General features: G+C 41.4%; 7 protein-coding genes across 10 annotated transcripts; all 7 read right to left on the bottom strand.

Moving 5' to 3' along the window:
• Positions 1 to 25,237: 25,237 nt before the first annotated feature.
• Positions 25,238 to 37,774, bottom strand: kctd12b (potassium channel tetramerisation domain containing 12b). The gene is made up of 2 exons (XM_071457687.1): positions 36,346 to 37,774; positions 25,238 to 26,251 (listed from the first exon to the last, which is right to left on the bottom strand). The coding sequence occupies exons 1-2, from the start codon at positions 37,187 to 37,189 to the stop codon at positions 25,665 to 25,667; spliced, it is 1,431 nt and encodes a 476-aa protein (XP_071313788.1). The 5' UTR covers positions 37,190 to 37,774; the 3' UTR covers positions 25,238 to 25,664.
• Positions 37,775 to 41,724: 3,950 nt separating this feature from the next.
• znf711 (zinc finger protein 711) lies at positions 41,725 to 48,883 on the bottom strand. The gene is made up of 8 exons (XM_071457984.1): positions 48,663 to 48,883; positions 47,458 to 47,539; positions 47,172 to 47,269; positions 45,914 to 46,804; positions 45,641 to 45,787; positions 45,310 to 45,492; positions 44,828 to 44,962; positions 41,725 to 44,693 (listed from the first exon to the last, which is right to left on the bottom strand). Exons 3-8 carry the CDS (start codon positions 47,248 to 47,250, stop codon positions 43,513 to 43,515), a joined length of 2,616 nt encoding a protein of 871 aa, XP_071314085.1. The 5' UTR covers positions 47,251 to 47,269; positions 47,458 to 47,539; positions 48,663 to 48,883; the 3' UTR covers positions 41,725 to 43,512.
• A 371-nt stretch (positions 48,884 to 49,254) lies between these two features.
• LOC139606026 (SLAIN motif-containing protein-like) lies at positions 49,255 to 60,437 on the bottom strand. The gene is made up of 9 exons (XM_071457986.1): positions 60,118 to 60,437; positions 58,948 to 59,624; positions 55,778 to 55,914; positions 54,682 to 54,804; positions 52,512 to 52,652; positions 51,879 to 52,208; positions 51,598 to 51,741; positions 50,388 to 50,685; positions 49,255 to 50,283 (listed from the first exon to the last, which is right to left on the bottom strand). The coding sequence occupies exons 2-9, from the start codon at positions 59,613 to 59,615 to the stop codon at positions 50,229 to 50,231; spliced, it is 1,896 nt and encodes a 631-aa protein (XP_071314087.1). The 5' UTR covers positions 59,616 to 59,624; positions 60,118 to 60,437; the 3' UTR covers positions 49,255 to 50,228.
• A 2,037-nt stretch (positions 60,438 to 62,474) lies between these two features.
• On the bottom strand, positions 62,475 to 65,637 carry tmsb1 (thymosin beta 1). The gene is made up of 3 exons (XM_071457991.1): positions 65,479 to 65,637; positions 64,322 to 64,436; positions 62,475 to 62,965 (listed from the first exon to the last, which is right to left on the bottom strand). Exons 2-3 carry the CDS (start codon positions 64,422 to 64,424, stop codon positions 62,925 to 62,927), a joined length of 144 nt encoding a protein of 47 aa, XP_071314092.1. The 5' UTR covers positions 64,425 to 64,436; positions 65,479 to 65,637; the 3' UTR covers positions 62,475 to 62,924.
• Positions 65,638 to 66,902: 1,265 nt separating this feature from the next.
• LOC139606028 (solute carrier family 25 member 53-like) lies at positions 66,903 to 68,657 on the bottom strand. 2 transcript variants are annotated; one of them, XM_071457990.1, is made up of 2 exons: positions 68,361 to 68,657; positions 66,903 to 68,167 (listed from the first exon to the last, which is right to left on the bottom strand). In XM_071457990.1, the coding sequence occupies exon 2, from the start codon at positions 68,158 to 68,160 to the stop codon at positions 67,279 to 67,281; it is 882 nt and encodes a 293-aa protein (XP_071314091.1). In that variant the 5' UTR covers positions 68,161 to 68,167; positions 68,361 to 68,657; the 3' UTR covers positions 66,903 to 67,278. The 2 variants fall into 2 exon arrangements, with proteins under 2 accessions (XP_071314091.1, XP_071314090.1); XM_071457989.1 differs by having other exon boundaries at positions 66,903 to 68,231; positions 68,361 to 68,655.
• A 699-nt stretch (positions 68,658 to 69,356) lies between these two features.
• On the bottom strand, positions 69,357 to 73,496 carry prps1b (phosphoribosyl pyrophosphate synthetase 1B). 2 transcript variants are annotated; one of them, XM_071457987.1, is made up of 7 exons: positions 73,165 to 73,496; positions 72,523 to 72,712; positions 71,729 to 71,827; positions 71,390 to 71,514; positions 71,014 to 71,187; positions 70,674 to 70,833; positions 69,357 to 70,477 (listed from the first exon to the last, which is right to left on the bottom strand). In XM_071457987.1, exons 1-7 carry the CDS (start codon positions 73,284 to 73,286, stop codon positions 70,385 to 70,387), a joined length of 963 nt encoding a protein of 320 aa, XP_071314088.1. In that variant the 5' UTR covers positions 73,287 to 73,496; the 3' UTR covers positions 69,357 to 70,384. The 2 variants fall into 2 exon arrangements, with proteins under 2 accessions (XP_071314088.1, XP_071314089.1); XM_071457988.1 differs by having other exon boundaries at positions 72,529 to 72,712; positions 73,165 to 73,494.
• Positions 73,497 to 76,274: 2,778 nt separating this feature from the next.
• Positions 76,275 to 118,933, bottom strand: frmpd3 (FERM and PDZ domain containing 3). 2 transcript variants are annotated; one of them, XM_071457982.1, is made up of 16 exons: positions 118,408 to 118,933; positions 92,439 to 92,551; positions 92,165 to 92,319; positions 91,938 to 92,040; positions 91,582 to 91,627; positions 90,804 to 90,908; positions 88,314 to 88,421; positions 86,196 to 86,327; positions 85,089 to 85,208; positions 84,568 to 84,704; positions 83,891 to 84,017; positions 83,423 to 83,512; positions 82,988 to 83,167; positions 82,593 to 82,728; positions 81,022 to 81,906; positions 76,275 to 80,354 (listed from the first exon to the last, which is right to left on the bottom strand). In XM_071457982.1, the coding sequence occupies exons 2-16, from the start codon at positions 92,477 to 92,479 to the stop codon at positions 77,548 to 77,550; spliced, it is 5,172 nt and encodes a 1,723-aa protein (XP_071314083.1). In that variant the 5' UTR covers positions 92,480 to 92,551; positions 118,408 to 118,933; the 3' UTR covers positions 76,275 to 77,547. The 2 variants fall into 2 exon arrangements, with proteins under 2 accessions (XP_071314083.1, XP_071314084.1); XM_071457983.1 differs by lacking the exon at positions 118,408 to 118,933 and having other exon boundaries at positions 92,439 to 93,926.
• Positions 118,934 to 144,179: the final 25,246 nt, after the last annotated feature.

Here is a 144,179-nt window from a genome sequence, read left to right as displayed (position 1 = left end):
TTAGATCTTTTCCTCTTTCCATCTTGATAAAAAAAATCACAATCTTCTGAGCCTGCTCAGCAGTTTTATACCTGCCACAGAGCATGATGGGATGTTAATTGCTTAATTGTGCCATGAAGTGCACCTGTGCGGAAGCATCTGCATTCATTATGTTTCTCCATTCATTTATTCACATTTTTGCCTTAATTCGTCCCTCCATCTGTATCTCCTCCAGATGTGGTTACCGCAGCTTCGCGGTGTGCAGTTAGGCTCCCTCGATGGCGTGGGTAGCAAGCTGAGTGCAGTAATTGAGGCAGGCTCCCCCTGGGGCTCTGCGCTAATCGCTAATAAAGTCTACCTCCTCCCCACCACTGCCACCATGCCCCGGCAGAGTGTGTTTGACCCCTGCCTGCCCTCCGTGTGTGGTCGTGTGATGAAGGTCAGGATGACTATATACACTCATGCGGTACAGACAAGAGGAGGGCTCATATAAAACACATACAAATAACCACAGTGTCACAGTACAAACCGCGGCACTGTAATTACAGAGCAGAATCATGCATGAAACATTTAAGCTGCTCAGACATGCTGTTTGTGCATGCATCGCTGGACACAGATGTACATGCACACATAAGGTCAGCCACACATTTTCCTTTACAGCGTTTCTGTGACACCCTCCAAGGTTGTTTTTTTTTTTTTTTCTCCACACTTTTAATTTCACAGCTAGAAGAGAGGAGTGAACTCTGTCTTCTTGGCACAAAGCGCATTGGTAAATGAACAAGATTTGTACTGAATAAAACATCTACCGAGAATCCCTAATGCCCACAGTGCTGAGCTGAATGTAAGCCTTAGAAGTCAAAAGAGGATCAAGAAAGGAATCTATTAAGACTGTTTAAGTTGGCTTCATACCCTTTAAGACATAGGCACTGCGACCTCTGTTCTCATGTACTTTAAAAGCTGTTATCGTTGTATGTATTGCTGAATTCTTTAAACTTTAACAATGACGTTTCATACTTATTCTCTTGATTTTTCTCACATTCTTTTGGGCAGTTTTGAGACAGTAGTGAGATGACAGGAAATGAGAGGAGGGATAACATGCATCCAAAGTCCCCAGCCAGCCTGAACCAGGGATGTTGTTATGACACTGTCAGCCACTGAAACCCAAAAGCCTCAGGGACGTCATGGTTGTAATGAACTTCAACAATATAAGACCACACAAAACCACAGTGGTAACTGTTGTGGCAACTGGTTTAGATTTTGCTGTAGTCTTTTGACGAAACTTTGTATTAGTTTTGGTCATATTTTAGTTGTATGATTTTTGTTAGTTTTAGTCATTAGACATTTTTGATTTTTTTTTCAAGGTGCCTGTGTCACTCTGCTTTGCAGTGCTGCAGACTGACTCACTCCAGTAAATTCAGTTTTCCAGCATTTCCAAACTCTGTCTGTTTGAACAGAAGCTAGCATTAGATCCAGAAGCTGGATTCCCTCATTTGTTCTCTAAAATATTGTTCATTTTCAATTTCATCTGTTTAATCTCTGTTTACTGAACATCTAGAGGCAGACTTTGATGGACCGTTGACATTAATGCTAGAATTTACTCACAACTGCTGAGAGCAACACCTGACAGCTGACCACAACATTAATGTGACATTAGCTTACCTTGTTCTGAATGTTGGTGTGCTCCTTGCATGTTTTCTTGCCGCTCATTGTCTATTTCTCAGTGGATTGTGGGTGATTTAGTCTATAAATCAGTTTCTTCTAAAAACAGGAAGCCTAATATCAGATAATATTCACAACAGACACATGATATCTTAGGAAGATATTTCTTATTACTTGCCCAGAACTTAAATCATCATCTGAACAGAGTGATTTTGAGCAGTGGAGAAACTGTTTTACTAATCACAAGATAAAGTGTGTGCTCCCACAGGCGCGTGCAGGTTGCTGAATAAGACTTTGTATGTCCACTTGTTCGTCTTTCACATTATTGTTTAGTTTTTATTTGTTGATTTTATTTGTTTTATTTGGTGTTTTTATTTTTGCCCTTGTTTTTGTCATGAACAATAGGTCGTCAGTGAATATTTTTCGTCATACAGTAGTTTTCATTAACAAAATCAACACAGGACAACAGAGCTGTGGACTGCAGACTTACAGTAAGACTTGGACTCGAGTGAGAATAACAACTTCAGGAATTCATTGGCTATGAGATTCAGCTTGTACAGGATGTGACTGCATGAGGACTTGATTTGAGACTTAAAAAAATACTGAGGAGACTTGACTTGGTGCCTCATGAATATTGAAAAATGCAGTGTAGTCAGCATCACCCAAAGCTTACTTTCAGTTGCACTGACTGGCACAAAAACACATTATCTTTTTATTATAAAAATAATTTGTTTACTGGACCAACTGACTGACAGGCAGAAGATAAACATCTCCAGTCCTTTATATGTCCTGTGTTCAAGGTAAGCAGCCAGCAGTCAGATTTAGAGCTGAAAATCATACATTATTTATCATATCGTGCCTGTTGCTGGGTTTGTGAGAAGGTTGTTCCCCTTGAACGAGTACTAACACCTTAGAAGTAAGGATTTCAAGGTGAATAATTGGGTAAACAACCTAAGAAAGGTGACCAAACCTTCAATTAAAATAGCCAGTTTTCTTTGACGAGCAGGTGTACTCTTCACCAAAGAGTGATATTGGGCAGGGCAGTCTTTGATCCAGTTGTGCAAAATGCACTTGAAACAATGAGGAATAACTTATCATGAATAGTCAGATGAGGGGAGACAGCCCTCCTCAGAGGGCAAATCCTGTGGGCGAAGCCATGTTTAATTTTCACCTCAGATATCCCAGGAAAGACTCTTGAAATTAGGTTGCTCCCCGAGAGTCTTATTCTGCGTTCTTTATATGATTTTACAGCTGTAGACCTGTTTGGATGTGTAAACGCAAGTTAGTGCTTGGTTGTGTGTGTGTTTTTTTTTCCATGAGTGTCTTTCAATCAACCTGCAGGGCCCATCATGTCCTGGCCTCCATCACACTTCCCGTCACTGACAGAGATGACTGTAATTATATGCTCAGCATTGCTTCTAAAATAGATTTGTGATTCACTAGCCCACGCAGTGTCCACACATGCACAGACATGTGCTCACAAACACATGCACTCAGTGTGCAGCCACACAAACAAACACACACACACACACACACACACACACCTCTCTAGTAATCAACTCTGATGGAACACAATTAATATCCAATTCCAGCAGCCTTTGTTTTCAGCTGTGGATTTAAAGAGAAATGAGGAGCTCATGAAAACCAATATTTAGTATTTAGTAGTGACATTGTCTGCTTAAGGTCATGGATAAAGCACAACACACATTGTCTTTGTGAGGGAACAACGCTAACTGGATGCAGCTTGCACAACATAGCCTTGGTGGTTTTTATTGGGATGAGAGAGGTTTTGAGTCGCTGGAGGCCCCAGGTGTTCGGAGACACCGAACAGATTCCAATCTCAAGCTTCTTGTCTGGGGTCTTGAAGACACACCGTGGATAGGCAGCCAGTTCAGTCCCCCTGCTAGTCTTCAATCAATTGCAAAAGCAGCAGGGGAGGGAGAGGTATCTTGGCTTCTCTCTGTTTCCCCTTTATATCTGACTTACTATGCAGGGAAGGAAGACAACCCCTTCATCCTTTATCTTGCTGGAAAGACAAGTCCAAGGAATGCCTCCAGGCAAACTGTCTGCTCTGCACTCTCCTGCCTGGCCGCCTCAGTGATAAACAGTGTCTTTGTAGCCAGTGGTGGAGTTATGTGTTTGTCAGTATATTTGGCCACTGCGGTCAGACATTTAGATAAACTGGTCTTAGGGTGAAGGATGATGAGATAGGAGAGTTTTAAAAAGCCCTCATGGCTGTTGTAAGAAGGAGGTTTGACCTCGAGTTGTTGAAGGGTAACTTAGTTCTTCTCTAATGAGAACACTGTCATACTTCCTGAAGAAAATGAGCATGAAAATCCTTTAAGGATCTAGGGATGGCAGTGTTGATCTGATGGCTGGTCAGTTCACCACTTTGGTCCAGACTGAAATATCTCAATAGCTGTTTCATGTTTCATGTTTCATGTTCATGGTTTATTTAGTATGCCCAGACGAATCATACTGCCTGTGGTGATCCCATGACTTTTCTTCTAGTGCTACTATGAGATTCACATCTGCGGTTTTGAGTGACATGAAAGCCATTGAATCATGTCTCCTCCGCGTGAACTGTGATGACTTTGGTCATTTTGGTGACTTTTTTAAAAAGCACAAGCATCAGGTTAAAATGTCACTTTGTCTGATGACAAACTGACATTGACGTTCCTGCCAAAACCGCTAAGTAGCAAATGTTAGCTTGCAAACTTGCTAAACTAAAAGGTGAACATTATAACTGCTAAACATCAGCATTGTCATCATGAGCATACTCACATGCTGATGTTAACATTTAGCTCACAGCATCACTGTGACTCACAGAGTTGCTAGCGGCTGTACACTGTTAGTCTTGTTCAACCAGAGTGCATCTGCAGACATTTTAATGATTCATACTCTAAGAAATGTTTTGACAGAGACTTACTCTTTGTAACTTGGAGGCATTAAATTTGGGGTGGTATTTTTCAGCACCCTAAGGGGAAATGTCATACACAAGAATATTTTGTTACAGAAAAGATCATAGGATACCGTAGTTACTCTATTCCACCATCCATTCAACAGGACTAACTTTATAGGACTTTAAAGGAAACACTGTGGCTTTCCTTCAATATATCTGTCTGCCTCACCACCCATTTTTTACTTCACTTTCCTCCCTCCGTCCTCTTCCTTTTGCCTGAGAGAAGGATGGCCATAGATCAGGATGGAGGCGGCTGCCTTGGACAGCCTGATGGGGAGAATGAGTGAGCCATCACTCTTGTAATGAGGTGTTGGGACAGAAACTGGGGTGAGTGGGAGTGAAGAGGGGGGAGGAGAAGGTGGGATCATCCCATAAGAGGTCAGTCTGGAGGTCAGAGCGCAGAGGTGTGAAAGGGACAAGGAAGAGCATAAACACTGTGGTATTAGTGGGAGACAGAAATAGCTGCTACAGGGGTCTTGGAAACAGATCGAGGTCAGGTTATGTGAGGGTGTGTGTTTAACACAAAGGGGGGGGGGGGGGGTGTTGTTGAGGCGGGGACCCCTCCCAAGCGAGCAGTTTAGAGCGAAAGCAGTCGGTGTTATTGTGTGGATATGTCAGAGTCTTGAGGACCTGCTGCGAGGGGAAGGGTAATGAGAGCAGCCCCAGTGCAGAGGTGTTTGTTTAGGGGGCACCAGGAAGCATCTAATTAATGCCACCTCAGACGCCCTGGTGAGGCCTGACCTTCTGTTCAAAGCCCTGTGCTGCCTCCACCGCCTCACCCCGCCTGGGCTGCTCTCAGTGAGGCTTGAATTATTGATAAGTCTGAGAAGAGAAGCAGAGAAAGCTGGGGGACATATCAGGATTTCTCTATTGCTTTTGCATATGTGTGTGAGTTTGCATGTGTGCCATCAAATGAGCTCGCAGGAAGTTGAAAGATCTATAAAGGGAGAGTTAGATGAGACTGACCCCAAGGGCGGGCATCTCTCAGTCCTACAGGGAGAATAGCATCCTATAAATAACATGTATTCATGAGAGACTGGGGTTAAAGGTGATGGGAGAAAGAAGGATGGAGGTGAAGGAGAGCAACAGGAATATGATGAGTGAGGACAAAGGGAGAAACATGCATCCTAGACGGAAGCAGAAAATGATTGGAAGAGACGAACAGAAATGAAAAGAAGAGTGAGAGGAAGAAAAAGAAGTGGGATTTGTCCAAACATTTAGGAATGTGTGTGCGTGAAATGCAGCACAACGCGCCTCAGCACGACAGAGTGGAAAGGGGGATAGCGGAGGGAGTGCTGTGACTCCTAAATCAGGCTGATGCTTTTCCCAAATGCTCTGCTGTTATTTTGCCGCAGCTGGGGCTGGCTCACAGGAAACAGATGGAGGTAATAAAGCCCGGAGCTGGGTGGACGCTGCGATTTCACTGGGCTTTCTACTAGCAGGCACACTCCATCCCCGCCCTGACATACATAAAGCCCTCTGAGCATTGAGTAGGGCACGAATAGCTGGCGGGCAAGGTGACCAGTGTGGCAGGGTTTTAATCTGGGGGGAAATTGGCCGTGTTTAAGGCTTAAAGTTTAAGAATGATTCATGAATGGACTCCACAGGTAATACAAGGCCTGGGTCTTAAATATCAACTGTGCAGTCACAGAGAACGGGGCTGGAAATGTGGCTCAGAGCAGGTTTTAAGTTGCAAACGCATTATAAATCAATACATGGCACATGAATCTTTATGTAAATTAATATTTTGACATTTTGTGAAATACACTCACTCTCTGACATTCTTGTTGAGAGTTAGATGAGAAGATTGATACCAGTCTCATCTTGGTAAATATGTAGCCCAAACTGACAGCTGGTTAGCTTAGCTTAGCATAAACAGGGCTAGGTTTAGTGGGGCTGGCTAGCTGTTCCCCTCTGTTTCCAGTTTAAATGCTAAGCTAAGCCAAGAACAACATCTGCCTACCAGCAACTCTAACGTTTGCTAACTGACACAATTAAGTATCTGACAAGTATAAAAGGGTTATGTGCCAGACTATTTCCTAGCAGAGATTCTACAAAGTTACCGGTACCAGCCAGGAAATAGCCCGACTCGCCCTTTAGTATTAAACAAAAACAATATAACATGCTGTGATAATCAAGTGGCATTGATCTTCTCATCTGTCTGCAAAAGAAGCTAATTAGTGTATTTTCCAAAATTCCTTTAATTAATTAAACCTTAGCCTCAGGTGATATTTTACACTTAAAATGCTTTTGATCAGTCAGATGCAGTGATAATTTGACAGTAATAAACAACACTGTCATTGGCTGAGTTACCTTGAAATTGCACAGATTGCATGAAGTCTCTCCAGACTAGAAACCTGAGCACTTCTGCATAAATCTGAAAGACTAATTAGCCTTTGGTGATTAGCTCCTGCTCCTGCTTTTATTCCCTTCTCTTTTAATCCCAACCCACCCACTACACCTACGCTCTTTCTCGGCTAAGTCATTACCAGCAAACCTCTTGTGGGAACTGAAGCTACCTGCGCTGAACAAAACAAATACTAGCTTGTTTCATGCATCAGCCGCCAGAGCCTCTGGGACCGGCAGAGTATGAAGTCAGGAGACGGCTGCTCTCGCTAATGTATTTTTAATCACTTGTGTACACTTTTTATTCTCCTGTCCAGACAGGAGACAGATGCAGTCAGTCCTTACGCCACCCCCCTATTATCTAATATTATTAAAAAGTATTTTTGGACATGTTTTTGTTAGGAAATAAGCCATGCTCACATATCTTTCTGGCCTTGGTACACTCTGTATAAACATTTCATGCAGAGAAGTGGAGGAATACATGTTGCTGCCAAAGTGCTGTTGCATGTTTCCACAGCCCTGAAAAGCTTCACCCTTTGACTCATCCAACATCCAGTCAGGGTAGAAATAGGGAAGGAGAGCTGTCAGCTGTTCATCCACATGCACCATCCACTGAATAAAGAAACATTAACTTGGCACGAAGGGGAAACTTTTCTACCTCGGTGAGATCAGAGGCAATCACATCCCATTAGTATTACAAGCCACTAACTCCCTGCATTCACACACAGACAAATCGCAGCGCTGCCAGGACACTGGCTTTCTTGTAATTCAATAAACAGAGCACTTCTGTTTACATATTATAGAAGCTTTTGCTCTGTCTGAAGCTATTCCTTTTTATCTCAGCCAACCTCTGGTCTTATTTTGTTTGGCAGAAGGCAAAGGCGATCTCAGTATACATTCACATTGCTGAAAGTGTAAACACTCACAAAGCCGAGGAGGTTCTGACATCCTGTTTTCAACTCACCTTCTCTCTCTCTGTGGGGTTTGCAAGCGCTAATGTTCTCTGATCTCTGATTCAAGCTGCAGCTCATAGTAAAAGAAAGAAAGAGATAGAGGGAAGTGAGAGAAGCATAGCAGAGATGCACATAAAGGAAACAATGAAAGAGATGTCGGAGAGGGTTTCAGCTTTTGCAGAAGCAGCCAGCTGTAGATGTAACAGACTTGCATTTTGTCCTTCCTGACAGGGTGAGTGATGGCTGCTTTGATCCAGCAGCGGATCTGACAGTTTCTCAGCTCTTATCTGAGGACTCAACACATCATCACCGGCACGCAAAACCCCCCCAAACACATTGCTGTTCGTAAACAAAGATAGCACTGCAGACTGCTTGAAACAAACGTCCCAGAAAGCCACCTGTCATGGGCTGGATGTGATGTGATGTGATTACAAATTGTTCCATTAACTCTCGCCTCCTCTGGGGTAGAGGCAGCGGGATTTTCTTGACTCAAGGCAGAGCCGCGAGAAGAGAAACAATTTCTGCATGGGAAATTTAGTGCGGTGTGTTCACATCGCATAATGTTTTTGCTGACATCCCACCTGAAGAAAAGTAAATGTTATCGTTGCAGAAAGTGGGCCTGCATGCATGTCCGTATGGAAGAGAGCTCCGAAGCGGAAATCCGCAGTTAAACAGCGAAAAGGCCTCTTTTGAGTCACTGTAAACAGTGGATAGGTGCTTCACCCTCTGGTTAGATTTGGGAGCTCCTTTCACCCTCTGTTTGTGTGCTGGTCGACAGGCAGAATAAACTCTCCCTGGCTCCGAGTAAAACAAGATTTAGTCCACCTTTTCATTTCTTACAGCGAGGTCTGATCACAAGGTGACACTGTGAATTTGTGACACCCTCAGGCTGTGGTATGGAGTTAAGAAGGGCTCAGAGGGATTTACCCTCAGATGCTCTACTGTGTATCCCCGTATAATAAGGTGCATTTCTGTGCATATATACATCAGCTTTCCTGTGAGTGCACTCCTTCTACAATGCACAATTTATTAGTGGTGGAGGGTAAAGTTCATTTACTCCAGTGCACGTACAATGTTAAGAGGCATTTCCACCTTAACTAAATATTTAAATTTTATGATACTTTCTATTATATTTACACTCCATTACATTTAATGGGAAATGTGCTCCACAGCTATAGCGTGCTAGTTTCTCTGCAGATTGTCATTTTGCGTTGATGTTTTTCTGTTTTTAGATGTTAGCTGCATTGCTCTGAATACATCAGTAGCTTTTGAATGGTTTGCCATGTAAGTCGGTACAGATATCCTTGATGCCTTGAGGATGAGTCTGAACAACTTCATTGATCCCCTTGTCCTTTTCTCCTGTGCCACCACCAGGTCAAAATTTTCACGAACCCTGTTAAATATCTCTATCTATCTATTGGATGGACTGACACACAATTTTCAACAGACATTCATGGTTCCCAGATGATGCATGCTATTAACTTTGGTGATCTCTGGTGATCATTGTCAGGTTTTATTCATCCAAAATTTTCAGTTTATGACTAAATACCTGTTGAACAGTCCCATCAGCCTCAGCTGTGCTTGTACTTGTGTTTAGTTTCATTTATAATTGGTACTTTTACCTAAGTACGTTTTTGAAAGCAGGACACAGTGGTATCATCACTTTTACTTTAGTAAAAGTTTCTGAAAACTTCTTCCATCACTGGTATCTCTGTTGTCATTGTATTTGTCCGTGGGTGGATGTTGCTGCACCATTAATCTGATTGAGCTAATCTTGAATCTTTTTTTTCCAGGAAGTGAAGATCCATTCTGCACATGCAGACCTGCTTCATTTTAACAGCAGCCTAGAGACTCATTTTATGTCTTAGCATAGAAGTTAAATGTGTTTTGACACTAACAAACTAGCTCTTCTATTTATTCTCTTTGTCTTGGACTGTGATATTGAGAATTACAACCTGTAAGCATCTGAAGTGTCTCTTATCAGCAGCATCTGCCTCATAAAGAATCAAATTGGGCTGCTAATGCACACACAGCTGATCCCTCACCCTTGGGACTTGAACCAAAGAAAATATTGCAATCCTGAGCCATGGATTTAGTCTGGGAAGTGTTTATCCACCAATCTGTATGGATTACTGAACAGCGCAGAGGATATTGTTCAGATACGGTTCCCTGTTGTGGAACAGAGCTTGTAATAAGTCTGTCTGTATGCTGAACATACAGAGGAAACCAGGGCTCCAGATGTAATCCACCCACACAGTGAGGAGACAGTTTCATCATGCAGTCATCGCTGTCTGAGGGTGACTTAAGGAATGTGAAGAAAGTGTGTCGAAAAATGGTTCAGGGTTGAATTTAAATGATATTTATCTAAACTCACGTGACATGAGGAATTTTGAGAAATCATAAAATAAAGATACGATTTATTCAGTTTTTATGTTTAGTTCCACTGAAAATGAATCTGAAAACGTTTTACATGAAACCTTAAAACATATTTTGCAACAGGCAGTTGTCAATTTATGACCTGAGCAACAGGGAAAAAACTGTGATTCTTTTAGCTGATCCACAAAATTGTTCCTGTAACTTTTGATAACTTAATTTTGGAATTTTTTTTAAGGCTTTTTTTTTTTTAGCATTAAATAACTTTACCTGCAATGCACCATTCAGATTTCACTTTTACTGACCACATCTACAATTCATGTCAAATCTCTCCACTGCAGTGGGGAAGGAGGGGAAGATAGTATGTGAGCTAAGATAAAATATAAGATATGTATTTCTTACAGTGTTTTACTCTAAGGGGAATAGACTCTTAGGAGAAGATGCAGTATGTGTGTCGTAATGTGTCCATCTTTACGTCTTAGTAGCTAGTATGACATGTATAACTCAGGTTCACACATTTAATCACTGGGTTACATATTATAGCTGTTGTTCTGCTGTTGAGGAGCTCTGACTACAGGACTGTATTCAGCCTTATTCTAGATTCAGTCATAAAATTCAAACATGGTTCATATAGAAATTTCAATCCTAAACCTTTGCACTGTTAAAGATAATGTGTGCCTACTATCCTTGCTGTCCTGCAATGTAATAATAAAATGAAATACAATGCAATATGTAATTCTAATATTAACATACATATACATATAGTTTTTCAACCTTAAAGTCATTATAGTGAAGTGCTGTCACTGCTTCATAAACAACCCAGTAGAAAAGGAAGTGTCCCCTGCACTCCCCCTCTTATTTTCCCTCACATATATCCAGTCTGTCAGTCGTGGAAACATACACATCTTTTCCTGTTTTGACTTTTCCCGTCTCCGCTCTTTCCTGTTGAGCCCTGTTCAGCTGCTGTTGTGTTTGTCTAAAACATGTGAGATGTTGCATGTGCAGCAGTTGGCAGGAGTCGCCTGGAGACGGAGACAGGTGGGATTGCTATTGATTTTCTCCATGAGCTGGTGCATGTGCATAAAAGATTTAGGGAGAGAGGGAGAGGGGAGAACGGACAGATGTGTTCATTGCAGATCATTGGAGCAGAAGCTCTCATCCTGGAGTTCATCAGGTTCTCTCTGAGGCTGCTGCTCTGACCTCCAACCCTGTCCAACCAGGCAGAGGCCATCCTCTGTAATTCCCTCCATCTCATGAGGGCGCTTGTCCTCTTGTTTTGCTCGGCAGTGGTGAAGTGCAGCCACTATTTCAACCAGTGTTGTCATATAGACACATGTTTTGTCAGCACTGAATATATGGTGCCAAAAAATGTAAGTCAACACATTCTCTAGGATTGTAAATATGATTCTTGGGAACTTGGACAGCCACTTCACCATGATGGTTTACTGCTGTTGGCAGCTTGTGAGTCTGTGGATCTGCTGGTGTGAGATAGAAAACTTGTGAATGCCTCCCTTCTCGTTGTTAATGTGTTAAATTTGATGAAATATTTCTTTTTAAAAGACTAAGCACCAAGGTCTCTCAGCGACCTCTCCACCACGATACAGAGGGCTGGTTAGCAGGCACTGTAGCAGCAACAGCAACGTGAAGGCGTGCTCGTGTGTGTGTACACTGTGTGAATGGAATCAGCATTGCTGGCAGTGCAGTGTGGTGCTGTGATGAATCACTGTAATTTGTGCAGCCTGCAGAGGAAGCGATACGACTGACTATTAAAGACAGCAGCCCTGCATTGATTACCATAGCAGGTAATTGCTTGGTGAAGATAAAATCAGTGCTAATCCTGGGATGTTGTCAGGTTTTGAAACAAAAAAAAAAAACTTTTGATCTTCCCAGCGGGTATGTAAAAGCCTGGCCATGCCAAAAGAGATAAGCTGAAGTGCACCAAATCAATTCCTGCAGTGGGTTAATTGCTTTTCTGTGCATGTCTGGCACATTTTAAGAGTGAGAGGGATTGTTTTTTATATTGATTCACTGCACAGGGAAGATTTTAATTTCCCCAAACCTCTCTGGTAGTGCTGACAGTCTGAGGTTAGGAAATCCAATTATCTGGGCTTGCCCCAAAACTAAACTAAAACCACAGGAGAACCATGATATTGAAATGACTGACATGATTCAATTGGCCTTTTGATATTTTGAATGACTGGAGATAAGGATCAATAGATCAAGGTTGCATTGACTGAGATAATAAACAGGTGCAGGGAGGCTTGAGTGCTGTGTCCTCTGCAGAAGATTTTCTCCTGTGAAATATGTTGTGTGAAAAGCCTGAAACATGCTGTGGCTCACTGCATGGGCACTTAGCAGAGACAGTCAGTGTTGCAGTGCTGTAAACCACAATGTAATTTTAAGCAAATTTGAATGCAAGCAAATGCAAGCATGCACAATAAAAATGCTCCTTTTTGGCCGCCCACCCCGAGTCTGGTTCTGCTTGAGGATTCCGCCTCTTAAAAAGTTTTTCCTTGCCACTGTTGCCAAGTGCTTTTCTTAGTGGGAATTGTTTGGTCTTGGTAAATAATACTATAAACAGAAGGTCCAGACCTCCTCTATTTGAAAAGTGCCTTGAGATAACTTGTTGTGAATTGGCACTCTACAAATAAAATTGACTTGACATTGACTTGACTCCTTTTTTTGAGTGAACTTGAGTTTTTAATGGACACTATTTACCTACAGTGCAATTTAAAACTAAGACTTTGCAGAGGAGCTGCCTAAGGCAGTGAAACAAAGTTGGACAGGAGTGTGATGTTTCAGGCAACAGCTCAATAGCTTGTCTCTAAAGAGTCTGCATAAGAAATCCTGGACGTGCTTGTATTTTCTCATCTATCAACAGCCCAAAAAGCAAATAAATAAATAAAAAACAGGACTTAAACATTTTTTATTGAAAATTGACAGTAATATTCCAACTCACAATCTGACCTAGGTCTTTTGTGGCACACCTGTCAACAGAAGTTCAAGTAAATATACAGTATATTGCAGTATCATGTAACTGGGGGAGAGGGCCGATGAATTGGCACATTTAATTACATGTTGTACTTGTATAACTCTGTACATGACAAATAAAGAATCTTGAATCTAAAGTACAGCAAAATTATAAAATAAATAACTCTGTAAATAGTCAGTGTGCTTTTAAATATTTAACTCTTTGGCTTTGCTTCATATTGGTTCCATCAGTCATGTTGAATCTATAGCATGAAATAACATACAGCAGAAATTACTTGTAATCATTGCTTGATAAGGCACCATGACCCCTGTCCACACACACACACACACACACACACACACACACCAAGTACAGTGAACACATCTGTCAGTCAGGACATTTGCGTCAAGGTCTTAAGCATTTATTGCAGCAATATGCATTATATTGCTGCAATATATTATGCATTATAGTATGTGTTATATAAACAATAGTGACCAAGTCGTTTGCCCAAGACCGTAATCTGGCATGAGCCATCCGATGTGGATTGCTCTCGTTTTCATTATCTCAAGTAAACTCAGGGTTTGTGTGTTTAAGTGTGCAGTTAAAAGCATGCTGAAAAGATAAAAAGCTCAAATGCATTCCCATTTAGAGGTTTATGACAATACCCCAGCTCTAAATGCAGTTCTGAGAATATGTGGTGGGTAACAGGCAGGAATTAGCATTTTGTTTTATCAGCCCTCCAGTAATCCATTAATTTAGTCTTCCATTAATTGGTGGCATTCAGCTAGAGTGTTTCATTGCGACTGTCTCTGATTTAATCTCAATAACTCCAACATGTTCTGTTAGTGGTGTTTTTTAATTGAATTCTGTCTGTACATTGTAATAGCCATGGCTACAGGGTAGAACGCTCTCGTTGTTCACCTTGATGTGTTGGAGACAGAGACACAGCCAAAGGCCATAATAGAGACTTCACAAGACTCGGAGAAAAGCATACAGCAGCGTGATGATCACTTCAAAGCCGTCAGAGGGCCTATACATAATGGATGACACAAGACCAGTCTGAAGTGAGTTGTTCTTCCCTCACAATTAATTTAGAGGTAATTATTCCTTAGGCACCTTAATAAGATGAGAGGCCACCTTTGAGAGACTGCTGCTGGAATTAGAAAATCCATTCACAAGCAAAACTGTGATCACATGCCAGTCATGCAGACGTGCCGTGCAATGTTGTCAATCTCATTTTTCGCCTGCACTGCAACCAGATGCATTAATATTTGACAGACCTCTCAGAGGAAAAAATGCAATGACTAAGATGGGTGTTACAGCGACTCACCATTTATTCAGCACCTTTATTAAGCTGAGGGACTTGAAAGAGACGGATTAAAATAACACAACAGGGTGGCAGAAACCAAAGCAGCAGAGATATCCTGACATTTAGTGGGTCAAACTCCAAAAACACTGGACCCTACCTTTCCCACAATGCAACTCATCACAGCCTCCCTGTCTGGTAAATCCCCTTGTCTTTCCAGTGCCTGCAAATTTTTAACGCAGGCTATCAGTTGCAAATTGGATGTCTGAGACTGGCGAGACCTTGATGACATCACTCTGACATCATCAGGGTTATTTTATCAGACTTTTTCAGGGGACATTATATGAAAGTTTTCTCAGGTTGAGGAGTAATACCTAATGTGGTAAATTGGTGGAGTCTCTTTTAAAGAAGCATTAATTATTTTTTTGGCTCCGGTTTTAGGGGCTCGAAAACTCCAGAGTAGTGTGGACACCAGGCGATAACATAGCAGAAGTGATTTTAAATTATTAGTCCAATATTTACTCTCCTTTAGCTCTGTTTTTGGTCTCCACAAACCTCTGAGGGAAATATCTGGCTCTTTAGCTGTCAATGTTCCACTATGCTAACTGGTTTGTCACTAACTTTGTCTTTTGCCATTTGACGCTGGGCAGGTAATGTACAGTGAGTTTATCAGGGTTAAAAACAGCTGCCTGCTGCCTCTGAAAACAATGCTGATTGCCAATCGGAAAACAGCATCACTAATGCATACGGCCCATTTGGATGCAAAGCGAAAGGGAGCCAACGATGTTCCTAGTTTATTAGGAAACAACGGGGGACTCGAGCGAGTGCACTTTTGTTGCTGCAGTGTTTGTTTGTAGCTGAGAAGTTGGCAGGGCCCCGTGGGAGACTCAGAGACAAGACACACACATACACACACACACACACACACACACACACAGTACATTAAGACTGATGATGATGTACAGCCTCAGTGTTTTGAGGAGTCTCCTCAGCAGTACATGCCAGGAGATTGCAGTGGCTCAGGCTGACACAGCGGGAGTATGGGGCCAAGGTAACTACAGTCTGCTCCCAGCGCACCACAACTCCTCCTCTGCCAGAAATAGTCCCACACTGCAGCTTCTGGAGCCGAGCAGGCCCTGTTGTTAGTGGTAATGTCTGTTGTTTAATGTGGTCTCTCTTTTGCACTTCTGAGATTTTATTTTATCTACTCCTTTTTCCCCAAAGAGGCTAATAATCTTTATTCACGCTGTGATAAATAAGTCCAAAAGTGGTCCTGCCGACCTTCCTTGTAAAATAGTGATTCAGTTATTAATAATAACAAAAAAGGCCAAACCTTTGGAATTATCACCTCCGGGCATGGGGAGAGAGAAATAAAATAAAGACTTGAAGAAATTGCAGCAGCAACACTACAGTCCCTGTAGTAAAGTCACAGAGCCTCAAAGACTCTGACATTTTGATAGGATTTATTTTAATATGGTTGTAATTATGTCAGTGTTACACACTGGGGATTTTCTTTAGACAATAAGATCAGTATCCACTGCGACTATACTGGAGCTATAGGCAATGTTTTCTATCTCTCGCTTCTACATTTGTTTGCCTCTGAAACATTTGGGCCGAACTGTCCAAGGGCACATAAAAAATGCATGATTTGTGCTTCTGGGTCAACTTAACATTCCCTTTTAAACAATAACACAGAATGATACAATACTTCCATATTTTAATGTTTCTCTCTTTCGTTTTTCTATGGTGATGAAACGTTTCAGAACATAAGAATGAGCTGTCAATGAAGGAATGATTATGCATTCATGCTGGATATTGTCAGCTGCAGTATACATGCAGGTGACAGCGTTTGATGTGTGGTACAGAGGAAACTGTTGTCATCTGAAGTCGGTTTGATGCTGCAAATGAAAACGTTTGATAAGAAATTTGTTTTCACCAAACTCATTACAATTTCTTTTTCAAAATGTCCCATTTTCCTTTCTTTAGTGTTGTGTAATTTGCATGAATCATTTTTCGAAAAAATGCACAATGCAGGCAAGTGAGTCTGCATGAAGGAAAAGCTGCTCATTATGTGGCCATGAAACAGGATTGTTTGTGCCGTTGCTGAATGACAGATAAGACTGCAGCTAATGAGGGACTTGGACTTGAAGGTGAGGTTTAACAGCCTTGAATATGTCATTAAAGGCAAAGTCATGTCAAATAGGATTTACTGTTTTGTGTTTAAAAGGCAGCTTTCTCTTTAGATGTCAAGAGCCTTTTCCCCTGCTGGTACTCTGTGCTATAGAGGTGTTTTAAGCACAATTAACAACTGGTCAAGCCCATGTGTCCAATCACACAGACAGACCTAGTGCGTGGCTAAACTTAACATAATATACAGTAGCAAGAAAAAGTATGTGAACACTTTGGAATGACATGAGCTGCTCATAAAATGTGATCTGAGCTCCATCTAAGTCACAAATGTAGACAAACACAGTGTCCCTAATTCACACAAACATTTCTGATCCTTTGAGTCTTTATTAAACAATGTTCACAGTGGTGGTGGAAAAAGTAAGTGAACCCTTGAATTTAATAACTGGTTGGACCTCCTCTGGTACCAATAACATTAAACAAACATGTCCAGTAGCAGCTGATCAGACCTGCCCAACGTTCAGGAACTGCTTCAGCTCAGCCATATTCTTGTGAATGTCTGGTGTGAGTTGCTCTCCTTAGGTCATTCCAAGACATTTCTACTGGATTGAAATATGGGCCTTGACTGGGCCACTCGAACAGGTGGATTCTTTTCTTTGTTTGAAGTATTTCTGTAGTAGATTCTCCAATGTGTACTGAGCTTCAGCCAGTGGACAGCCACCCTGACATATCCCACAAGATACCATGATAAACTTGGGAATTTATTTTTCTCTCAATGATGTTGAGTGGTCCCGTCACAGAGGCAGCAAAGCCCCAGATTGTTGGTTTGCAGTGCCATTTTTTAGTGCGCCATGTTCTTTCCAAACAATTCAACTGTAATTTCATCAGTCCATAAAACATTTTCACAGACACTGTGGAGTGTCAAACTGCTCTTTGGCAAACTTCAGAGCCACACTGATGTTATTTTGGAGAGATGTGTCTTACCCTGTCCATGGCAGGGTCATGAAGAGAGAGTCTTAACCTGCTCCAATAACTCCTTTAAGCCTTTAGCTGTTACTCTGAGATTCTTTCACATTTCTGATCGTTCTGAGTTTTGCCTTTGGAGTTATCTTAGCTGGGAGCCCACTTTAAGGGAGTGTAGCCACAGAACTAAATCGTCTCCATTTATAGACAGTTTGCCTGATGGCACTCCCAGGCCAGATGGGATACATAGTCCCTCCAGCAAGTTCTGGGTCTATCTCTGGGTCTTTTCTCAGTTGGACGTGCCTGGTAAAAATCCAAAGGACGGGGCCCAGAGGCATCTTAATCAGATGCCCAAACCACCTCATCTGGCTCCTTTTGACATTAAGGAGCAGCAACTCTACTACAAGCTCCCTCCAGATATCTGAGCTCCTCACCCTACTTCTAAGGCTGAGCCCAGCCACCCTACGGCAGAAAACCGATTTCAGCCGCCTGTGCCCGCGATCTCATTCTTGTGGCCACTAACAGATCCCATGACCACGCTCCCTCTTCACCACAACGGTCCAGTATAAGGTCTGCATTACTGCTGACACTGCACTGATACGTCTGTCTGTCTCCTGCACCATTCTACCCTCACTTGTGAACAAGACCCCAAGAAACTTGAACTCCTTCCCTTGGGGAAGCAAGTCACCCCCAACCTGGAGGGAGCAGTCCACTGTTTTCTGGCTGAGAATCATGGCCTCGGACTTGGTGGTGCTGATTCTCATCCCTCTCATCCTCAGCCATCAAAACCACATCATATGCGAAAAGCAAAGATGCAATTATGAGAAACTGGACACACTCAAGGGACAACCTTGGTGGAGTCTAACACTCACCAAAAATGTACAGATGCAGATGTTTCATGTAGACAGCAAACTCGAAATGTTTAAGTCTATAAGTCGAAGTACCTCTAACCAAACACCTCCAATCTTGTTTCATTGATTTGATTTGATAACTCCTGACCCCTGAATTAGCTTTTGTTACTGTCATTAGCCAGGGGGTTCACATCATTTTTCCAGCCTCCATTTGAATGATGTTTTCAATATGGACAAGAACAACATAATGGTTTGTTTGTTAATAGTTCAAATAGATTGTGTTTGTTGATAATTGTAACTTGTTGAACATCTGACCATATACAAATTTATATATAATGGAGGTGATTCAAAAGGGTTCACTTACCTTTTCTTAACCAGTACTGGAATATCGTGAATTTTGTTTTTGCCTACATTTTCTACAAATGTCTTTCTACATCATCTACATCATTGTCAGCAGAATGCCTGCTGTTTACAACAACATCAGCGAGGCATGCTTCCGTCTCCTGCCGTCACTTATATTGTATATTTTCTATCTTATTTATATTCACCTAAAAAAAAACCAACAAAACTAGCTCCAGTAGCAAGATGCCTTGTCTCATTTCCGCACACAGTGCAGGGATATCTCTACAGTTCGTATTCTCCACCATGTTCGCACTGAATTACCATGCTGTGGTTCATAAAACAAAGATGCTGGACCAGTCAGAGGACAGCACAAACTAGTCAGCTCTGATGCTGGCAGATTAAACTCATGTCAAGCTGCATTCTATGCCCCACTCCTCTCCACGTTGACAGCAGATGGCCTGGAGGGTAACATATCAGCAGGGCACTCATTGCTATGCATAAAAACGCAACTGTCTGCAAAAGCCAAAGAATAATATGGAACACAGTGTAGTGATTTGCAGCAAGAAAAGCATTAAAGAGCAACAGAGCATCCTGGGATGACTGTCAAAATGACGTGGCTGGATTTTAATCACTTCAAATGATGTGCTGTATCACATCTCTGCGGCATGGTTATACCACTATTACAAGTTCTTATAAATATATTACTCTCCTGCAGGAGGCTTAGCCTGTTTGATATTTGTTTCTATATTTGGTACATTATAATTCCCATGCAGAGCAAGGGAGGCTGCTCCAATCACGCAGCAGTCTCTGCAAAACAGCAACAAGGCAATGTGCCTCACATTCAGACAGGCCATGTCATATTTTCCTCAGAGAACTGTAGCGGACCAGGCACTTGGCTCACAGATTGGACTATCAGGCCATCTGCCGCACCATCCCACAAATTCACTCTTTTATGTGACGCTTGGTAATCAAGTCATCTAATGTTTCCATCTATTTCATGCTACTGCTCCTCTCCACATGTCTGCTTCCCTGCCATTATACAGCATTACCCATGATGCTGCTGTATATCCTGTCCGCTTACATACCATTAATCATGTTCAGTGGTTAACAAGGATCACAGAGACGACAGCAATGTGCATCAAAACCCATGGAGGCATATTCATGAAAAGGATTTTAAAAGCAAGTAAAGTGACCTTACTTATATACTGGAAGTGTAACAGTGTGTATGGTGGACATGGTCTGAAAGCTTTCATTCTGAATCTATGGAAATGCATGATTTTTAAATCAGTGAGGGAGACAGCGAATGGGAGTGCACTGCACGCAGAGGGAAAAGGGTCCAGAATTAGGAGATTAAAGTAGCTGCAGGATTAGGCTCCAGGTTTTAATGATGGAAATGGAAAAGCTGTGAACAGAGTCTAACACGTTCTCTCTGGCCCTCCTCTCCTCTTCACTGCCCCTCTCCAGAGCATGTGTCTCCTAATGATTGTGTGGACATCCTGCAGGGAGAGCCAGCTCTGCTCTCCATTAAATGACATACAATTGTTTAAAGAACATTTATGTGGGAGCACACAAATTTCCTGAAGCATCGCGGCTGCCCTGGTTTAAAAAATAATGGACTGGATGGCACATTTGGCACGTGCAAGTCACAGTTTCACAGTTGCTGTCACTGCCCTTGCACACACACACTCAGGCATTTAGTACATTTACACTCAGATGCATAACGCAGACACTGTAAATAACAGGATTAAGGTAATAGTTTGGTTAAATCACATGATTTACAGTAATCAGACTTCCACGGCAACCTGGGTTTACATAATCAGTTTAATGTCTGTAAGGTTGTGTAGTCGCTTACTGGAAACATCTTAATGCCACAAAATTAGAAGAAAATGAAGAGTCTGTGTTGATGTTTTGTTTTTTTTTATTTTTATGAATTGGCTCTAGCTGTAAACAACTAAACAACTTCCCTACCATTACCATTCTTAAAGAAAAATAAAGGTTATACATAATTGCATAATCTTTGAGGAGCATGCCTTAACACACTGAAACACTGATATGCAATTCATGTGTAAATCAGCATGACAACTGCCGTAAGTGGAGTATTGTATTAATTGCAAATTCTAAAATGATTAGTGTCCTCTTTGGTCATTTACTTAAAGTTTACTTTGCTTTAAGTGGCAGATCACCTCCAAAAATAACTGTAACAAAGCTGTTGATTAGGGTCCCACCAAACCACTGATAATGTGAAAACAGCAATCGGCAAAATTTTTACAGCAGTATGAACCTGTGAGAGTACTAGACAGCCTGACTGTCGGCTCTGCACAACCATTTCAGGCGTAATAATTAGGCCTCAGTTCTCTTATCTCCCCTAAAGTCACATTTCATTAGCACATACGTACTGCACAAAATTTATCTTTAAGTGTGAAACTCTTACTGACTGCTGAATTACAAAAATATCCCAAGACCCTCAGCAGCACTGTATTTTACAAGGATCACTTTCAGCTGAGCTCTAATTGTCAGGAGGGCCAACTGCACTGAAGATAACTCATGCCCTGAAGAAATGAGATGGTAATGTATTGCTGGCCATTCGAAATAAATCTGCAGGGTGCTGTTTCATGCAAATGCAAGGCGCCCTATGTGTCAGCAAAAAGGGGGGAAAAAAAAACTTTGAGGAAAGCAGATGGAAGACTGCGCTTTGGATGTTTGTGGCAAGTTTCCTCTGACATTCTGTTTTTGCTGGAGGCTGCTCTGGTAAGTCAGGCACCGCCTGGGAAAAAAAGGAGGGATTTCTCTTTGCGTAGAAAAGCCGGTGTTTTTCTCTTTGTAATCACATTACTCATTATGTTATATTAATTGGTGGCAGTTCTACTGGGTCACACTTTTAAATTTGGCCACAGAAAACCAAAGTCATGGCTTTGAATCAAGCACTGTTCTTAGAAAATCATAGGAGAAGGGCTTAATTTAGTTTTCATCCTTTTTGCACTGGGCGCCAAAACAGTAAGAACTTCGACTTTGAAGAAAAAGCCCATGGTTAGCACTACCCCTGTCCACTGATAATCACCACAGCTACAATTCATAGGCTTGATCTAAAATGCTCAAATATTCTGTCAAAGAATGTTTTTTTTTCTCAGTCCTGTTCCCACCAGACTGCTTTACCTCTTCATTTCAAAGGATAAGTATTCCCTTTGTTGAATGGCTGAGCCTATCAACTTCAGAGATCAAATCCTCATAGTCCATCTATAATAAGTCAAAAGGCCAGCTTCAGAGGCTTACACTGAAAAAAGACAAAGGGTGAAAGAGAATTGAGAAGTGAACAGATTCTTAAGGAGAGGCCCAAATGCAAATCAAGGACTCTGGTTTTGGATATGGATGTCTGTTTTGTCTAACAGGACTGAACGCAGCAGACTGTGCCACTTCTGCCACAGTAAACAGGAATTTTAAATCGGGAAGAGTTGTTGTTTCGATCCTTTGCATGCATCCTGATCGAGGCGCACTCTGCTGACACTCCTTTGAGCCCGGGAGCCCGGCCAGCACGTTGTTTCTGTCCATGCCAACACAGAGAGATGAGAAATTCAAGAAAAGAAGCTGATGAGGCAAAACTCTCTAATGAGCTGCAAAGTGAAATCTTTTCTATGGATTTTTCAGCAATCGACAGACGGTTGGAGATGGACAGCCTGAACGTTGATGTCGGTGTGAAATGAGCAAAGACTGACAGGATAGAATATATTGTCGCCACTGTGTAGCTTGTGAGAGGAACAGCCTAATGTTTAGAGACTGTGACAAACCCTAATCTGTTGTTAAACCTCTACTCAAAGCAAGAGGATATATCTATTGCTCCTTAGTGATTACTAGTGTGCCTGATAAAACTATTCTATTTGTCCGATGTTTAACAAGATGAAACTTCCCTCACAGCTAACCCTTGAGGATTAACGTCTTAACCTCAATATTAACCTGAGGCAATGCAGAGCTTAGCTGCATGAGGCTGGAGGTGCAGCGCTGATAGAAAGCTCTGGGTTAAGACAACATCATTAGGACTTCTAACCAGGGATGCTGTGGACAGTCCATGGGCTCATTATGACCAGCTGCATGTTGGATTAGTTATTATTTCAGCAAGCTGGAAGCAGGATGCTGGTGAAGACACAAAGGAGAAATGATCAAAAGGGTTCAAAAATTCAAAAGCACTATGAACACTATCTTGAGTTGTTAGTATCTTGTAGTTCAGATTGAAGAAATGTAATTAGGACAGAGTTTTTGGGTCCTCAGAGTTGTAATATGGGCAGAAACCATATGTGTCATCAGTAAAGTGTATGTCGTGCAAGAGGGCTAATAAAAACAAATGAAATGATCAAAGCTGTAATGAAATTTAAGGTGTAGTGACTGATTTCCAAATATCAATCTTCCACTGAGTGCCACGCAAGGAAACAATCCACCTTAAAAGTTGCCGGTAGCCTTTCAGCTGCACAGTTAACCAACCTTGGACAGCTTGTGCTGCTTCCACAGAGCTGGAGGAAATGAGAGCTAGCTTAGCTATGTTTTCATAACCTAGCTTATTAGTTCAGCTTGAACTCTGCCTGCACTGCAACTTTTCCTCTGAATGGATGTTTCCAATGTGGCTTCATGTGCTCGACGCTTCTCGACAAAACAAAGTAAATGAAATCATTCAAAACACAAACCTCTTATTCACCTGCTGCTTAATCCCACGCCAATTACAACCCACTACATTTTTTTGTGTGATATCACTGAGCTGGATGTTTGTCTGCCTGCTGCGTCACACTGTAAACACGAAACTGTCAGTCAGCCTAGCATTTGGTCACGTGGTCACAGTTGACTGATGTATGTAAACCTGCCACCGTGGGAACAGTGGTTACATCTGAAACAAGCCGCAACCTAACAGCGCACGTTCACGCATGTGCGCATCTCATACGTGGCTCTAGTACAAGTAGCACTACACCTCTGACAGAGACACATCAGCTGGTAACATAACTGAGATATTACTTTTTCAGTAACGAGAAGTGTGAACAGCTACAAGTTCAGTGGTTACAGTGACAAACCCCAGTGTTTTTATTAAAGAGAAATATGAATCCAGTTAACTCCATAGTTGTCTAACATGTTCTGTCTTTTTAGCTGGTTTTCTAGTGTTATTCACTGGTGGACCTACATTAAAGAATGACCTAGTTTGTTTTAGAGCCTGAGGTGTAGTGAACCCTGCAGCTTCACTGTGAGCACAGTTTTTATTGTTAAAGCACAGTTATCTATTGTTAACGCCGGCTGTTGATGGTCAGCGAACGCTTCCAAAACAAAGGCTGGCTCCCTGTTAGGCCACACTATCCCATTTTCTGTTTCTACACGTTACATGTAGAATATATGACTTAGTCGTGGAGGATGTGGAGTTTTTAAGGTACTGTGGGTACACATCAGGCTTTCATCAGGCACAAGATGAAATGTTGCTGTGTAAAATCCAGTGCTGAACTTCTGATAATCCATGAAGAAACTACTGAAAGTAATGATTTGTGTCGAATGAATCTAATGAGATTTTAATATTAAAACATGAGAAAACTGTAGATTAGAAATTATTCTTGAATCATAATGTACAGCACTTTACACAGGAAAATGGACACCACTGTCATGACTGTCCCATTAAGTGGTCTTTGGTACTAGTGCCTGGATGCATAGTTAGCTTAGCATAAAGACTGGAAACAGCGAGGTAGCCTGACTCTCTCCAAAATTTAAAAACACATCTACAAGTCTCTCTAAAGCTCACTAATGAACACCTTGTTTTTGAACTTTGAGCAGACTCTGTTCCAGTTTTTATGCTAAGCTAAGCTAACTAGCTCCTGGCTCAAGCTCCATACATAATGCACAGACATGAAGGTGGTAGGGATCTTCTCCTCTAACTCTCGGTAACAAAGTGAGTACATGGATTTCCCAAAAGTCAAACTATTGCTTGGTGAATACTGTGATGCTGACGATTAGCTCTCGAGGTGACTGAAAACATAAATGGCAGGTAAATTTTCATTTCACTGTGACCTATCCCGTATATCCCATAATGAGGAGTAGAAGGTGCATGGGCACACACATACACACACCTTGTAATTCATTAGTGAGGCTGGATGAACATTTTATGCAGATCAGATAGAGGAACAAACGGCACGGTGCGCTGGTTCATGTAGTCATTATTGTCATTATTATTCCACATTCTGGCCGTCTGCAATTACCCACTTCGCTTCCTCGTGCACCACATCCTCGTGAATTCTTTCCATCGCTGGCTTGTAGATAATGCAATCACAAAATGAACAAAACTGCAGAGCTTTCGAATCACAGGCAGAGAGGAGAAGAGAGGCTTTGAAGTCATGCGGTTAATATTGATGAGGTGAAATTTGATTAGATGACGATGATTAGCACCAGAGATTTCACTTTTTTTCTTTTATTTTGCATCAGCAAGGTCAAATGCCTAAAGTTGCACACTTAGCTCACATTTTCCAGTTGCTCGATCAGTGCAGATGTTACAGAGAGCAGGGCAGAAATTTCTAATTAATGACATCACATGTATTATCATTTGACTGAGTGAACAGAAAGTGATTCAAAATATTTTTTAATGTTTCCAAATGTGTGGAGCAAAGAAGTGTCACAACAATTTCTAAAGGGAAAAGACAAATCTTAGTGTTTTATTTGTGTGACTGCTAGACTAGCTCAGCCTAAGCACTACACTTTTCATTCAATTTTGCTCTGTTGACATGCAAAAGCTACTACATTAGAGGAAGCTGGAGTCCACTGCTCATTACATGTTCTTCCCGTTGTTCAGAAATCCTTCACCATGTCGCCACAGCAAAGATTTCTACGCATTATACTTCTTGAGCAAGTCACTTTGCCAGTGCCTCTTGCGATCTGGAAACACCCTGGGCAAGCGGATCTTTTTGAAGTCGTCAATACATTTCTTGAGATCCTCCTCCAGCATCTTCCTCTCCTCTTCATCCTCGTCCTCTCCATGCGGGGGGACTCCATTCTCCTTCACTGTGGGCCGTGGCAGTGTCTTTAGGTTGAGGGTGGTCGGACGTTGGGGGCTTTCAGCAGGAGGTGGCGTTGGGGGAGGAGGAGGAGGGCTGGAAGTGGACGAAGGTTTGGATGGCAGAGGTGGAGGCAGGACTAGGGGTGACAGAGGTGGGAGGTCTGGGCTGTCTGCAGCAGGAGGAGGAGGCGGAGGTGGAAGAGGAGGTGTGAGGGGAGGAGGAGAGTCCAGGAGCAGTGGATTCCGGATGTCCAGTGTCGGGATGCTGCTGGTTTCCGGAAGGCTTTGGGTTCGGCCGGCGCTGCTGGGCTCCGCTGTGGCAGATTCAGTATGAGCAACAGTTGGTTTAGAGGTCTCCACTTCAGTAAAAGCTGAGGGGTCAGAGGTTGTTACCTTGGAGTTTAGTGATAAACCACCTGCAGCAGAGAGAATGAATTAGTCAATTAATGTGAGTGAAATTTGAAACATTTTGTGCTAAATTCAAATCATTGGACAGCAAGAGTCAGACTGATACACATGCACATACATACTCACACAAACAGACATGAGCTTGGAATCAATCTTTTTATCATTTATCGCCAGAAAGAGAGAATAATTCCCAAAATGTTATCTAATATTTTGGAAACTAGACCAAAGACGAGAAATAGAATATTGATACTGAGGTGTCTGAATTAAGATCCCTGCTAACAGGGGAGCTCCTCCATACAGAGGTTTGATTACATTTAGCTCCCCCCCCCCCCCTTTTTTTTGGCCTTATCAAAGTGTCAGTAGCATGTGGCTGGCACAGAAGCAAGCACCTCAGCTCTGAGATTTACAGTTTCAAAGTAAACACATGCTGGCACAAGAGCTTGTTGGGGTATTATGGAAACAGAAACTAGCAGAGAAAGGAGGTCCGCAGGAGAGGAAAGGAAATGAGAGATAAGGTGGACTGTTAATTTCAGAATTCCCCTTTACCTTTGTTTGCATGTACATTGCACAGAAGGAATGCAGTGAGAGAGCGTGAGACCTCCTGACTGAAGCCTGACAAGCCATTTTTCACAGTATGTGGATTTTTCATCTCATCTCTGTGTGAGGACAGAGGAGGTTGCTGCTATGCGACTTCTCGGAATAGTTGGAGTGGCACATGCACATTCTGCACCTCTTGGTATTTGAAAGCCCATCCAACCATTTTGAATTGCCCCCTCTCTCTTTACGAACGGCCTGTTTTTTTAAAAACAAGTGGGCGGTCTACTCAGCCTCTTCACTGTCTATGTCATCGGTACACGGCCTCAGATTGGCAGAACAAACTTAGCCCATGTCTAGCCATAAAGCGGATACATTTCAAAATGCATCTTTTTTTTTTTTTTTTTTTGACCTTCCATTTCGCACTAATCCTGGGTTTTTGACCATGGAGAACACGCCACACTGAGCAAATCCAAATCTGCCCCTTTAGTGTTGGACCCAGGGAATCACAGCCAATCCACTGTCTTACTGTAATGTATAATCTTCATGCATTCTCAGCCTCTCTTGTCATGTCATTTTGGAGAATCTTTACTCGCTCACTTCCTCTGCCCGTTCTGTAAACAATAAACACAGAAGAGATCTCTTGTGGTGGTATTTCAGTGTGAAGCCTTTCAGAGAACAATCGGAAACTGCTCAATGGACTGAAAAAATGTAATAGATAAACATTTTTCAATTTATCCACACGAGTCTGTACATGGCCGTTCACTTAGTTAAATGGTAACGACAGCCCTGCATTCACGCTGCTCATGCACTGTATCATCCGATAGAGTCGCAGTCACACAATATTAAATCACACACATTCTCACTCTCACACATTCTGCTCCTGTATATGAAAATACAGAGGCGCCACTAATCTTTCCCACATCCTCTCATACATACTCATGCACAGATATGCAGGTACAATATGTTACACACCCAGCGGCAGACACACAACCCAAACGCACACATGTGTAATGACATACGAAGACACACAGGGGCCTGCACTCTTTCCTTCAACAGGGCCCATCGTCACGGAAACCCGTCTTATATAACAGGAAAAGCTGCTTGTGTCAAACGGAGGCGGCACAGAATATTCTCCCACTGCCTTGGCTTTCTGAATACCTGAATATGAGTGTGTGTGTGTATGTGTGTGTGTGTGTGTGCGAGAGAGAGAGACACACACAAACAAGCCTGTGTGTGAGAGCAAGTGAGTGTCATCTTGTGTTTGAGCATGTACGCGTAAGCATGTGTGTGCTTACTGTTCGTGTAAGTGTGTGTGGTTGCGTGTGTGTGTGTTGTTGTATTCTGGGCATGTATTGGCATTTGAAAGAAGGACAGCTAAAGACAGAGAGAAAGAAAGAAAGAGGATGTAGGGGAAGGAGGGGTGGCGCAATCATGCTCTCCACTGTGTGTGTTTGTGTGTTCGCTGCATTCAGTGTCTCTCATAATGAATACATGTGTTTGAGGGCCGCATGGACGTGGGAGTGTGGGGGCTTAGCAGTGTCGGAGGAATAATCCACTGGGGGATGGGCTCCATGCTTTCCTCCACCACTAAGCCTCATGGAGGAGAACAGCGAAAGAGAGCACTCAACCCTTTTCCCCGGGCCACTTCTCCAGGGATATATGCAAAAGCCAAAGCACTTTCTCACACATCCTCTGCCTCTCTCTCAGTCTCTCCCATCTGTTCACTGTGACACATCCGTCCGTTGCCATCATTACTGCTATTAGCAACTCTAATGTGCCACTGTTGCCAGGGTTTAGCACCTCTCCGTCACAAAATGTCTCCTCCGCGGTTTGTAATGTTACTTTCACCTGAATCTTTATGTGTTACTCGAACCACAGCACACCATGTATTCCCGTACACAGACTAAATAAAGCCATGATGAGGTATGGAAACTCCATAATTGTGGAAAATTACGTTTGTATTTTCTTCCTAAACCAATGTCAACATTCAGGAGTGTCTTTCATATTGAAACTGAGCTGAAATTAAAATTCCTTATTGCCAAGAAATCAGTTTTCACTGCATGGCCTTGGTCTCGGCTTTGACTTGTGTGCTTACTTTAAGTCATTTAAGTTTCATTTATATTTGTGCTGCACTGTTGTAGCCTGTGAAGGGCTGTGCTTAGAGACAGTTTCCACAAATATGACCAAAACAGTTCAGTCATCTTTTAAGAAACAGCTGCAATATCATTGCAGTTTGTATTTCCACACAAACAGAGTAAGGAGAGCAGAGTCATTTGATTCCGACTTAAACACCCAACAGTGTATGAAAGTGGAATAAAGCAGTTTAAAAATGAATGTATCAGCTGCTTCTGAATTACCTTGAATATGACTGGGTCAGTCAACCTGTGGATACTTTTTAAATTCACCGCTGACAGGTGTTGTGACCCGAGGATAGCAAATAAGAGGAAGGCATCATCTCCATGGTAACGGCACAATGATGTGCAGGATTCGGAGCTACATAAATGCATAGTAATGTCTCTCAGACTGAGAGCAGCCTTTTTATCCACAGCTTGAAGTTGTACATATGGCTCGAGCCTGCTGTCCTAAAGGGAGCGCGCGCTACAGAGGCTTGGCAATTGCAGCATGCTTTATATCTAATTACCTAGTATTCAGCTCAGATATCCAACATCTGCTTTGTGAAATGATCTGTATGGAGCCTAATGACAGGGTGGGCCTTACCACCTACAGACTCTCTGAAATCATTGTCTTTCCTCTCTGATTGCTGTCAGAACAAATACATACGGGGGTGTGATCAGACATGGTAATATTAGATTCTTCAGACTAACTTAACATGCTGGGGCACAAGCACAGTCACCCATATCAAAGTCACTGGAGTGTACTCACAAGTCTCTGAGCAATTATAAATCTGTCGATCTACATAATGTTGAGGAAATGCGTGACGTAAACAGCTGGAGACCGGGGAGCTTCTGCCAAGTAAAGAAAAGCAAGCGGGAGTAAAAGGGCTAGAGGAAAGAGAGAGGGGGAGTTAGTTATCAACACTTCACCTACAGATAAGGTTTCTTCAGTGAATTTGGAATGGAAAAGAGTTTGGTTTATTTTTATTTTTGCAGGCTTGCACAAATCTACATCCGTACAAAGTGTCCTGCTGATTCACCTGCTCCATATGGCTCCTCTTTATCTTCCCCTGCTTTAAACACCCTGAGCTGCTGCCTGGCTTCCACAGCCCGTAATCAACCTGCCTAAGCACCCTAAAGCCCATCTTGGCGCCCCTCAGCTGGTGCAGAGCCTTTAGCCAGTGTCCAGCCATGCCCAGGACGGCAGCACCAAGGACAAGTCTGACTGTTCAGATTACTGATAATTAGAGGGGGCAGATTAGTGCCCAGGACTCCAGATGGCCAAGGTGAATCCCCTCCTGACAACAGCACCGACAGACATGTTAACAGCTCCCCGCTTCGAGCAAGTTACTGCTCACGTTCCTTTCACATTGGCTTCACAAAGTTGTTCCACGGTTACACAATCTAGTTCTAACTTCAACATAATAACAAGTGACTTTATATCAAAATGCATGCAGTGGATACCGTTATGCTGCTTTGTTATACATAGTAGAAAATAAACTTTTTTCTCTTCTGTCAGATGTCAGGGGAGGTTCAAGTCCTGCGATTGTGTCCCCAGTCAGTTACTACCACTACCTCAACCTCACTTTGTCCAGGGTACTGCACAGTATCGTTTTTTTCTCTCCCCTTCTTTCCTTTCCAACTGCTGCTGCCTCCCTTGCTCCGCCTCATATATTTACAGTCTCTGTGGTACTGTATAGGAGGAAATTTGCCACTTGAGTTATCCTTTTTTGTTGCTCTCCTTTTTAATCCTACAACTTGTGACCGACTCTGACTCACTCTATAACTAATTTCATGCTCCTTCATTCCCATCCTGCTTTTACTTTGTGTTTCCACACATCCCTCATGCTTTCAGCTGTCACTTATTCTTTTTGTGTCTTGGGGCTTAAAGGAGAAAAGATTGCAAAGGAAAAGAGAATAATAAAGAGAAAACGTGGAGCGAGATAGATGAGAAAAGTCGGCACTGTAAATCACCAGTGACATAATCTGCTCTTTTTTGGCTGTTAGAGCTTGTCCCATGTTAACCCCCCACCCCCACCGCCCCTTCTGTCTTTCCACATGTGTATCACCACCCCTTGACCTTGCATGACGGAGTCTCCCTGGAGTTCGGGGGCCCAATATGTTTTGAGACAGCTGCTCTCTGTAGGAGCCGTGTGTGAAGAGGAGGGGGCAGCGGAGCATGTGCTCGAGTGCATGTGCCCATGCTGGAGGATAGAGCAGTGCGGTGAAGGTACACATCTGGCTCAATGCCTGGCTCACTATAAATAACCCAACACACAATAAGACAGAGATGCCCCGAGCCAGTGCTACTGTACTCTGTGCGTGTGGGCTTGTGTGGGCGCCGTGTTGTCGTCAAGGACGGACACAAACACAGTAGCGCCTGAGCTCACGTACATATACATGTGAGAATGAACAAGAGTATGCAAAGGTCTCCACTGACATTTCAACACATACACATATTAATCACACACATACAGCATATATCACATATTGATGGAGGAAGCAGTGGGGGGTCTCAGGCTGCTGCATTCTCTCTCCAATCCTCCGCTACATCCTCCTATTGGCTGACGCTACTCCCAGGTAATTACCAGCAGTGATGCTTTTCTATATTAGCTTGGACTTCTGTTTATTGCTGTCAAGAAAGGATGAGGGAGGGAAATGGCTCGTTTGCCGGCTAGTGCATTTTTAACTGAGCACAAGGCAGAGTCAAAAGATGACAACCAGTTAGATCTAAAACCTCACACCTCTGAGTCACGAGCCCCACACAGGACAGTTGTTGCGCATCTTCTCCTAGCAACCTCCCTCCCTCCGTGCATGTGTCCATCCGGGTTTGTGTCAGTGGGTATTTAGAGATGCCAACTGCCTGCTCAGCATATTTGTGAGACAGGGAGTGCAAGGTCATTAGTTCATCGCCCCCGCATGGCCCCCATACCAGCCCAGTGCTGACCCACCCAACACAGAGGCCCGAACACTCATCCAACCAGCTCTCCAAACTTCCACATAAGCACAAACACCAGCGTGAAGACAAAACAGAGCCAAAAATATACTGGCACACAGATCTGAACGCGGACAAGGCATTGAGGCTGAGGCGACATAAACAAGTTTACAGCCACAGATGGTTGCAGCCGAATGTGGAGAATAAACAGCAGCATTCAGATAAAATCTGATAGTACACTCGGTCTAAGATGTAGAGAAAATGACTCACTCATTGTGGCACTCTGTGTTGTCAGTCTTACGCATGTGGTATGTCTATTCATAAAAGAAGAAGTCTGGGAACCTGTGCCGGTTGGAGTGAATTTAAAGGCACAGCTCATGATTCACATATGCACATATGAGACAGAAAATACTATTTCTTTCTGGTGGGAAATATCAGCCCCCCCCCCCCCCCCCCCCCACCCACCCCCACCCCCACCCCTTATTGTGGATGTAATCGTACTATGAATCAACATTAATCCCAACCATACAGAGTAATCCTGTGGCTCTGTGTCTGTCTGGTGTAACTGAATCTCTCTGTGAGTGCTGACGGAGCTGACAGGCCACTAACAGCACGGCCCAGTGAGGGCTTTGTTTGTCAGGACGATCCGGCACCTCTTCGTATAACAGAACCCTTCACGCTGGAGCTGCACAGGAAGAGAGATAAGATGGGAACACCAAATCCTTCCACCGCATAAATACTCTGGCACTCTCATCTCGCCTCTACCAGGTTATCTGTCTCGCCTTGCTTTCTCGCCCCATTTTTCAATCCCTTTTTACTTTGACGTACATCCGTTCCTCTTCTCTGCTCTCTTCCTTTCTTTTCCCAAATAGGGGAAGTGATGACCCAGCTGGCTACGAAACAAGAGGATCAGGAGAGGAAAACAGACCAGGCCAAGGCCTGTTGCCATGTAGAGCCGCCTACAGTGACAATAGCACCACAGGAACACGACATGGGTCAGATCACTGCCTCGAGGTGGAGTGCTCACAGAGAGAACAGAGGGAACATTTCCTTCTGGCTTGTACTTTAGTGGCAAAGGTTCAACAATGAATTACAAATTCTTTCTAAGCAATTGTCTTAACTTCAAACATTCAAAAAAAAAAAAAAAAAAGAAGTTGATTGTGTTTTGTGTGATGAGCAGGTCAGTCAAATGCGATCTGCTATTTGGACCTTTCCCAAAAGACAGAGAAGCAAAATTTCATGGTAAAATATCTTAATTGTAACACTCTGGATAAAAGAGATATACCACTATTGTGACACAGCTAGAGCCTGCTTCTTATATGACACAGGAGCAGGCGTGCTACACTTTTCAGCCACTGCTTTCACAATAGAGAATTAAAAAAAAAAAAAAAAGCAGCATGTCATCACAGTCTGGCCTGTGGACTTTACTGCTGCCGCCGTTCAGTGTCTGAGTGTCGACACTTCTCACACATCTACTGTTGAATGTTGAGTCTCAAGGCAACTAATCGAGGACGGGAGAGACGGGAGAGCGGTTTAGGACACTGATGCCTGAAATTTCACACATGAGGCGTGTCTCTCCATGCTTGTGCTAATGACTGACCTTGGCGCTCCCCGTGTTGCAGTAGCGTGCCGGAGGACAGTGACAGAGGAATGCTGCCTGTGACTGCATGGTCCCGATCTCTGAGGATCTGTCATGCACTCCAGGCCGCAACAAAAATCCTCTGTTTTCCAGGAAGGGAGCCACATACATTTTTTCAACAATTTATGTGAAGCTCATCAGCTATCTAGGCCAGACTGAGATCAGGTTTAGAGGTCTTATACTAAGGTAATTAGCATGTGAGAATCTCCAGGTAACAGCACTCATGAGTCAGAATTTATAAAACAACATGTGACCGCCTCTCCTATGTAATCATAACTCTAGCTGTTGTTCAAGTGTCAATTATGCCCACTTTGCTGTCTGTGGGTGTTTTTATTGACTACAGGCAAAAAAAAATCATTTCTAATTTCTCTTTAATCTTTTAAAAATGGGAAAATCATTGCTCTGCATGAAGCTTCAGCGACAGCTTTTCAACGTCCTGGATTTTATGTCCCACCTGCTTCAAGATTTTTTACTGTACTAAGTAATTAGGTCAATGATTGGCAATAAAATAAAGGTTTTGTAATCTCCTTCAAGAGAACTTGTTATCTATGCATGTCCTCATTTCTATCCTGACTCTGTTTTCTGGTCAACTCCTCGATACTGAGGACGAAAGAAAAGACAGAGCAGAAATGTGGAGAAAAAAGTGGAAAAGCAGATGGGAGGATGAGGGAGATGGTGCCCTCGGAGTAGAGTGTTAGACACTGAATATGAAGTATAGTTTATGTCCAAGGATGTCTATTTTAATGGGAAATGGTGAGAGGAAAATTTGAATTGGTTTCTTTTGTTATTGAGTTGTATTGTCAGTGAAAATTAAAATTTTACGCTGCAGTAACAGGAGGGCATGTACCCCTTTCCTCACAGTTTATGCATTCAAGACTGAAAAAGCACGGAATTATGAATGGAAAATACAACCCAAATAGGAAGAAAAACATCTTTTATTAGACAAATCAATCTGCTTTTTTTTTTGCTGAACACTTTTAATTTCAGTGTTGTCTATGCCTGCAGCGACACACTGCTGCAGGTCTAACATATTGACTCAGATGTCAAAAGCACGTCATCACACTGAAACACAACATTGCGGTTTCTAGACATTTCAGAATACATTTATTGTCACTGTCAAGACGTTCTTCAACCTGACATCTTTCCATTCAGGTGAAATCCTGCCCTGTACTGCCTCACTAGCTCTTTCTTAACTTAAATTCACTTTATTTTTAAACCTCTTTTTTTTTTTTTTTTTTTAAATCTTATTACAGCATCTACATTTTCCTAACCATGTCTGCATTTTCTTGTCACCAGCTGGATCTTTTGTTGGATTTAAGTGCCATCAGTTTGTCTTGTAGTCTGAGGTATATGATGTGCAGACCTGTCCTGAGGCTGTAACTGGAAAAAAAAAAAAACCCTCTCTTAACTCGCTCCTTAATAACTTAAGTTATAGCCGCTCACTATAAACTGCCCTCACAATGCCTTTGCTACAGTGGTGAGAAGACAATGGGCTTTGGCTGGCTACAGTGTAATCCTACCCTTTCTCATGGGTATTCACTTACAGTAAGTGAGAGCTATCATCAAATATGCAACAGCTTCAACGAATACTGAACCGAGTATTAAGAGTAACATTATTGTTTACAGAACACTCAAAACATGAGCCGCTCAGAGGACTGCCACATTTCTCTTTTCATGGAAACAACACCTCGTGGTGGTGTAAAGCCTGTCCCATGGGGCGCCTCACTGTCAAAAAGCTCCTAAATATCTAACTGTGCGAAGAAATGTCAAAGAAGCACAATGAGTGAAAAAACAGAGCAGAGGGCTGCAAGTGATGTAACGCCTTCCGTCTCCTCTGCCCTCCCAGCGTGGGTGATTAAAATACTGAAAGCTCCATTGCACAATCAATATGCACACTTCATCTGGCAACACGTTTTTCTTTCTGTCTACGACATGTCTTGATATTTGAGCTGATTTTTTTTTTTTCCATTGAAACCTTTTGCTTGGCCTTGGAACTATTGTCTTTTTTGAAAAGGAAACACCTTTCAAAATAAAAAAGTTCAATGTGTTCCTTTCCCTGTCCATGTCGCTGTATTGTCTCAGTCCTCAGTCATTTATAAGAACAACTGAACAGATAAACTATGGCACATTCCCAATCCACACGGTACTGGACACATTTAATAAAAACTGAAGGAAATTAGATTTTTGTGTTACACTTCTTTCTTGTGCTGGGGCTGCTCACATCCCTCAAGGCTGATAAGATGTCCAATTATTTGGTAATTTAGTTCAGAGGAGCAGGAGAGAGTCCAATCTGCTCAGCAAGCAGACAAAGTATAGCAATGTACATCACGGCACTCTTTGAAGCCCTTTCCCTCATGCCCTTATGACTGGTTCAATAGTCATATAGACACACTGGGGCGCTTGTTTAACAAAATTAGCTCTTGGATACAGTATTGTGCTTCACCAAGGCAGATGCAATATATAGAGTACAAAAGGGAAACAGTACATGGAAGGTATCAGTCTCTGCAGGAAAAGGCTTTGGGGTCGCCGAGGTTGAGGACTGGGGGACCACAACTAGATGGAATGACGGCTTAAGCGAGAGCAAAAGCTGGACCTGAGGATGGGGGGGTGGCGGGGTAGATTTGGGGTTGTAGGGGAGGTCTGCAGATTGGATCTGCAGAGAAGGTATGAAGAGTCAGAGCAGCTGCTGCGTACTGTTCATAGGAATAAAGCTGGATGCTGCAGAGAGAGATGGAAGGGCACAACATCTACGGTACATCTACTGGTGCAGGAGCCATCGGAGAGAAGAGGACAGGATCGCTGGAGGCTGGAGGAAGGGTGGGGGCACTTGGAGACAGGGTGGGGGACCGGGGGAACAAAGCCGATAGTCTCACTCACGGTAAAACACATATTCAGTGTAGCTGGTCCAGATCTTGTCGTCCGTCTGCTCATGGGCAAAGGCGCAGGTTCCTGTGGAGTTACAGGCCACCATGTGGAAGCCTGCATCAGCCAGCTTGTCAAAAGCCTGCTCCAGAAAGGTGAACTTGAGATAGTAGCGGGAGGTGTAGCGCTCAGGGGGGCGGTCGGGGTCTCGGCTCTCGTTCAGCGTCTCCCCAAATACCTCTTTGGCCAGGGAGGTCTTCCCACACACCATGATCCGTGCCACCCGACGGAATTTGGCATCAGTGTGGCTGTCACGGCCCAGGGTGTACGAGCCTCTGTAGCCAATTGTGATGAACCCAGACCGTTTGCCATCCATGGCACCGGGCACCAGGCTGGCACAGGCGGCAGCAGCAGCACCCAGGGAGCCGAGGTTACGGGCCGTGTCAATCCCAGGTGAGGAGTCCTCTGGGTCGCTCTGACACCCCTCATCGCCCAGGGAGTTCTGCTTACTGATTTTGGGAGCCAGCAGCTTAACAAGCTCTGGCAGATTGAAGAACTCAGCCTCCCTCTGCAGACGCCCGCGCTCAGGGAAGTGGTCTGGAAGAACCAGCTGCTGGTCCCGCATGTAGTCCAAGATGTAACGGAACAGGAAACCATCTCGGTCCACAAAGAAGCGCCCCTTGGTGTCCCTGGCCAGTCCTTTGGCTGACTTTCGACTGAACATCTCCCACAGCAGAGAGTCTGGCACACTTGTGAGGGTAGAGTAGCGGGTTATGTACACCTGGCCACCAACATTGAGCTCTATAATCTCTGGGAAGGGTACTTCCTCCCCAGATATGCCACTGTCTGGCAGAGCCATGGCTCACTCCTTCGAAAACAGGCGCACTTGGATGCAGCTTTCAAAACTCTTTTGCAGCGGAGGCTCAAATCGCAGGACTTGATTGGATATTTTTCAGATACACCTCACAGAGCCGGTGGTGAGGCCTGTCGCCTGTCAAGGACCGCGGGTCTCACCGTGGTGGATCGCCTGTGCAACGGGGCGGCTGAGCTGCAACATACAGTCGGTGCGGGCGCGATAAAAGCCGGCAGAAACTAAACAGTCACACAAGCAAGCGCGTTATTCTACCTACAGCTTTCCCCTCATGGTTATCACAACATAGCGCAGAGTGCTTCTGTCGCTCTAGTGCTGCTCGTCCGTCCTGGCGCAAGCGGGATCAGGTGGCCCAACTTCAATTAGGCAACCCATAGTTGCTGTGATCCGTGGGCGTCCCGGTGGCGAAAAGCCATGAGACGAAGACGTAGTTCCAGAGGTAGTGGGAGACGATGAAGACGAAAACAAAGATCTCCAGCTTTTCCATCACCTGCGAGCCGGTCGGCTGTCCCGTCCCCCCCTGCTCCTCTCCCGCGTCAGACTGTAACTCTGCTGCGACGCACCGGAGGATACAGCGTTATTCATCCCGGTTAGCCACGCCCACCCGCCGTGACGCGTCCCCGCTGCGATCCGGGTCAAAATACCCCGTCCTCCGGGGGCTGTGGACACTGGCAGGTCCTTTACCGTGTCCTCTCAAAGGATAAAGCCGGACAGTATTTCTCAGAGTTTTGTTGAAATGTCACCTGCCCCGAATAAACAGATAATAATCAATTTCAAGCATTACATTTAAAAAAGCAAAATCATATAGGAGCCTATATTTCATAAATAGACCTGGCATAAATGGGAAGATAGCAGTAGCCAAACCTGTGGCCCCATCAGGCATTCATTCATCATTATTTCTCAATGCGCTGGCTTGATAAAGTAAACAGTGGAATAAATAGAAAATGAGACTGCTGCCCAGTTCTTAATTTGCTCATTAAAACCCAGCCACCGACTTGGAAATGGTTATGCATTTCATTTTGATGCATTTATTTTTGGGAACACTCAGAGAAAATCAGTGCAGCCATGTGTCCCAGAAGGATGGGAAAATAGTGACATCTAGTGAACACTCCAGAAATGTTTTCTTTTGCAGGGCATCAATAACTTCTAGTTCTGACCAGACATCAGATCAGACACAGAGTTAGTGAAGCATCAGTGATCTGTTTTAGTTAGCCTCCTAATAACCCCCCCCCCCCACTCTGAAGAATGTGTTTGACCTATTGTTACTTTCTCTTGGATGTGTGAGCTTCACTGTGCCGTGTTCGATGATGGCTGTTTTCACATTAATCTGACATTGCAACTCACTCTCTCCTCAGCTTTCAGCTGTATTGCATGGTCTTCACGATGCTCAGTTGGATTTGTTAATATGTGAACTTCAGAGCTGTTATGGTTTCTTCTGTTACACTTTTAGGACTTGAAAGTTTATTTGCGTCCATGAAAATAAAGTTTGACAAATCAATATCCGCTCAAGGTCAACTTTCTCACTTTCAATTTGAGACACGTCCTATATTCAGAGTGTAAACACACTTGAAGGAGCATGTGTGAGCCAGAGTCCTGAACTGTCAACATGCTGCCTGCTATTTATGCTTTTTATCTCTCGCTCTCCCTTTTTTTCTCTCAAATGTGTGACCTCCACCACACAGTCCTTTCTCTGACTAATCAGGAGGCCATGTTGCCCGTCTCCAAGCAATCTGGCGCTGATTTCCCTGAGGGCCCTGCAGTTCCTAGGATGCTTACAGCACTATAAAGCCTTGTCGCCCACAATCTGAATCGGACGACTCTGGTTATGTGGGTCCCCACAGGACTGTCTGCCAGTGAGAAGACTTGATGACAGACTTCCACATTGCAATATGCAAGACCCATATACTGTGTAACACCAAAATCCTGTGCAATCCGCTCTGCATGTATATGAATATTTTGGGTGTATGTCACCTTTAACCCGTGCCACTGATTTAAAATGATTAAATTACTATAACTGTTATGTCTCAATGATCACCTTTTCACCCCCTGGCTCTAAAATCCCTGCACATCAGCACGTTACCCTGATTTTTACTTGCAGTTTCATCATTCTAATCACATCCACACCATAGACCATTGATCCTCGGGAATGTGGACAAAATGACTACATCAAATAAATTAGTTTGACCTTCTGCAATGGCTGGATTATCTGTGTATGTCAGTCAGTTCTCATCACAGTGATGGCCTTTGGAAGCTGTTAGGTGGAGCCTACTGTGTGTGTATATGTGTGTGTGTGTGTGTGTGTGTGTGTGTGATGCTCCACTGATTCAAAATAGGGAGAGAAGAGGCTTGCAACCCATGGGAGACAGATAGTGGTTCAGCATAACTCAGGAAGTGGGAAAATATACTTACTGCTGTTGCTAAACCTGTGAGTGTTGAGGGAAAAACAAGGCTAATCATACTGAACTCTTGCCTAATACAGGGAGAAAAGGGGGGCTTACTTTGGGAGGATTTCATGGATATGTCTGCATATTGATCTCTGCATCCTCAGCGGTTTGTGCTGACAGCTGCACCAGTAAGTGATTTATGGGATATTCTGTGGGATCAACAAAAATGAGCAGGCTGTTGCATCTGTTTTCTCAGCTGTTTCTGCGGTGTCCACGTGAACCGATCTGCACAGCCTCATTTCCCTCAGTATGAGACATCATACATCTTTCTCGACAGGTGACACAGAAGTGTAACAAGACACGTTACAGATCTGAATGAGATATATTTTTGTAATTATGTTAAAGATGCCGGGTTTTTTTTTTTTTTTTTTTTAATAAGAGTGAGTCACAGTTGACAGCAGTCACTCTAACAGATGTACAACACATTAATGAAATTAAAGCGAACATTAACATCACCAGGAAGGCCGCCTCGCCTTTACAGTCCTCACACACTGGAAACTTCTTAATCAAATCAGTTGACTTCACTTTCTTCCCGACTTAGTCAATGTTTTTCCCCTCTCTTTCTAGTTACACCCAAATTATTTAATCAATCTGTTTGTTTCCTATTTCTCTCAAGCTACTCCCAAACCCATCCTCTCTATAAAACATGTATAATGTGAACAGCTTTCACAAGTGTGGCTCCACATTCATCACTATGTCTCTTGTTGATCTTTCCCATCTCATCTACCCCCAACTCTGACGTTTGGGCTCGTAATTTGAAATAAGTATGATTGATGGCTGTTGTAAAGCCATGGCATCAATTTTAACTTGGGTAAAGCTTCAGTTTGTACTTGGACAGTGAGTCCAAATCACACATTCCCTTAAAGTATGTAGACATTTCAACCCCTGACCAAGATGCGACTGGGAATATCAAAAGGTTGTTAAGTCAAGAGTGCAGGTGTTACTCTTTTCATCAGTTCTGTATCTACAAGTGGTGTGTGTGTGTATAACAGGCTTTTTCCATCAACACGTGTATACAATCAAATCAATGACTGCTGAATTCCACTTTGTTGCATCAGATTCAGGGTCTGTCACACCCATGTGTTACTGGGATACTTGAATATAACAGAGCAATTATTAATGTCAATAGTAGCACCTGTGCTTTTTCTGCTATAACCCTCCATCTCACAACAGCAGTTAATTGCAGATATGATCACACTGCCCCTCAGTACAGCATTGAACCTACTTGTTGAATTGGAGATGCTCTTTTAAAGCTGCGGGATTACATCATGGCAACGGAGAAAAAAAATCATTTCACATAAACCAGCAAGCCCACAGTGAGTTAAACTGAAAGTGCAGGACTTTGGATGGATTTAGTGCCTCTGGATTTCAAATCTGGAGCTTTCAGATTATTGTATCATTTTCATTCTGTACTAGCTGAAGTAGAAGATTTATACTGTCTCCTGGGATAGTGCAGTACAGCTCAGCCTTCCCGGTCACTAAATCCTACATCTATACACAAATGTGGAGAGATGGATGAAAGGAGGACGAGACGGTGATCAAGCGAAACTTTGAATTTCATTTGACTAATCACCAAATGGTTTATTGGCCACTTGAAAACAGTTACTGAGCTTTGCTGGCATATTTCATCACTTCTCAGTGGTCGATTCATGTTGAAGCTGTGCTTTAAAGTTCCATTGTAAACTTGAAACTGATGAACTGACTGCCACCGCTGAACACAAAGACACACATTAGAGGTCTTTAAAAATAAACAGACCTCTGCTAAAGAAAGTTGTGGATAATTAATTATTCAAGTTTTTACACAAGATGACAGAGTGATGGTTGCATCATTTTTATCTCAGTCAAAACTGCAATCGTGCAAGATGTCCTCCATCAGGTTTACTTATTGGGATAAATAAGGTAGTGGAGTAAAGGGATGATCTGTGAAATATAACAGATGACAACACTTCAACAAATACACACTATAACCATAGCTCACAAAGTATGTGCATATATTTTTGTTAAACACAGATAATATTTCTGACTCAGTCTTTCAGACATCATGTTGACTCTTTCATATAGGACAGAAAGGAGAAAAAGTGTAAAAAGATAATTGTTTATTTTGGTTCTTCCCCACCAGTAGTTTATCCACAATCAGACTGAAAAAAAAATATAGACTAAGGTACACGAAATGCAGGGATTTTAATATATACCACAATTAATTTCATGGAGACAGCATATGTGCATACTTTAAAGACTAATGCCAATATGATGACCACTGACTTCAAGGGAATAATCCAATGCTTGGGATTAGGTTGGGTTATTTAGGACTGTAGGACTAGGGTATGGGAAACTTGTTAGTGAGCACAAACAAAACACAAAACCAAATCACTTATCCATAGAACAAAACAATAAATGGTTTTCACCCACCACTTTCAATGACAATTCAGTTTTGATGCGGTAATGGATCGTGCCCACTTGTTAGAGATGACACTGAAAACAATCTACTCCTTTACCCACCCACGAAGCTCTGTACTTGTTTATTATCTAGGGTTTATATATATATATATATATATATATATATATATATATATATATACATACATATATATATATATACACATATATATACATACACATATACACAAACAGATATATATGTATATATATAGTCCCCATATATATATATAATTACAATACAAAAAAAGTTATTAAAGTGCTTTCTACTGACTCAAACACACAATCTCTGAGAGAATGGTATTGATACAGCATGTTTGAGAGTTAAAATCACTTACTTTTTTGATTAGCTGTATTTATCAGTGCTTTAGGGAAAAAGACCGACAGATGTAAGGCATGATTGCAATCAAATGGTTAGCTGAGAGAGCACATCTGTGTCATAGGTAACGTCACACATATGTAACTTGCAGTGGCAGTCACATATAACCACTTCAGGGCTTTATATCTGACGTAAATTCAACCATCTGTGAAGTTCATATAATAATAATACACCTGTTATTTATCGGCACCATCATAGCAGATATAATAGCAGATTTCTGTGTCAGAAATGTGTACACTAAAGGGATATTCTACTAATTTACCAAATGAACCCTTCTCCTTGCTAGACACAGCTGATCAGACCAAATAATTTCTGTTTCATCTTTTAAGATATATTTAACAGAATAGCCTATATTATACATGATTCAGTTAATGGAACTCCAAGTGTTCAGGCTTGGGAGGAAAATTCAAAGTGATGGAAATTGAACTGTTACAGTTAATGAAATATCTTTTTAAGGTGCGTATTGTGTGTCAGCGTCACTGAAAACCATTTATGAACTCATGAATGGCCTCGCCCATTAAAGACCATTGAACGGCATTGAACACAAACAGAGTAAAAGCTGGTTAATAAGGAAAATAGATACTAGTTGGTACTGTGTAGGCAAACTTCTCCTGTACTCAGTCCACATCATCTGATGAACTGGCATGACGTTCACAAAGCACCGCTTTCTGTTTTACAGGACACAGTCATCATCTTGCAGCATTTAAGCTGAGTGGGTATAAAAATATAGACATTTGAAACCCTGAATATATGTTCATATGTGATTTTCTGCAACAAAACAAAACACAATTTACAGCTGTCCCACTCAGTGTACACACTGTTTTTTTTTGTTTTTTTTTAGACTTCACGCCCCTCTAAAATGAGTTCTTGTATTACCCCTGGGGGAGGAGGTTTACACCCATTACAACACAGAGCACAGAACGGCAATTATGATGTTGTCGTCTTCATCAACAGCCTACATCCGTCAGTTCTTTGTTAATACACTAAAATTACCTCTGGGTGTGTGACACAGATTTACTCGGGAAAAAAGTGTGTTTGTGTGCACGATGACATTACATCAACATGTCTTTATGATGCCTGGCTATGTGCTGGCTCTTCTCTGAAGGCCTCCTAAAGCCCTTGGTGCAGTAGTCGCAGCGGTGGGGGTAGTCCTTGGTGTGAATGGAGATGACATGGCGTTTGAAACCAGAAGCGTCCGTACTGTTATACTCACAATACTGGCACTGATAAACCTTTCTACCACTGTGCGTCTTCATGTGCTTCTTCAGCTCAGCGGGCTGTCGGAAGCCTCGCCGGCAGCGCTTGCACTTAAAGGGGAGATCCTTTGTATGCAAGGACAAAATATGGCGGCTCAGGGTGAAGGTGTCAGGAGCATTGAAGTTACAATGTCGGCACTGGTGCACCTTGTTGCCCTTGTGTGTCTCCGCGTGTTTCTTCAACTCTGAGGGCCTGTGAAAGCCTTTCTCACACACGTCACACTGATGGGGAAAGTCCTTGGTGTGAACAGAGATAATATGTCGTTTCAGGTCACTGGAGTTAGTGCTCTTGTGCTCACAGTGTGGGCACTGGTGGGTCTTGTGGCCTTGAACCATCTCTATATGACGCTGGAGTTCCCGAGCGTCGGCATAGGCTTGAGGACAGTGGCTGCACTTGAAAGGCAGATCTGCACCATGCTTGCTCTTGATGTGAGTCTTTAGGTTGGATTGATCTGCACAGCGGAACTCACAGTGCGGGCAGTGGTAAGGCTTCTCGCCTGTGTGGGTCCGCATGTGTTTCTTCAGCTCTGACGGATGGCGGAAGCCTTTGGCGCACTCTACGCACACGTGTGCAAAGTTCTTACTGTGCACAGCCAGTAGGTGACGGTTGAGTAGGCCCTGTTCAGCTGTCTCATAATCGCAGTACTTGCAGTGATGCAGTTTGGGCTCCCGGTCCTTGACGATCAGCTTGTCAGAGCCAAGGGGGCTGGACTCGTGGTAGCGCCGTGTGTACTCAGTGTATTCTGGAGACCGCTCACTGTTGTGGCTCAGCAGCTTGTGACTTTCCAGATGGTTGTGGAAACTGACCTTCTTGTTGGTGGTAAAGTCGCAGTCTGTACACTGGTACTTCTTCTTTAGCAGATGGTCCGGGTGGTTCTTCATGTGGCATTTGAGGAAGCCTCGTGAGCGAAACTTCTTTCCACATATGTGGCAGGGGTAGACTGTCAAAGGCATACCATCTGGTCCAATGATAACAGCTGAAAGAGAAGTTTGAAAATAGTGTGCAACTTAGAATATTGTGAAAAACCTTCAGTGTGAAATTTTGTCAATGTGAATTTTCATAAAATATCTCATCATATGATGGCCCATCAGTATCACATACTGATCATACCAGTCTGACACTGTCGTGTCTCTCCTTTCTTCTTTTTCTTAGCTTTGGGTTTAAGGGTACGGTTTGCACACAGCCCCTCGCGGATTTGCAGAAATGGTGTAGCTGCGCCATTTTTCACCTGATCAATGGTATTACCTGCACAGACATGACAGTTCATGTTGCATTAACAACAGGATAGGAAATATTATTCTATTTTACTTTTCAATAAGAGACTTACTAAAATTAGTTACTATTAAAATAAAGTTTGCTTGAAACCAGTGTCACATTTTAAACATGTTTTTTTATCCAAGTTGTGACATTTGCTGTATAAACTGGGCATGTACAGGCACAAACATCTTGTTGTTGAGTAAGTCATCTAAAAAGAATGCTGATACACAGCAGCCTCCTCTTACTGATGTAACAGTCAAACAGTTTTGACTTTATCTACTGATTTACAAAAGACACAACCTGTGACACAACCCCTGTTTCACAAAGGAACATACTGATGTCATCATCGTCATCCTCATCACTGTCATCTTCGTCATCGTCTTCATCTTCCTTAGGATGGTTCTTGACTGCCATGTAGACCATCTTGTCACGGCCAACTCCCAGTCTGCCTGATGAAGCAGCTTCCAGGTCAGGATGGCCATTCTGGTAATCATCCTCTGTTATTACCTCTGTTCCGCCTGGAAATTGAAAAAAATTTAACAATTTTGTTCAAGCCATGCTCCATCTGCACTTGAACAGGAACAAATCTAGAGGCAATTTCTTATGTTGTATAAGTTATGTGTTGCCAGCAGACTGAGAAATTGGTAAATTTAAAAACAGACTTGCCTAAATCGTCATCTGCTTCAGCTTTAAAAATGTAGACTTTGATGACTTCAGAGCCATCCTCCTCTTTGGATTCCTTATCTTCCATTACCTCAGTGCTGATCTCAAGGGGAGTGTCTCCTATGTCCAGCTTCTCTCCCACCTCATCCACTGCAGTAAATCAAATGCACAAACGGTGGTCATCCAAAATTGTATGATAGGAACAACAAAGAGGATATTGCACAACAACAGTGTTTATTAATCTAAGTTGTGTTATCATATGGCAAGTTGTCTTACAGGAGATCATGAGGTAATCCTCAGAGCTGCTTCTTGCATCATCATCCTCATCTGTCTGCAGGGGAACAGCCTCAGTTGGCAGCTGTTCGTGGATTATGGTCTCAGAGCCAGCCTCCGTCACCATCAAGCCTTCTGACACAAGTTGGTGGTCCAGGGTGTTGCCCTGGTGCTCAGACAGTAGCTCTGCCACAAAAACCTGATCTGGCATGTCATCATGGTGGTGGTTTGAGTCCTGGATGAGGTCTGAGGTAAGGACATGGTGGTGGTGGTGATGGGGATCCAGAGCTTCTTCTATGGCAACTTCTGTCCCAAGGATATTCTCAGGCATGATCACACTATGCTCTGAAGGCACCATGTCTTCACTGCTCATTTCATGGGCCTCAACCCCTTGAGACTGCAGACTTTCCACATCTACCTCCAGACCTTCAACAACCTCAGCTTCTAAACCCTCTACTTCCACCTCCTCCTCAAGGCCCTCTACAACGTGAGCTTCTAGGCCCTCAACATCTACCTCAGTTTCCAGGCCCTCTACCACTTGTGCCTCGAGACCCTCCACTTCCACCTCACCCTCTAGGCCCCCAACAACCTGAGCTTCCAGCTCTACAACCTGTGTCTGTAGGCCTTCAACCACTTCTGCCTCCAAGCCCTCAACATCTGCATGTAAGCTCTCCACCACTTCGGTCTCTAGTCCTTCAACAACCTCTGTCTCCAGGCCTTCAACCACCTGAGTTTCCAGGCCTTCCACCACCTGAGTCTCCAGGCCTTCCACCTCAAGCCCATGCTCCAGGAGGATGCCCTCGTCTGTCATCACATCAGAAAGAAGCATACCCTCGGGCACAGACACCACAATGTGCTCCCCGTCAATGTGAGCCAGACCTCCCATGCCTGCAACTGTAAAAACAAAAAACAGAGAGGACTTTCAAACAACAAAGTGACAGCTAAAGCAAGAGTCCACCGTTTTTGTTTTTTTTGCATATTCACGATGACTGGCCATGTAATGTTACTGTGACTTTAGTTAGGTAATGAAATCACATTTGCACTGTCAACTTCATAGGTGTGGCCAAATAAAGCAAATTCAAAAAATGCCTGGATAGGGTCTCTAATCCTGGTATCTTGGTCTGGGTTCATTTTTGAGAGCTTTAGGCTTTAGCTTTCTTTTCACTGGTGGGGATATTTGTCTTGAATTACATGTTGCATATTAAAATTAAGGGTTGTTTACAATGTAATGCATGTCACCATGTCCAACTTGACCACCTACCAAAGTCTTGCATGATCATAGCGTGGGGCATCTTTAGCTCCTGAGTGTGTAGCTCCAACACCCCTCCTCCTTGATCCATGTCTTAACTCAGAAAAAAACTGAAAATTACAGTGTACACTGCGTTAGATGTTTTCTTTCACTTTCAGAAAAATAACTGAAAATTACAGTGTACACTGCGTTAGATGTTTTCTTTCACTTTTCACCTTTTTTTTTTGTTTATGTGAATTTCTAAAAATTTTAGTGAATGCAACTGACAATGCTATATTGGCTCATATCTAATACATACCTTCACATTTGATGACAAAACCCTTAGAATAAAACCAATGGGATATCTGGCGTGCTTCCTTCCATTAAGGTAATCAATCCCTCTGACAAAGAAACAAAACAAACAATTGGTACTCATAAATATTATGTTGATAATAGAGTAGAAGAGAATGAGGTAATTAGTTAGATCACTGTGGTCTGAGTATAGTAGTAGAGTGTTGTAATGACATTTAAGAACAAACTTTATACAGAGGTTCATACAAGTTTATAATAACAGCACTGGTGTCATCACAAATAATGGCCTCTGTAATTAAATACAGATGACAGAAAAACTCTGTTTGCTACCACTGAGGAGGGTGGCAGTTATGTTGTTGACCACTGGCACCATCCATTGCCTAGTAAGAGTACTACAGGCAAGTTCAACCTGAAGACATATAGCAATACACCTGGAGATGGTTGAGCCTGATGGCTGGAGCCCAGTTGAAACAAAGGTTTGTCCCGCTCAGTGTGCTGGGGGACGAGCTCATAAGCAGCCGCTCTGATTGTTCCAAGAAGATAAGTCCTGCTTGTTTTTGTTGGGAGGAAATGCACTGTCGTCACATGACGGTTCAAAATAACCCAAATATGTCATGTCTGCAGTGGTCTGTAATAACGTTATGGGTGCCTGATATCCAGTAATATAGTGCAATTAAAACTAACGCTGTGCTGCCACAATTCTGGCCGTGAAAAGTCTTGCACTGTGGACACTTTGCACAAAACTACACATGCTCCGAGTTTATGGCCGCCAATGAAAGTACCGCAGACGTTATGCAATGCATACTAGGGCGGCTACCGCCCTCCACCCACAGAAGCTAACTAGCAAGCAAGCTAGAGCTGTTTCTCTGAGCGCCATTTTGTTTTAGCATAATGGCTAATTCAATGGAGACAATTACCCATATTAATAAACCATTTCAGCATCAAATATGCAAAACGTTATAATACCAATAGAGCCATTAACACAAGCAACAAATTGAAATGCTTCATTAGAGTATTTTCTGGCATGTCGCTCTAATCTGCGCGACGACGGCCGTCCGTTTGGCTAGCTAGCTTGCTAAGCTAGGTGGCGCAGCTCGTGCCGCATTATCTTCCATGTTGTTTTTCGAAAAGGCTGAAAGAGGCCCGCTACGGCCGACTGGGCCCTTGCGTCTTATTCCACATGCCCTTTTAATCGATTCAAAATAATTTTACCTGATAATGTCGTCTTCTGACTCTATCGGCGTTTCTCCCCCTTCTCAGTTTTGTCTGTTATTGTTTTGGTTTATTTTTGACGGTAAGCTAAGTGCGGCCTGCAGTTTTGGATCCCCGGGCACTCTTTGCTAGGCCTCGGCCAATCAGCTTGCTTCCTGACAAGCAGAGGGAGGGCGGGGGGCAGACAATGCGTGGCCTCGTTTACCGCTGATCCCTTACTATTTGCGTCATGCATAAGAGAGCAGAGTTACATTAACACAGTCAGTCTTTTAATGGGGACATATTTATGCTCTGCTCGTAGACACAATGCTGAGACGTTATCACACCAAGAAATAATAAAAATAATGTAATTGTACACTGTGCGCTCAGACTTTGAATGCGTAGATGAGGCCTGTAGGCCATTTTGTCACAGGGGGTGGGTAGCGTCGAGCACCCGTTTGTGAAGCGTTTGGTCATGCACCCAGGAAATATCCGGCTAGTGATCACGGTACTGCCGCTGCTGCTGCTGCCTGCATTGAGTGTGATCAATTAGCATAGGATGCAAGCAGATCTCAACTTGGCATGTATGGATTAAAAATAACCAGCGGTACAATTCAGTTCAGGGTAGACTTTATTTTTCTTTTTCATTACAGTTCCTAATTTTTAGAGGCACTCTGCATGAGGGTGCATAGCTGTCTAAGGCACACGGCCTTCGTGCATAAACATTTTCTTTATTACAGTGGTATCCAAAAGCAGTCACTATAATACACCTCTAGGTATGCAGTAAAAATGCCTGGAAACTGCAGTACGTTAACAGTACCTTTGATGACTTGAGATTACTTCTGGAATTAGAAAGTGTTGCAGCTGAAATGCACCTTGGCACAAACCATATTTTTCCTTTTCTATATTATTCATAAGGGCAGTGTGGTTCACAGGAGTTGCATTGCTGTGTAAGCAGAGAGCAAAACACAAATACAACACAAACCTAAGATAATTTTACTATGAATCACTCCAACATTCAAAAAAAAAATCACAGATCATTATGGGACACATGGAAGATCTGTCATATTGCAGTTACATAATGATGCAAAGGCTGAAAGGATAAGGAAAAACAAAACCAAGCATGCATCACTCAGCACCTTCATCTAGTAGGAATTAACACAGAAAATGAACAAACCAGCAATAATATCTTCATTTAAATTGTCTTCATATCAGTTACATCAACAGAACAGTAATTACAACCCTTAATATTCCAGCAGTTTCTCACGATTACCATAGAAAAATAAGTAAAATTGACACAAATAAATCTTCTGGAAGCTCAGAGTTGGTCCATATAACAAGTGGAGTGTGCATGTGTGCCTTTTTTGTCTGCCTACACATCCTCTCTGTGTGTTGACAACGTTTCATGCTAGAGAACGAGATGAGTCTTAACTACGAATCCAGTGCAGCCCAGCGCTCCAGTCTGAAATGGGGAGGTTGTACGACACATTTGTGGAGACAGTGGCTGTGTTTGTTGTACTCTGAGAGGTAATAGGGAGAGGTCAGGTGAGGGTTGCAGCAGTGAACATCCTTCATCACCGTCCAGACTCAGTAACAGCCATCTTTCCAGGATTCATCTGACATTTTAGTCATACCCAAAGACCTATTTAATAAAAGAGGAAGTTAGTGTTAATACACGGAAGAGTCCAAGGGTCAAATTATATTTGCCATACGAATAGCTTAATAGCTTTCTGTTCCAACGCTCACCTCCTGGGGGGCTGTGAAAGTTTACTCCTGGTGGATGCTGACGGCACAGCCTGTCCTCGGCCCACAGAAGGTCTCCCAACCCCAGCTGAGGCTCTCCCAGGTATGTAGGCTCCACCATTAGCAGAGCCAGGGGACTGGACCCTGCGGGCCCCTCCTGCAGGCGGTCCTTGGATGACAGGCAGACCTCTTGAAGGCTGACGACCAGCTGCTATGGAGCTCACTGGAGTGACAGCTTTAACTGGGGTCCGCAAGGTGAGTGGAGACTGGCCGTTGCTACGCAGCCGACTACAAGCCATACCTTGAGTGGAAGACAGGCAGAGCAATATTACAGAATCTCAATCCAGAGCGTTTCTTAAAGACATGTTGGGAAACGAGATAAATACTGTTAATGTACTGTATATATAAATGTAATGTGCTATAGTTGAAATCCAAACCCCATTTGTGACATGCACAGAGTTGGAGGCAGACCTGGGAGGATCAGTTTTGAATTATAAATGATAAGTTTGGAGCAAAGTGGTGGAATAATCATGTAGCAGGTGAGACAAAGGGTTCTGGGTGGGGAAGGTTACCTGTACATTACCTGAGGTATGTCAGGGAAGATAAATGGTCAGGGAAGTAGAAGGGTAAAACTTGGGATGCTTTGTGGAACAAGCAGGTGTGATCCATATAAAGTATGAGTTACTTACAGATGATGACGTTATTTTTTTCAACATTTTCAACATTCATTAATGTTTACGAATTTAATTATATTTGGGATTTTTTCGTTATTGGATCAGATTTGTTGGTGGAAAAGTAATAGGAGCACATGACATTTGTGTGTATATATTACTGTTTTTTGCTACTTTTGTTGTTTTTGGCTGGCCTGCAACTGTGGGGTCAGCCCTATCATCTGAAATTTCCACCACCGTTTCAAAACCACTGCTAAGAATGTGTATTGTACATGTCACCCATGTGTGTGTATGTGTCCTTACGTATGATATAACTAAAAGTGGTATTTTCTCACTGAAAGCTGCACTACTACATTCCACATGGTACCTTTAAGATAATCTTCCTTTGTATTGGTCAAACACTACCTGTGGTCACGCAGAAGTTAAAAGGAGGTAAGGTTGTAGGATAAAAGTGAGATTATGCAAAGGGCTATGTGCAAGACAAATGAAGGTGCCATTATACTGGAGGAGTGGTGTGGCCCAGGTGAGGAGGACAGGGTTACCTGTGGAGGGGGAGTGAGTCAGGTGGGACATGCGGTTGCCAGAGCTCTGGAGGTTAGCCTCCATGCTACGGCTGTTTCTGACTGCCTCCAGTGAACGTAGGCTGGTGCGTGGGGCCAGATTAGGCATGCTGTGCCTCAACTCCTCTGGAACCATACATACACAACACATTTAACAACGGAAAGCACATCATCGCAGCTTTGTACAACAATAATCTCTGTGACTGTCACTGATCTTTCGAACCTTGTGTAATAATGTTGAATTATTACTCGTTATAGCGTACCCTCACTCTTGGCAAATTTAAGCAGCTCTGCACTGGGGCCCTGGAGAGATCGTCTGGGTGTTCTTGTGCGTGGGGCCCCGAGTCGGCTGCTGTATTCCTGACCGTGATTGGAGATGGAGGGAGACAGGCACCGGGGTGAACCTAAGGGCGAGGGGGTGAAGCGATGTCGTCGCTGGGGCATGGAGCAGAACTCATCCTCTTCATCTTCCAGGCTGTAACTGTCAAATTCCTGGTCACTGTAGGTGCCACCCCGGCGCAGGGACTGCAGAGATGCTGTGGAGCTGCGGCGTGATGCAGACGCTGAGCTGGAAGCATAATCCTGCCTTAGACCTAACAGCAAAAATATAAAGTTAAAAAAAGGAAACTGCTTGTACCGGGAGCCATGCACATACACACACGTGCATGACTCATGTTAAAGAAAAAATAAATAAATAAATGAATAAATAAATAAATTCACAGAAAATTATTATTATCTATCTGATTTACTGAGGTGTACGAAAATGTTTGCACTGAGCCTAACTATGCTAGTTTAGTCTCCTGCACCATCAATGGTCATTGACAGGGTCCACTCTGTAGAGTTTGGACACAAAGTTACAGGTGATGTCTGGCACACCATGTGACGACTCTGCTTACTCTCTTCCTGTAGGCGAGCCATAATCTGGACATCAGTAAGATCTTGCAGCTTGTAGCCCATAGAGATGGAGTCATCTGATGTGCTGACCTCACTGTCTATAGAGGACTGAGAGCTCAGGGCCGAGGGCATGCTTGTGACACCTGTAAGCACAGTGGGACACCTGTTAAAATGAGTGACTTTGTACACACCTATGACAGCTGACCACACTTTCTGCAACTCATTTCCACTTCTGTTGGTAAAAAAAGAGAGAGTTAACTTAAATTCTAAAATATAAGCTGGTATTGAAAAAAAATATAGCCACAACCTGTATTATAAAGGTTGTTGGTCGCTCCCCTACGAAGGGAACAATGGCACCGCACCTTCATAATCGTTCAAAAGAGTGGCAGGGTTTTGCTTGACTGTGTATAACGGCAGTTGAAACTGGACATGAAGCTAAATTAAGTGCTGTCTTGATTAATCTGCTGCCCCTTTCACACCACAAAATAAATATGACAAATGTTAGGCCATCACATATGTGGTTACTAAATTGATTACAAAAGATTTGATGCCACTGGGGTCTGTCAAACTCTGCTCAGCAGATGACAGGGATTGATTGATCAGCCTTAAACAACTGTATGATTGCATCAGGATAATGAAGCAGAGAAGCTCATCACAATGTTGATGGTTTTTTTTTTTTTTTTTTTTTTTTTAAATTGGGAAATGTTGAAGCAAAGCTGTGCCATCATTCAAAATCAGCTTGAGGTATGCGAGGGAAAACTCACCCCAACTCAGCTAATGCACATGTAGTGCTGCGTGTATTAGGTCAAATTTAGATTTAAGTTTAACATTCACCAGGTGGATATACATTTTACATAAGGCATCATGTAAGGCCAATATGTGAGAAGTTAAGATATGAATGTAGAGAACAGCCGTGTTTGACAAACACATTTGGTATGTTTAAATTAATATGTCTCTCCACCTAAACTTCACCCCTTCTGTGTCCAGCAGCATTGGTCTAGAAAGGACTGTCTGCTCCTGCTGCTGATGGCCAGAAAAGCTGTATGCAAAGTTCTTCTGCCAGGCATGTCTGTCTGACACAGGCCAAAAACTCAGACTGAGACAAACAGGAAATGACAACATCATCCAGGGGCATTTGGTTATGTAAAAAGTCTGGGATTAGATAGGGTCACCGCCAACCAGGCAAGCATTTCCAAGTTCATGCAAAGATGTGTTATTTACAGACTTTTCACAACAGCGTCAGCATTGTTGGTCTTTGCACAGAGAAGTGTCAGGTGTTGTGAGACAACATGAGGAATACCAAGAGTGCAATCGCCACCACAAAGTCAAGAACCCCAACATTCTTATACAGTATATTTCACACAGGTTAGCATTGCCAAAGACCTTCAATATGCCCATGTTTTTATCTCCTGAAGTATATACCACATATACTTCACAAAACTGCTGACCATCTCCCAAAGTATCTGCCAGGCACACACTGTTTTTCATTCATTTCAGTACAACACGAGGATGAACTCAAGGGAAGTTAACATGCTTGAGACAAACAATTCATGACAGCGTCTTTTTTTATTTTGAAATAACCTATCTGATTGTTGTGCAGTGATGTAATTGAAAGCTTTGAGGCACGCAAAAGACCCGTTTGTGATGCACTCATGTATTGGGCAGAAAATGCAACATCTACCACTTCAGAGGTGGCAGACTAGTAGCAACATTTGCAATGCACCAAGCTACTAGCCAGGGCATCTGTATTCACTTATTGTTCTTTGTTGTCTGTCGACTACCTCCTGAATTCATTGCTGTTCAACAGACATTAATTTAGTCTGGGACAAATGGCACCTTGCATCATGTTCTTTCTCATAAATTTATGGTGACTGTAATACAGTAATAAAATGAATGGCAAACAATGGCTGCCTGGGAGAAGTCAAAAATCAATCTAGAAAACGTATATGTTTTGGAAAATGGTAAGTAGCAATGCACAGAGTATGTGATGTACATTTAACTGGGTAAATCATGCAGAAATTCTACCACCCACATCCCGTAGAGAACACACTGGTGATGCATTAGTGCACACATACATAACAACTGACCTATATCCTTACAATAACTGATGTCAATCCCATTGTTGTGTTGAGCAGAAAACAAGGAGCACAGTGTGTTAATGTCATGCCATACCTGAGCTGCCACAGGTTAGTAGGGATTTGTTAGTTGATTTGTGGTACCCAGGAGAGATCAGGCCTGAGCCTGCCGAGCCTGCCTCTGCTGATGGGCTGCTGTACATGTTCCTCCATCGAGACGCTGCAGGGGACAGGAGAGGAGAGATGAGATACGCTTTAAAAGAATGACATAAAGAGAGAGATGTGAAGAAGACCCAAGCATGGCTGGGGTGAGTGTAAATGATATTAAATGTCAATATAGAATAAAGTTTAACACTATAGCCTAATATAATATGTAGACAGTTTGAAGTTCAGTGTTATAAAGGGTATATGTGTAAATTTCACTTCACACCAGAGCTTTAAGACACTTTTGAAACATTTACATGCATACTGTAGGTAACAAAAAATAGGATTCAGTTCAGACAATATGTTTTTTTTTTTTTTTACTTGTTTCATACACCTTTACCGCTAACCCTATAGTTTTGAAGTCAGGCTAAAACCTGCTCTAAACCTGGCAGTTTCATGGCCCAGTGCTGCTGTTTAAAAAGAAGACCTGACCTGGGGGGAAGGTAATTCAACCCAGCCCATGACTTCATGTAGTCATTCAGCCCTGGTGTGAATAACTTTGTTGTTCGGGTTCTGCAGTGTGCAGGAAGTAGGAGCTGCGAGCAGGATAAATAATGAATGGGGTCTGCAGGATCAGACACAAACTTCCGTTCACACGTGAAGACGTACACACCATGTACACATTCACTGTGCGTACTCAAGCATTGTCATATGACTGAAACTCACACGGATGCACGCACATGCACAGTGTTGAACAGTAAATAAGAATGCAGCACAGTCGGGGGGGGGGGGACTGTCTCCATGTGCTGAATTAGGGGCCTTGATCTTGACTTAGGCCAAGCTGCTCTAAGGGGGCAACTCAAAGATCTTCAGATATTTAAGTTTGTTCATTTACTATAAAAGCTGTTGTTGCAATATTTGTGATGGACTGAAAGATTGTTCACCCGAAGGCTTGCATAGTAAATGATTGAAAACACAGATCAATAAATACTTTGCTTCAGGCAAACTATTTAATTCAAAAAATGTACATATGTTTGTTAAATGCATACTCTGGTCCAAACGGCTGATCAGGGTCCGACACGCCATTTCCGTCTCTGGGCTGCGGTGGTCAAGAACCTGCCGACACCATTTCAACGGAGACTCTGGGCCTGGATCTGCAACTTGCTTTTTAGGAGACACATACAACCTGAAGAGAAGAGACAGACAAGAAAACTCATTTTCACTAAGGGAAATAAGAGCAGCAACAAGGGGTAAAAGGGACTGGGAGTAATACAGAGATGGGAAAACTGCGGTACAGGAAGGGCAGTAAGCAGTAAGACTAATCTACTTTTTATTGCTTGTCAAAGGTGTTTGCCAGTAAGTGCAGAGCAGACAATTTGAATAAGAACAAGTTAGAGATTAGTGTGAACCACTGGAGTGCAAAATATGCACTTAACAGTACTGAACATGCCGTGTACAGTAGGAATATTTTTCACAATGTATAACGCCGACTTGACTGAGCACAGGCAGAAACTAACGTCCAATGACTGAATGTTTTTCTGGCAAAAGAGCACTGTGACACTCCAAAGATCCCACATCAAACAACCAACCAGGCTTTTCTGTTTTAAGTAAATGATGTGATCAGACCAAACAATGAGTGAGCAGATACTTTCGATAAGTAGTACATCTTTAAACATCCTTATCCTGCTCCACTCCTCAATCTATAATTGCCTCATCTACTCCTGCTTCTCATGTCAGGCTCATCGTAGTCAATGTAAAAGCAGGCAACACTGACTACATCTAGGTGGGCAAATTTAAAAATGATTTGAGCATGTGAAAAAGTCTTGTGCCCAAATCCAAAGACAGACAAAATGGAGAGTGTTTTGAATTTAGTGGCTTATTAGGGATGTAGACAGATGACACGATATCTAAAATGTGATGTCTTACATGCGAAGCTATCTGTGTGAATTACATTTCTCTGCAAGAAAAATCTTCAGCTGCATCTATGAAGGACCAGTGTGCCAGCCAAATGAAATCAACACTTGACTTGGTGTTTTTGATGCTTCCTCTGCAACATGTCCAGTGTTGCCCTAGTGAAGGCAAACAGCCGTTAGCTCACCACAAGCTTTGAACTGCCAACCACATGGGCAGATCCTTTGAGTTGGATACACAAAAGGCCCGGACTGACTGGTTCTGGACCAATCAACTACAAATCATCTTCCCATTGGACAAACACAAAAGGACTCATTTCCCACTGGAATGAGCAACAATACAGAGAGCAATATTCAGGTCACACAACCTGCCAGCGAGCACTGCTTCTCTACGTGGGGGAACGGGAGCTGCTCCTTCAAACACAAACCAAATGTTTGATGTGGAATAATAACGCACGTCCTGCCTGCCTGCCTTTGATCTGTTCATGCCAGAGTTTTGGTCGCAGGTTGGCACCAGTTTGCTGCCATCCACGCAAAACATGGCTCTTCAACTGTAGTTCCAAAAAAATGGCTGCTACACTGTAAAGTTACACTAGACTTTGTCGAAACGTATGCCATATAAGGGGTCGTAATGATGCTAGAAATAGTACAGTAATTCTATAACAAGTTGAAATCTACCCTATGTTTATTAAGAAAATGTTTGTTCATTCTTTTACTGTGTGAGACATATGCAAGGCAATTTTGACCTGACTTGGTAGGTTTGAAACTTTGTCTGAGATTCAGTTTGTTTTCTGATCTTAGATTGTGTGCCATTAGGAGGCTAATATTCTATTTTACAATCTTGATTTTACAAATCAAAAACCTATAACGGGAAACCTCGCAGTTGCTGCCACTGTTTTAGTGGCTGCCGGAGGTCTGGTCACACAGGGGGGCCCTCGGATCACATGCTGTGCAATCCCACCCAAAGCAGTTTAGCCATGCGGCAACATCCAGCCCAGAGCAGATGAGATTATGTCGCTGTTTGGATTACTGGATGTTTTGGCTATGATAACCTCGCAAAGCACATATGGTATGGCTAATGATGTTAAACTGAAAAATAAGTCATGAATGGTCTGGCTGTTAAGCTTCATGGCTGAGCCGCTAAAGCAGACACTGGAAGCACAAAATGGTACCTGTTTTAGGCAATGCAACGTGCACAGCATAAACACAAACTGATCGCTGGCACAAAATTAGCATGGATTATTCATAATTAACCTTCTATTACAGTTCCTTGTAGATAATTATATTCTGCCAATTAAACTGAATGAAATGAGCAAAGTTCATTTGTTTCAAAACAACAGTGGTTTTTTACAAGCTTCAACCTGACCTGCATTCAGAAAATGAGCTAATACAGATTTTGTTTTGTTGATCTCTAGCACATTGTGTAACAAGGCTTAACGTACGCAGATCTATGTCAGGTCAAGGAAATCATAATCATAGCAATTACTAATTCTAATATTATTATTATTATTTACTGAAACTTCTTCTCTCCAGCTCAACAAAACACTTCTGGTGCAGCATTTTATTCATTCTCAGCTACAAATAAAAAAAGCCCCATCCATTGTTTTCATCATGACCTGCCAAACAGGCAGCAGATATGTCATGCCTTTTGTCTGCATAGGCCAGACAGCTAAGAGTCAAGTTTAAGAGAGAAGAAGCCGCTTCACACTCTTGTATTCGCGTGTCAACTGCTCCTGAAATGAATCACACTGGCTGCCGTTCCCTTCTGCCGCCTCCACATCACCTCAGTCGTTCTTCTTTCTGTCTCTCTTTTCCTTCACTAACACCTCATCCTTATGTCCTCGTAGTTACATGTTTACCACTGTCACGCAGAGCTTAAAAGTACAAGAAAAGACGCCTTGTTTCTGTGGATAAGAAAATAAATGCAGTTTCTGTGTCAGCCCAGAGTTAAGTCTAATTTTAAATCCAAATAAATAAATGCTTCAGTATATATTCACTGTCCTGTGGGGGGCTGATGCAGTCTAAAATTAGAGGTTAAAATGAAAAAGCACATGACTCAGGTGAAGGAGCTCCCCTACCTATACACAGGTGAACTTAACAGGAACCTTTAAATTTGAGATCCAGGTAGCCTGCGCCAACAGAAATGAACTTCCACTGAAGCTGGCATTACTCGCTGTATATATAACGATATCAAATCTCACATTTGCAAAGGTGTTAGTGCAGCGCTCTGCTCTTACCTGATGTAATTTAACTATGTGTTGGGTAACAGAAACATAAAAGGGATACAGAGTACAGCTGATGAAACATACCAGCTGTCCTCGTCCTCTACTTCTGCACATTCATCCTCCAAATCTAGGACATCCACCTCATCCAATGCAGTTTGGTCCACCCCTGAGTCGCTCTCTGCAAGTGTCTCTGACTCATAACTTTCCTGAGAGGGGCTCTCTGGTGTCTGGCTTTGCCCCTGGGTGTCTCCTGCTCCATTGCTGCAAGTCAAGGTGAGAAAGCCCCCACACGGACCATGATCCTCCTCCTCCTCCTCCTCTTCATCCTCTTCCTCCAGCCTGTTGCCCACAGGCAGAGGGGACATCTCCTCGCTGCTGCTGCTGTCCTGAGGGGGTGACAGTTCAAAGTCTGAACTGCCCAGCTCACCACTGTGCTCCAACCTGAGACAGGAGTTGGTCACCCCTTCACAAGTCAGCCTCTCATTGATATTAGCAGCAGCTGTGAGGTTGCTGTTGCTGCTGGCACCTCTGTGGATGATAGTCTTGCCCCCCCTGTTGCGCAGGGTCTCATTCTGGACCTCCAGCCTACGAACAAGCTCCTGCAGCTTTCGGACCTCCTCCAGCTCCACCCCTGCCAGGTCTTGACCCCCCTCCTCTACCTCCTCGCACCCGGACTTGGAGCTCTCCGTGAGGCCAGTCGGACTGCCATTGTCAGGCTGGGGAACCACGCTGGCACTGTCCGGGACCACCATGCTCCTACTCTGTTAGCAGAGAGAGAGCAACATTAACTTGACGACAACAAAGAGCAGCTGGGTACAACACAAGAAACGTACTGGTTCAAGCTTGAGACGACCACATGCATGCCTACGTTATGTTTCAGGCAACACACCATTAGACTACTCACTGGGCACTTTCTTGCCAGCTCAATACTACTCAGTACTAAATAAACCAAACATAGAGGTTGAGATTCTCCAGCTACTTCAATCACACGCAAAGTTTTACACAATTAGCTGTGGTATCGAGGCGCCACTGGTGCCAGTTTCAGCTAACAATCACTAGTATTTATGACGCCGACCACTTTTTTTTTTCTTGTCGCTACGTTGCTAACCCTTGAACCGTAGCAACCGCGGCAAGAAGCTAGCTACATGATATCATATCATATCTGCCTATAAACTGCGGCATCTTCGTTGAAACATATCAAGCCACACATCTAATCTTAGCTCGGCTAGCATGCTACCAGCAAAACAGCCGTACCGGTGAGAGAGCCGTGTTGTCCCAGTTGTCCCAGCGAGCCGCTGATGACTGAGCTTGCCCGCCGCTCAGAGCTCAAACCCGCCTGTGCACCAGCGACCGCATGAATGGAGCAGCTAACAACGACCACCTGAAATGGCCCACAGCTCGATAGTGATTGTCAAGACACCGAGATAACTCTCGGTTAGCTAGTCCATACTCTCTGGTCGCTGCCGCTCCGCCGATAGCGTTCATCACCTCGGTCGCTGCTAACTAGCTTGTTGATGGACTTCAGACCTGCGGCAGCTCGCCCCTCCCCCTCCCGGAGTAGACCGGTGTTTGGCGCCCTCTGTGGACCAGATGCGGTACTGCAGCGGCATCTTTATGTATTCTCCATTGCAGCCATTGGGCGTCGCTGTTCACATAATGTTGCAGGACACAATTAATGGAAGAAAAAGTGCATGGGATATTGCATCTTAGAAGAAGAGTATCAGTGTTGAGTTTTTGAAATGTATGTTTGCTATGACGTAAACTAAGATAAACTTGCTGGTCATTTTTATTTAAAAGTGTATTGGCTATTAAAAGGGCATGGTGATTCCAGGTATTCAGAGCTGGATAGGAGTAGTTGGGGTGAACATAGCATGTATTCTGAACTGTGTCTGTATATTGAAATAACTAACTAACATTGAAGTCCTGCACAATTAAGTTGTGCAGCGGTTGTTATTTTCTTAAATTACAGATGCAGTACATGAGGTAGAGATAACCCCCCCATTTCAAGTCTAGACTATTTAAAGTCTATTTTTTGTTTGGGCACGGTGACGTTAAGGAAACAATGGTGCAACTGGAAGTACCTGTATAACTTGTTTTGTAAGAGACAATAATCAAGTGTACTTATGAAACTGTTGATGCAAGCATAACACATGCATGAAACACAGAAGACAATAAATATGGTGGTGGGACAGCGAGTAAGCAGTAGCCCTGTGATGATGTAGTGCTAAAGCATAATTAACTTGTGGAAGTTTTGGTTTTTCAATATATGGCTCCACGGTGGTTTTAAGGACGCTGAATAAGATCTGTGTATATTTCCTATCATTTAGTTATGTCCTCATCTGCACAGACAGGCCTGGTCCTGAAAGATCACTGTAAAAGAAAACAGCATGCATACCACCACCACTTTTTGCAGATTTGTGAAAGCTACCATTACCTTATAAAATAATGTCTTTTTCATCTCTGACAGGCTTTCTTATAACTGAAAACAAATTGTAAATCTGCATATCTCTTTGTGATTTTGGTAACTTAATTCAAACCAAAGTCAGTTAGATATTATTAAATGTGCCTTTGCTCTCAAGTATTTGCATGCTGTTATATGAGCATGTTTAAACAGGCTTGTGGTGGAAAAACACAGCACGCACGACCTTAAGCAATCAACACACGTAGTCTGAGGGGAAAAAAAACATGCTCACTGATCCATGAAGTGCAATTTTCCTTCTTCAATATGGGCTCTCCAAAGCACGTTTATACTGCAAAGACAGGATTAATGTGAACATGTTGCTTTTGATTAGCTGCTTTAAAAATGTGGATATGAAAACCCTGCAGCCACTAAAACTCTCTTTTCCAACATAAACCACATTTCATGTTGTTTCTGGAATGTGCAACACCTGAAGCTGATCCACTCCCTGTTCTCCAGCAGGCTTAAACCTGTTGTAAATCTAGATGGAAGAGGCTTTCATTGGGTGAGTAAAGCTCACTCAACCATTTGAAAATGAAGTCAAATATATGGCAAACTGATTATGGATGCTCATAAAGTAGAATAACTTGACATGGCAAATGACTTAAAGATTTAAAACCACTTTGTTTCTTTATTGTGCATACCAGAGCACTCTAAGTGTGCAATTTTATTCCCTCGTATACTGTATATGTAGAGAATGACAATAAATTCTATTTGTAAGTTAAATGAATGACACATTTTATCACAACTCATTTAGCTTAAATAACTGTCTCACGGTTTCTTTTCTCAGCATGTTTTATGTTTGTACATTGTTACGTAATTTCACATGCCTGGCATAAGATGAAAAATAAAACACTGCTGTAATGGGAGACCTGTAAAGATGGCTGACCCTGCTTAAAAATCAGTTGCTCTCAGATCATCCAATTTACTCAAGCTGCCTTACCTTTCCTGACTATTGAAGCAGCAATGTTTATCAAAAATAGGAAACATGTTGCAGTAACTAAGCTTATATGCAACAATTTTCATTTTTGTTTGCCACTCACGCCGTTCGTACATTAGAAACAATCTTGTCCTGGTAAAATCTGTTCAAATATGATTTATGGTTTAGAAAGACAGTTTGACAAAATGTACGCAAATGCAACTCAAGCGAAACTTTTTTGACACATCCATTTTTTATTAAAACAAAAATATCATCTTATGTGTTATTTTTCAGAACATTTCATGAATGGCACCATTTACAGGCATACTTATGGTACTGTTAACATTGCAGTATCTTTGATGGATTTCCATGAGTACAATTTAATTTCACATTCATGATTTTTCTGTTTTTTTGTCCCTGTCGAATCCTTTTCTTTCTCTGTTCAGCCCTTTCTAAACTGTATGGTCAAAGCACAATTTAAAAAAAAAAAAAAAAAAAAAATCAATTGAGATCTTTTATTTGGGATTACAGACAGATCTTTCCCCATAGCGTCAACCAAAACACCATTTCTAATCAAACATGGCGGCATGGAAAACAGGAGGCAGAGGCAGAGATGATGGACAGGATTCGTAATTGGTGGAAGAGCAGGAGTGAAGGAGAGCAATCATGGCAGGCGTGTTTTGGTTACTTCTCTTCTTTATTGGCTTTCTTCTCCTCTTCAATTTCTGTGTGATCACAAGACATACACAAATGAGGCGATCAGTCTGGAGTCTAGAGATAAAAGACGTGTCCTGCAATGTTGTCAGAACAAGGAAAGAAAGTGATATAGCACTGTGTTTAAACATTACCATCCTCTATTAATTCATTTTAAAGCACAACTCTGAAGGACACGCCACAGAACATATCATACTCTAAAGCATCAGTGTCAAATATTCTAGATGTAAGATTTGTCTATGCAGCAGCTGGTGCGACAGGTGGCTCCACTCATGAGTTTGGCTCTGTTTCCAATAAACACAACTTCCAGTCAATGGTCAAGTGTCTCCCTCTCTCAGCTGCTCTCTAAATCACCAGGATTCAAACAACTCTGTCAGAGCCACAGAAAAACATCACACACATTATTTCTGACATTTTGATTAGTATTCCTCACGAGAGGTAAACTTAACTTCATGTGTAAAATCTACAGAATGCCCCTTTAATGTAATGTCTGACAGGGATTTTTGCAGCAATGTAAAACATGCAGCAATGAAATTAATAGAAGAATTTGTCAGGGTGTGGCACTGGAGGGAAAAAAAAAAAAAAAAAAAAACTTTAAAATGAATAAAGAGGCAATTTTAGTAAAATTATTATGATTTATCAAAAAAAAAAAAAAAAAAAAAAAAAAAAAAAATCAGTTCAATTCACTCCAAAAGTTTTACAGTCTCACTTTAATGCCTGATATCCAGGTAAAATAATTTAAAAAAAAGGACAGTAAAAGACCTGTATTGTGAAACACCGCTTCCTCCCCCCATTCAACACACCTCTCTCTTTATAAAAGTTAATTGAACAGTTAAAGAGTCATAAAAAGCCAACAAGCCACAGCAGTGCCGCCTGCATGTGCTTTCCCTCCGACACGGTCAGGGCTGAGACAGAGCAGGAGTCGGTCAGCAGGGAGCCTCTCATCCTTGGGAGAGAAAGGATGAGCGTCTTGCCACACTTGAACTTAAACGCTCCTCTTCCCGCTGCCTCGTGTCCCACCAGATGTAAAGTAGGGCTCTCTCAGTATATCCTCTGGGCCTCACTCATTGCTCTGTCAAGTGACAGGCTGGGTTGCATGAAGCTCCATTTGCTCAGACGGAGATCTTATAATAAATAGATGGAGGTGGAGTTATGTTGTTGTCATTATGTGGAACAGGGACAAGCTGTCAGGTAGCAGGGTGTGCACCTGCAGTTAATCAGTAACGCAATGTTTGCAGTTGTGGCTTGTGATGACAGACAAGGAGGACCGAACTATGAAGAGGAAGGAGCTAAGGAAAAGGCGAAACCTGGACGGCGGGCGGATGAGACAGGCTTTTGCTAAGAGCACCCTTCTCTTCAACACCTACCCTCCTTGGTTGGAAAATGTTGCTTTTCCTGCGTCTCAGTCTTCCTTAGCTTCTGCTTGTTAAACTGCTCGACCTCCTGGTTGACTGGATTGCTGTCGCCCATTTTGGAAGAGTTCTAATGGGAAAAAAAGGGGGTGGAGGAGAGCAAAAATGACAACTCAAATCAAAAGACGGAAGAGCGCATGAGAAAACGTTAAAAGAATGCGTGAGAAAGCGCGGACCCATTATCATTCAATCAACCTAGATGTTGTCTTTAGTACATGCCCACACAGGTGCACAAATCAAGCCCCACCTCAGTAAAAAAAAAAAAAAAATTGTACTGAGCTGAACTCTGGAGTTATGTAACCCAGTCACAAGAAGCAACATGTACCTTCTCTCTAACCTGCCTTACCTCAATGAACAAACAGCTCTAATGTAGTGTCCTGTTACACTCTACTGTTATTTACAGCTATTCAGTTCCACAAGACAGACCGGATTAAAGAGACACATGATACACTTGGACATTGATTTGCAGTGAAGTGTGGCCAATAAAGAGATTAGGTAAATATTAAATACACACCCGGGCCCAAAAAAAAAAAAAAAAAAGCCAACAGCAAGGAAGTAAAGTGTTTCATTGCATCAGCCAAGGAAAAAGTTTGATGAGGACAAAACAATTTAAGACTTAAAGCTAAACGACTATGTTTTTTTTCTGAGCAATTTATTCTGCTCATAAGAGAAATCCAGTGTGCAGATTCCCTTGGGGGCAGCGCCTATAACATGACGGCACTGTCCACACCTGCATATTGCACGGTTTTATATCTATATTCATATAAAAAAAAAAAAAAAACTTGTCACGGCTTTGCTTGAAAGGGCAGAGTTAAGTGATGCACACACGCAGAGAGACTGCTTGTGTGCAGAGGAATGCGGCGCCGCCAGGTACATGGGCCAAACACACCCTCCAGTAACGGAATACTCATCAACGCAGTCTACAGCTGTGTCGGCACGGCTTTATGGCCTATGACAGAAGCGCTGTGTAACATCTATGAGCCTTTTAGAGAAATAATCATGTCTTATAATGAATAATGATGTCCGCTCTACGTTGCCTCGCAAGGATTTTGTGTCTTTTTGAATGCATGAAAAAAGAAGAAGAAGAAGAAGAAAAGTCAGAAAAGAATTACCTGGTGCAGGAGTGCGCAGTGAGAATGTCCTCTACAGGTAAGATGCGTCTGTGTAATCCGTGCAAAGCCAACGGTTTAAATAGAGACAACACGCCCTTCTGCACGCCAACATGGACACTGATGCTCCGTCTCTCATTGGCTCCCAAAGCTCACGGGAAGAATTTCCATTGGACACGCTTGATGCCTGACTTTCCCGTGATATTATAGGCTGCCCGTTGAGCATTGTTGTCCATTCTTGCCCCAAATGCTGTAATCATCAAAAAAATAAAATAAAAATAAAAAATAAATAAATCATCTGCTCCTTCCCGTGCCTGCAACTGGCACTGTGCTACTGATCAGTGACTATTGAGCTCCCATTGTAGTTGACATGGATGATTTTTTTTTTTTAACACACTGCCATCTAGTGGACCGGTTATCATGACATGATTTGACAAAAATCCAGCAGTGTGTGGATAGCAAACACACAGAAACCACTTAAGTGTATGATTAATAAGATTAATTTTAATGCACTTTGCAAAAAAAAAAAAAAAATGCAACAACTGGAATGTTATTATGTGATGATTTTACATACCCCGGATAGGTTAACATAGAGTCAGTGCTGTTCCAATTAATATTATATAATCATATAATTAATATTCCAATTAACATGCATGTCTATGGACACCCATGCTGACATGAAGAGAAAGGCCCCAGCTGGTCGACGGATCCTTGCCCTGGACCTTCTTGCTGTGAGGCCACAGTGTTGACCCCTGAGTCAGTAACTAACTTATTTGTTACAGTACTTTTATGCATATTTAGTAGCTATATCATACAGACAGTTAAATAACACCTTGACTATACACCACCATCCTCGATGTACTTAAAAGGGAACTCCAGTGATTTTGTATTTCACTTCCATGAAGTTGGGGTACTGCCAAGACACAGATGGTCAAAATAAAGGCAGCAGAGGCCGAGATATCCTGACTTTTTAGTTTGACCGTCCACACCTGGTGGACAGAATAATGCACATCGTTTCAAAAATAATTGGCTGTAAACTCGCCACCATCTTTGAACTGTACCACATCTGCATTTAGGTTTTGAAAATTCTTAAGGACTTCTCACACCTGTGTAACCCTCTATTCAGTCATCTCCATTTGGGTAAGAGGCTATATTGTATGTAGGCCAGTTGCACTTATTCTATATGCTTCACTGGTTGTATAAATAAGTACATGCACTTCAGATGACATTTGTTTGACGTCATTCTCTATCTCTTTCCCTTCATTCCCTGTTATCTCTATGTTCTACTATGTTAATAAAGGCAAAAATCCCTGCAATTCTTATAAAAGAAAAAAAAAAACTCCTCCAAAGCTGTAGAGGACATCACAGGTGAACTATTATAGGTGTCACGTGAAGTTTCCCTATAACACAATGACAACACATGGAAATTGTGATTTACCGTATTTATATTTCTATTGAACAGACAACTTTGGCTAATTATAAATACTCGCCCACCACCTCAGAGACGAGGGCTCAGAGACGAGGGCTCAAATCCTGGCGGTGGTGCTTTCATCTAGCTGGTCACTCTGACATGCAAAATTGGCAGTGTATGTTAATTTGTTTGCATGTTCATTTGAAGATGATGGATCATGTCATTTGGCCTTCTGCATTCCTGTTGACTGGTCAAAGCACCTGAACAAAGATGAGCTGTGGTCTGGGGAAATTTTCAAGCATTTCACAGTCATAAATATTAAAAAATAATTTTAAAAGACTATTTTCAACTTATCAATTGGACAGCATATAGACATTTTCCTTAGTGTCTGCTCAGCCTGAACGTTTCTCCTGTCTGTCATAGATAGCAGTGGTGATTCCCCATGTGATACAAGATCTCAAAATAACAAGAGAACCTCCTCGATACAGCAGAGTCACACTCTTCTGCCGAGATTTCCACAGCATCCTCCAACAAGCCATGACCCCTTTCACCTCTCCTCCCACCTGTGCCTGCATGTTTGCCACGAGTACAGAGAGTGGGTACAAAGCCAAGCTGATTGCCATGGAGGTCAGCGTCCCTGAGATGAAGGAGGAGGCCACTGGAGGAAGCCCCTGTCCCGCCACAGCAGCACATACAGGCCCCTTCAGGCCAAAGTAGAGGGAGCTGCCGAGAGTATTGCGGGCTGTGATGGGCAGGAAGGCTCTGTAGTACCCTAAGGCCGGCCTCTGTGCCTTCAGCCTGACAAGAACACTCTTCAGGGTGGGTAGGTGACGGTCGTTCTGGCCGTTCTGCAACACGTTTTGGACGCGCTCAAACGGGGTAAACACCACAGCTTCTACCACACCTGCACCAAATCCAGCCAGTGCAGGCAGAGCAGAGGTGGGGACGATACTTTGGGATGACAGGGAAAGTTGGCGGAGGAGGGTGTCTTGCAGGCCGAAGAGCAGTGTGCCATTCAGAGTCCTCATCAGTAACGGTGGGGCCACGCCCCTGTAGAGCTTTACAGGTCCCTCTTTGTAGAGCTGTCCCACTGCCTGGTGAACTGGGGAGTTGTGGATTTGTTGACGGAAAACAGTCTTGTACACAGGGAAGACAATAAGGGTGGGGATGGTGGACAGCAAGCTGGAGGTCCCTCCATGCAAGTAGCTCTGGAAATGGACCACTGAATACCTATGGTGCTCTTCATCTGGTTTATGGTCTGGACTTCCTGTCATACTTGAACTGGGTGGAAATCAAATCACATATCATTTCAGGCTTGCCCTGATCCGGGACAGTGTTAATGAAACTGAAAACAATGAAAAGAAATAAAGGTTGGATGGTCAAAGCAATAATTTAATAAATAAATTGTAATAAATTACAATTAAATAACTGATGGTATGTGACATAAACATTTAATACAGTCACATTTACTTACCTTGTATGTTGCGGTCAGGCGACAAAAATAGAAAAGCTATGGTCTACTCTAATTTTACTCCGTTGATTGCTGGAAATCAAAGGCAGCACGGGGGGGGCTATTTGTTCTCCAACACTGTCCAGAGAAAAAAATAATTTCTGCTTATTCGTCTTGTTGCAGCGACAACACGCTTTCTACCCGGGTTCGTTCATATAACTGTCAAATCTCGTCAGGACGCAGAGTCAATACATTACAATGTTCACTGAGCCGGTCGAGCTTGTCAAGAGTCTGTGATAGGCCCGCCTCTTCTATAATTGCTATTGGTCAAGACGGAATACGTCATGTGCACTTGGATTGGTTGTTTCATAAATCAATCATAGTCTTTCATTTAGAAAAAGGCATGTCCAATGAGGAAACATAACTTCTCATGTTTTGCATGTGCTACTGTGAATAATGATACTCTAATAATTTACTTTACGTACATTATCATCAGAAATAGTTAAAGTCATAAGTCCAAAAACAGGAAAGATAAAGATAAGAGTTATAATTCTAATTTTATTTTACTTTTTATTTTACAAATCAACTATTCAGTTAAATTGTCTTAAATATCTGCCAAAATTAGGGTCTAAATACTCCTTCAAAGCCTTCTCCATACTGCCAAGAATTCTGTTCTCTTTTATTCACCGCAGAAAATACTGAGCCTAAAAAAAAAAAAACATGCTAGAATAAGCCTATAAAATATCGACCACCATGTATTTCAACTCTAGGATGTAAACGTCCTCCAGGCCAAGACACCTTCAAATTTCCACAAAAAAAGTCTTGAGGACTCATCTCTTCTGAGGGCAACTGTTCTCCAAACACCTTTAATACCACGAAATGCCCAACTAACATTTATTATGCTCTTCCAGTGCACTTTTAACTTGCTCACCTTCATCCTACAGCTTTTATGAATACATTTATAAAATTAAGGTATAAACTCATGATCAATTAATGACATCAATAACAAATCAAATGCAATTTAAGATTTTACGCATATTCAGTTTTATTAAGAATGCACCCTCAGATGACTAGTGCATTCATCCTACTGAAAAAGTAAACACAAAGGCTTGGAATATGCACATTCATGACAAATCCTTCCCTCCAGACATACAAAAAAGAAAAAAGGAGCAGGTGAACATTTCTGAAGGAAGCTCCAGCCTGCAGAGACCCCAAGCTAAAAACCCAACAGCTTCTCTATAGACACATTTTCAAGGCAGAACCTCAAACGGTAAATCCTGGACACTGGGTAAACCCCACTCAATGAGGGCACCTCAAGAGTTGAAAGAAACATCCCAAACGTCTTCTACAGCCTGATAAGACATGTGAAAGCTCTACATCCAGTCAGAAAATAAACAAACCAAAATAAGGAGGGTAGGGTAGGAGGATGAGACAAGAGGAAAAAATCATTTCATTTCAGACTGTTGAGGCACTCTTGGTTGAGTGGAGCTTCAGTGGCACCGTAAACTAATTCAATACACATTCACTTCATTATAATCTTTCAAAAACCAGAGGTTAACAAGAGCAACATGAAAAACTACACTTGTTTATATCAACAAAAAACAAGCACTGTAACAGCTTTATATGCCAGATGCTTCTCCTGACCACTGGAACCTGCCAGGGATATTTATACAAGCTCTTTGACAACAGATTGAAAGGACTCCTGGAGAGGTGAAATGGTCAGGAGAAACTCTGTACCTAAATATTATGAAAAGGGGACAAAGGGAGACATTGGATAAACTCTTATTTATCCATGTACAATAAATACGCTGGCCTTAATTTGTAGCTTGCAATTGCTTTGATGCCCCAAACATGAAGGGACACTCGCTCAAGGGGGAAGGAACTCAAGTGAGCAGGGTCAGCATTAGTAAAAGACATGACAGTTCTTTTTCTTTTTATTCCATGGTTAGTTAGCTGAACATATTTGCAAATGATTGTGTTTGGGTTGGGGAATTCCCTCTTCTCATATTTGGTGTAACAGCAAAAAAGTTGATGGTAAACATCATTTGTTACAAGGGGACATGGCTGAACAGGTATGACACAGACTCGCCGTTATGAGTTCTACGGATGGCCTCTGCGAGGATCATGGAGATGTCAATAACCTGGAGGCAGAGAGGATAGCAAGTTGTAAGGATAACTAGACTGCGTGATTAGTTCACTGACAGAACATTAATGATGATATGTAAATCTTTTATTAAAAAAAAAAAAAAAAACAAGTTTCCCTTATTTCATGCCACACTAAATACATAATCAAAATAACCAGTTTAAACCCTAGATAAATCTAATCAAACGCCTGACCTGTATTTTGGGACAATGCTTCATCTTCTCCTCCTGAGGGATTGTATTGGTGACCACCACAGCCTCAAAGCAGGCATTGTTGATGCGTGAAATAGCTGGGCCAGAAAAGATGCCATGGGTTAGGATGGCGTACACCTTGGTGGCACCAGCAGAAATTAGTCTAGGGGAGAGAAACAGTACAATGCATCACATGTCTCCACAGGCATCACTGCTAAATGAAATTCAGCAATGATCTCTAGTTTTACATCAGGACCATAGTAACCAGAGTAGCCCATTTGCCTGTGGTCAAGTCTTTTGTTATGCTCTTTATTTACCACAAAAGGCAAATGAAAGGGCTTACTTGTCAGCAGCATGGCAGATTGTGCCACATGTGTCCGCCATGTCATCCACTAGAATGGCGACCCGATCGGTCACATCTCCGACGAGAACCATGCGATCTACCTCGTTTGCTTTTTTCCTCTCCTTGTGAATAAGAGCAAAGTCCACATTCAGCCTGTCTGCTATTGAGGTGACCCTGCAAAGGTAAAGAATAATGTCCGTGAATTAGAGCTGGTGTTCGTGTCTAAGTGTATGAAACTGTAATTGTACATGTCAAATTAGAGCCTTGTCAGAGATCAGTCAACAGAAATGTAATCTAAAGTAAATTCTAGAGGAGATATGGTGAAGGTAAGCCACGCTCAAGGGTAGAGCACCTATGGTAGGTGGACCTAGCATACCTCTTGGCTCCTCCTGCATCAGGTGAGACAATGGTACAGTTTTTCCATTCAGGGATGTTCTCTTTGATCCATTTCAGCACAGCTGGCTCTGCATACAAGTTGTCAACGGGGATATCGAAGAATCCCTGGAAAAAGATAATAGAGCTTAAACAGGCTGGGGTAGCAGGAGCTGAACATATACTACCTGCTGGAAGGTCTTTGTTGACATGCAGCTAAATGTAAGGCCAGGAAAGTCTGGTTTCTAATATTGGTTCTCCAAAATCAGGCACAAATGGGGTTGGAATTCATGGCAGGATGGTGAATATGCATTTCTGTTTAGATCTGCTCGGTGTTGCTCACCTGTATCTGTGAGGCATGCAAGTCCATGGTGATGATATGGTCAGCGCCCGACACTGACAACATGTTGGCCACCAACTTGGCAGAGATAGGAGCACGGCTCTGCAATGAAAATAGATCTCTTCAGTCACATGGAATAAGTGAACTGGCAAGCATGGCTCGTTTCTAAAAATAACACTTAACTCAGAGCTTAACATTTCAGCAAAATTATAACGGTCAACTATTACAGTCTGGACCTCGATATTTTGTTTATGACCATTGATATTTTCCCCCAGTATTTAACATATGCTGGGATAGCTGATATACCAAAATCATCAGTATGTATAGTACATACGAATGCTAAGCAGAGACAGGCATTCAGTTGACATTTTGCTAGAAAAAGTTAAATACATTCAAAATGAATGTTTGGCCAAACTGTGTGATAGCTTTTAATACAATAAAATACAGGTCTTATTGTTATAAGAGACATGCATCACAATGTCAAAAGATCTCCCAGTTCTACTGATTAATAAAGGTTTACATTTGGTTGTTAAACGTGCAAAACATTCCATTCATGCAATATGACTGAAATGTTGGAATGAGAGTAAATAACAGGCAAATAGCTAAACAGGGATGAATGAGATGGGAACGGCAGTTGATTCAGGAACATATACAGGACGAGGAAAAGGAAAACAAACGAAAAAAAGAAAGCAAATATGCCTTGTGGACTCCTTTTTGACTGACATGGCTGCAGGCTTCTTGTCATGATGCTGGATGGCAAATGGCATGACAGAAGTAATTAGACAGATATCCCTCACCCCCACCTTGTCCTTCTTGTCTTGCCGGGCATACGGAAAGCAGGGGATGACAGCCGTGACCCTGGAGGCGGAGGCAATCTTGCAGGCATTGATCATGATGAGCAGCTCCATCAAATTGTCATTGATCTCCCCACAGCCACTCTGCACAATGTAGACGTCTTCCCCACGAACACTCTCTCCTATCTCCACGCTGCCAGAGGACAGAGGTGACAAGACAAACAGCACTTAGTGCCATGGAGCTAACGCACCATGGCAGGCAGGAGATAGATGAGAGAGTAAACAATGGCCTGTGTCTACGTGTGATTTGATCTGCGCAAGGGTTAAACTGGGAGAAACAGAGGGATGCTGAGTCAGAAAATGTCAGTCTCAATGTGAAATGTGATAAGACATTATAATTTCAGTTTATGGAGGCAGGTCAGGTGGATTTGTTGTTCAAGAACCATAGCAGGCTGGTGGCTAGTTAACATGAGTTCCCAGCCACGCGTGAACTACAAGTTCCTAGCAACACTGCGCGGCAATTTCATCGTGACACCACGTTTCTAATTAAATAAATGTCGCCAGGCTACAGCATTTGCGCATTAGGCACACTTCTGATTATAGGCCTCTTTAACAGATAACAGAACAGAGCAGACAACAACTCACCATGTTTCCTGGTTGCTAAATTTCTTCGTAACAACCTTCCCCAGCTCCAGACCCAGGCGATCTGCTATTTTCTGAGACAGGTCCGGATGTGAGCTCCCGCTGAATATTTTGATATTAGGCATTTTGTTACGGTCCAGGGCGTCGTTCAGTCAAAGCTGGCAGCGGCAGGGAGCAGCTGTCGAGTCACAGGGAGACGGAGAGTCCAAGACAGCGACTGGAAATTTGATCAACAGTTGACGAGCCACTCTTACAGAGCTAAAGTGTGTTCCCTACCTATCCACCATTATGTCCCACACATTACGCGTGTGGCTCTCACTCCCAGCGCGGCGCGCACGTTTTCAATGACGTTCTGCCGCGATGACGTCATCGCGTCGGGTCCAGAGGAGCCGTGAACGGAAGTAACGTGAACGCGCCGAGCTAGGTATCCTTAGAAACAGGAGTTTGATACCAACTCATAACCGCAGAGTTTTGACATTTCTCCACGTTATTGCCTCATATTAATGATAAAACTTTATGCATTGTTTTATAAAATCACACACATTGGCTTTAAAGTGACGTAAATGTTTGTAAAACGTTGACGTGTCTCCTGTAAGCTTCAATATTGACTGTGGCTCCTCTGAAAATGTGAATATTCACAACCTTTCATGACAAATGGAGGACACTGCGGTGTGTATGTCGGCTACCCTGCCCATATTATCATATATATTTATAATAACAATATTTAGCCTGCCTATGCTGTAGGTGGGGAGGTAACAGTACCAAACATTCCAGTCATTATCTCAGTTTCTCTTTTTGGCAGACCTGGGCCTGGCACTCCCTTCAGGACCTCAGAGACAACATGGTGAAGTCATGGACTACAACAAATGTGCGTCACCAAAATGCAGTCACTAAAAGAGGTAAGAATTAAATATTCATATAAGGAGCAGCACTGCTAGTTTAACGTTATAGGCCATTTCAGAGTACACATTTGACTTGTCGACACTGTAGGAGAAGCACAGGAGTGACTAATAACATAAAAATTGTCAAAGTGTGACAGTGAATCAACATAAACAAAAGCACCCTGAACCTGAAGCAGCTAAATGGAATTCAGCCATTGTTAAATTTATTGTTTACACCTGTGCTTTTCCCTACTGTGTCAACATGTCTACTGAGAATAAACTTATACTATTACAGTGGCATATTACTGTATGTTGATGTTTGACTTGTGTGTAAAATTAAACTTGTGTGTCATTCTGTAGATCTAACATCCACAGACAGTTGTATTTTCACTGCATTATCTTTTTTTTTATCAGTTTTGTAACTGAACATAAATTCACTGCAGTGTTTTTGGCAAAGAGGCCCTCAATCTGTTGGTTTTCAACGAGCTGCTTTTCGTATGTTTAGCACTAATACAAATAACACAGTAAAAAAAAACCATTTTAAATAACTGTCAGCACCAGACAACCCTATTACTGTCAGCCATTGGTGTTGTGTTAAGTCAATGACGTTTGCACTGTTGAGTCAACATCAGTTTGTTCCAAAGGCAAACGAAAGAAGCAAATACAGCAATAAGAACCTGCTGGTAGCAGCAACAGAGACTTTTACAGTGAATTTATCTTTCACATGATGTCATTTGTTGGAAATCATTCTGATGGACACCCTGTCACTACCGCAGGATTTCTGCATGCAATGTCAGTTCCAAATTCTGTGAAAGAGTTTATATAATATACTTTATTGCTCTTAAAACATGAGTTAACTTTGTACACAGACAGAAGACCACAGTGAGGACAAGATCATTGACAGTAAATAAAAACAGAAATGAATAGGTGCACATAAAGAAACAATGGATTAAGCCATGGAGGGCTTATTGTGTGAATGAAACATAGACAAATCCACACAGTTTAGCAAAGCAACTGAACAGTGAGAACCACAGAAAATGTTTACTTTAATGATAAAATTTTTAAGTGCTGATGAGAAAACATTGTCTGATATTTTTGTTTATAAAAATAAACATGTCCCATGCTTTATACTCATAATATACTCTTTAAAATATATGTTTTGCTATTAGTCTCTATGTTACATTACTACTATAAATAATTACCTTACAGACATGTTTTATCTTGTCCTTTTTACAAAATATTGAAGAGTTTGGATAAATCTTGTTACAAGTATGCTTTAAAAGTGTTTTTTGTTCTCTCAAATATTTTATCTTATTATTTACATTAACAGTGTAGAATCATAATTTTCCATACCGAATATCATTTGCAAAACATTAACATGTTGCCACCACGGCCTTTCATCTTTTCCCATTTTTAGAATAGGAAAATTATCTAAACAAACAGTGCCATCAGTATCTGCCCCTGAAAGTCTAATACGTAAGGGAAAACATGCAGTACAGTGAAAGAGAAAACACTGCATATGGTTATGGAAAATGCTACATCAACAGCGAAGGAAAACCAGTTAAAAGAAAGTGCCTGTCAACACCACAAATGTGCACTGAAACCAAGAAAACAAGTGCAACAAAGCTGGCATCCTGATTTTCCTTTTATATTGAAGGTCAAATTGTCAGTATAAAATGAAAAGTATTATAGATGGGCTATACTTCCTTTCACCGGTGAATGTGATGTAGAATCACACCCTAACCCTAAGCTGAAAAAAGAAAAAAGGAAAAAGTGTAACTCAGACTATATTTAGTACTAAGACATAATCTGGCTGAACGCTGAACATTTGTAAGTTTGTTTTTAACTATAGTATGTATACTGTATGACACTTAGTATCTGAAAATGAATTTCTCACCACCAAACACTTACAGTAAATACCTTGATTCAAGGAGGATTAGATACCATGTCTCGGAAAGGATGTTTACACCATTTGCAGGATTTAAAAAAAAACTTTTCAGTTTGATTCGTTGGAGTATCATGTTATATCCCATGTTTGCAAGAAACAGCCATATTGCATTTCTGGTCTGTAGTATTTTGGCAGCTCAGTTGACGCAATTAATTTGGTTTCACAGCACTTTCTTTTAACAGTATGTCCAGTATACATGTTAGGCCAGTACAACTATAAAGCCTTTGCGAATAATTTCCAGGAATAACAAGAGGATGAGACACAAAGGAGATTTCAGACAGGAAACAGATGTGTTAGTTTTATTAAAATACATAGAAAACTACTTTGTGTGTTTCTTATATATTTGCTAGATTGCACAATGTATAACAGCACATAGAAAGCAAATTTGTATATATTGTATCTGAAAACCTGAATAAAAACAAAAGATCTTTTGAAATGGGTAAGCTTTAACCTTGAGGAGTGAAACTGTTCGTGTGGACTCAAGTGAGTTTTTCAGCAGCAGAGTGAATAAAAAACACTGAATCAAATATTAAAAGATACATTTTGACTTCAGAACTAATTTCAGAGGTTGTGCAAAATCCTAGTGATACGCTTACTCACTTGCAAGTGGTTGGCTATATTTAAAACTATGATTCACAACGTGTGAGATGCAAGTGAGCGATGGATTGGTGATGGTGTAAAATACACTCTGTGCGTTATTAAGTACAGTGTGGGTATTCCTTCTCTACAGCTGAGTGATGTAACAACACTCATTACTGTATAGCGGATAAGACTGTGACTTGGGTCTCTGCTACATTGTCTGCCCTGAGCAGGTTGTTTCATACCTGCACTGTTATAGTGAGAGAATGGGCCTCTGTCAGTAAGTATAGTTTAATGTCATACTTGTCTTTCAGTGGTTTTCATTTTCCAACACTGTTACTTACATTTTGACTCTGTATCAGTATGCTAGACATTGTCGACATAGCCAACAGAGATCTCCATTTTGCATTACAACAGTTAGAAATTTCAACAAACAAACACATCACCATCTAACCAACCAACGCTTTGGACTACGCAATTTACAGAAGTCGCTACTTGACGAGATCTATATATTTTTGTCCAGAGCATACATTTATGATGATTTGTTATAACTTTTATAGTTCTCTTAACTTAATACATTTCAAATATATTCTGTACCTTTTTTTCTTCACAAAACTTTATATTATTTGCTAAGTAGACACAACTCAAATATACATTACATATAAAATATTATATTATAATGACTTATGTATATTGTGAATATTGATATGAGGTGATTAGCCCTGTATCACCCAGTCTGTTATAGGGTTCTTATTCCATTGTGCATTAGTTTGGTGTATCTTTATATTTCAAAACAAGATCCACAAGGCTACCTCAGGGCCTGTAAACATGGGATGGAACAGCTGCATTGCAATTTTTACTGAGGATGATTAATTGCACGTCTTGTAAAAAATGTAAACAATAAATAAATAATGAATTTGTATAGAGTAGCCACCCACATTCTGGACTGTTGTGATCACATCCCTGCCAGATTTATTTTTACTGGGCAGGCAGAGTTTTGATCGGTCGAGTGAGTGAGCCCATGTTATTGGTGGTGGTGGAAACTTGTGGGCTCACTGTCTTTGTCGGCAGGCTGCTTGAGTGTCCCATTGACTCTTCTGCTGCACGCAGAAGCAAAGTGTAGTTGATAGCTACTTCCTCAACTTTTCTCAACAGCTGCAGCCTTTGGGCTTCTGAACGAACCCCTCTGACCAATTTAATGAAGGTTTGAGTTAGTTCACACAACACTTGAAAGCTAGCTGAGACAACAGCAAGCATACGTGTTGGGCTTTTTTCAACACTTGCCACTCGTCGACAAGATGCTCTGAATTCTTTGAAGCGCACTGCCAACTCCTGTTTGTACTCTGCAATCCGTGATGGCTGAAGACGGGCCTCACCCTCAGCTTGTGGGCTGTTAGCACACTGGCGCAGGATAGCTAGCAACTCATTAGCATCCAACTGGGCATTTAGGAAACCATCAGGTAAGCTGAATGTTTTCCCCTGTAGAGCCTGTACCCGTGCCAGGCTCCCCTCCAGGGTACGACAGGCTCTCAGGTCAATCTCCTGTGTCTGTGGCTCCTCCTCTTCCTCCTCCTCTTCCTCCCCACTGCAATCCTCTGCATTAAGAACCTGGAGGGTTTTGCTCACTACGGGAAAGGTGCGTGAGTCTAGCTCCATGCCTGGAAGGACCTGAAGGGGTATGGAGTATGAGAGCTCATCCTTCTCACTGCTTTCATCTGTTGCTTCACACTTCCTATAGCAGAAACAGAATGAGCAGCATTTATCCTTGTCATCGCTGTCTTCACTGGGCAGGGTCAGCAGCACCTCGCCAGTCCCTTCTTTACTTTCACATAGTAGTTCTTCTCCCTGAATGAAAAACACACCCTTTTTCCCCTTCCCTTCTACCTGATGAGACTGAGTGTGGACTGGCTCTACTGGGGTGGGGAGCCTCAGCCCTGTGGCCCTTACTCTCTCCATCTCCTTCTCTAGACTCTTAGCTTTGGGCTTCACCTCAGCGTACACAGGTGTGCTGGTGCTGTTATCCAGTTCTCCTATGCTGTATCGCCGCTGGAGCTTCTTATATTGTGGAGCTCCCATGCAATCTGTTTGAGAAGTACAGGTGGGCAAGCAAGAGCCCTGCTCTCCCCTTGGCTCTCTTGACTCAAGGCTGGTAGAGCGTATTCGTGTGGTCTTGATCTCTAAGGTCTGGGGTCTCCTTGTAGCACCTTGGGTGTGAGGGACTTTGGAGACTGCTGGAGGGGACTTTGAGATAGTTCTCTCTCTTCCTCTGTGTTGTGTCTCTGTTGTTGAGCCAACTGGTGTGTCAGGTAGTCGCATGCCCCTACACATTCGCTTACAGTCACAGCTGCGTCTCTGCTCCCTGGAGATACCTGGTGCCTTTAGGACAGGGCTGGTGCGGAGCTGGCAGGCACAAGGAGTGCCTGAGGGCACAGGTGAGGAACCTTGGGGCAAAAATTCACCCTGGGATGACTTGGGTTTCAGAAGTTCCTCCAAGAACTCTAGCTCATACTGGCGGACTTTCTGCAACTGAGCCCTTCGCTCATCTGTTTCTCTTCGCATTCTTGCTGGGAACGTAGCTGAAAGAAGGTTTCTAAAGCTCAAGAAAGGTGCACTGCGCTGGGACTTCCCCTTACCTTGTTTCTTTGAGTCTCGCGCTGGGAGAGTGGAAACCATGTCCACAGATGGGCTAGATGTTGTTGGATCATCTAAAATTGGTAAAGATTTTATCGGGCATTTCTGTGACTCTGGGTGGGATTTTCCCTGGGAACTCTCAGTCTTGCTTTCAGCTGCTTCTTTTCTCTCTGCTTTCACAGGCAAACGAGGGGAGTACTTGGTTTGTATTTGAGGGCTGGGTTTTGCTAAACTGGGATCTGCTCCTACTCTAACTGCATTTTCTTTGCTGCTAGCCAGCTGGAGGCCTTTGGCCCGAAGACGCTCGTCATCTGTGGGGGAGGAGGACTGAAACACCACTACCTTCTGAACTTGTGGGTCTTTTAGTCTTAGTTGAGGCCCAGGCTCCTGTTGCACTGGGCATGTGCAGAAAAGGTCATCAACTGGCAGAAGTTCTGTAGAGCTTGAAGGCTTCATGGTCTCGCTAGAGGCAGTCTTGGCATCTTGGCACATTTTTGTGGGTGAAATCTTGGCAGAGGCAATTCTGTCCACAGGCAGGGGGATTGGTAAGGCTTTGTTACTAGGTTCTGTATTAAGAGGTGGTGTGGTCTTCCCCTTTTTACCCTCAGTGAGATTTTGGCACAGTGTCTCCCCAGAAGAATTTGATAATGTCTGGTCTTTACTGACTTGAGCTGTCAGTGAAGCATCAGATATTTTAAGTTCTTCGGGTGACTTAGGAGGGGGATCAGGGGTGTTTGCTTTGGTGGACTCAGAGTTTGCTTTCATCTCTGCTTTCCATTCAGTCTGAGTAGTGTCTTGATTGCCCCCTTGCTCTGTCACAACACTGAGTATTGCTGAGTCTTGACTAGGACTGACTTTAAAGGGAACAGTCTTGCTGAGGATTACTTGCTTGGGTGGGCAGCCAGCACGAATCTGACCCACAGAGAAGGCCCCTGTCCCTATTGTTTTTGCAGTGCAGCCAGGGATAGCCAGGGGAAAGTCACGGCGGCAGAGAATACGATCTTTGTTGATATGGTGAGCCAGCAGATAGGCCTGGTTCTGGTTCTGCTTCATAGCCGACACCATCTCAGAAACATCTGTCAATTCAGAGGAGTTGGTCTCATGGCCTGAGTCCAATGATGACTCAGGTGTAATGGCAGCTAAGACAATCAGACCTGAGGATGAAAGCAAAACAACACACAGTTAGGATACTAAAGTAATAAAAAATAGTAATTACACAGAAATATGTTGTATTAGTGTTTTACTAAACAACAAAAATAATTTTGGAATAGCTTCAAAATCAGTTCTTCAGAATCACATTTATAACCCCTTTCAAAATTTTGCTTGCCTCAACCAACATAGAAGAACTGCAGTTTTTCAATGCAGATGCATGGATGTTCTTAAAAAATTTGCAAATACTGGAAAATTTCCTACCCTATGTTTGTGAAATCAAAACAGTTTAGTTTCAATAATGGGCTTGTTTTTATAATGTTTTCTAGACGCACAGTGTTGTGTAATAGTGTTGTTACTTTATCTATAATCTGTTGTTTCTCAGTATATTCAGCTTGCTTTCATATTATTCTAGTTTGAGTTATTGGTCAATTTGTTCAGCATCCTGTGTAAAGTATAAGGTAGTCTTTAACCATACATATATATACATGTCTTGCTACCATAAAATTAAGAGAATACATGATTTTCTTGCCATTTCACAAGGATATTCACTTAAGTAGCAATAAAGATTATGTACCTCAAATGTAATATGTATTAATTGAAACAACAACATTGGATTAGTGTTACTTTTAACTCTGAGATGTGGGCTGTGGCATGACTGAGGTTGTTGACCTGCAGTCTGTGTTGGCTGTTGAGGGTGATGGGGGTAGTCCTCAGAAGCTGCCAAAGCCTCTAGTGCCTGTAAGGTGGATACCAGAGCATCATCAAGCTCCTGGGCATGATCTCGGACTGTTCTTGTGGCCACATTATCAATCAGTGTCACAGGCACATCTTCCTTGGCTTGGGCCAGCTTCCCAGAGGCAACTGCTGGGCTGGCACTGGTTCGAGCCTTCCTCCCTCTCTTTGGGTCATCCTCATCTGAACTGTTGTCCCTGAATCCAGGTGGTGGTGCAGCAATAGCAGGTGGTGGTGGTTGCAGCTTCTCTCCTCCACCATCTGCCTCTTCCTCCTCTTCATTCCCTGGGGGCGGAAGGGCCATGAGGTCAACAGCACCTCCATCTCGGGAGGCACAAGCACTGGAGCAATGTTTCCCAGAACTCCCACTACTGTTTACAGCTGCAGACAGACCCTCTGCTTTAAGCCTGGCTTTGCAGGAGTCACAGAAGTATCGTGAGGCTTTCTGGGATTGAACCATTGTTTGGGCTCGGATTCTAAAGCCTGCATTCTCCACTGCTGGGTTCTCTAAAACCCCAGCTATTTCCTCTGTACTCTGCTGGGTGGGGTCTGACTTGGTACGAGGTCGCCCTTGGGACTCCTGAGAAATAAAGTTCTCATTGATGTCGAGTTCAGCTTCAGTGTTTGTTTGGATCTCCTGAAATTGTTGTTGCTCTCGAAGGTGGACATGACACAGGCCTAGATGCTGAGGCTCTGCTGGAACTAGGGCCCTTGAAGACCCTGACTCCCTGTGCGAGCTTTCCCTCTCGTCCCCTCGCCGACCTCCACTTGGCAAGCTGGTTGCCCCAGAACGTGGGTGAGCATGGTGGGAGCTTCTGTAATCTGAGGATAGAATTGTCAGAGCAGTGGAGAGTTTGAGGTGTTAAGAACTAGTGGGGAGAGATAAGATCCAGATGGGAAAGCAGAGGCGACAGCTGGTGGTCACATGGGGGTTATTGGTTATTTCAGAGATGGATGTTGAAAGTTGAAGTTTGTTTGAGGTTGGAGGGTTAGATTCTTATGGAATGTGATGGTATAATGATCCTTCTTTTATTTGGACTACAGGTTGAGACAGCGTATGGCAGACGATCTGTTCATGTTTGAACAGTAAAATATTTATGATTACAGCAAAAAGTACAATTCACTGTAAAATTCCACAATGTTATAGCTTGGAAAAAAGAAATATGGATTATCCCATTCCAATGAGTCAAGATGGAGATGAGAGGAGAGACAGCAGAGGGCGCCATGGGATGATAGTTCCAGGATAACCTGGTCACTTCAGGTAATGGTTTCAGTCAATGAAAAAGCAGATCAGATGTCCATATAGACTGAACATATAATGAGGACTGCCAAATATTGTCTGACATGCAGTGTCTAATGTGATATTGAAATATTGTGATATAAATGTTTAATCTTAAGCTTTTAAGTAAACAATGTTGTTACCTGTGAGTTCTTGGCATTTGATGTATATTGCCTAATCAGAGCATGTGTTCAAAATTAACCTGTACAAGTCGAGGCTTCTAACATACCTGCCTTGGTCAGCTGAGACTGACCAGGGGTCCGGAAATAGATGGTCCGTTTAGGGTCTACAAACAGCTTGAAGTAGCCAGAGATGAGACACGCAAAGTTACTGGCATCAGGCCATTCCATGAGTAGGACCAGGGGCTGCAGGGGATGATGGGGGGGGGGTTAGGAGAGACTATTTAGGGTACAGGCAACAAGCATTTCCAGGTCATTTTGTAATGACCTCATGAAATAAAATTTATAAAACCGTTTAACAAATTCATACTCAGTTATGTTATTATTATAGAATAGGGATGTCACGAGAACCTTTGGTTTCAAGTCTAAAATTCTAAAAAAATATAAAAGTCTTGTTAGTATCAAATTATATTGTCACATTCATTTTTAGAGTCTATTGTCATACCTTAGCCTCATGGATTGTCAGCTCCACACGAGCTACCCCTTGACTCTCTCGGTAGAGCTGGATCTTGGCAACCCGACTGAATTCGGCCAGAACTGTTGTGAGGTTGTTTTTCAGGTCAATCACATGACTAATGCCATGTCGAGGACCCACAAGTAGTGTTGTAGCTGATTGTTTCTCCTCCTGTAGAAAAACACAGGAGGATAACAATTATTTGCTGTTACTTACTATACTGGAACATCATATCACACCTTTTCAACATCCACTGTTTAGACAATACATTTAAAATGTTAAATGAGTGCATTTAACAAAAAACAAGCTCATTGTGCAACTAAGTGCACAGCTTCAAAGACACACAAGGGAAAAAAAACAGAGCAAGGAATTAGATAAAAGAGATACACATGTATTCCTGTGCACAAAGATTCAGAAATGTGTTACCAGTCCAACAGTATGGAACAGTATTCCTCCAAAAGGTGGGAGGTCATTGAGTACACGCATGTACTGCAGCTTTCCTTGGAGAGGAGGGACCTGTCAACAGAATGATAAACAAGAAACTTTCATCTTTGAAAGAGGTATCCTCCTCCAGTACTAACTACGTCCTCTTGGGGGCACTGTTGAGCCACAGATGTTGCTAATAGGTTCTTATGCAACAGTTTCATGTACAGAAAAGAGAGGCTTGTCCTGAGATAAAATACTTGCTATCTAGCAGGCATACCTATAGAATACAGTAAAGTAAGAGATAAGAGATAAGAAATTTAAATGTTAACAGTAATCAGGAGTATGGCAATTTGAATGCAGGTCTCTATAAATTTGCAATGCTTATAAATGTGTTATAGTAACGAAAGGCAGTAAAATCATCCACCAACAATACTCAGTTAGTGTTGAAATGTTTTATTTTTGAAAAACCTTGTTGCCCGATGGTGGTGGATGCTGATAGGTCTTCAGCAACTGAGAGAGGGTCTTACACACATTCTTCTCCTTGACTGTTGGAAGCAGAGTGAGGGGCAGGAAAGGCTCTAGTCCCCACTCTTTTCTGTGAGAGAGCAAAGGGAAAGTTGGTGGAAGGAAAAAAGAGAAAAAACAGTCTAGTGTAGTTAATCAGAGGCCAGGGAAGATGTCACAAGTGAGGAGACAAAGGAGTTATTTCGTCCCACAGGAAGATAGAGTGTGTTTAGCTTACATCCTCTATGACTCCTGGCTTGACATGGCCATCCTAAGTCTATTACAAGCACACTAAATCTGTTATGCTTCTGTGGTTGTGACTGCACTTGCTAATTACTTGCCAGGTTGAGGTTTTGTAGAATAAATTAGCAAATTGAGGGAGCAATGTAATTTCACAAAGCAATGGATTTCTTTGTCTCATAACGACCTGGGGAAAATGATCCTTGAGTAATTTGAGTTTTTAATATTATTGGGATTAACTATTAATCATTTGGATATTACTGAATGAACAAACTTCATTGTGGGACTCACTGATATGCTACTAAGAATTCTTAATGACGTAAAAAAAATGCAATACATCAATTTGTGTCTGTAATTTGTCATTAGTTCATTTGAAAGCTAATTCAGTTTTTCGGACTTACTCTACATGCTTGAGAGAAATCTTCTGATTGGGCCTTGCGGAGGACACAGTGATGTAGATATGGAGCGCAGCCAAACGTAACGTGATATCAGATTTCCAGTCCATGCCAAAGCGCTCCTTGATGACGTCATTGCGACTCTGTGAGAACATAATGAAATGTTGTGTGTGATTGTAAACAACACTGTTAAAGACTGGAATTGCTCTGTAAGTCATATCATTAGTTTAATTGCTAGGAACAGCTTCCAAATTCATTAGGCTTTTGGATATCTGGAGCTAATGTGAAAGCGTTTTTGGAGAACCTCCAACAGGGCCATTGTGTCTAAGGCCTGACTCTGGCATATGCATCCTTTCAAACTCTAAATTTACTCAACGAACCCAGGAGAATAAACAGTAGACTAAAACTATCTACCTTTAAGAACTTGTAATACTTGGCTCCCTCTGGGTACCCCCTGCTTTTCGAGGGGACAGCTCTCTATCAGTGTTGTGAGACTGAATTACAACCTTTTTAATCCAGTGCTTTACCTGTATATAGAGGTACTCAAATGCAGCAGGGTCCCTTCTCAGCAGGTCTGCAGGGTCCTTGGGGAAGAAGCAGATGCGGAACAGACACTTCATCCCTTGGAAATAGGTTCTGTGCACCACCTGAGGGAATACAACGTTATCAGCTAGACATCAACTACATCTTTGGCATTAGTCACACATAAAGTATGTATTGCTGTATCATTTTCCATAAGTGAACAGCGTAGACTGAATTCCACATGCACCCTGGATCTTCACAATTCCACAGTTACAATATGTGTATGAAGTTGCTTTAGTCGAGGTGAAGAAATGCAAAGAAATGTAGAACCATAAACCAACCAATTACAATAACATCAAACTATTAGTAGTACAAAATATGACAGAGATGAAACAGATGAAACACAAAGAAATATTATTTTGCATCCAGAATTACAGTTTCAGTGGGCCAGAATGTCATCTGGAGATCATTTTATTTTCCACTTTTAGGTAGTAGTATCCCAGCCATCAATGTAATGTCAGAAGGGTGTTGGACTCTAACAACTCTAACGTCAGAGAGACATTGAATTTTAATTTGAAATGAAAATCGGGTTGATGTCAAAACCCAATGTTAGCTAACTGACATTGTCATACTTAGCAACTTATGTCAAGATGGCATTGGCATGAGATATTTGGAAGACTCTGAATTTTAGTTACTTAACAATACAACTTAAAACCAACAAAATATCAGAAGAGCTGTTGTCACTATTGAATGTCAAATTGGTGTTGGAATTAGGGTTGTCCTGACTTTTAATGTTGGTCACCTCACATCACAGCCTACATTCAACCAAACATGAGCACAACATTGGTGGCCAGCTGCGTGCCTGGAGGTATTGCCTGGGTGCCATTAATATTGCTTACTTTGTTCTCCTGACAGAGTGTGATTGGCAGTTTATCTGACACATAGGAGATCAGTAGAGCCTCACCACACAGAATCGCCAGCCATAGAATCAAAAGGCAAGCAAAACCAACCAACCAACCAAACAACCAACCTACTTTCATACTGTTAATCCCTTAAGCATACCCATTATTTAATAAATTTTAGTCACATTTTATACTCATTTGGGTTCTTACATGTGTCAGAGGCTGGTTCTCCTGCAGCAGATGCAACCTCTGATTCTGGTCCAGTCCACCTGCCTCCAGTACTAAGGCAAAGTGCTCAATGTAGCGCAGTGAGAGTCGGTCCTGCAGGGACGAGATCACATCCTGGAAGGAGAGAGATGGAAACAGACTAGAGACTGGAATACATTTCCAGCGCAAGAATACATGCTACTACAACTAAAATATACTCTATATTTGATGTATAGAGGCTATTTTCGCCCTCTATGTTTAAGCAGAGTTGTTTGTCAAATTGATATCGTTGTGATGGCTATTTATGAGTATGCTTTTACTTTGATGTCAGGTTTGTCAGTTTGTGCAATAGAGACCCACCAAAGATATTCTTTATTTTGCACAGTGAGTGCATCCTATTTAAGAAAAGAACATCTGTGTGTTGGGCTGTGCTGGGCAAGGTTTTGCTCTTGTGCAGATTAGTATCTATGAATGATGTAGAGCTTTTCTCATATCTGTCTCAAATGCACAGAGAGCACTATGAGGGGAAATTCATGGTTTATCACATTTAGCATGGGGTATGCCTTTAGGATAAATTTTCATAATTTCTTTGCCCTCTGATATATATTAGAGGCTTGGGCATTAAAAGGGATTCTATTGTAATGATATGTTGCTGTAGTTTGGCTGTAAGTCTCAGTGTGGAAGCTCATTAAGAGCTGTAAAATATTTACACTAATGATTTGCTCTCCATAAACAATTTAATTGACACTTGCTGATGTAACCCAAGCAACAACTGCCCCTGAATAACAGGGAGTTTTAACAGTATTGACCTGTATGGTTTGCATAAAATGATGCCTGGGGAAGCCACACAGTCAACTGAAGGATTCACTGAATGCTATAGATTGTAATCTAAAATACTGCAGGAAAGCTTCTTAAGTTGACAGTCTAATGGGCATACTACTGGGCATCCTGTTGTGCCATTGATTTAATCTGTGGTATTGTTTTATTGATCTGAGCCTTCTTATTATGCTGAAATTCCATTTAATTAGGCTGACAGGAGAGAGCTTCCTCCATCTCTCCGCCATCTAAAGTGCTGCTCTGTTTCTCCCTCCATGAGCAGAGGAGAGATTTGTGAAATCTAATAGAGTCTGTTTAATGAGTCTGCTCGGAGATGTCAGACTCATCTTAGAGGCTGACATAGAGACAGAAATGACCTCTGTCTGACTGAATTAATTTGTTACTTTCTAACCTTAATCACATGGATGAGATTTTAAAATTATAAATCTGAGAGGATGGAGTTTCACAAAATTAGCAGTTTTTTCTTTCATTTTCATTTTCAAAACAACTACCTATTAAATATAAACTTGGAAGCGAAGACCCAAGTGACTTTTGATTAAATTCTTAATTTATCTGTGACAGTCCTTGTTGATGTGTAGCAAATCATATGTAAGAAAGTGTCACTGGATTTCATTGGTAATCACTCCAGCTCCAAAACATATTCTGAGAAGTTTATTATACAATGTACAAACTTCATAGAAACCCAACATTACATCATTAGGGATGTTGCCAGTTAGGGATGTTTCTATTGTACAAATATTTTGTTAGAGGTGTTTTGAAATATTTTGTTAGAGCTGCAATAACTGATTTTGGCTGCTTAGTGACAGTGGAAACAAGCATTAAACACTGACATATTAAACTTTTAAGATGATATGGCAAAGTATTTACACATACAGCAGAAATGACATTATCATTTCTTTGGAGTATTTTTCTGGCCAGATGATGAATGTCAGTCCAACATTCACTCTCTTCTTAGCTCTGTTTTTATCTTCACCAATCCATGAGAGAAATGTCTCCATGTATGCTCCATATAGTCACCAGCTCTTTGCTAAGTGTGTCTGGACAGCCATTGCACAGTAGGTTTATTTATTGGAGCTGTTTTGCTGAAAACAGCAAACTGCGACCACAAATGATGCCCTGAGAGCTGCGTGAGTGAACCCAATCAGTAAAGTCAGACAACTAACCAGTGAGCTGAAAGTTGATAAAAAAATTTAAAAAAAAGCTCTGCACAAATAACATTGTTCAGCCCTTGTGGATCCATCCATACACACATGGACATCAGACTCAACTGCAGTGAATACATACCCTAACAGTGGTACGGCTGTCAAACGTAAAGGACTTGATCTGTCCATTCTCCAAGAACACCTTCAGCACATTTGGTATGAGTAGCAAGGAGTCGTCCTTTAGCATTGTCTGAAAGAGATTGTGGGAGAAAACAATTTAGTATAATAATAGTGGGTTTGCACCTCTAGTGCCACTGAGTGAAAAGCAGTAAAAAGTAGGGAAAAAGAAACACAGAGTCCTAGAGTGACACAGACAGAGAAGGAGCAAAACTCTGCCTCAGGAAGCCCACCCCATGCGTTATATCAGGATCAAAGAAGGGTTTGTTCAGTTTCCCCAGTCTATCAATTCAATGTGTAGTTTGTCATGCAATGAAAATTGGATGGTGGGATTGAAAGCACTAACCAAAGAGTGGCATGAGTGGAGGAATAAGAGGTGAGGCTTGATTCAAGGTTACTTCTTTAACTCAAAGCACTCGTGAGAAGAAAAGTTGCATCTCAGTTCATTCTTGCTAGGCTGTGATGTGATGGGCACTCTCCCTGTTGCTGTCTCCTTTTTTTTTATCTTGCTAAGGGATTTTTTAAGAAAATTACTCTGTTTCAATTGTGTACTTTCAAAGAATCACAGTTATGATCAGAGGAATAGAAGGTATCTTAATGTAAAGACAGACCTGAGGGTTTTAATGTGACATTTGGCAAGGATGCAGCAGGAAACAGCCTTGCAGCCCAAGTAAAATCCTGCGTAATTCTGGACCAAAACAAAATCAGTCCTTATCTTTTTCCTGTCCAATTCTTCCCTTTTTATCTGCTGATGAGATTTGTAAGAACAGTAGGCAGACATAGCTCAAGGCAGTAAAGGGATGTGAATTTATTGCAACAGTATATCTCAGAAAATGCATTTAGTTGCAATAGAAAGAGTTGTGTCCACAGCAGATGCCCAGCAGTCTGTTTTGGGAGAACTTAAGTATTCAGAGGGCTCAACAAGCTGTTCTTCTTTGCAGATTGGAAGTGAGTAAAGCAGGCGTTATGAGTGAACAGATCTTTCTCCATGCTTTGGCATTAAAATGAGGGTGCACCATGAAAAGAACCCCCAAACAGGTCTATCACTATCCTTGCCCTTGTTATTTAGGGTGAGCCGGAGCTGATTTGTTTCATGCAGGAAAGGTGTAATGAGGGGGCAAATCACAGGTCAACACCATGGCCTCATCACTTTCCCCTTCTCTCTTGTCTCTCAAGAAAAAACAGGCTAGATGGGCAAGAGTGATGATCAATAGCAGCCTGTGGCTCCTGATCACTGGGGACAGAGATTAAGAAATGTCTTGCCATAGGAAGGGGGTTGGTAGCTGAAACATCCAATCATTACCAATCATAGCATCCTCATGTCTGCATCAAGATCAGAGAGATTTACAACTGGGGGGTGGGGTTCCTGTTGGTAGCATTTAATGAAACTGGTGGCTTTTGCTGGGTTGATTGAGGTCTACTAAAGGAAATCTATGGTGTTCTCATGATGTTGACTGCTGGTACTGTCAGGTTAGAGTAGATGGTATAATCAGCTGTAATGAAAAGTGAGCTCCACTTGGCTGCCTTACACTCCGTGCTGGCTTAATCCAAAGGTTATCAGCAACCTGGCGGTACATGTGATGGGCAATCCTGTTCTATACCATCTTCCATTAAGTTCAGGCAAATGGAAAATAAAATGATGAAATACTCTTTCCTGTAGCTCCTGATTCTTTATTGATTGTCTGTTGCTTGTCATCTTCATTCTTTCACTTTCTTTAGTGTTACCTCCTTTTCTTTGCCTTAGATTCTTAATTGACCACCAGGCATTAGACACTGAGTGAAAACCTGAGGTGGAGGGGTGCTGAATCATATATTTCCTTTTGTAAAAAAATAATAAAAAATAAGCAATGCCCCTCCATTTTTTGAAGAGTTGCTCAATAAACTTTTAATGTAGATACCAAATTGATGTAACCATTGATTAATTGATTAATTTCAAAAGTATAAAATAGAAAATAGAATAGGAATATCAGGTACAATAAATATATGAACCTCCCCTGCTCTCTCAACAAATAGACTACCCCTTTGCAAAAATTAGAATTACAATACTTTATCTTTTTTCTGACCCCTCTGCTCCCATACATTCACAGCAGGTCTTAGTTGTAACCCAAGACACGCAAGATTGGACCCCAATGCGCAGTCATCCCTAACATTTCTAAGTGATATTGTTGCTGTTTCCACAATGTTTGAATCCTATCAGAATTCAAATCAGTGAGGAAAGCAATTTATTTGTTGCCAAACTGCTGGACCAAAAATGCACACACACACACACACACACACACACACACACACAATAGAGAAGCTCAGACTGAAATAAAGGAGCGGAGAAAGGATACTTGAAGCTTTTGCAATTGCTGATTGTACAAAAGAAATGCACAACGGGAGGGGGAGGGACATTGTGGCAGCACGTGCTTGCATGCACGGGGAGAGACAGAGAGACATGACACGTTGAACTTACTGAGTCTGGGTCGCTGATGGACACTTGCTCTGAAAAGCGCACTTTAGGCGGGTTAGTTCGCAGGCGGGCCTTTTTGGCTGCACTTATGAAGGCAGACTTAGGTGACTGAGGATAAGAAGAGAGAGAGAGAGAGGAACTCTTGACTCAGTTGAAAGAAGAGACGTAAATGAGAGAAAAGCCCCTGTGACTGCCACTGTTAAAGAAAAGTGTTCTGGAGAGACGGCTAATGTTGCTGCAGTGCGACAAACCTGCTTTATACATGACACTCACCTGCTAAACGTTTCAGTATTTTTAAATTGTTATGGTTATTGGGCTGAGTACAGTATAGATGTTACCCACTTTATCAAATAGGCAAATCTCCCGAGAATAGCTGCATAACTCATAACTCTAGGTTCCAAATTATGACACTGAAAGAAAATAAATGAGATTAAAATTTTTTTGCATGTTCATATCTGTTTTTCATCTTCTAAAAATATACAGTTAAGTTAGCCGGCTAAATAACTATTTTCTCTATAAGGAGCCACACACAATCTTTATTTAATAAGGTCTCTGTAGGTGTTTATGTGCCCACATGGAGCTGTTCTGAACGAGGTTACCAGGAAAAGAATTTACTCTAATGTGTAGGCATGGTCTGTGAATACTAATGTATGTCTGCAACTGAATGCTGCACATTGTTTCTGTATGATTCAGAGTGAAAGGAAAAGTGTTAAGACTGATGAAGAGTAAGAGGAATCCTGAGGGAGAGGAACATGAAAGAGAGAGTGTCCCATTATACTACCTGATGGGGCTGCAGCACAGTGAGAACTATAGTGTCTTTGCAGCGTCTATGGAGAGACAACAGAGAGTGGAGTGGGTTAGATAATGCCACGGACAGCATGGTATTTAGAGAGCTTCTTCAGTTTATATCTGCCATTTCCTCGCTGTCCTTCAGCTGCAAAAGGACTGACTCATCCACAGATTTGTGTTGATGTAACGCATCACCAGCAGTAAGAAACAGTTTGCTCCTTTTGAGCCGCCCTCTTTACCCGTGTCCACTTCCCCCCCTCTTGCCCCTGCTGCTGGTACCCTGGCCCGTGCCCTGGCCCGTGCCCTCCCCTCCCCCTCCCTCCCTCCTGGGACAGTAAAGGATGTTACCTTACAAGGTCTATGACTCTCTCTCGGGGCGCGTCGCTCACCGTCTCCTCGTTAATGGCCAAGATCTGGTCTCCAGGAAGAAGCTTGCCAAAGGAGGGGCCGTCTGCAGCATACAAAGTCATGTACACACAGTAAAATGGAATGTTTAATTTGAGTCATCACGGATCCACTTCAAGTGTCCATTTATTCCCTGTATCTGTCTCTCTTTCTCACATACACACACTAACCAGCAGAGACGGAGCGTACAATGACAGGCCTCTGGCTGCCTGCAATGAAGCCGAAGCCTTGAGTCGGATGGCGCTGGATGGTGACCTGTCGGGCTGAGGCAGGACTTAGGGTACCACTGTCCATACCATCTTGGCTCTCCTCTAACATTGCAGAGCTGCAGAGTGCACACAGACACAAATGCAAGTTTGAATGGCTAAATAAATATCCACATGCATTTTTAGAATCACAAAATGAGGAATGGGCCGTTTGTGCAGGTCGTGTGGCACCATGTACCTGTCACATGCGTTCGTGTGTCCATCCTGGACCTTGGCCATCCCCTGAGAGGAGGGAGCAGCATGGGACAGGGTCGCACTGCAAAGGCCTCACTCCGTTTTGCAATCATTCACCTGCACAAATGGAAGGAGGCAACAGGGATGTAAACAAAGACGTAAAATATCCTGTTTGCGCTGCAGTGAAAAAAAACCAAACTGTTTTGATATATCCTTGGCATTCGTTTTCTGTGTTGAAACCACAGCTTCTCTAAGCACACCGTGGAACACAGCTACACAGAAAACTAAAATGATAAACATGAAACTGAAAAATGTAACATTCACTATTACAATCCCCTACCTCTTCCACTGTTAACAAGTTGCTTTTGTCTCATCATAAGATTCTGCATTGTGGTGAAAAATGCAGGATGGAAGCATAAAATGTTGGCAAAAAAAAAAAAAGTTTGCATTTTCATTAAAATATATTTGCTAAAAGCACCTGATATTTTAGGCCTACCCTCAGAGAAGCTGCAGCTATCAAGGACCTATAACACAATGCACACAGACTATATAACACATTAAGGTCTCTGAATCTGCCTGTCTCTGCCAGTGTGGACCAGGCTACTGCTGTGAACCACACATGCTCTTTTACAGATGCCTGTGTGGGAGGCAGTGAAAGCAAGTTTACTGAAAGACTGTGTGTGAGTGTGTATGTGGCACGTGGGTTTCTGTGTTTGTGGCAGAAAATTGAGCGGAACAAAATGGATGGAAATGATTGTGTGAGGGAAAGAGAGCCAGATATTTCTGCTCATATCTGTGATTTGGGACTCTGATGAATGCTGACTAAAGATGAGACACTGATTGTGATGTTAATGCTGCAGATGGGCTAAAACAGAAAGACAGACAGATAAAGAGAACGAGTACTGCTCAAGATTATTATGCAGGGATAGGCTTTTGAGAGCAAATACCTTTCTGAGTGCCACAGGCAGAGAAGAAACTGTCAGTAACAGGAGACTGAGTCACATTAGTCAATAGTTCAGATTCATATTCTTGTCACTTGTTATTTCTGATAACAGTGGCTTATGGGGGAGCATGGCTCATTTACAATTCCACTGATGCATTACTGATCTCTACCTTCTGTCATGATATCAGATGAGGGTTGATGCATCGTAGATAGGCTTCATATTGAGCTCAGTCCATGAAGAAAAATCCATTACATTATATGTGCTTTGAATTTCAATTATACTAATCATTTGAAAAGATTAGATTTTAATAAAAAATGCTATATTCAATATTCAGCTGACTTACAAAGGATCATCTGTCTGTATCAAAGGTGCATAGTGCTGACAAATGGTGCCACACCAGCTGGTTCTGCCTCAAAAAAGGATTACATGTTTTTGATTGAGAATGATTATTTTCTCCTTTGATTCTCCCAATGGGTTCTGACAGTGCACTCCCCCCATTTATTCTCCTTCTTTCTGTTCCTCTAATGTCTTCATCTTCCCACCATCTGCCCCCCCCCCCCCCCTCTTTCCAGTTGCTGGAAGGACACCCATTCTGTTGAACTGGCTGTTAATCAAGTGTGTGTGATTGTTGTGTGTCACTGTGAATGTCAAGAAACTCCTCAGCACCTCTACTCCAGTGCAGACGAGCCAAGATTTGTGACCTCAGCAAGGAGACAGTATAAATATCCCTGCTGTGAATGTCTTGAACCTTAGTCCTTTATTCACAGAGACCTTGTTGTAGTTTTATAGTCCCTGAGTCTTTGAATATGTCAAGATCAAATAAAAAAAACTTAAATACAGCTGAAATGTTGCATCGCTATTGTACAAGCATGTAGCTGTTACTGAATCAGAAACAGAGGAATATATCCTCCTCTGTCTCTGTGGCTTTGTGGATACCACACAGCTTTAAATTCCTCACTTAATTTAGGGATGAGTTCTGACTTTCAAAATAAGTGGTGAGGAAGAGCTGAGCAGGAGCGGGAGTGAAGGAGGTAGCCAGGGGACACTGGCGCTTACACGTCTGCAAAGATAAACAGCCATTCAGAGAGGGGCCGACCTTTTACTGAGAGAGGACACCGAGGAATTCTGTCAAGAAATGATCCCCAAGGGCATCGGCAGGTCTGCCCGTTGCTATGACTACAGCTCTCGGTAGCTTGTCGAAGCTCGGCTCGACGGAGGCATAGTGGGTGGATGAGAATAGTGATGTGGCTACTACAAGGGAGAGAGGACCAGCCAGACGCTCTTCGATCACCATGCAGCCTCTGTGGCCAGAGGCCAGCTTTTCCTCGGGCATTGGAGGTCAGGGCAGCAGATACCTGCTCTGCTCCAGTGTCCCAGTCTGCAGCAGCTCACCAGGCCTCAGGGTCTGGGAAGAATGACCTTTTACTCACTGTCCTCCTTGGCCTGCATTCTAACAAGTTCATCATTAGCTTGGTGGGATAGTGCATTCATAAAGCTGCAGTGCTCAGTTCCAGTGAGATCAGGCGTTCAGAAGTGAAAGCCACAGGTTGATCAATTGCTCAAAAGCAATCAATCTTCACATCACCACATACAATACAGTCAAATCTTAAATGATTTTGTCATGTCATCAGAGATGTGTTAAGGTGTTTTGTCATGATGGAAGCTGCTGACAATGTTGTACGGTGTTTCAAAACATTGAAAAATGAATATAAAATGCTTGATAAATATTTTTGGTTTATTGGGTTTGACTGGATGTAGCTGAAGTGTACATCCAATGATCTGGCAACTTAGTGAATAATATAATAATTTATACAAAGTAATGACTGATAAAAAACAAGTTGGTTTAAATGTGCAGTGTTATGTCTATTGGCAGCAATGAGGTGTTGCTATTTAAGACCAAACGGGAAAAACAGGAATAAAAGAACTAGATGCAGTTACACTAGGTAATAATTAAATCAGATAGGATTACTAAAAATAACTTTCTTTCTTTCTTTCTTTCTTTCTTTCTTTCTTTCTTTCTTTCTTTCTTTCTTTCTTTCTTTCTTTCTTTATTGCTTTATTGCTTTCTTGCTTTCTTGCTTGCTTTCTTGCTTTCCTGTATGTGCAACAGTCTGAAAACAGCTACCAGATATGACCTGGTACATATCAGATACACTTGGGGACAGAAGCTTTTCATGTTTTATAAACCAATAAAAACATAATAAAAAATATAAAAAGTTACAGACCACAGAGGCAGACAGACTAATATGTCTCTCTGGTCCTCGTTTAACCACCCGCAGCTGGGTTTTACAGTTGATGTATGGCTATTTCTTGGTTTGATCAGAGAGGAGGGCATCATATTGTCACACTCAATAGAGAACAAAGTCTAAGATGAAATTCAGATTTTCTGTGGCTAAAGAAGGAAAAAAAAAACAATGGTCAAATGTTTTTTGATACATATAATTACATAAGTGACACCCATTTAAAAATGCTTTAAATGTTTGTGCGGGATTGAATTGCATCATTGTGAAGAGAGTAACAGCCCATCTGACGGAGCTACCGTGGCAACTAGATGGGCTCTGCAGGAAATTTGCCGTGAAAGGAGGCAAATTAGTTTAGTCTGAGAGCAAAGATGAAGGACATCTTAGCCATTGTGAATACAAATAGTAAAGGCTGAAAGCTGTCTGACATTTTGTGTGGTGAACAGCATGCACTTACAGTCTCTGCTTCCAGCCAATGCATTTGCTCAGTTTACTCCTGAATTGCACTTTAATTGTGCTGTGGACATTGTCTCTCCTTGTTGAAATAATTACAGTCATCCTTTGCTAATAGAGGATGAGCTTCATTCGTTGTGCAGGTCTGTCTGTGTCATGTCACATCAACCACAGAAAGCATTATTCATTCATGACTATATAAAACCTATAAATCCTTTAATACAAAAAGCATCTTAAATCTCGCTTAGACTCCAAAGATATATCTTAAATACGGTAGAGTTGGTTGATGTGGTTAATATATAATTTCTTATCACATTTCACAATACACAAACACACAAAAAAAAAAACTTAATCTGTGTCATCTTGAGTTTGATGTTGAAACATAATTACCTTGCTCGATGAATTAAGCATTTGAGAACATGATTGAACGCATTAGTGCAGAATAGTGTAGAAAAATGTGAAAAAATGGTGGTGTGATGTATACTGAATGCAGCCTATTTAATAAGAATAACTAACTTGTCAACTGGCATAGCAAACACTGATTTATGCGTTTAGGCTAAATGAATGCAACATTATTTCTGCTCGTGCAATATCCAGACTTAATTAGTTTAGGCTATTCCCAAGTGCAGCAGTTGTGGCTTAGCCTTTTAGATGCTGCGTCTCCAATGTAGATTCTTAATTGTGGTTTAATAGGAATTAAAGAGTCCATTCCAATGACAATTAGCATGGCACTTCCACATGGCACTCTGAATTATCTGGCTACTTACGCTGTTGATGCTTCAGGAGTTTTCAGTTATTTTACTGTTACAGTAATTGTTAATCTTTCTGATTAACTGTGTCTGGTAAATGCCTGAATTGTAAATAATAATTTGAATCAGAGATGGAATCAGCTGCAGAAACTTGGGAGTTGTGCAACACTAATTGGAAATTGAGGAGAGTCATAAGTGACTGCATGTTATTGGATCATTGCCTTGAGAAGCCAGACAATAGGTGTGTACTATCGCAGTGATTATTTATGACTGACAGAAAAACAGGGAGAGCTTATATCTGCTGGGCATCAGTTTGTGGTGGTCCCATATTAGAAAACTGCTCTGAGTAAACTTAATTTTGTATATGTAAGCTGAAGCTTTATATATATATATATATATATATATATATATATATATATATATATATATCCATGGCAGCAGTGATTTATAGAGGTAATCAGACTGCCATGGCTGTATATGGCAATGTCTGTCTGTCGGTCCTTCCAACACTTTGGTCCTGTTATCTTATTTTATTTATTTGTTCATTTATTTTTTTGGAGTGGCAAGTCAGCCAAAGTCCATCACAGGTTGTGTTGTGTGCCCACTGGGAAAGCTGAAGTAATAAGTGTTGGACAACCCCCAAGGGGGGAGGAGAAAAGAGAGGTTAAAAAAAATCAAAGGGCTGGTGTACAGAAAAGATACCACAAAGAATTAGCTCCCTCCTTGAAGGTCTGGGGCAGTTCATGTTTGGAGACAGGGTCCTTTAGGGATCTGAAGCATGACCACTAAAGGGGCAGCCCTGCATCATGTACAAAACCAAACCTACCTAGGTCCCTGCCTAACATTCAACAGTTGTCTTTACTTATTTGCACATCCCCTGTTTTTCTCTCTTATTCTCTCTCTCTTCTTCCTCTTTATAAAATAGATATATGAATCTAGAACTACAAAGTGAGAAAGTAGTATTGTATTGTATTGTATTGTACATATAATGTCTTGTAACAATCTATCTATGTCTATGTTAAATCACTCATGTTTGTATTGCCTCACTATTATACTAGAAAATAAAGAAATGCCTACCTACATACATCAATATTAGCATGTTAGCATTGTCTTTTTGAGCACATCGTTTTATATATAAAATATGTTTGACAGAGGTTGCTGTTTCATCCATGTTCAGTCTCTTTATCCCTCTTTCTCTCTCACACACACACAAAACACACACAAACTAAAAATCTAAACTGTAATACCTAGTTGCCTTCATAGTCATAAAATAAATAAATTGCACAACAAGAATAAAGATTTTTGAAAAAATACAGTTGCTGGCTGTCACTGGTCGCCTTCGTCCCCCCAAGTGCAAACAAAAATACAGTCAAATTCTCAAGGGCAACTCATCAAAAGTTTAAGAAGAGACTGCACTAAGTTAGAGCAATATGTTTTCTCTTTGGTGCTTGAGCAATCTCAAAGGCTAGAGATGAATTACTTGGACTGGAATATAGCCAGACAGTAAAAGTACCACTGGTGGGTGCCATATAGAGTATCAGTTGCACACAGGTTGCAGTGTAAGACTGCAACTTGCGTGGGACTGGTTGCAACCGGCAGGATCTTTTGGAACTTGAACATAAATGTGAAGAACATGTTTTTCTGAACGTTACTCTTTAATGAGCTGGACATAGGTGTAATCACTCTTGTGTTGTATCAGTGGTGACAGAGAGTGACACAGCAGACATACTCGCAACATACCCATTTAAAACTAGATGGATTAATTAACCATTCGCCCAAGACAGATTTGTTTTCTTCCTTCTTAATGTTGTGCTCTGCTTCATCACAAGATACGTCTCAACCATCTGTCAAAATCTAAAAAATAAAAATTGGTAAAAAAAACAACACTTGCAAAGATAATGCAGTATAAAGATACTAGATCTTATTTCAATAATTACTTTGTCTTATTTTCCATACATATATATTTAAAGTTATGTTGCTTATGCATGCATCCCATCAAAGAGAAATCCTCAGTCAGCCTAGAGTGCAGTATTTCATATCAAATGTAGCAAATCCTTGAATCTCCAAAAAAATCCTGTTAGGATTATGAAAGAGGCAACACAATAATCTCCCCTGTGTAGTGTGAAATGAGCCTTCCTGGACAAAGATACTTTGCCTGTCACATGTCTGGCCTCTAGGAAACATAAAAGTCATTCTGGCAGCAGGGTTGGCACTGTCTTCAATCTGTTTTCAATTGGTGACTGTGATAAAACCTCTGCTAAATATTTATGCTGTTCTTTTGAAAGGATTTAAGGTTTGCGACTTGTAGTGATAGACAGGCCTTTGCACTGAGAGGGCCAATCAAATGAAACCATTGGCACTGGGCCTAATCCTTTCTGTCACTGCAGGCTGCCCCGGCCAGTACTGCAGAATTCCTGCAGGACAACACAACCACTTCACTCTGTGGGGAAAGTGAAGGCCAATATATGAAAGTCAGTCCCGCATTTTCTTCCTGATAAACCTTTCATTGTGTGTTTTATCTGCAGGACTGGATCATTTAAAACCTCAGGCAGTCCTTTGACTGAAATTTGATGCAGCTCACATTGCTTTTCTGTCTTTATTTTGCAAATCTCTTCTCTCCTGTCCTTCACCATTATTATGCAGTTTCACTCAATTATACCTGTGTACTGCACCGTGTGACACACATGCATACACACAGAGATGCTTTTCTTTTTTCATTAACAAGTCTTTCCTCACTGTATCTCACTTCTCACTCTTGCAGGTAGATTCTCCAGTCTAGCCCTCTTATCCCAGCTGCCAGGTAAACAATAAAATAAACTCCATCTCAGTAAGCCGCACTTGACATGCTGGCTGCTTGCAGGGTCCACAGAATAGTCATTCCTGTCTTGTGAAATAAAGATACAGAGAGCAAGATTTGTGAAGCTGCAACACCCATCCCTCTGTCTCTCTCTGGCTGTGTCTGTCTCTGTCACCTGCTGGCCTGCCTGCCAGCATGGCTGCATCCTTTCCCCTCTTTACACAAATGGCCTCCCTAGTAGGGCCAGATGGCATCCATTTAACAAGTGCTGCTGACTGGGTTTTCACTTTCACTTTCTGAACTAGTTGCCCACCTATACTCTTTTTCAGTTTTTTTTATTCTCTGTTAATCTTTGTCGCCCCCCTCTCTCTGTTACTATCTGTCTCTCTGTCTGTCACCACCCAGCCACTCTCCTCTAACAGCCAAAGCTGACTGCCTATTTGAAAATGGATTGTGGCTGTGGGTAAAAGCGACAGCTTGAGTGGTGATTGATGCAGCAAGGAGAGAGTGCAATGGCTCTTTGGGGCTGTGATTTGTGTGGAGAATGTCCACTGGACGTTTACAGGTAGTTGACTGAGTTGTTTACCTTCCTTATCTTGCCAAACAATTAGCCACTTTCTTTATTTGCACTAAGTTTATATTGTGACTGAGTGGACAATGGTTGCCAAGTCAGATGTTTCGTGTTTCAGTTGCACGAAACTGCGTTTTCAACCTTCTTACATATGTGCTTTTGTGTGCATGTTTGTGTGGATGTTTTATAGGAGTTTGTGTGAGTTCGTGTGGAAGATTGTGGAGCAGCAAAGCTAATTTGAAATGATGGAAATTATGATCTGGTATATGTCTATGTACTTGTGTTTAGGAGGAAAATTAATAAATAAATATGATTAGAGATCAGTGTGGAAATGATCCTATTATATTATAATGGAATATTTATTGTCACAATGACCAATAAAGTACCAGCTGTCTGCACAAGACATACCTCCCACTAATCAGAGCTATGACCTCATGCTGTGATTGACAGTAGTTTGCAAACAAGCGAAAAAAGTCAAATAGCCAAAAGTATCTGATTAAAGGTTGAAATATCCATTCTCTGGCACTTCAAGTGGTAGCGGTATGAATGCAAAGCTAATGAAGAAAAATGTATATGAGTTCCAGTATAACTATATGTTTTGTATGAAAGTAGAATCCAAATAATATCAGCTTCTCTAAAACAAATAGTGTTCAACAAAATCCTGTTAGAAATCAATTCAAATAAACATGTCTGGATTATGACAGCTGGTTTTGATGAAGACAGAGCATCAGAGAAGAACAGGTAGGGTACCACTGTTCTATAGGACCTTAGAAGTGGGTTGGATATTATAAATTGGCAACAAGGCACTGCTGCATCAGCATAGTCTGCCTGGTTGTATTTTTTATAACTCCCACTCACAAAGTGTTGGAATAACCTCAGTGCACACACACCCATCTGGCCTGAAACCCCAATCAACAGCCCTCTGAGAACAAAGAAGCAAAACATGATGAACATCTTAGTTAAAGTTTTGTATTAGAGAAAGGTCAGGGAAAGAGACTTCAATCAGAAGAGTGCTCTAAGTGTGTTTTGGTTTATTGTGTGTCTCCACAAGGTCTTATTGTCTTGGAGGTGGAGATAGTAAAAGAAAAATGAATAGAGTTGGGACTGAATGTGACTTCTTCACAATGGAGTTTACAACCTTGAGGAGGACACGGCACATAATTTTGGTTTACTTCCCAAATTCCATCAAGCAACAAATGCAGACGCTGACATCTAATCATTCCTACCTGGACTGAACTCTCACACTGTTTTTTTCATGTTTGATTTTAAGGGCAAATGATATTACTATGTGAGCTTCAGTTAGATCTGCACACATTAAAAGAGCTATGAAATGTGACTACACCATCCAGGCATTGGATAAAACTCACGATTTGGCACGTTGCTATTCTCAGTGGGGTTCCCCGAGGGGAAGAAAAAAAAAAAACCCACATCCTGATGTGAAAATATGATGAAAAGGCAAACATCTGCCAGGCCACATGTTTGAAGAGTGGGTCGTTATTAATGTGATCATCACACCACATGACCTTAACCACAACATGGAAATTAATATCCCACCTTCTAGAGTGCAGTGTCTGCAGACTAGCTTAACCCCCACAACCTCTTTGCTGAAGAGTGGCGATATACTGGTGCTAGTCAAGAGGTTCCCTCTGACAGGACCAGAGGTTAGAGGGCCTTCACCCTGGCCTGTCATCTACTCTCTGAGCCTCTTGTATGGCTTTTTACCTGCTGTGTACCTTAATCTGGCTTTATAGTGTATCCTCATATCTCTACTGCCACAGACTGCTGCTGTCAGAAGCTATAGAGGCTATTGCGATCACGGAATAATTTTCATGAGATCTTTCCATGGCAAAAATAATTCCCACTAAGGCTGCAACAAATAGGCGATTAATCGATTATTTGATTGACAAAAAATGAATCTACAGCTGTTTCTATATTATTCATAATGCAAAAATTCCAATGTGAAGATGCTATGATTTTCTTTAACATATATGATTATAACCTGAGTATCTTTGGGGTTTGAACAATAGTGAAATAAGAGCAATTTGAACACATCACCTCAGACTCTGGGAAATTATAATGGGTATTTTCCATTTAATGGCCAAAAAGACTAAGACGAAGGTCACCATATCATAAATAGAATTGAAGCAATTAATCGATTAGTTGATCGGAAAACTAGCTGCCCACAAATCAGATAATCCAGTAACTGATTAAATCATTTTGTCACTGAACATTTGTTGGTTGTCACTGTTTTATATCATTGTCAATTAAACATCTTTGGACTGTTGGTCCGACAAAACAAGATCTTTGTATAGCTCAAATTGCTATAGGCAATTTGATAGACCAAATGATTAATCAATTAATTAAGAGAATAACTGACAGAAAAATAAATCATGAAAATAATTATTAGTGGCTGTCCTAAATGTAAACTGACCGCTGACTGCCACAGCACACGGAGGCACTGATAGTAATACACTGCCTAATTTGGTCACTGTAGGTTACTGTAAACCAGCTGTTGTTGTTAACAGGCACAGTCCTTGAATATACTAATGAGAGTTTTTTTTAATGTGTGTTTGTGCCCAGTGAACTGTGTGTTTATGATGCCTCGAATATGCATTCAGAACATAATTCACTGACAGCCAGGCCCCCACAGCTCAACACAGACCTTGTCTCACTGTGACAAAACTGTGTCTGACAGTGGGTCTCTCCTCCACTCACAGTCAGTTGGAACATAGCTTTTGCTGTTAAGACAGGCAGGCAGGCAGACAGACAGACAGACAGATAGACAGCCATGATATGGACAGCAGGGACAGTAAACAGTGATGGATCAGCACTGTGATTAATAGATCTGGTCTGTCACAGAGCAGAGATGGGTGGAGGAGGTTAACTAAACAGATGTTCAGCCCTGGCGGTCTCTGCAGGTCACTGAGCAGGAGCCTGCTTGATAAAAGGCGGATAAGGTTAAGGAATGCATCTCATCCATGTAATACCTTGTTACGACTTTCTCTCACTTCTCCGGCCATAAAGACAATATTTATAGAGGGCAGGGGGCAGACTTTAATGCTGGCCAGAGACTGCAGCACCCCTGTAGAGGTCATAAATATTGAGGCAAACATGGCGGTGCAGTCTGATGAAAGGTCTGGGCATTCTTCTGGTTTTTATTCCTCTGCACTGCACATAAATATACAATATTCAGAGTCACCTCCCTGATGCTGTGAGCTAGAAACTTTGCTCTTTATTTCTCCAAGTTCTTCAGAGGTCATTCACTTTACGGATTTTTACATGAAATGAAGAATGTTTTCCATACCTGTGATACATGACACAATACCATAATCCCTATCTACTATGAGCTCCAACTAAAATCCAGTAGCAGGGGTAGGCTTTTAAAGTGGGGGAGGTGAGAGCAGCCAAGTGTGAAGCTGCATCTCCATAGCATTGGGGTTTGGTGAATACTGCAGAGGCAATCCTCTTAGTCTTCCACTGGGTCCATGTCACCCATCCATGACAGGGCACACTCAGTGGCTCACTGAGTGTAAATTACATATAATATATATGAGAGGCGGACACGGAGAACCATTACCCAATTACCCTGGAGGGTGTGCTGAGTCAAATGTTTGCTTGTTAGTACAGTGAATATGAATTAAAGTGGAGTGAAAAGGGAAAGAAATTGGACAAATAATCCTGAATTATTGAAAAAATATCCAATTAAATAATGTGCTTAAATGTATTAATCAACAATCTGCTATATATTTTCACAGCAGCAGCTCTGTTTGTGTATGATGTGTGTGTGTATAAATGACAGTGTTTGCTTATATTTAAGTTATAGTGTAGTGGTGGTGAAAAAAAAAAGTGAGCAGCAGTGGGGAATTAGTTTAGAAACAAAATGAAGCCGCAAGGCAGTAAAACTGAAATGTGTAAAATTAAACATGGCTCAGAGAAATAACTGATGAATATTTCCTAAGTGAAATAGAAGTGCGGAGAAAAAAAATAAGCCTTCACAGTCCGATAAGCTTTCTTAGATGGCGAGGAGATGCAGTTTCCTTGGCTGGTTATTTTGAATCTATGCTCTCAGACAGGGGAGGTTCCACTTGACTACATTTGGTTCATCAGTCAGGAGCTGAAAGGAGAAAGTCAGGCCAGCATAGCAGTCCTCTCTCCCCGAAGCCTAACCTGCAGCCTGTGCTCTGCACAGACTGTGTGCCTCCTTCAGCTTCCATTTATTTCCGATCTATGTCTTGTTATTTACCTGACCTAACCTTTCAAGGTGTAGAAATACTGTAAATAAGACAGAAGTTTTAAGTGTTGGCTGTGTGGCTAAGCTAGCATCAGAGGCTAATACATCTGACCTTTACAAAATCAATTCTAGCCTTTTCCATTTTTTTTGCACAAATGGGCAGTAAATGAGAGCATCAGCTCACAGTCGGCTTGGACTATAACTTTCACATACATAGTGAAAATGGCATGATTAGCCACTCAGGTCCAGCAGCCTGCAGCCAGTTGCTCCAGCCAGTTGCCCGCAGCTGAAAGCTGAGAGGCAGAGTGTCTGTGAGAGCAGAGCGGCTGTCTCTCTGCTGTCATCCCTCAGTGAAGCACACAGCTCTCAGCAGCTCGCCTGACAGCAGAACGACACAGAGTGACACCCATTTTCATTCTCTACCAAATACAGCATGGCTGCGCCCCCCCGATCCCCCTTTCCTATCACTGCCACCCACAAGATATCGCCCTCACGCCCCTCCCAACTCCACCCTTCTGTGACTAGCAATAAAGTAGTCCTCTACCCACAGTCTGCAGCATGCAGCTCATTTCCCACACCCTCCCTATTAATGCTTCTGTCTAATATTCATTTATGCATTTCACACAGTAAACAAATTTTCTGTCTCTCTCTGCAATATATATGCATGTATTGTGCTTAACTGCACAGAAGCTGATGTTCCTGGTTCTATGTTCCTCCTCTGTACATTTCTACACAACTACATACAAAGATGAAGAGAAAATATTAATAAGCTTTGCTATAACAACGATTGGTGTAACTGCTCATATCTTTCATTTACATTACATAATGACAAGGTGTGGACACAGCAGTGCAACACCTCATTAGCCACAACACCCAGTCTGACCTCTCTGCTCCACTATCACATCTGTCAATGAAGTGTATCTTCCGATTTCATCATTGCTGTTTATCCCAACAACTTCCTGGCCAGCAGAGTGCCAATGTTTATTGACACAATGAAGTGATTCCACTCAATCTCAGGATTACATCACTGACTAAAATGTGGGCTTTGATTCTTTAGCATAAAACGCTAGTTTTGTGTGAGGCTCCGCACCTCAGGTTCAGACCGCAGCATGGGGCTGATTTGTCTGGATCTGGCTGGTCTGGGAGCTTCTGTAGCAGCTTTCCTTCCCTTTCTTTCTCTCTGTCTCCCTCTCTTGCCACTGACTTATCTAGTGCTGGTATGTTTTAGTGGGTGTGCAGAGAATACCAATTGGCTGCTCCATCAGGGTGTATAATTATCTGGCCTGCTGAGCTGCCACGCTCCCGCTGCTTGCCTGCTTGGGTCCAGCCAGGCCCCATTCTTCCCAACTCTCAGCTTGAACCAAAGTCCACCGCTGTGCAGCAATTGTGTAGCAATTGTTTGTTCACTTTGAGGTTGATCTTTGTATCTATACCAAAAAAAATGGTATCTATACCATCCAGATGCCATTTTTATTAATTATGCTCCACACTGTATTAACATCTTTTTGGGTCTGTTAGCCATCCCTGTTTCTGCTGGGCCTTATTGCTGGTATTGTCAATGTTTGAAACCTCAGTTAAACCATGTGTCCATCAGATTTAACTTACATATGTCTTTCCTATGCAAAATTACATCTTATTAGGTTTCTCTTCTGAAAAATGATCTATTACCAACTCAAAATGTTTATATGAAACCAGCACCCAGGGTTATCTTCCCATCACAAACCTGCACTTACGTTTCGCTTTTAATTGTTGTCATGATCTGTCTTTAACCCTTAGCGCACCTTAACCATACCTTAGTGATTATTTATTTGCCATAGTCTCCCTAGATTGTAATACTGTATTGCACTGTGCAGTAAAAAAAATAAAAATAAAAATTGTACACAATCAGTGGTTTTTGAGAATTTTCCAGTATCCACTTTCTTGTATTGTGATTGGGTGGATGAAACATATTGTATCTGAATAACATTCAGTGTGGATTTTATTAGGGGAACCCAAAGCCAGCAGGACATTGAGAAAATGTGGCCTCTTTTTCACTTTTGAAAAAGTCAACACTGATTTGAAACATGACACAACATGGGTTAACTTTTTCAATATTTAACAGACATATTTCTCTGACCTTAACATCTGTGTCTTAGGAGCCTCATGTGAATTTCAGACTAAAAGCACAAGTATGACAATGTGCAGAGAGAGGCTGTTATTTCCAACTGAGAGCAGCTGCACTCTCTCGGGTTGAGTAGAACTTAAAAAAATCCCAAGCCTGGCAGAATACCATGTATTAGATGCTGTTATGTGTATTTACATATGTAGTCTGTGACACTTAGCTGCTTTGTGTACTGCTCTTCTTGCTCATTCTTCAGTTTCCCTTGCGCAAACTATCGAAGTCAAAGTGTGAAAGTCATGAGCTTTATGTGCCCAACTAAGACGACCTCCTTCTTGTCACCGGCCATTAGAAATCATACTGCTTGTATTGTAAAACATTGCCTGTGTTCAAAGGCAATAATTGCATAATATTTTTGCAAATTTAAATACATTTATACTCATATCTTTTCCCCATAGGAGTGTGGTAACACATACTTATGAAAAAAACAAATCAAACACTGTGGCATCAAAGCTGCTTAATGAAGAAGTTTGTATCTACTCTAAAGATTTTAATCTTGCGTCTTTAATTCAGAGAGATGGTCCAGGGACTTTGTGACACTCCATAATATTCTGTCTACAGTCTGCTGCTCTCACCCTCAGTGTGGAGGAAATGAATATATGCTTGGCTGCCCTTAGTGCTTTAATCCATTTAATGCACCCTGGGCAAAGGAGAGGAGAGAGGAATATGTAGCTTGCTGTGGTGCACATATCAAAAAGAGCTTGACTATTGCATTGAAGCAGAACCCCTGACTGCATGCAATGCCTGTTGAGGTTTTCATTGTCATGTGTAATTCGCTTGCTACCTTTAGCCAGGGTGTTCAATATTTGAAACTGTTCCTTGATATCTTACAAAGAGTAAATAAGTATGTGGAATGAATTTTTTCTTAACGCTCAAACAACATGACCCAGTCCCTCTGCAGCCATGATATACTGACCCTTTCACCTACAAATGTTTGTCGCCCCAGCTGCTTACCCAGAATGACCCAGGACAAAGCTCAGAAGAACTTACACTTTTTAAGAGGACAGCACAATTAATGGAATGAACACGGAGTAAAGGTTTTCAGAAGAAAGCGTCTCCTATCAGTTCCTTTTTGCATCATTTGTTTTGGTTGTAACAATACTGTAGTACTCAACTCTGAGTATTTTATGCTCTAGTAAATTCTCTGAATTCATTTCACAGGAGGAACCTGGTGTAAAGTGTACCTGCAGAAGGATGTTTACTCCAGATGCAACTGTAGGTGGCCGAGTGAGTGATGGCTCCACCATGAGCTGTGATAAATCAGGCTGCAACTGTGCACTTTTATCCCTGTTAATGGGCTGCGATCAATAATGTAGCTCCGTATCAGCAACCACAGAGTGATAACTGAGTATGAGGAGGGAGGGAGCCACGTGATAATCGATGTGAATGTGGAGATAATTGACAAGATTGCAGGTAATGCTCTGGGTGGTCTGTCATATCGAACCTTTTGCAGGACCATTTGAAGGGATCAATCAGTAAAATTGTCTCTATTGCTCAAAGATTGTTGCACTGCACCTACAGTGCACTAGGCAACACTTGTGTCAGGATATTGGAGGTGAGAACAGGAGAAATACGAGTGTATTTAGTCACAGATGATGAGGATGGGTCTCTTTTGTGTAAACTTGTCACTTTGTAGTAATTTCAGCTTTTCTTTGGCTCAGGAATATTATTTTCCCTCTCTACATCTACTAAAGACACTAAAATGTAGCGATTTTTGCCAAAATAACATGCAAAAGTTGTCATATGACGGTAGAAAATTCTGCTAATACCTCACCAAATATTTGATGTAAAATTTCACATCTTAACATGAGTGCAACCTGCAAACGCTTGCGACTATGCCTAACGTGCTCGGTGGCTGCTGACTACCTCTCTCCTTGAGGCCCTGGCCCTGTCTCAGCTAATCGTCACAGCTCCTCTCCTCTCCTCTCCAGCACAGTGTGATAGCCTGTGCTCAGCCATGTGTATGAAGTTTGAGAAAGCAAAGTTGATTGCAAAGTGGTGGTGTTGTGACAGGGGCACTGAGAGGTTAGTGCAACACAGTGCGTGTTTACATGTATTTGGATGCGGGGAGAAGAAAGGAAGGAACTGCAGGGGAGTCAAGGATTGGATTGTTGAATTAGATTACCTTGTTTGTGATTTTCGTTGGGGGGAAACATGCGAGGTTAAGCATGAAATACAGTTAAAAGTTAATAAAATTAGAAACTGTGGTTAGGGATAGTGGTAGTGTTGGTGCCAGCCATGTTTTCATGTCAGAATGTAATTGTATACCGAAGCCTTCTACTCTGAACCCAGGAAAAACAAACGTCTGATTGCATTGAGATAATTAACAGCTCTGCTTTGTGATACTGTGTACTGAATGTGATTTCAAGCCTTCCTTCTGCTGCTCCACTGAGCCGCAGACACGCCAAACCAAACAGAGCACAGACAGCAGCTAGAAAGACAGATTATGTGCTTATAAACCGTTCAAGGTAATAAGGTCAGGCTACAGAAAAGACACAAAATATTTACTGTGTCCACACAAATAGAATTGGATGTTTTGGGAAGACATGATTGGAAATGGCAGAGCCATTATAGCACAGGTCCGAGCTGTGAGACGTATAACTGTACTGACAGAAGCTAACCTGTCAGCAAAATTACTGCAGCTGTTACACAGCGACAAATGTACTGAGACTTGTGAGGGGCTTGTTTTTGAGGCTAGCAGTAGCTTCCTCTTCAAAGCTATAACTTCTCATCTTTCCTGGGGATTGATCTCATGTTGAAGTCAAAACAACAAATAATGAAAATTCTGATTTAACTTTAATTTGTTTGATGTGGTTAATTTCCGCAGCTGACACGCTGGGAGGAAGTGTATTCATTGGCAGAGCCGAGACTTAAAGTCTGCACACTGCACTTATTTCCTCATTATAGTTTCGGGACTTTTGCTGTGACAATGAGAGGAACTCCACATGCAATCAGCTTGTGTAGTCAGTCAGTCAGGAGGCAGGCCGGCAGTGCTGGGGAAACTACTTTGAAAGCTACCGATTACTTTACACTGGAAGAAGTTGAACTACAGAGTTGAGAAATCTAGTTTGGTTAACTGAAGCTACTTAGAAAAAGTAGTTCAGACTACTTTGTTAAAAAAAAAAAAGATCTGAATGTAAATGTGACATGAAAGTTAAAAAAAAACATAATAAAAAAAAAGTCACATGCCAGCAGAAAGTGCCACTGAATTGAGTTTATTGCAAAAAGTGTCTACTTGTTCACAGGCTATAACAGAAACCAAAAAAATAAAAGTACCCCACTACTCAGGGGAAAGTACTGGAATGTCAGCTTTAGTTTTACAAACAATAACTGTATGACCATGATGATTCTTCCTCAGGCTGAGATTCAGGAGACTTATCCATGATGATGATGATGATGGTGTGTGAGCACTGAGCAATGCCTGACCTTGGCTTTTGCACATGCACTACACAAAGGTGAAGTGTGTGGTATGGAGTGCCAGGGTATGCCTTCACTGAGATCAGATGAAAGAAGAAGGACACTGGTCAACTACAATTACAGTGGAGAAGCAAAAATTGTTTCTTTCCTTTTATGGCCCCAAATCATCTATAGTTTCAGTAGTTAACTACACAAAAATGGCAAAAAAGTAATTTAACTAATCACACATATGAATGTAGCTGAACTACCAGCAAGCCACTGCAAAATGTAGTTAAACTACCAGTTTAATTAAATGTATTTCACTCCTCCCCAGCACTGCAGGCAGGCAGGTGCTGAGCACAGATATGTTTCTTATCGTTGAGCTGCCTCCTCTCAGCTCATCAGTCCAGAGCACATCACGCACAGGTGCACACACACAAACACACACACACACACACACACACACACATCACACACAACAACATCACACATCCTTGGGTTTGATGTAGACGCAGAAAGAATAGAGGGAAGGGAGAAAAATTTATTTACCTGTTTTGGAAAAGAAGCTCTTGGGAAAATGTTCTCTGTTTTGACCATTGATGAGCAATATTTCACTCACACATCAAAAACAAAATTTCTTATAAATAAAAATAATGATATATATATGAAAATAATGAATTACCCGCCACTGTAGCTACAGAGCCTTTCACTCGCAGTACCTCATTAAGAGTATGGCTAAGTGTTGCGCTACTCAGACAGCGCCTCAGCATTTTACTTAAGAGCCATAACCAAGAGACAGGACTGGAACGGGAGCCAGAAGCTCTGAGGTGACATTTACGATTTTAAGATGACGGCAGCGTGTACTTAATTAAGAAATAGCAAGGGGACATCAGCCACTCTCTTCTTCACTGAGCTTATTTCATGCTCCAGAAAGTCTTCACATTTCACATGTGCACAAGCATGTGTGTATTTGTGTCTGTGTGTGTCTCTCCTCAGGATATTGCACCAAAATCATACATTTCTTCATTACTTTTATTGATTATTATTCTTCGATATTCGTTCTTGTAGACACACACATGCTTAACTGTTTTACATTTTTGCTACATACAGTCATCATCAGTCACACATACAGTCTAAAACAGAATGTCTTAATAGTAGCAGTGGCAGCTACATTATATATGTCTATTGACTTTTCATGTAAGAAATATATGTGCATATAAAATAAAAACACATATGTAAAAATTATAGTTGAAACCTATTAGCAATTGGAACAATATCATATTTTGACATATATGTCTTGGCCATACAAATATGTATGTATACTATATATATATGTATATTATATCTGTAAATATGTTGATAATACAGTGGGTTCCAAGAGTATGAGATCAATTTCCTATAATGGAAAGATAGACATGTTTAAAATTACTGCAAAATTAATAAGAAAAACATATGTAAGTATATAGAGTTTTATGTCGTTTTCATAAATTTGCATATTTAAATTAAATATATATCATTAACATAGCCTATATGGTCATAACATGTTGTACCATACAGCATCATCACTCTTGATATGGGCACATGTATGTCAGATATTACATTTCTGTACAGAGGAAGCTGCAAAGTGATTTTTTTCCCTTTGCTTGAAGTCTTACAGTGAATCATCTATCAAAATTGTTGCCAATGGTTAATCTCTAATCTACTAATATTTTCAACTCTACCAACAACATAAAAACCTTTTACTTGTTACTCGGGAAGTTGATTTGATCCAGTCTGTCATTATTTTACAAAAAAACAAAACAAAACCAATATAAAATAAAATAATCGCCTTTCATGTCTTTTCAAAAATACCTGTGGACTCAGTAGGTTGTGATTTACATACTCCTCAGGTCAGTGATCACCATAGCAACCTGTGGAGCAAGAAGCAAAATATTGTCTCTACAGTGCAGCAGCTGTAAGCCTGAGGGCTGAGGAACGGAGAGAGGTTATGAGTAAGAGGACGTGTTGTACAAACCCAAGAGACTACATCTACATGTAGAGCTACATCTACATGATCCTCGTACCCCCCCCCCACCCCACCCCCCCTCCACCCCTCACTTACTATTACTCTCTCTTTCTCTCTCTCTCTCTCTCTCCCGCTCATCCTCTCTCCTATACGACTGTCCAACATACCTGAACATCCAGTACCTGGAGGCTTACACCCATCAGTTCAATGTATGTCATTGAATTCCCTGTTATACACAGTACTGCTAATGCCTTTTCCTGTAGGGATCTAGTGTTTATACAGAGCTTACACAATTCTTATTTATTCAGTTCTCAACGCATGTCCACAGATGTGCACAGGTCGTGTGTGGAAGACTATTACTGCTCCCCTCATCTTATCAAAGTCTCTGTCACATTGTATCACTCAAGAAATAATATCATGACCGATTTAGAGGAAAACAGGTATGTTTGTTTGTGTGTGTGTGTGTGCGTGTGTGTTTATGTGTGTATCTTTGCACCTAAGCATGCATGCAGCCCTGTCCCTAATCTTTAGTTTCTTTGTATTCTGCTGCAAACCGTCTATCTCTGATTCATTTTTTCATTTGTTTGTCTCAACACATCACTCCTTTCTCTCGCTGTCTGTATGTTTTTGTGCAAGCACATGCAGGCAGGTGTGCCTGCCAGCTGTCAGGCTACTAATTTCAGAGGCGTTACATAAAGCATAGCCTGAAATGACATTTGGCAGGTCTGAGCACCATGGGAATGGTGGAGCTGTGGAACAGAGCATTGTAGCGCTTCATCAACTTAATGTTGCTGCATTTTGATTTTACAGATTTCCCTGAAGATACTGAATAAAGAAAGGTTTACAGAGTATTACCACACTGGCATTTGCATTATGAAAATGGCATGCCATGATTGGCATGTCCAATCATGGCAAGTATTTTAAAGATTTAACTTTGTTTTCATAAGTTGAAGCTCATTTTGATGCCCTGTGGCAGCTAAACAATCTGGACTGCCAACAGTCTTTTCATGACTTTTAGTCTTGGGTTTCCAAAGATGCTGCATGCCAGTTTCTTAGAGAAGTTTATTAAAAACAGAACTGAATTTCTTTCCATAGTGGTCACCCAGGAGATTTTGGAAACTCACAGGCTAAACAAGACAAACTGTTACTGCACCATGGAGATCTTAATATAATTGCACTTAAATTATTGCTCTTAAGGTGAGAATACTGCATATTACTCCTGGTTGTTAGAGAGAAATGTTTAACAAGTCACATGTTTTAAACAAAACGACACCTAAACAAACTGAAAATGACACCGACAGGCTGGAACTGCAATATGGGATATTTGAAATCTCCTGAGGAGTACTTTGGAAGGTATTGTGTGATTGGAACAGTGTCTTTTTAAAACATTAAAAAAGGCAGACAAAAGCAAAGAGACAGGGCTCAGAGAACCTGACATAATATACTCAGGGTGACCCAGAATATATGGAAAATTAATTTTATCCAGCACACAGTTGTTCAAGAGCTATAGGCCTAAATGTAAAATGAGATGAGAGAGCGCTTCCCTTGAGGCTGATTCTTAAAAAATGTTAAGTGCTGGTTCTTGGGCAGTACTTGTAGGCAGTACATACTGTACATCCACACTAGGGCTGCACAATAAATGATGATGATGTGATTTTTGTTTGGGCTTGTACCAAATAAGCATGTTCCCTTACATGGGGAGTGTATGATTTGTAGGCCCGGGGGGCCCTGTAGCACCACAACACTTATGGTGCTAACAGGGCACAACAATGTTGTGACACGTTTTACCTTTATCAGAAAAATTACACCCCCTGCGATCTTTTTGCAGCTCTTGTGCATTTAATATTGCACTTGGCCATAAGTGCCCTAATCCACACATATACTGTAATCACCCTACTGTATTTGGGTATGCAACAATCCAATATAACAGCTGCAACAAAATTCACACAACTTTACAAAACTGATTTTGTTTTGCATTTTGTATTTGGATCGCATCACAGGTAGATGTTATTGAAGTGCCGCATTTTGAGAGAATTTGGCAAACATGACAGTATTAAAGGGCTGCTGTTTTACTGATGGTTTCCACTTAATCATGTTTCCCATCACTCAAAATCGTATGACTTCTGTCAAGGACACAAAATACACAGTTTGAGTGATTGGTGAAAGCCATTCTTAAAAGTTGGAAAAAGAGAATATACTGGTGTAAAGCTCTGTGCACTCAAATAACAGAGAATTCATTATGTTATCCTTCAGTTTGGCATTGTTTATGAGGACGAACTTTACAACTAAATAACACTAAAGCCATCTCAAACACGCATCAGCCACACAGAGCTGCCTATATTCTTTGATTCTGACATCCGCTCTCACTGACTACTCGGCCTCTGGATACAGATCTTGCTTTGACAATGACGTAGCTCTCTCTGGGGTTGAAAGGGCTCCAGCACTTTGTTCTTGGACCCATTAACATAAAAGGTGATTTAAAAAAAAAAAAACTCTCTTAAGTAATATGCAAGAGGTGACGACAAAATTAACAGCAGAGTGAAAGCAAAAGGAAGGAAATTACAAAAACACCTATAGAGACGGACTAATGCTCTGCATCAACCACCTCCTGTAGAGAGCTATATATCACTTGTCAAAGTCCATTTCTGCTAATCCATTACCACAATGCCTTTAAGCCTTTTACGTGTATTTCTGTATCAGTCATTTCTTTCGTGGGAAATGTGGATGTCTAGATGAAACTCTCAGAATACATAATGACTTCATTAGTGGTCCTTCTCTGTGATTAATTGGAGCGCTGTGTCATCCAATGTGACAGAGCCACTCAGTGCCAGATAGTGTTGTGACAGGAGACGACTACCATGTTGATGAGACTGGCGATGATCACACACACACACACACACTGATGTACATTCGTAAGACTCACTCACACACAAGTAAGCAGTGCCATCACATGCATCCTGTTTTATCTAATGAGCATGAGGTTCCCATTGAGATAAAAAAAAGAAAAAATAAAGGGATTTCAGGATAAGACCAGGCTGAAATTCAGTCAACTTTTCATAGAAAAAAAAGAAGGATGGTCTACCTGCGAATGCCTGATTGCAATTTCACAGTTTTGCCAGTGATGATTAGCAACAGTGATCTCTGCCTCAATATTTACCACAGTTCTTGATATCAACATGCTGGCACAAGCTCAGCTGTGTGAGCACCCCAAAGAAGTTGGTATCTCTCTGAACAAGAGAAGAAAGACATCCGAGGGGGCCTCAGCTTCTCAGCTCAAGAGGCCCGAGAAAAGAAAACCCACTGTGTTTGATGGTTGCTGTTAGCGCGCCATCACAGAACGTACATCTGCAAGGAGCAGGAGAGAAAAAGAACAAAAAAAAAACAAAACTAGTTGCATCCCCTGTATACAGCAAACTGATGGAAGGAAAAGTATAGATAGAGTAGCTGAAGAAAGCAAGAGTAAACGTCAAGATGCACAGAGAGGACAGGGATGAAGCGAACAAGGGTCACGGTGTCTAGATAAGAGGAATCTACCAGAAGCTTAGGATCAGTCTGCTGGTTTTGAACTGGTAAATGCTCCCCACTAGGAAATCCAGGCTGGCCTTTGATGGGTTTCTCTGACTGATGTTGGCTCTAACGACTTTGAACAGGGTGCCTGGAGTCGCTGCAACAGGGGAAATGCGCCGTCATCTCTGCAGCAGAGCTCGGCTCATCAGACAGAGAGATCTCCACAGTATAAAGTCAAATGGCAGACTGTTATTGAATCAATTTGATCAATACAACCATTGAATCAGGTCAGCTCCCATATCGGTAACGTAGCACAAGAGTAAAAGAGACCTCTTAACCAGAGGGGATTGCCATTTGCGGCAGAGATTCAGTGTTAAATGGCTTCACTGTATTAAAGTACATCTATCTTTGATGAAACCCTTTGGAGAAGATTTGATACAGACTACAGCCTGGGAGGAAGTCTCTAACCTGCCTCTGGCTGCTTCAAACTGTTCAATGTCTCCATGGTCTCTTGGTTAGCTCCTGTTAGTTTCTCATATTGCCAAATCTTAGAGGGATTGTTGCAGGTAAATCCCACATTTATCCCAGAATCAGCATCAGCCTATGAATCATTTAGGAAGAAGTGAGATGCAGAAAGTGTGAGGTAAGAGTCCAATAAATACCAGCTTAGGTACATTTGCATATTATTAAGTGTCTGCAAAGTGCTTCTGATGATGTAACAGTGGCTTATCTGTACCGCAGGCTTAATCACGACCTGATCTGTCAGTCTGAGATATTCCTCTCCACCAGTTTATGTTCATAAACACTCAGAAATAATTAAAGGTCAGGCAACAAATCACATAGAAATCTTTCAGCAAAATGGTCATTATGCAGACCACTCACATAGAAATGCAGGTGAAAAACAAACTCTCCTGCTCTTTGCCTGTGATAGCAACACCTTCCATATGCTTGAGTAGCTGTTTTTATCCCCCCTGGCAGATCACAGAGGGTTTTTTGTTTTTTTTTGTTTTTTTGCTGCATCTACGTTGTCTATCCCAGGCACACCAGGTCTCCACTCAGCACAGCTCAAATCTCTCTGAAGTGGTGAAGGACTCTGGCTTCTCTCTTCCAGAGGTAATTCTGAGATATTTGGGGATGGCATTTTATTTGCTCGCAGCAACAATATGCAACTGTGAAGCTAGGGGAAAGATATCTAATGTTTTTTTTTTTGCATTTAAATGAAACATTTTGGCCGTGCTAGTGAGTGGGTGGGTCAGTCTGTCTGTCAGTCAGTCCACTGCTTTGGCCCAGACTAAAATACCACACATGACTGAACTATCAACACCTGGATTGCCATGAAGTTGTATATTCTGTCCAAACACCTGCGAAGCTAATTCCCATCGGCTGCACTTTGTGAGTAATGCTAATTCGCAAATGTTAGCATGCTACCACGATAAACTAAGATGGTGAACGCTATACCTGCTTTCATTATCATTAGCATGATAGCATCATCACTGCGAGCATGTTAGCTGCCATTAGCATTTAGTTCAAGTCCACATGATACACCGAGAATGCTCGAAGCACCGCAGTCTATGTGCCGACTGAAATGAATTCTGCAGCAGAGACAACATGACACTTTTACAAACAAATCCAGCCGTGGTGCAGTGGGAATGCAAATGTTCCGATTTTTGACAGGTCCCGAGAGTAAGTTTACAATCTTAACATCTCCCCCAAGATGTTGTTAATATCAGCTCAGCATGCTCCCCACTAGCAGCTGAAATGTAAGACAAACAACAGCCCCTTTTCGCTTCAGTCTTCTCTGACACGGACTCATATTAATTTGTTGAAAAAGCGGGGTGATGAAACGTGGCAGTGATTCAGCACAGAGGAGGTCCTAACAAGCAAAAGTGGCCACCTCTCTGAGACAATAAGTGGGCTTGTTAGTTGATTATAATCCCAAAGCGCTGTGGGGATAAACAACATGTTTTTGATGTTTGAGAACATTGTGTTTCATATGCTAATTAAGTAAAGCTTCCAATTGTTGAGATTTCCGTTTTGTGAAATGCAGTGTTTGTGACACAATGTGTTAAAAATACAACAAAGACTGAATGTTTCTCAAACGGAGAAACGGGAACGATCATAATTGTATATTAATTGTACACGCAGTACTTTTCCATACAATTGCGTGTGACTGCAGCAAATGTGATTACTGAACTGACTGCAGTCATTTACCCTGCAGCATTATTAAACTCCCTCACACACATCCTGTTATGGCAATAGCCACTGGCTGATGTACCTGGCTCTAACAGAGAACCCACCACTCTGCATCAGCTCTCTGCTCACTGGCATGGAATCAATGCAGAATTGCAGATGTGGGCAAAAAGCTGCAGAGGACACACACACAAACTACTGCTGCGTGTGTGATCACACCTTTCGCTGCAATATCATGACAGCGGCGGCTTCCCACCCGAACAGAATTCATAACCTCTAACAGGATATAAGTTCTGTTTCTTGGTGGTAAAGAGAAAGACATGGAGACTGAGAAGGTTAGAGGGTACAGCACTTGGAAAAAATTACACATGACTCATTTTAGATAGCTCATTAAAGCAGAATGATCAGTCAGTGAGAAAGAGGTTATGCATTTGAGAAAAATTTAACTCTATAGCTTTTGCCTATGGCTCACATTGATAAAGGATTTAGCATTTAATCCTTTTAAGATTAGGTTTAATATGCCTTTGTTAGATCAAACTGAAAGGGAAGAAGTTTGAAAGCTTTATTCATATGATTAATGTTCTGTCTAATAGTCCGTTTAGCTTTGAACTGGGTTTAGCTTTTCTACTTTGTAAACGATCTCACAGCGTGATATAAACACAGGGATCCTGTAGAATCCATGAACAGCTTGGGTTCATAAAAAGCAGAGGGAGAAGACTGAAGTGTACTTACGATCTTTGAATGCTGACTGGTGGATAGGAGGTTGTTTTTCTAAGCAGGGATCTCCCACAAACATTCACACACATACACACGCACACACACACACTCAAGCGGCTGGTTGGTGGATTGTGTACCTGTTGAGAGACACAAAAAGGCAAACGAAGTTAAAGGTTGTTGCGCTCAGTCGATTCTGACTGATTCACTGGCCACCTGTGACAGAACTGTAAAAAACAGTATTGAAACAAAAATGGATGGAAGTCGGCTAATGACAGCTGCATAATGATGTACTACAGGGCAGTTGAACGGTGTGCAACGTACTATGGTTTATGTTACGAGGCAATGAGAATGAAATGATGTGAGATTTTCCGCTTTCTGATGCTGCAGACTTGAAATGAAACATGGAAATGGACAGAAGTAGTTAGAAGGCCCAGTGCGACAACAACTCAACAGCAACGAATCCAGTGTGTTCACTGTTTGTTTCATTCATGTTCTGTGGAGCTGAACATGGTTTAATTTGTTACTGTCGCACAGCAGCGACACGGAGAACTGCTGGCAAGGTAAAAATAGTCTGAAAATGGAAAGGAAATGTGTGATGTGAAACACATTAAGCTCACATCTACATGACTCAGCTGTTTGGCTGAAATTCAGATTCAGATGTGCCGCTTCTGTTCATATTGGCACATTTGAATACCACTTTTTAATCTGACTACTAATAACTTGAAAACTCAGTTCTGTAGTTTAAAGTTCATGAAACTAGAATGTAAATGGTGTTTGACCAGACAGGACATTTTCTGTTTTGTATAAATTCTATTAGACAAATTATACGTGCGCACTCTCAGCCGTCTGTTTGGTTCTCCAGTCTCTAATGATGACTGCCTTCTCTTCCACTGACTACTGTGTTTTGTTATACACAGGTTTGCTCTAATTACAGATGAGATCACAGGCACTCTCTAATAAGGGTGCTCACTTGGATAACTCACTTGCTGTTTATCAGGCTGTTTGCATAATTTCATGGTTCAAAGTCATTTTTTCAAACACTTTTCAGACCCCTCATAAAACCTTTACACAGATTGGTGTCAAGACATCAATGTATGACGTCAATGAGTTCCCGTTTATTTCAGCACTGATTACCTGTCTAATTTAAGATTTCTTTTTTATGCAACTTTCTTTGGTATTCTTTAAATTTTCAGCCTGTTTTCAGTGTTGCCCATGTGATTTTGACTCGATTGAATAGACACAGTCAACTAATTTGACAACCTCGATCACTATCACTCAACCACCTGCTTCTCAGTAACCAAAAAACTGAGATTCACCGCTTATACACATGTATCTGCACAAGTCCTACAGTCAAACTCAGTGTATGGATTCCATTAATCCAATGCTATAGGCACATTTGATGCACTAATGCTTGATCTCTGTATTGTCATTGTCTCATGATTTACCTAAGGGTCGCACTAAAATACATCAAATACAATTCTGGAGTGAATATCATGAGGAAATCTTTTCTTTACCCTAGTGACTCCAATCTATACCAGTGCAATGTCTATTGATAATGTCAAAACATTAAAGGTACCCTGTGTAGTCTTTTACCAATAACGGTCCTGCAATGTTATGATGAGTGGGTTTTTGTATTTGTGTCATGTGGTCTGCCAGCAGAAGCATGCATACATGTGCACTTCCATGTCCAGAGTGAAAGGTAATATATATCAACAAGTGGTGGTTGAATACATTAGGGTTCAAATATTCTTATTCACAATTTGGACAACCTTAAAGGTGCCCTCTGGAGGTTTCTTGTAAACAACCAAAGCCTCAGTTTTACTCATCGAACTGTGAAACCATTGGCAGAATGTGCATCGTCCCACCTTTGTTTCGTCTGTGTGGTGACACAAAGGTGGCACATACCACTGCATGTCTGTTTGTGTGAGGGTGAGGAGGAGTAAGCCTGTGAGTTAGTCTACAGTGTGTAGATCTTCTTCTTGTCTCCTTTCAGGTTTGGCAGCAGCTGGTGGCAACAGTGTCCTTTGAGGTTGAAATGTCTTGTTTCTTAATGCCTGAGGGGATAGCTGGTGTCCATAGTGACTGAAACATCATGTCCCTGCACTGGTTGTAAATTGTTGTTCTGACAGTAACAATGAACATGATGGAGACTTATGGACAACTAATACTATGTCCACATATTTTAAGTGTTCTCCATATGTGTGTGTATTATGATTATAGTGTCTTGTCTGTATTTTAATAGTTGTTTACCCACTCTCATCACTCACTGCTTGATTGAGGAATCCCTCTCTATGATGCCTTTGTCATTATGTGGCATTTTGGGCATGCAAGTATACTCCTACTGCACTGATTTAAAGTATAGGTCTCATGATACGATATTGAACCAGCTAATGACACTCCAATCACTGAAACATGCTGTAATTCAATATTTCACCACACTTTTCTGAAGACAGACAGACTGAAATTCCCTGCTCTTGTGGAGCACAGTGTTCCAGTTTTAATGGGCTTAATGACATCCACATTCATTTCATAATTGCACAGATGATATGTTTCAAAGACAGGCAGCCTGCAGCTTTGATCGCAAGAGGCAGAAAGACTTGGAGACTCACTGGAACCTGGAGAACTCATATATAATCATCTCCCACTGCGTCTTACAACTGACCCAGGAGGATATTTTTACATGTCAATATCGAATTCCAGATAAGAATCAGATCTGACATAAAAGTAGGAGGAAATTAATTAGCACCTACAAAGCCCAGTGGTGCTTTCTGTAATAGTAAGGGTAAACGTTTCATGAGCAGCTGCTTCTGCCAGCACCATGTTAGACTCTCTAACTGCTGTGGACACTGTTTGTTCAGAGACACTGGAGCTTTTTTTAGCTGCAAGAGTCAAAAGAGCACTTACACAACACAGAGCTGGACAAAAGAGTGGAAATACAGGGTGGAAATGCTAGGAGGGGTAACAATTCACAGATCTGTGGAAATTTGAGCACACTGTTGACCTCTTACTATTCACGTCTATATGCGGAGTTGCACATAGTAATCTGCAGTGACTGATTCAAGCAGAGAATGGCAGAATAGAGTAAGGCAGAGAAAAAATACCAGTAGTAAAAATTTCATAAGTCTATATAAAGATACAAGACAATCATTTCAAAATGAGAACTTCATTTTTGGAATGGTTTTAAAGCCTTAATCCTGTGATAACTGATTTTTTTTTTGCCACTTGAAGGGCACATAAACAAGTTCAGCATCATTAGCATTCATTTTTCAGGCCATCAGGTGAATGTAAGTCCAGTATTCACTCTCTACTTGTGATTTTTATCTGAGCAGTTAGCATATAGTGGGTTTTTAATGCCTTTTTTGCTGAAAAAAACAGAGAGCGCTGAGAGTGAACCAAAACAGAAAACAATAGTAAACAGTATAAAACTGTTTTGGCTCATGGTGCAGCTGTAAAGTACCTATTCAGGTGATAATACTCTGTAGCTTCATCTCTATGAATGAGCTCTTTCACATTGTCACATTGTCTTCACATGGTCATTTGAAACAGTGTCATTGTAAAAATATCGACTACAGGTGCTTTAAAGTGTGGAAAAGAATAAGGAAAGTTGAATTATTAAGTTATTAAGTTCATTTATTGTTTTGTGTATGGTGTCATACACCAAATCATTACATCAAGATTAGAAAGTGAAAAACTCATAACACTAATTAATACTGAATTACAGCACATCTTTCAATGCTGTTTTACTGATGAGTATGAAACATCACTGCATGATCACATGGAAATTATCATCTCATATGTTTCTGTACCAACAGCATATCTATTTTTAGTCCGTCTAACCTCATATAACCTCATAAAATCATCATTATGAGTTTTACCATCTGTCTACTCATGAGTCATTCCAGTTGCATCAGGGTTATCAGTGGTATTGTCTAGATTTGTGAAGATGTTGATGAAATTGTATTTGCCTAAGGTTATAGTCACACACATGTTTATTGTGGAAGAGCAATCAATTGTGTCAATAAACGGTCCCTCAACATTGGAATCAGTCACTGTTGTCTGTTACATTTATATTCATGTTGACACCATGCTCCTTGACTCTCAAACACAGAGTCTCTGGTTTTTATTGATGGGTTATAATGGATTCCTGTTGGGTCGTGGCAGTACGTGTTATGAAACATGATCTGGGAGGGGTTTCGATCTCTATCAGTCTAGTACAATATATTCATCAGACACTCTTTTCCTACTATAGGTCTCAGAGAGTAATAGGATGTTGATTTTCTGCATAGACATAGATTCTTGACTTCAGTACCCAAAACATTTGTTGGTTCTGGGAAGAAAATATTTATGGAAATGGGAGGATCATTTACAGAGGTGCAGTACGATGGAGCACTATCATTTGATCATTTAACGCGTGATGATTGTATAATAAGGATGATGCTTCAGCTTCATTGTTCTTCAATAGCCCTGTTAGATCTCCTTGTTGGTCTGAAGTTTTTGTATTCCAAGAAGACATTTAAGTTAAGTGAACTGTGAACCTGTTTGAGGTTCAGCCAGCTGATTATTGAATGTCTTAAGTTAGCTGGTGATTTGCCAGTCAGATAGTCAGGCCCTTTCACCACCTGGTGCCATGAATTAATCAACATCTTAATGTTAATTAGACTCCGCCTCTGTCTGTCCCTTCATCTCATTCCTCTTTCCTGATGGTTTCTTCAACACACAAATAAATGATGCTTGCTTCTTGCCTGTTTTTCTCCTAACTCATCTCTCCTATCCCTCTACCCTCAATCCATCATCTGGCTTGTATATTCAGTAAACAGAGCCTGACCCTTTGTCCATCACATTCAGACTATTTTCTTGCATAACACTCTCTGCATTCTCCACCCTCTCGGCTCCTTCCCTCTCCCTAGACACATACTGTATAGCTTTTTATTTGTCCAGTCCAAACAGTGTCTGTCTGCACCATCTCTTCTCTGCATCCTCCTGCTTCACGTCTCTCCACTGAGGTTATTTCTCAGGCCAGGGCAAACACATCCTGGACTCTGTGCTCTTTTTAGAAGATTGGTCGTATCATAAACACTGACACATCACATCTACAAAAATACCATTGCTGCCAATTTTAATCTTTACACTCAAACCAGGTCAACTAGGGTGTGAGCGGCTGCATATATATATATAGAATATATAATGGAGAAACCTAAAGTCAGGAGCATATTGTTATCTTTGAAAATCTGGAGTTGTGGGTGTCACATTTAATTAATGTGTAGCATATTATACACAACATCCATATATCAACACTACACCCACAAGGCTGGCGCCTGCTGTGTTGCTATGGTAACATCATGAGATGCCTCACGGCAGGTACATTTGGATATCATCACTAATTACAGCTCATTGGCCTATAGGTCTGAACCTCAATTTTTAACCAAGATGGGGGAACATAAAGAACAATCATGTTGCTGAATGAGTGGTGAGGTGGACTGATAGATCCAGACCAGAATGTTTAGTCCTGAAGTGTCATGAGACAGACAGAGTAGCCACAGCTGAGGCACATATGAAAGCAAAACCCATCATGCCACTGTCGCATGTTGCACATTATCATGTCCACTCCAAGGGCAGTGAGAAGCTTGAGGTCTTAATCAGCAGTCTCACATTTATTATTTAGTAAACTGGGTCCTGGAGAGATTTCAGAACCATGGACAGCAACTGCCTAATGAAGACGTTTTAGAGCACCTCGGTAATTCTGCCAAACAAGATCACCCACAGGGGGCACCCTAAGTAAAAAACAAGCACCCTGTAATATCCTCATTTAAAAGTGTTTCCCCATTAAGCCTAACCATCTATTGTCAAAAATGAAATATAACATTTGAGCATTTCTTTTACCACGACATGCAGTTTATTCGCTGTCAGCCTGTTCTAACTGCTGCTGAAGCTGCCTCCATGATGTACTTTGTATGCGACAGAATTTTTCTAATGAAAGGATAAATAAATATATCAATAAATAACCAAACCTATACTCTCTGTTTTTTTTTCTCACACAATCAAGTTGGAGATGCCACTTTATTTCCCGTAAATGTAATATACTTGAAAGAATTTCAAACCACCATGCATCCTGCTTTCCTTTAGAAGTTTTTTGTATTACTTATTCCTCCGCTCCTGCATCCCCCAATGTCCTTTCTTCAATTGTGATTCACTGCATCTGCTCACTAATGGAAGCTTTAAAGGGACTATTAAGGGGAAAATTATGGTTAAACAATTCAGATATATTTAACAAACCTCTTAGCCGTTTCATTTGCTGCATTAGCAGTGATGATTCAATGGGGAAGGCTGAGGGAAGGTGTCAGCTAAAAGCCCATAATGAAGCAGACTGTTTGTCAGGCAGGAAGATAAGGCCTGTAATTGCCCAGGGTCCTGTATTGTCAATATGCATCCTAATGCCTTCCAAGGCTCTGTGGTTATAAGAGCAGGTGCGTTGGCTTTTTCTTCTGCTAGATAACATGTGGCTGTGGCTGAACTGCTGGATGGTGTGTACAAAAAAAAAAAAAAAAGGAAGCTATTTGAATTTGGATAGCCGTAATAAACCTGCTGAAGTGTCCAGGCTTAGTGGTGTCTCAGTGGCCAAGCTGTTTTTCAAGTGTAAATGGTTCCAATTTAATGCAAGCCTGTTCTGTGCCTTATGTGTGTCTGCCTGTGCAAACCTGCACATGCATTTGTAGAATAAGTGTGGGCTCACACATGTACAGTACACATTGATCTGTGAGCTCTACCTTTGATCACCCCACTGTTAGATGTTCTTGGTAGCTCCGAACCCGGTTAAGCTTTTAATGGGAAGCTGCGGGTTGGCCTTTTCTCTCTGTGGCCTCTGCTGTGGCATGTTTCACTTTGGAAAAAGAAATACTCGCTAATTAAGATAGTAAGTCTCCAGGGGTTGCAGTTTTTTCTCACTGTGGGGCTGAGAGGTTGACAGGTCTGCAGGCACCGCAAACGTCCATGGAAATCGCAGGACGAGAGAGAGAGAGAGAGAGAGAGAGAGAGAGAGAGAGAGGGCAAACTTCATCTGAGGGAGTTATGAAGAGAATATAAAGCAGCTCATATCACTGAAATTTTATTTATTATTTTAACAGGACGGTGTAGTTACTGTGTCTCACAAAATATTTCACTGTTATTGGATTCTACAGATGTCAGGACTCCCTCATTATGTCATTCTGATGTTAACTACAAGGCATAATCAAGATTTCACTGTTTCATATGTTTTATTACAAAGCATCTTTAGATCAGTTAAAGAAAATATAGTGACCAAGGATCTGACTGAATCTTCCAGCAGATCCTGAATGTGTAAATAGTGAACTGTTTGTTAACGTGCTTCGTGATATCAACTTTATAATGTGATATATGTCGTTATGCATTATGTTTATAGCTTGCTCCCCTGCCCCTTTTACTTCTAAAATCCTATCAAATTGTATGCATATGTCACCAACATTTGGTTGTTTTTTTTTGTAGTTTTTCAAATAAGCCACACCCACAAGAATTGCCAACTTTTAAGAGTCAAATGATGTGCCTTATGAATGAATCACTTTTTATTATTGAAATTATTTGCCCAAAATATTTGTGATAAAAAAATATAAAAAATGCAAGGAATCCAGGGTTGAACGTCTCTCAGCTCAGCAGTTATGAGCCTAAACATCAAGTGATTTGGACAAATGGCGTTGCTTGAGTTGAAATCTGTAAAAGTAGTTTTTGCGATATCCTGCTAACTAACAAGCAAACAGACAAGCAAGATAAGGTTGAAAACACAATGTCCTCAGCACCCTTCTCCCTTCCACTGCTGCAGCTGCGGTGCGAATGTGACCCCTTGGGGACCACCGGTGCTTTACACAAGCTTCCAACAATGTCAGAATCTCTTCCTCTGGGAATAAATCCCATTTACTGGTGGAACGGAAATGTCAAACATTCCCTCAGCTGGCGAAGTTGGCTTGACATTGTTTTTATATACCTTTTTCTCTTTTTTTTTACCAGCAGCACAAATCAGATACAGCCACCTGGGCGTTATCTCTTTCTACCATGTGCTCCATTAGCCCTTTAAATACTCCGTACTTATATGAATAACCTAAATAAAGCTCACCACTCATCTACAGAAGCTATACTGATTTTTTTCCCCGGGGGGCCAGGTGCAAAGACCTTGCTAGGCTCATTATGATGATTTACACTGCAGCTTGATGTTTACACCCCAGGACAATCATACATGATTACCTAATGAATACAGAAGGTAAAATAGGCTGAAAGGAGAACAGTGAATAGGAAGGTGGGCATCTAATTAATGTACTCTTTTCCATGAATAATGATCCAGTCTTGTGTGTGTGAGGGAGCTTGTGGTGGTGCTGATGAGGGTGTGTTGGATGATTACCAATTTCTTATTCCCTGCACCTCTCAGAGCTAAGGTAAAATTGGTTGTAGGCTTGAGAGACCTAATACTTGCTTGTCTGTGGAATTATCCAATTTACCACGATAATTTTCAGCTTGGGCTGTCCCAACAGTGTACCTAACTTTGTAATAACATTATTTCATTATTTTTTGTGACCAAGCCTTTAATTTTTGCTCAGTCATGCTTGGTTTTGCAGGTGCACAGAGAATCAAAGTAAACCCATCATTGTAATATGGACTAATGGAAGTGTAGCTGCTGTCAAGCTTCCAAAGAACGAATCAGCAGGATATTCTTTTCTCACATCAAGTCGAACAACCAACAGCAGCTTGCTGGATTTTTAACCTACCACAAATTCAAGATTTTAAGAAATTAAAATAAGGCTAAGTCAGAGTTGGGTGGATTAATAATTCATGTGGCGATGTCCCCTGCAGCCCTTTGGATTCAGAGTTTGTGTTGTGCTTGTTTGTGACTAAACACAACACAGCAAAACAGCTTAGGTTTAAAGCTCCGGATATTCAAAACTGTAGACCTGGAAGAAAAATATTAGACTCTACATCCACCCTCACTATCCTGAGACACATTTTAAACTGTAAACAAAACGATCTTGTCAGACAAAGGACTGCAGCCTTAATCCATTTCAAACTCTTTGCATTTAAGTTCAAAACAAATAACCAGTGTTCTGATGTTATCAGCATAAAAGTTTGTAATGCTGCCTGAAATATGTTCAGACCAAAGGAGAATCAGTTCATCTACTGAAGTACTGTGCTGCTTTGTGAGAATGTTTATCTATTTGTTACATAAATGAAAGTTTGACAAAACATTTGACACATTGTTATAGAATCTATGCAACAGTTTATGCAGTAATATACACTTACATTTGCTCCACTTTGACCTGCTACAACAGGGATGCATCAATAACAATAATTCCAGTGATATAATACATTGCATTCCAGTAAAACACTCACAGAAGCTCTCAAGGTTTTGTGCACTGAGTATTTACTTTTGATAATGAATTACAGTGTACCTTGTGTGTACTTCTACCTGATGCATGAATGACCATTTATATATACAAGTATAATAAATTCTGTACATGATTTTAATCTACATTACATAGATAACATACAAGAACAATGTGGACATTTTTATTTCTACCAGTGTGAATAATAACATCAGCTATTAAGTCTGCATCACCAACAGGAGGCGTGGGGTTTGGAAGAAGTGAGTATTAAGCAAGCAGGGAAGGTTTAATGAAGACTACTCAGCCTCATTATGGACTCTGTAAAATTCTGCCTCAGCTTTATCTGAATTAGGGCCTAAAAGTCAGGATATTCATACATTCTTGTTTGAATCTGTCTCTTTAGAGTCTCCCAAATTTATGGAGGTGACATAATAAATAGATGGCGTACACCTTTAAATTTTGAGAAGGACTCAACACATTAAGGACCACGCATTTAACAAGCCAAGCTCGTGGTCCTTTAACCTTCATCAGTGCAAAAGAATCTCAAAGCTTAAAATTACATCAAATACAGCACACCTGCGGTAGAAATATAAAAGATTAATTGGTAAAATTAAACTTTGAAGAGTACATAACCATTTCTTTCAGCCAAATTAAACAAATAAAGCATTTCGCTAATAAACTAGACAAATACGCCAACTACCACAGTGCTCCAGGCTTCCTCTTAACAAAACAAAACTGAAGACAAATGAATCAATTTCTAAAACATTACACTGTCATACAACACACTCCGTATTGTGTCTCATTACCTGTTCATAGCGAGACAATGTTAGCTAATTGTTTAGTGCACTTAAGAAAGCCATTACATCATCAAATAGGTTTGTTTGAGAATAGTGTATTATCAATCATGGGCCAATAAAAAAAACAACTGTAAGGTTATTGCTTTTATTGATTTTTAGCAACAAGAGACTCTGGTTTTGCTTTGCTCTTAAAAGCAGTTTTGTCCAGCTGGCAGAGTTCTAATGCTGTTTCTTACACAGCAAACACTTCTAAAGTTAAACACAGAGGGGGAAGAGGAAGTCATTCTCCATATGTATAGCAGCACAAATAAAATGTCCAGAGGAACTCTATACGAAATATTTACTGTAAATCTTTTCTACCCTTTTATTTGAATCCACTGTTACCTAAGTGCATACCTCATAGTGTCTTTTACAGCCCACTCATTTCAGCCCTGGAATCTGTCCTTCATTACTCGAATGTACCCGGTGACCAGCATAAGGAGTTTACGTCAGTGCCCATGAACACCTGTGACTAACTATGTCTTTCAGTGCACTCTCTCCCCCCGTTTTCTCTTATAATGTCAAACAGTGCCCAAAATACACCCCCGCACCACCACCACTTAGATACTCTGTGCTGAGAAAATGACTATTATTCATGCTGTACTTTGCTGTGGCCTAAAACAAAGCACTGCAGTGTACAAGGGAGAAACATCCAGCTGCTGATGATTTGCAATTATAATTTAGAGCGATCAAAAAATGCTTTTGATTACAAATGATTGACTTAACCTTCACCTGATTTTCAAAATACATTACTTTGAGTGTTGTCAACATTAAAGTTTAGTTTAGTTTGACTGGTATTGGGCTGCAGAATATTTCAGTAACTCTCCTGCTTCTCTTTATCTACTGATAATATCTGTTACTAAAAATGCATTTTTCCTCAATTCACCTCACTATTTATTTAAGTATCCCTATATTGTTTACATTTGTACATGTTAATTCCAATAGCTTTTGTTCATATGAGTTTCATATTACCCAGATTTCAATTCCAGTCTTTTGTACATGTTCCAACAGTCTCTGACAGCGTCAGTCATTCAGCAAGTGCCTCAACAACATTATTAACCTTAAGTCTTTATTATTGTTGTTTTTGTAACCATGACGAGGAAGCTCTCCTAAGCACAAGGAAGTGGTTATTTTAACCCAAAGCACATTGTTTCATTTATCTTAAGTGCTTATTTTAATCCAACCCACAATCTTTCCTTCAGCCTAACCAAGCTTTGTAGCTAAACCTAACCAAACCATATCATTGTCACATCATCACACATTTATTTTTCAGTTATGGGATTGGAAAAGCAAAGATGAAAGTTGTTAACCTGCTGATAATGGCGTGAAATCAGAAAGTGTGTTATTCCAGAGGGCATGTGCAACTGAATATTTATGACATTAATCTGGAGGATTTGAGCCTCTGAAATATTGTATCTCCATGCGTACATACATCCATCCATTTTTTATACTGTTCTATCCATACAGGGTCACGGGGGGGGCTGGAGCCTGGACAAGGAGAACATGCAAACTCCACACAGAAAACCAGAACCTTTGAACCCAGAACCTTCTTACTGTGAAGCGACAGCGCCAACCACTGTGCTACAGTGCCACCCTGCAAACATACCTACAGTACAAAACAAGCTCATCAGCGAGAGCCAGAAAAGCTCCAGTTGATGGTTATTCAACCCATGTAAGTGTAGCCATGTACTGTGCCTGAATCTCATATATTTATAAATGATGTACTTGAAGTTTAGAAACCTCTAGGTGGCCCACAGCACACAGCGTCCACTGACATACTGTACAGCGCTGCAGTGTAGCCTCTTATCTCTCTTAGCCAATTATAACTCTGTAACATAAACTGGAACTTAATACTTTATACTTCCGAGGCCACTGTCCTGAACTCTTTAAAAGTCAAGTCTCAAGGGGAAGTGGTAAAAGCATTGCATCATAACAGGTTTAGCCCACTGAAGAGCTTGAGGCCATCTAGTCTACTAGTCATCCAGAGAAAGCTATTACACAGAGAGGGTCACAGAAACACAGTCTGAGGACCTTTTTATAAATGTTGAACACACTGAAAACCCACAGAAGGAAGAAACTCTGCTTGAATAGATTTTATGTTGTAAATCAAGGAGCAATGTCATTTCAGGATTTAGAAGTGGTTCTGGAGGGTAACCTGCTGGGTTTGATAAAGATTTATTAAAGCATTGTGTAAGAATGCATCTTTATTCGATGTCCTCAATCTCTATCATAAGGCACTGTACGGAAATGATGGGGGAGTGTCAGAAAATTAGAAAAATTGGAAAAGTATTTTTCTTTTCTTTTTTCTTAGTGCAGGGTGACTTATATTGTATTTTATCTTACTCTTGCAAAATGGATTGTTTAAAGAAAAAGGATCAAATTTACAAATGATGGCTTTAATACCTTTAGTGTCCACAATTGGTCATAATGTCATGCTTTGCCACATGCAGAGGACAGCAATTTAGTCTCTGCCCCATAACAATCTACTGGTATATTTAAATTCTGAAATTTCTAATTCCACTTCAAATGTGCACATTAGTAACAATTGTGAAAAATATAATTCCACTAACTAAACCTAATTATGTTTAAATTAGGGTGATGCTTTATTAAAAATTTTGTACTGTTATATTATTATTTGAGGAGGATCTATCTTTCTTACTTTTTAAAAAAAAAAACAACAAAACAAAACAAAACAAAACTGGTGAAATATAAGATTTTGTCCCCTCTCTGCAGTATTTTTTACACAGTCCCTAATGTCCCCAGAATCAGCTAATGCCCAACTTAAGTAAAAATGTGTACATAGCAAGATATGCAATATTTGTATATAAGTTTTAAGCTTCTTTTACCTTTTAAACAACAATAATCAAAACATTTGTTGTCTTCATGAAAAAATCATCTATACAGCAGCATTAACATGGCAGAGTCTCTTTCTCTCTGCGACAGTGACAGATCACATTCATCTTGATGTTTGAGGCAGATAAAATAAAAACGCGTGCAGTAAATGGATTTATAGAGAGTTATGTAAATGAGGTATGGTATAAGAACTGTAACGTAATGAAAAGTCTTTGCTTTCCATTTCAGGAAATTGTTCTCAGTTCAACAAGATGATGTAAACTCACTAATAACTCTGAAGAGATCTTCATACGCTGACGCACTGAAATGACTTGATGACTCACAGAGTGCTGCTCTTCATTTCAAGTGAAACGTTTTGTGCTGAGGGAGCCCTAACCACCAGAATAAGTGAAGAATGAAACATGTCTTTAAAGCTGCGGGACAAACTTCAAATCCTGTGGTTTCATGAGAAGATTAGCTCTGTTAGTTTGAGTTTAATGACTGGCTTTGACCACACACAGGTTTCTCCTCTTCAGAAGATGACAGACAGATGTTTCTATGCCCTTGACCACTGAAAACAATTTTGGAAAGCTGGATAAAAGTTTCGTCAGGTAAAAAAAACAGATCAGATAAATGCTGAGGAACACTTTTATATTTATAATAGGTAAACCAAAATGTAATCCCTGATCACTGGTGAAGTTTGATTTTGATTTATTATTTTTCTGAAATTCACACTGATTTCCTTCTTGAATTGAAAACAGTCCAGTCTCCTTGGATCTGCTCTGTCTCCTCTCGTTTTTACCTGTATAGTTCCTCCAGTTACACACCACTGAGCAAATCTGTGATCTATAGTGCTGTCTCCAGGGGCTGATGGGTAATATGCAAAACAGCATTCAGCAGGAGCCATAAATTTGTAATGAAGAACTGGGAGGAGCTCAGGAGGGCTCTGATTAGAAAAGGGGGTGGTAGCTGTGCACCATTTCCTTTTGCCTCCTCGACATTCCTGTCACGCATCTTTAACGTCATGCTCTACGTAGCGCCATAAAACCACGATCATTAAAAGCACCTGCATCGGGCCACTAAAGCTCACCTCTCGTTTGAACAGGAGAAAGTACAGTCACAAATTTTAGCCATCTTGGCGTCCACACACACACACACACACGTACAACCACGCGTGCACACACACAGTGGAAATGCAGTCAGATGGAGCTGGCACACACGGGATTCTGCTCTGCCTTGGAAATGTTGAAGGTTGAAGTGAACATTGATTAGTGGCAGCAGAACAGGTTATGCCCCCACTCTGCATCAATACGTCAAAGTTGCCCTTTTCCTCTGTACAGTCCCAGTTGTGACTGCAAATCTCCAGCTGTCAGGTCTGTGTGTGTTTTCTGGGCTGAAATACTGGACGTTAGAAGATGGCGCCACTGGCTAAAATATAGAGATCATGAACTCTCTCTCTCTGAAGTATGCTCCCTCCATAAAATGATAAAATGGACCGTGTGATGCGTCATCTAATTACATGATATCACGTCATTACACGTGAAGTATAAGTATATACTACATGTTTTGTGACATGAAAACTGCTAACATGACTTGATGATTACAAAAAAAACTCTGGACACCATTCACATAGTTTAATGTATATGAGAAACAATGAAAATCTGCGTTGCATTTGTTCCCATGTCTCCTCTGTCGCTCTTGTGTCGCTCAGAACTGTACACAATAAACAGCTATAAACCCAATGACATTATGTGAAATGATGTGTGGGCACATGTGGTCATGTGGACAGTTTTCATGTGATTAAAATGCAATGCAGGAAACAGCATTAATGTGACCTGAATAGAAGACAGTTATGAGGAAGAAGTACTCAGCTCCTTTATGTAAAAGTAAACCATTATCATACCAATTCCATCATCTGAATACTCCAACATAAAGACAGAAGAAAATATATTTATATTTTACGTTATCAATACTGTTGCGTCAGCGTGTAAACACACTTTTACTGTTGCAGCTGGAGTCCTTTATGTACGGTTACCTATAGTTTGGTCCAGTGGCCTGGAAAATGGGCCCCTCCAAAGGGTCATAAAATAAATCTGAGGGGTCATGGGATGATTTGAGAGGAATCATCTCTGGTATGCAAATGTGCTTTACTTTTTTTTTAGGTTTCACTATTCTTTTATTGTGTTCTTTTATTGTGGAAAATATTGTATAATTTGAACAATAATTGATAATAATTGTCTCTTTTAGTGGAGGTTTCGTAGACATCTGAAATTATATAATGAGTCATAAGATAAAAGGGTTGGGAACTACTGATTTAATCCTTAGCAATGTGAGGTATTTTATAAACTCATCATATGTTTGTTTGTTTTTTTAATATATATATAAAAATGTAATCTGACAAGTAACAACAACAAGTAACTAGTAACTGTACCATGTCAGATAAATGTAGTGGAGTAATGAAGTGAAAAGTAGCAGAAAATGAAAATGCTCAAGTAGAAATACCTCAAAACTTAACTTTAGTACAGTAGTTGAGTAAATGCTCTCTTACTTCTCGTACTTTCTACCACTGGACAAGACACTGTTTACAAGATGAGATTTTGGTTAGAGAGGTTTGCAAATATTTTGAAATACAACAAGTTAACTACATACTATATGTAAAATTTGTGTAAAACAATATAGGAATTTATTTATTTTAAAAATAAGTGTGCTGGAAAATATAAATCTCCTGCTCTTCTTCCAAACTATAATGGCAAAGTAAAGTGCTATCATCTTGCAAAAAACCAAACAAAAAAACCAAACAAAAAAAAAAACAAGAAGACATGAGAAAAAACCCAACAGTCCCTTCAGTGGTGGTGTATGTCGGTGGCTGACTATTACTGAATTTTAAACACAACCAAAATTCCCACCTGCCTTCACCTCACTATCATGATGTACTGTACTGTAATGGTCAAGGACGGGGCTGCACATCCAATTCTGCCTTCCTCCAAGCTGCATTCAGGAGCAGCTGGTAATCCTGGCATTCAAGGAGAATATGTGAACTGTATAGCTCTAAAGTACAATATATTTTATAAGAAATTAAATTCCAATTTAAAAAAAGTAATTCTCAGTAAAGAAAAATATCTTAATACAATGTAGCATCATCACTTGCACCTTGACATGATTAATAAACCTTAGTATTGACTACTCTCCCATTTCAAATTCAGATACTAACATCAATGCCATTTTTTAATTCTTTACCAGCATGACTGTATGACACTGAGCACTGTTTCAAACAACACTGTGCAGCGTACATGTCTCTGGGAGAATGGCTTAGTTGTAGGGTATAAAGTACATAATAAACAGATTTTCTCTCCACAATGAGATTTCCCCCCCCCCCCACAATGAGATTTTCTGTTCTCACTGTATTTCCATCACAGTATAGCCTCGCAGCCTCCTTTGAGAGCCAAAACCTTAGGCAGTTAGTCACATTAAGGCTGCCTCTTCCATGCATCACTGTGTGGCAGGCGTCTCGTCAGCCTGAAAAGATGTTGAAGCCCTCACCTTTTCCCCTCAAGTTATCAGCTCTCACTCACTGAAACCCTGACGCTGTCAGTCAGTGAATGATGAATGCTAAACACTGCTTTTGCCTGTGCATATGTGTGTGTGTGTGTGTATGTGTGTGCGTGTGTTTATTCTTTTCAAAATAGTGTCACTTCAGTTACATTTTCGAGCAGCCATTTCAGGCCATGTCTCTTTTATATGATTCAGGCACATCCTTGCCCCTGCCTTTGGTAATCACCTGCTCAGGTCGTCCTCTCCCAGCTGCTGGGGATGATTTAGGTGAGAAGGTGGAGATTAAACGTGGCTCTGAAGTTTCACTTTTTCAGAAACAGCCTCCACTCTGCCAGCTGCCATATCCTCCTCTCTCTTATCTCAGTGGGCTTTGAAACTCACAGCAAAAAACAAGGCAAATAAGTTGGTGAGTCTGCATAGATTTTTTTTTTTTTTTTTTTCATGAACCTCAAACAGCCACAGTGGTAGATATAAAAATAGAAACTGTCATAAATGCATTAATCATTTAACTCTGTGTGACTCCAATCAGCTGGGTCTCGACTGTACTGTGCATAAAGTATTCCCCAGGTTCGGGCTGTAGAGGGAGCATAATCACCGGGGACAGCTTTGTTCTCACAGCCATGTTCTGTGCTGAGATCGCTATCTGAAGAGGAACATCTGTCTGTCTGAAGCTGTAAGCTTTTGTCATACCAGGCTCCCGCATCCGGCTCAGAAAGAAATCCACTTAACACACACACACACACACACACACACACACACACACACGCATGAGCACTGGCACAAACTGATAACAAATACACATCAGGCCCCAGCACGGGCAGAAACACAAGGAATGTGTGTCAGTTTCTTTCAGATGCTCTGACAAAAGACTACCAGAGGAGCAGCCTTCAAAGTAATCACTCCTCTTTTTCAGAGAAGCTGAAACCGTTCCCTCTGGATGGAAGGTATGCTTGTTATCTGCTCCTGCATCATAAATGATAAAAAAATGGCGCTTTGGACTTTTTGCAAAGCACAGTGGAAAAAAAAAATTGTATTTTCAAAATATACCCAACCGTCTTCATCCACGTGCTTATGTTCACAAAGCAAGTAAATCTCTGACAGAGGGGCAAGCTTGCAGGAAGGTATTAGGTATAAAGTGCTGTATGCGAGGTGCAGCTCAGCTTCAGGGCTCCTGCAGGGGCCCAGGCTGATTTACTGTCTGCCAGACTGATGAGCCTGAGAGCGAGCCAGTTATTGGCCACGGCCACACTGGCCAGGTGTGAGAGAGATTACAGCCTTTAGCTGGGAACAGCACCTTTGCCCAGCGAGACGTCTGGCAAAAGAGAGACTGGCCACATCTTTCTGTTGCCAGAAAAGATATATGAAGTCATCAAGTGCAGTAACAAATTCTGGATGGAGAGGTGTGTTTTTGCATCTGAATATTCTGAAACCATCATGTGGATAGATGTAGTGAATGATGGAAATTAAGCTGTTTTCATACAAACCGAATACTAGATGGCATTCAGGAGATTTAATACAAAAACTGTGCGGTTAATAAGATATCCAGTTCCACATTTTGGACCAGAAATTAATCTGTTCTTTCATGCTCCATCTTCAGCTTGTTTCACATGTTCACTAGCTTCACAACTGAGACATAAAATGTGCCTGTTTAAATTCTGGCAATTTTAAATATCTTTCTCAAATACCACAACACCAGATGGACAGTCTGAGCTATATTTGGGCAGTGGCCATTCACAGAGTTACCGTCCCACCATTACACCACGTTCTGAAGGATTTATCAAGGTGGTTTCCTCTAAACTGGAAATTATCTTTTCAGTTCCCAGTTTCCCTTAACACCACTGGCCAACTACTGTATCATCTTCAACTGTTTATTTATTGTCACCAAAGGGAGATTTTGTCCTCCAGCCAAGTGAAACCCAGAACACAGACTGAAGATTAAACATAATGAAATATATAAATATTAAAAAACACAACATAAAACACAGGCTCACAAAAAATGATGCACATCAGTGACAGCATAACATAAAAGCTGGAGTATGTCTAATCATCACCATCCAACCCAGTTAATGGTTAAAACAACATCACCTTTGTCAGGCATCATCAGCTGATCATCAGCTGACTCATCCTTGGTATCTAACAGTTTCATGGCATGAGAGTGATGAGGGACCTGTCAAATTCACCCAAAATTAAAACATAAACATAAGTTATTGTGTTGAACAGGGTGAGCAGAGGCCACTTTGTAGATTTTAATTTAAACCACTAATGTGAACATCTCTCCAAACCACAGGACTGCAGTTTCCATAATGCTCAACGGCTCATTTATGGCCAGGTGAGAAAACAATCTCACCATAAGATCCATTTAGAAAACTGCTGTGGAGCTTTCAATCAAACTCCATCTGCTGGTATTTATCAGCACGTGAAGTTTTCCCACTTGTCATGGGATTGTTATGACTGAATTGATATGAATCCAAAGCTCCAGAACAGCTAGTAAATGGTGAGATTACTGCTGTTTTTAAGGTCAGGAATGCACTTTAAATGTCAGCTTTTAAGCCAACACGGACAAGAAGTCTTCAAGACATAATTGGAAATTCGAACAAAACAGTCCCATGACTAGTGGGCAAACTCTATCTTTTTCCAAGGTCAAGAGCTAACTTTGAACCCTAGTATTTATTTTTTTAATCAGTTTTCATTGCTATTGGAATTCACACATAACACATTCTTAGCCCCAGAAATGTACGCAGTCTAGTCCAACACACATTTACAACATAGATTTGGAGACCAAAAAAAATGTCTTGGCTTAAATTATAGACCAAGATGACCACTAGATGTGTTATGTAGGGGACAAATAAATTGGGAAGTGAATCAATAAAATGAATCATCAATATCTGATCAGCTAACCTTGGGGAAAAGGGCTATGTGTTCATCCAAATTCAGCCAGTCAAGTTTTTTAGAGATGGTGTCGACGGAGACGGAATAACTCCCAGAGAAACTGGGCTGAAATTAGCATATTTTCCTTCCAAGTCAGCTGGCAGACACAATAAATAATATAAAAACAATATAATCAGATGTTGAGTGGGCCGCAACACTGTGACAAAGATGACAAAAGCTGACACAGCAGTTTTTATGTGTCAGTAAGCCTTACTATATTTATCAGACTGCAGCATGTTCAGCGTGGAGAGGCTTACAGTTACTGACAGTAGGCCAAAGGCATTTTTCACCTTCAGATGAATGTTAGTCTGAAAACACATTCATGCACAATTTTCAACTGTAATCCTTTAAAAAAAAAACATCTATATAGCAGCACGGTATGGTACAGTATGTTACTGACACTCTCTCTGACACTTTTTGGCTTCATTCCCTGACAAAATTCACAATTATTCCCATTGTGCTTCCTTTAAAGGGACAGAAATATGCACATCAACAGCTGAGACTGTACAACAGTGCTGAATGAATCTGCTTTAGCCAAAATTAGATGGAGCATCTTCTGTGTGTTGCTGCTGCAAACTCTCGAAACTGATTACAGTTTACTCATTCAAATCCAGCCTTGATATGCACATATCCCAGCAGGCTTTTTGCATGAATATTGTCTTATTTTGACTTTTTTCTTTCATTAGTAAGTGCATTATTCATGTTCTATATTTGTTGTGCTGTGTGTTGTCAGCATATTTGTCAGAAAGACATGCACTCTGAAATATAATTTACAGAGCTTGTGTTTACTGTTTTCCCAAGAGGAACGACAGGCCATTAGCAGGATTTGTCTGAATCCAGACTTTTCACCTTGGAGACAGTCGCCAAATGAAAATATGCTGGGCAAAGCGAATTTACCGCTGTTGCACTCTTCACAGAAAGATAGATCATCATCAACACTGAGATTACAAGGAAATTTGTCCTTTACTGCATTTCTTCAGTTTGAATACTGATACAGAGGAAGGATATATTGCAGCCTGTGGGTTCACTGCAGCACAGTGTTTTCAGGAACACATCTGTGATGAATCCAATTCTTGTCTGAGGAAACTTAGTGACTTTTAATCATGGCTGTGCTCTCCTGGCAGGTGGTCTAAGTACCCTTCATTACGGGCCGATCCTCCTCCAGAGAGCATACTCCACTGCTGCTGGAGACGGGGCCGCCCACATTACCTGCAGACCATTAATTAACCAGAAGAGAGCTCCATCTCAGCAGTGGCCCTCAGCTGCGCAAACCACTTTCAGTGAGAGGCTGTAAAAATTTCTGGACAAGATCAATGGAGGTTCTGTTCATATATATCAACCTAAAAGACATCCAGCCAGGCAGGAACCATCAGCTAATGTCAGGAGGGAGAAGATATCAGAGGAGGATGACTCTAATTCCTGCATGACTCAGTCTGGGTGCTGGTATGTGTGTGTATGTATGTATGCAGTTCCAGGTCCATTTGCTCTGAGGCCAAATGTCCTCACAACAACAGTAAGATAAGAAAATTTCATTTCTTGGCTTGGGGTTAAGTTTTGGGTTGGGATTCCAGATGGGGTTGATACTACACTAGACATTACCATAAATTAGATCTACTATTAATATTAAGCATGGGATTAAAGGCATTCCGACCACTAGTAACACTAGACACACCAGAAAAGTCGGGCTTGAAGAAGACCGATAGTGGATGTAAACCTGGATTTTAAGGACAGGTTCACAATTTTTGGGGGGACAAAATCCTCTAATTTGTGCAAAGAAATACACTCCAAAGTTAACCTAAAGTTACAGTGAGACTTCTGCAGTCAGAGTTCATCAAATCAAGTGGGTATCCTCCAAAGAATTTTAGCACAAAACTTATTCTTTGTGATTTTTTATCCCTCCACTGCAGCTCAGCAAGCGAGAACCAAAGAGGGAATTCCATACTAATGAGACTGTAACTATGGACGACAAGCTTTTCATCTGACTAATACAGACTGACAAAGCCTCAAACTAAAGAGACAGTATCTAACTTTTTCTGATATTTTGTGGGTGGTTCATGCTCCAAAAGATAATTTAACGTGGACAGGTGTTGTCAAATGTTTCTGTGAGTCAGACTCACTGAACATCCTGGCAGCAGCGCAGCGCACACGACAAGGAAGGGCTGGGCGGAGCGTAAGGGAGCAGGGAGATGGAGGAGTGGAGTGGTTTCCCTTTGAGTCTCATGCTCACACTAGCTTGATGATTCCCAGAACTTAAATATTACAGCTCAAACTTGGGATTAACTTTTGAATAAATCTTTACACTTAATGTAGACTGAGGATTTTGTTCCCCATCGCTTGCACTTAAAGCGCATTAGGGAGCGATACTTAATGGCCAGTATGAACAGGACCCGTCCTCGTGTTCAGATGGTCACATGATTGTTGGAAGACAGATTTTAAAAATTTGAACTTGTCCTTGAACAAAATATTTGCTTTGAAAAATCAGTTTTGCGAATGTAAAACCCGCAATGCATTCTGGTGAGAGACACTGAGTGCAAAAACGACTTTATTTGTACACAAATAAAATTAGTTTAAGCTTCTCCTGCCTGTAAAAACTCTGCACCGGTGTTGTAATACACACAAAAATGTTTGTTATTATCTGTGCTGTTGGTTATGACTCATATTGATTTTCCGACAGCTTCCCACTCTGCTTCACGACAAAATAATCACTTTGATCAAACAAATTAGTGATCAGTACTTCATCTGTTTATAGAAATGTAACTGTATCAAGTTATTTTTAGCACCTGAAGGAACCTGCAGTAATCGATAATTTATCACCTTGGAAGAATTTGGCAGTTTCGTGACAGATGGGATTTAGAAATCAAATCGGCACGTCTCTTCTGCACCCATCAAATGAGTAATGTTTTTTATTGACAGATAGATCGTGCAGTGGAATACCCCAGACATGAATCAGTTACGTGACGCTGTGCTCGAAGTTTTGAGAGGCTTCACTTTAAATCAGTCATTCATGCATGACAGCATGCTATTTACGTGAGGACATGTTCTGCATAATACCACATGTGGTGTCCAATTACATGAAATGTTCATATTGGGCTGCACCCTTCCCCCAGGGTTATCGAAATTTAGAGGTGGGAGGGGTGAGGGTTGTAAGCATCTAATAAAGCCACTTCAAGGAGTCTGAATCCATTGAAAATTTAAATTAGTCTCCTCTGAAGAGAATGAATGTACCCTCACACAGTCACGGTGTCGGTGCTGCAGCTTTGTGTGGAGGTTTGAGTGTGCGTGCATGTGTGTATGTGTGTGCGTGCGTGTGTGTGTGTGTGTGTGTATGGGGAGGGGGGGGTGTTTAAGAAGAGTCTCTCTTACAGCAATAACTCCTTGTGGGCTGCCCTAGCTGTGCGTATTCATGAGTGCACACACACACAAAGGTGTGCACAGCATGTAGTGAGCATGCTAACAGACCAGTGGGCTGAAAGCTACAACCCCCGAAACAGTCTGCAGCTGAATATAAACCCTGTCTGTATGGTTTTCACAGCAATTCAGTTACACAAGTCAGTGTGATTCAAACAGAGAGTGACATAGTTGCATTTGACTACAAATCTGAGCTTTTTGTTGAGGTCGTAGCTGATGTTTGTACATAGATATGTTGTGTTGACAGTGGAATCTTGCAGGGTTTTATGCAAGAAAGCATCATAATCTGCAGGGGAATTACACTGTCTGTCTTGACTAAGTTAGCAGAATACTGATTCCACAGTCTCATCTGCTCTGCACCCGAATGTGTAACGTGCTGCATATGAGCTTACCGAGGATACAGGTGGCAAAGCAATCAGATAAGATTTAAAAGGTTATGGCATTTTAGCTACGCTCAAAGCACAATATTACAAAGAGACCTGCATCATTAGGAATGTGTAGGTGTGGTTCGATCAGGCTTCACTGGAAACGACCATGATAGTCATCACATTTTGACCCTAATATTAGCACACAGAAATTTATGTGACAGCTCCTTTCTCAGACTGAGCCCCGCCCACCTCAAACCAGCAAGAAACGTCTCCTGTGAAAGAACTAAAACTGGTCTGTCTTTGGCAGGACTGCCTGAGACCTTGTCTGTTGGTCTCTCGCTCTATCTCGCTTCCTCAGTTACATATACACATATCATACAATACATTTAGCATGAATCACAGCTAGTTGATTTTTTCAGTTTATATGAAACACAACACAAAACTCACTCACTCAAGCATGCATGCAGTATGACCACACCAACCCTATCTCCTAGAAATCACATTCATATAGAACTATTTTGCAACAACAAATATGTTGCAAATATGTTGATACTAAACATATTAGCAAAATGTTCAGCGACATTGTATTTGTTTGCAGCCAAAACATCTGATCTTGCAGGACAATCCATTTGTAGTGGATATGTGTAGACTCTCACAGCACTTGGTTAAGGTTAGTGAAAGGTTGTGGTCTGGTTTCATACAGAAACAGTGATTTCAGACACAACATGTTAATTCACATTTTACGAAGATCAAGATCCTCAGACCGTGCGTACACCTAACCACAGACAGGTTGAGGGTGCAAACCCTGGTCACCAGGGTGCACCAGACACCAAAGACATGTGTGTGTGTTTAACCTAACACAGACACACACGATTGGGGGTTTCAGTTTACATAGCAGAGCTAGATTTATTTATTTATACTCTTCAAAATCATAAATGATATGTATTAGGTATTCATGGGAATCATCTGTAATGTGAACTTTATATTATATACATATACTTTATATTATTTTAGTGTCCTGTGGCATTATGGTGCTGTACACTTCTGACTCAGTTTGAATCAGTGTGAAACGTTTTGTAAAAATCTGGTTAAAACTGACGGGTTTGAAGCTTAAGACTCGACTGTATTCTGTTTGTTTGTTTTTTTTTGTTTTGATTTGGTTTTTTTCTGTTTAAGTAACTTTTAAATAATAATTTTAAAAAAATTATCTTAAAGGCAAAATCAATTTACACACACTTTATTTTGGCAACATAGTTACAAACACACACATCTGTAAACACTGACACTATGTCTAAGTGTTTCCTTCTCACACCTTTGAAGTGAAGCTCAGTATTATAAGTGAAGGTTTTATCTTTGGTTTGCACTGCTTCAGGGAGGGAGCTGCACGCACATCAAAGAACATCAGATCCCTCTCAAATCTCCACAGAAAGACAAAGCGCAAGTTCGAGATGAATCCTCAGACTTATTTACTCCAGCAAATCATATGTACCAGGAGAGATTTCCTCAGTTTTTCCTCTCATTAGCTTCTTTCTTTTGAGGTGATGATGTTCACTGTCGATTGCAGCAGAAATAATATTTCAAAGTTTTTGCTTTTGCTTTTTTATTTATTCGAGTTAAAATGAATATTTAGTCAGAAATACTGAAGCCACACATTTGAATGGTTCTATTCTTTCTCACTGCATGGCACTCTTTAAATATGAACATAATGACAACAGTTGTTTCATCAGTTAGCAAAATGTAGACAGAACACAATGACTGAATGAATCCAGTTTGAATTATTTTATTTTGAGGATAATCACGGCCATACAAAAGTAAACCTAATCATTATTGTAAATGCTGCTGTAATCTGTTTTATTTGAACGACAGACACACAGAGAAAGCACACTGGTGATGCAGTGGTGAAACACAGTTTTCATTACAAAGCAGTGTAAAATAATTACACACACAAAAGCATACACAATTCATCTGAAAGCAAGAAATGTGTAGGCCTGGCTGCAGTATTGTTACGTCACGTTCGTTCATGGAGCGCTAACACAGTCAAGTCCAGACTCCCATTAATCAAACTGAGTTTTGCAATATAAGGTAAAATCATGTGCTAACTTCCTTTAAGCTAATTAGAAAATTGATTTTACAATTTTTTTTTTTTTTTTCATTTTCACCCGATTGCAGCCCAGTTGTAACCTTAAAGCATGAGTTGTATGTTTGTCTGCATAGTTCCTGTTCCCTCTATTTTTTTGACCGCACAGTCATACAGTTATTGTTTTTAGTGTACAGGGAGTATAGTTTGTCGTAACACGTCAGACAAATGAAATGCCATCCACGAAGAAAACTAAATGTGAAAAATAAGATTGAGCTGTTGCACTGTCAGTACACAATATCAAGTTTTCCACTACATAAATGGTTCAATTTTGTGCATAAGCGATGGGTTGTATTGATAAAAATAGAACAACTATCTGCTGTGAAACTCCTCTGCTCATCTTCCTGTG

The sequence above is a fragment of the Trachinotus anak genome, unplaced genomic scaffold, assembly GCF_046630095.1.
Source record: "Trachinotus anak isolate AG129_WGS33_773 ecotype Australia unplaced genomic scaffold, CSIRO_AGI_Tana_v1 ptg000021l, whole genome shotgun sequence".
NCBI lineage: Eukaryota > Metazoa > Chordata > Actinopteri > Carangiformes > Carangidae > Trachinotus > Trachinotus anak.
This window is presented reverse-complemented; position numbering and strand designations above follow the sequence as displayed.

Bases quoted from the DNA above. Each gene is read 5' to 3' on its own strand.
- kctd12b (XM_071457687.1), bottom strand. From the start codon at position 37,189: ATGGCTCTGCCAGACAGTGGCATATCTGGGGAGGAAGTACCCTTCCCA. The intron at 26,252-36,345 runs GTGAGTGAGACT...TCTCTGCTGCAG, and splicing joins CACTGAATATGTGTTTTACC to GTGGTTTATCACTAAACTCC.
- znf711 (XM_071457984.1), bottom strand. From the start codon at position 47,250: ATGGATCAAGGAGGAGGGGTGTTGGAGCTACACACTCAGGAGCTAAAG. The intron at 45,493-45,640 runs GCAAGTCTGTTT...TTCAATTTCCAG, and splicing joins TGAAGCAGATGACGATTTAG to GCGGAACAGAGGTAATAACA. The intron at 44,694-44,827 runs GTATGATCAGTA...CTTCTCTTTCAG, and splicing joins GACACGACAGTGTCAGACTG to CTGTTATCATTGGACCAGAT.
- LOC139606026 (XM_071457986.1), bottom strand. From the start codon at position 59,615: ATGGTGGTCCCGGACAGTGCCAGCGTGGTTCCCCAGCCTGACAATGGC. The intron at 52,209-52,511 runs GTAAGCAGAGTC...TTTTGCTGTTAG, and splicing joins GGCTCGCCTACAGGAAGAGA to GTCTAAGGCAGGATTATGCT. The intron at 51,742-51,878 runs GTACGCTATAAC...GTATGGTTCCAG, and splicing joins TAAATTTGCCAAGAGTGAGG to AGGAGTTGAGGCACAGCATG.
- tmsb1 (XM_071457991.1), bottom strand. From the start codon at position 64,424: ATGGGCGACAGCAATCCAGTCAACCAGGAGGTCGAGCAGTTTAACAAG. The intron at 62,966-64,321 runs GTAGGTGTTGAA...GTGATCACACAG, and splicing joins ACATTTTCCAACCAAGGAGG to AAATTGAAGAGGAGAAGAAA.
- LOC139606028 (XM_071457990.1), bottom strand. From the start codon at position 68,160: ATGACAGGAAGTCCAGACCATAAACCAGATGAAGAGCACCATAGGTAT.
- prps1b (XM_071457987.1), bottom strand. From the start codon at position 73,286: ATGCCTAATATCAAAATATTCAGCGGGAGCTCACATCCGGACCTGTCT. The intron at 72,713-73,164 runs GTGAGTTGTTGT...GTCCTCTGGCAG, and splicing joins TTTAGCAACCAGGAAACATG to CGTGGAGATAGGAGAGAGTG. The intron at 71,515-71,728 runs GTGAGCAACACC...ATCTTTTTCCAG, and splicing joins TGCATGCCTCACAGATACAG to GGATTCTTCGATATCCCCGT.
- frmpd3 (XM_071457982.1), bottom strand. From the start codon at position 92,479: ATGGCCAAGGTCCAGGATGGACACACGAACGCATGTGACAG. The intron at 86,328-88,313 runs GTATGTATTCAC...CTCTCCTTCCAG, and splicing joins ACAGCCGTACCACTGTTAGG to GATGTGATCTCGTCCCTGCA. The intron at 84,018-84,567 runs GTAAGTCCGAAA...GCTCTCTCACAG, and splicing joins ATTTCTCTCAAGCATGTAGA to AAAAGAGTGGGGACTAGAGC.